This window comes from Eulemur rufifrons, chromosome 29, assembly GCF_041146395.1.
Source record: "Eulemur rufifrons isolate Redbay chromosome 29, OSU_ERuf_1, whole genome shotgun sequence".
In the NCBI taxonomy this organism is placed as follows: domain Eukaryota; kingdom Metazoa; phylum Chordata; class Mammalia; order Primates; family Lemuridae; genus Eulemur; species Eulemur rufifrons.
Genome location: NC_091011.1, coordinates 76585532 through 76729710, shown reverse-complemented (window position 1 = coordinate 76729710; position 144179 = coordinate 76585532). Strand labels below are relative to the sequence as shown.

At 33.8% G+C, this 144179-nt stretch overlaps 1 protein-coding gene across 1 annotated transcript; it reads left to right on the top strand.

The window, feature by feature from the left end:
* Positions 1-61904: 61904 nt before the first annotated feature.
* On the top strand, positions 61905-134228 carry POT1 (protection of telomeres 1). The gene is made up of 17 exons (XM_069461862.1): positions 61905-62083; positions 78333-78439; positions 79418-79465; positions 83934-84048; positions 91277-91407; positions 95898-96188; positions 102015-102170; positions 107350-107516; positions 108604-108683; positions 112903-112959; positions 116389-116545; positions 118256-118461; positions 124678-124813; positions 128691-128779; positions 131200-131291; positions 132419-132524; positions 134105-134228. Exons 3-17 carry the CDS (start codon positions 79457-79459, stop codon positions 134215-134217), a joined length of 1905 nt encoding a protein of 634 aa, XP_069317963.1. The 5' UTR covers positions 61905-62083; positions 78333-78439; positions 79418-79456; the 3' UTR covers positions 134218-134228.
* Positions 134229-144179: the final 9951 nt, after the last annotated feature.

Sequence of the window (144179 nt, the reverse complement as noted above, 5' to 3'; positions counted from 1 at the left end):
ATGTTTAACAAATAATTAGACCCTCTATAAAAGAAGATTATTAACTAGGAAAGAGATCAGTAGAAAAATAAACAGATTAAAGTACAAAGTTGGAAAAAGAATTAAAAATATATAAAGAGAATGATCGCCATAATTGAAAAATATCTAACATGCATGAAATTGGAGTTCAAGAAAGAATGGAATGAAAGAATATTTGAGGATGTATTTGGCAGGGAATGCTAAAAGACGGATAAAACCAGCCATCAATATCAAATCTGTAAAAGATATGAAAAAGGTCTAAGAGGAAAGAGAATAAAAAAGAAACGTACACAGGCACATGGGCTGTACACCTGCTGAAAAAGAAAGAGGAAAGTTTAAAAGAAGGCAGAGGGGTAAAAAGGACATCACGGTCACATAAATGACAGACAATAAGACTGAGAGCTTATTTGAGCTGACATAATGTAAGTCAGAAGATGATGAAATGACAGCTTTAGAATCCTGAAAAAAATGTCAATCTAAACCCCTACAGCCAGTGAAAATATCCTTAAAATAAGGGGAAGATGAAGAAATGTTGAGATAAACATCTGAGAAAAGTCATTTCAAGGAAAACTGTAATAAAAGATATGATAAAGCAGTTCTTTAGGAAGTAGAAGTATAGTAACATAAAAGGAGGGATAAGTTTGGCAAGTGTAGAAATGGGGATAAATCTAAATGAATATTGACTGTTCTAAATAAGAAAGTCTTGAGGCATGTGAAGTGTGTGTGCATGTGTGTGTGCATATATGTAAATGTCTCTATGTATGTGCACATAGATTTCTATATATGTCAATGACTATATATTTGTTTATATATGTGTGTTTATATATATGCATGTGTGTGTATATATAACTAGAATATATAATGACAATAGTACAAACCTCAGAACATACACAAATAGACTAAAAATGTGTAAGGTCATTGTATTGCTCAGGAAATGGTAAAAATATTAATAAAATGTAGACTGTTGAAACTTCTAGAGATGTCACTTAAAGAATAATACTTATACGTGTATAATAATATAATAGAATAATAACAGGATACTTAAAAATTACTATACATGATTACTCCAAAAGAAAGTAGGAAGGAAGAAAATAAATGAACAAAATCAAATAGAAAAATAGAGAAAAAAGGTAAAGTAATTCATTTAAATTCCCCATACATCAGTACTTATATTGATTATATAAAATTTAAATTGACTAATGACTGCAAACTTTTTAAAAAGATTGTCAGACTGAATAGAAAAACAAAATGAAACTATGCACTGCTTACAATGGACACACACCAAATATAAAAAGGCAAAAGAAGGTTTAAATAAAAAGGATGAAAAAATATGCCATGCAAAGGTCATCAAAATTTTTAAAAAGCTGATACTAATATCAAACAAAATATACTTTAAGTAAAGGAGAAAAAAATAGTCATAAAGAGAATATCTCATAGTGATTGTATTTGGGTTCTCTAAAGAAATAGAACCAATAGGATGTATACCCATCTACATATCTATATCTTTATTTATAGATATCTGTATTTACATATCTATTTAGAAAGAAAGTTATTATAAGGAATTGGCTCTCATGATTATGGAGGCTGAAAAGCCCATGATCTACAAGCTGGAGACTCATAAATGCCAATGATACGGTCTCAGTCTGGAGGCCAGGAGGCTGCAGACCCAGAAAGTGCCAATGTTTTAGTAAGAGTCCAAGGGCAGGAAAAAAATTGATGCCCCATATCAGAGGCAGTAAGGTACGGGAAGTTCCCTATTACTCTTTAAAGGGTCAGCCTTTTTTTTTCTATTCAGGCCTTCAACTGACTTAATGAGGGCCACCCACATCAGAGAGGGCAATCTGCTTTACTCACTCAGTCTACTGATTCAAATGTCAGAGACAAACCAGGAAATGGGTAGTAGGAAGGGTAGAAGACCAGTCAGAGAAAATTACATCACCTGCATCACAGGGATCTATGAAAGTACATGTAAGAGAAAGAGCTTTAAACACCTACCAGGCTTAGAAACAGAAAGCTAACTTGGCAGTATTGAACAAGTAATTTTTTGACCCCTACTTTTATCCCTTTTGTCTTTCCCAGTTTAATCCTAGAGGGTCTTAGAACTTATGTTCCTGGGAATAAAATATTGCCTTCTTTAGTTTTTCTTTATTCACCCACGATGCTTAAAAAAATCAGTTTTAAAAACAGCTTAACTCATATTTGTCAAATTATTCTCTTATTCTGACTTTAAAGAGGATTAGTACTACTACATGCAGTTCATTATAATTTGCAAATTTCTAGTCTCTGTTGGTGTGTCCCCAGCTACATAAAGGATTATATTTGGAAACACAAGATAAATGAGAAAGAGACCATGGAATAGTTGCTCTGTTTTCGTCCTAATGTTTTTTTTTCCTTGCCAAACCAATTAACTAAACAAGCTGAGTTTCAATTCTAAAAATAAAAAAACATGCATTTACAGTTGCCCAAATATGTTTTCATTTTCATACATAAAAGGAAATACTACAAGAATTTAATTATAACAAGACTTTGACATTTGCGGCATAAATGTGATAGGTTAGTTAATGTTTGTGTACCTTCTTTAAATAAAGAAACAAACTAAAGGATCTAGCAAGCCAGCCTGAGAGCTGTCCAGCAGGTGACAAGCTGGAAATTTGTCATATGGATTCCATAATAGTAGCAATTAGCTGGCAGTTCCTGCATTAATCAGGCAAAAATGTTGTCATTCCTTGTAGAATTTTGTAGTACAGAGGAGAAATATTAAGGGAATTAATGCAGTCCTATGGAGGTGATAACTGTTAAAGAAAATTAAAGAATTAATAGCAGCCCACATTGTAAAATGTGCAATTTACTGCAAGAATCTATGAATGTGGACCTAAAATATTACTTCCAGAGGGATAATACTGAGGGCTCTCAGCAGTTGCCTTCACTTCATGCTACAGATGTTTTAAACTTCTAAGGTCAGCTGGTGCTGGGCAGACAAGGACGGGAAGGATCCTTTTGGGAAATGATGCACAATGAGGTAGTAAATAAAAATAAGTGCAAGGATTTTCCAAAGAAGAAATTTTCCAAATCCTGATTGGAATGTCAGCCAAAGGATCATATCTTACCTAAAATCTTCTGACTCTGAGTATTAACTATTTTGTTTAAGGTTTCTCACAGAAAGAGACTATTTTAAAAAGAAGCATTTTTTTCTTTTTGCTGCTTCTGAAGATAGCTCTAAAACAGTCTAATAAACCATATTTAAAATTCAATTGTGCTTCTAGTATTAGAGGTTTCATAGATTCATGCTATTTATGTATTGATAAAATGGAAGCAAAGCAATGAAAATCATTCTTCTGCCAATACCTAGCGTGTGCTCTCTCTCTTTCTCTCTTTCTCTCTCGTTTTTGTTTGTTATAATGAAGTTTCTTCAGCTTAGAACACTCCTTGTTTGATTTGAATGTCAGTTTAGACACTCCTTCCTCTAGAAGTATTTTCTTGACTCTTCCAAACACTAGAAACTTATAGAAGAACTCGGAACTCTTCCCCAAATATAGGATTTGTACAGAGACACATTACAAGGATATAAATGTTTAATGTTCTGAATGTGCTTACATAGCACATTTCTTCTCTGATAGTACTTATCACACATCATATTGGATTCATTTATTTAGTTTTCTCCTTTAATTTTATAAATGCTATGAACACAGATGACTTGGCTTTATTGTTCACTGTTATATCCCCAGGGCTTACTGATACATAGTAAGAACTCCAGAAATATGTGGAAGGAAATGATAGATACACTCAAATTGAGCATTCACAAAAATTCATGTAGTGAAGTTCTGACTCAGAAAAACAAAACTGAAAGTTTAGACAGCATCATAAAAATAACAATAAACCAACCAAAGCACCAGAAACCAGAGAAGAATGGCTATGTAAATCAAACATTTAGAGAAGACTATAAAAAAATGTGGGAAATATTAGCAAAACTTAGCAGTAGACAAAGAAAATCCAGAAAGTGAATTCATGGGAAAGATTGTACCAGTTATTTTGTCATGATTTTTAAACAAGTGTTAAATGAAGCCATCTATTTTGGAAAGGAAGTCACAAAACAGAAATACAAGAGCTCAGAACACAGTAAGACAACAGAAGACATAAAATGTGAGCTGTTGGAACTCAGGAAAGAAGTGGAAAAAAGTAACTGCAGAAATGAAAACAAAATTTGAAGGAACACAAAGGAGAACGTAAACTGATAAAGATATTATAAGTAGCACAGAAAGCAAAAATTTACGCATAAAACATGAAGAAATGGAGTTAAAGGGACCGCTTGGGGCCAGGCGCGGTGGCTCACGCCTGTAATCCTAGCACTCTGGGAGGCCGAGGCGGGTGGATCGCTCAAGGTCAGGAGTTCGAGACCAGCCTGAGCGAGACCTCGTCTCTACTAAAAATAGAAAGACATTATATGGACAACTAAAAATCTATATAGAAAAAATTAGCCGGGCATGGTGGCGCATGCCTGTAGTCCCAGCTACTCGGGAGGCTGAGGCAGTAGGATCGCTTAAGCCGAGGAGTCTGAGGTTGCTGTGAGCTAAGCTGACGCCACGGCACTCACTCTAGCCTGGGCAACAAAGTGAGACTCTGTCTCAACAAAAAAAAAAAAAAAAAAAAAAGGGACCGCTTGGGAAGAACTAGAGAGACTGCAATAAATACAGAAGACAGGCAAAAAGAAGGCAATACGGGCATAAGTGTAGTGTTCAAAGGAAAACAATGAAAAAGAAATATTTAAATGTACCATTCCAGAAAAATTTCACTGAATACTCATAATGAAAGAGTACACTGTCAGCCAGAGAAAAGCAACCCAGAATGGTCAACACTAGGCTATATTCTGGTCAAGTTATTAAACTTTAACAATACAGAAACAAGTAGGAAAAACAAACAAAAAAGAAGAATGCAGACTTCAGATTTTTCTGCAGCAATAGAAAATACCAGAATAGAGTTGAGCAATTTCTAAAAGATAATCAAGAGAGAAAGTATAAACTCAGGCTTTATTAAAATGGACACGCTTGAAGTTCTGACTGGGGGGGGTGGGGGTGCGGGGAGGGGATGGGTGCATACCTACATGCTGAGTGCAATGTGCACTGTCTAGGGAATGGACAGGCTTGACGTTCAGACTCGGGGGGATGGAGGGGCATGGGCAATATATATAACCTGAACTTTTGTACCCCCATAATGAGCTGAATATAAATAAATAAATAAAAAATAAAAAAAACCTGAATATAAAGCCAGGGTTTGTAGGACAATCTGCCCTACAAGTGTAAGGTACAATAATTCTAGAATATTGTTTCCATGAACTTTCTTGAGGATCCACTTGGGGAATGCTAGAGAAATCATTTAAAAAAAAAAAAAAGTCAGTGAAATTGAAATAGCCTAATTATGGAACTTAGACTAAAATAAAAATGGAAATTAAAGTGGTTGAACTACATAGTTTCTATTTTCATTGCTCTTTATTTCCTCCTGTATTTTTTCATTTCCTTCTGGAAAAGTTATTCTTCAGCCTGAATAAAACCCCTTAGTGTTTTCTTTGGACCTGTGTTACTGATGACAAATGTTCACAGTTATTGACTATCCAAAAATTTATTTACTTCCCTTTCATTTGCAATGACATTTTTCACTTAACAAAGGAGCTTTTATTGGCATTTAGAGGTTACTATGCCATTACCTGTAAGATCACATTTTTTTTCTTAGCAAGAAGTCGTCGGTGATCATTGCTGCTTTCAAGTTCGTGTTTTTTTTTAATTCAGTTGCTCTTAACATTTTCTTATATTTTTCATAATATTGTATTTTCTATCTTCTCTCTCTTCACACCCCTACTTTTATTAGAATGGCTTGCTTAAATATCTTATGCTTTCTTATTTTCGGTCTTGAAGAGTTCATGTTCATTCTGGATATTTTCTTCTAACCTGTATATTAGTTTATAAATGTTGTTCTCATCTGTATCTAACGTGCTACTAAATCTTTACCACTTATTTCTAAATTTGCTTATTTTATGTTTTGTCCTAAAATTTCAGTTTTTTGTAGTTTCTAGTTCTCTGTGAAATTTTCAAGTTTCTATTTTGTCTCCTTTAACACAGTAAACTTGTTATTTCAGCGTCTTTGATGGCTCCAATATCTGGAGCTCTGTGAGTTTTTTCTATTGCCTGTTTCTGCTGAGTTTTGTTCAATCAGTCTTTTCTCATTATATGCCTGGATGTCTTGGATAGTTTTGATTAAGTTCCATACTTTGTATTTGCAAAATTAATTGCATGAATAATTTTACTGGGGTCTAAGATAATGTCATCTTCCTTCAGAAATGATTTATCTTTTGTTTCTACTGGGGCACCATAGGCATGGGATTGCTTTTATCTACTTCCAGAAACTGAAATATCCCAAAGCTTACTGCAGTCTCTCTGAGGGCTCTTCTGCATCCAGTTTACCTTCACTCAGGTTGCAGTCCTTTGGGACCCCTCCTCAAAGCTCTCGGTATCCACCAGAGCCAAATCTCTCTTGCAGGCCTTCTACTCCAATTTTTGCTCTCCCCACAGTCTGGAATAAATTTAGAGTTGTATTCTTTTCTGACATGATTCACAAGTAATAATTTTAAGCAAAGATTTAATTATAAAAATGAAGAAACTATCGAAGTATTAGAGGAAACCATAGGGGCTGGGCCTAGAAGAAAGGATGGATGGATGGAAAGTACGTGAGCAAGGTGAATGAGAGATCAGGTGAAAACGCCTGCCCGAAGCTGCTTGTTTGCTGTATGCGAAGGTCAGCTGAAATAGCTGACCTGTATGGAAGTTGATAAAGAAATCAGCAAGGACCCCTGACCCTTTTGCACGTGTCCTTGGAAATAAATACGGGCCTCCTTAGCTGAAGAGGCCATTTTCTCTTTCAGACTTTGGCGTCTCCCCTTTTCTCCAAACGCTATGCTCAGGAGCGAAAAGCAGCCACGACAAGTGGTGACCCCAACGTGATTCAGGAGTCCATGCATCCAGTGAGTGTTTTCATCATCCAGGTAAGGGACAGTCCCACCTGCTGCTTTGGGAAAGGGACCAAAGCCTGTAATTTCAGAAGGGGATTCCTAATATGGGGCAAGAGCTGACAAAAGACTAGCGAATCTATCGGCACACTTTGCAGCAACTCTTAAAAGCTGCTCAGTGTTCTGTCGAACCAAACACCTTACAGCAGCTCTTGTGTGCAGTAAGGCAACATTACCCCAGGCTCCCAGATGATGGCATGTTAGATTTAGAACTCTGGGAGCAAGTAGGAAAGTTTTTTAAGAAGAATTCTGGGCAGGGTGTTCCTGTGCGCCTTGCCATGTTAACCACCTGGAGTCTGGTGTGAACAGTGCTGACTCCTTTACATGTTCCTACAGGTTCTAATCCATTGGAACCTGTTCCTCCCCCTCTGCTTCTCCAGAGGAGCCAGTGTCCTCTGCCATAAAATTCCCGAATCCTGAGCCATTCTCTCACCATTGCCTTCTGCTGCTCAACAGGAGGAGCAACTATCCCCTCCCCCACTCCCCACTCCCACTCCCCCTCCCCCTCCCCACTTCCCCTCCCCCTTCCCCGGTAAACCATCTATTTTTCAACATTACCTACAAGAGGGCCAATCTTCATGGGGACGAGATTTGCTAGAACGATGGAATCTTCTAACTACCCAGCCTTTTCATTAGGCACCACTGCTCAGGTGCATCCAATACAACCCACACCTTGGACTACTAATTCACCCATCTGGATAGAGCAATGGCCCATTAAGCAGGATAAATTAAAACATTTAAAATCTCTTCTCCAGAACCAACTTAAAGCGGGACATATAAAACCTTCCCTGAGTCCATGGGACACTCCTGTATTCTTCCGCAAAAAGAACAATAAGTAGTGTTTACCACAGGACCTAAGAGCTCTTAATGCTATTATAGTCCCCATGGGACCTCTACAGCCTGGTCTTCCCCAACTGTCATTAATTCCAAGAAATTGGCCTTTGATTGTAATTGATTTAAAAGATTGTTTTTTCACAATTCCTCTAGCTAAACAAGACCAGGAAAGATTTGCATTTTCTGTTCCCTCTTACAATAATGTCCATCCAGTCCACAGCTATCCTTGGAAAGTCCTTCCACAAGGAATGTTAAATAGTTCCACTATTTGTCAATATTATGTTCATCAAGCCCTACTCCCTTCTTGGTGCCAGTTTCCATCTACTATCATCTATTACTATACGGATGGTGTATTAGCAGCTCCTACTGGAGCACAGTTACTATCATTGTTTGCCCATGTACAAACATACACTGCCGTCCATGGGCTGCAAATTGCCCCAGACAAAATACAACTTACCCAACTCTGGCACTGTCTTATTTATCTACATTTTTTGTGTTCACTGCGACCCCCAACAAATAGCAATCTCCTTGCCTTCTACCCTGACACTACATTCATTACAACAACTTTTGGGACATGTGAATTGGATACGTCCCACTTTAGAAATTACTAACCAACAAGTACATCATCTTACTAATAGGTTCAAGAGTGATCCAGATCCATCTTCACCTCATTACAGGAATTCCACGCTATCAACAAAGCCCTTAATCACTGTCAACTGTTATCCATCACAAACCCTTTCTTTTATTTATCTTCAACACCCCCATCTCCAACTGCTCTTATAGGCCAGTTAACACCTCACATCACTCCTTTGGAATGATTATTTTTACCTCCCCCTCCCCCCAAAACCCTTTCTCCCCTTCTAGATCTCCTTAAAAAACAAAAGAGGGAGTACTCTGCCCTTCCACAACAAAGAGTAGCAAAAGCATTATATACTTTCTTCTTTCTTTTTTATTTCAGCATATTATGGGGGTACAAATGTTTAGGTTATGTATATTGCCCTTGCCCCACCCGAGTCAGAGCCTCAAGTGTGTCCATCCCCTAGAAGGTGTGCATCGCACTCATTATGTGTGTGTATACACAGTTTACAATTGCAAAGATGTGGAAACAACCCAAGTGCCCATCAATACATGAGTGGATTATTAAAATGTGGTATATGTACACCATGAGTACTATTCAGCATTATACACTCCTAATTTTTTGACTTTGTCCAGTCTCCAGCTGCCCTCCCCCACGGTCCACCATTACACTTTCCAGATCCCAACCCGAGCCCAGCAGAAAGGGTGTGGCGACGGGACTCTGCAGGAACGGGGACTGCCCTTTTGGTGTGTTAACACAGGGAAGAGGATATGTTTTTGTTCAAAGTTCTACAGGTCCTGAGTGGTTCCCTTCCAGAGGAGTTTGCCTACATCATGAACTATTATGCGACAGACACATAACACCAAGATGGCGCCCAGGATCACGTGGGGTCAACTGAGACACAACCGAGACACAGGCCTCAGCTATGATAACACAACTGAGGGCTCCTCCTACCGTGGGGAACACTTTTCTGGTGTATTTGGCCATTGTTACCGGTAATAGCAGTCAGGTACCCTGAGAGATGCTTTGCAGCCTTTTTCTCCCAGGCAGTACAGCCACAGTTTATTGGGCTCATGTCTTAAACCCACCTGTGTTTAAGCCCCTGACATGGTGGAACTCACAGACCTTAAATTTACCTTCAGGCTCTGTGTGTGAGGTGTATGTGAAACATAAATGAATTTTGTGCTTAGACTTGGGCTGCATCCCCAAGATATTTCATTATGTATATGTAAATATTCCAAAATCCAAAAACCCAAAATCCAAAACACTTCTGGTCTCAAGTATTTTGGATCAGGGACACTCAACTTGTGCCTGTACAATTTTTTGCACATACTGTCTAATAGCAAAAGTTTACATTTGTGATATTAAAACATGCATGATATGAGACAGATCAAGTAAATTATGGTTGCTTGATTAGGACTGGGATCATTATTTTCATAGGTATACCACAAACCTAACATTTTTATTTTAATGTATGTTATATAATTAAGATGATTATCAGTAATATGCACTAAAATTTTAAAAAAATAAATTAACACAAACCCTATAAAGAAATAAAATTTGTGTAAATATTTCTCATTGACTTTGTGGATTTCTGTACAAAATGGAAGAAGAGTTTTATTAAGGAAAGGAGAGAATGAGAAAAATTCTGTTGGAGTATCATCCGTTAATGTTTTTTGAGAGTACATGAGTGGTATATTTTATAAGACTTTCAATAACAAAGTAACTCTTGGTTGCCTTCAGAATTGAATGACAAATTGGCTGGAAATTAAATTCTTAGATCAAAATCTTTTTTTTTTCAAACTTTCACTGATAGGGCCTCTGTCACACCCAACACTAGCCCAGTTGATATGCTCACACACACACGCACACACACCCTTTTGTTTCAATATTATATATGTAATTATTTCACTAAAAAATTTCTTCACCATCCTGTTAACTCCATGATAATAGGGACTATGTCTATTTATTTGCCTCTTTTTCACCTAGGTCTATGTCAGATATAAAGTAAGCATACAATAAATATTTCTTTAAATGAGCAAATGGGCAAATTCAAAGAAATATACAAAAACCCTATATGTACTTCTTCACTTTTGATATTTGGAGTTAAAACAAAGGCTTCTAAGGAAACGTAAATTTTGCTCTGTAGCAAATAAGCTGTATATTCTAAGTATATGCTCAAGGGATTTTTTATTCCTGTTTTAAATCTGGTAAAAATTTATGTATGAAGCTTTTTACAGTCTGTACCATAGAAAGTTTTTTAACTTGGAATCATTTGGATTCAAAATTTAAATACTCCTATTAAAATGTGATTATGTCATTCAGCAGTGCAAGATCTCCGGCAGAGATGTAAATAACAATAGCTAACACAAAGTGCTTCCCTTTGTGCTGGATGCTTTTCCAGGAGCTTTATGCACAATAACCAATTAATCCCAAATTAACTTCATGATGTTAGGTTAATTGTATAGATGAGGCATCTGAAAAAAGAGATTAGAAAAGTTGTACAAAGTAAAGAACCCATGTGGGAGGGAAGAGATTCTTCTTGGTGCTTAAGATAAGTATCATCTATGTTATGTAAAATATGAGTGCATACGCACACAACAGACATATAGAAAGAGCTTAGTGAAGGTTATTTTCAGGGAGGACTAGAGGACAAGGATCTAGAGAGAGAGACTAATATTTTACTATATACTTAACCTCTATACTATGTGAAAGGTTTACATATGCATATATCACAATGTCAGTTAAAAAAAGAGCACTTTGCTTACCCTGAATGTGTGTTATGTTCCACTTGGCAAGGGATGCCAAATGAAAGGAGGAGAAATAGTAAAAGGGATGACAGTATAATTTATGTACATCTATCAAGTTGCTGGTAGTTCTTGAACCAGAGGTTATGGAAACTTTCACATTGAATTTTATTATAATTAATAATTCAGTTTTCTATTGTTCCCCCAAACATTTGATTGTTATAAATTATCATGAAAGACAGTCGTGAACTAACAATAAGATATGAGGTAAGGATTTCACAAATATCTGTATGGGGATTTATAATTAGGGTGGTGATAGGTTCAAAAACATTTTTGAAATCTTGTTAAGGGCATGTGTATGCAAATCTGAAACTATGTAAACAAGTACACCTTTACTTCAGGTGAGGCTCATGAATATTTCATGAATTCTTGAGTGACATAAGCTTACAGGGACACTGCTTTCTCTGATTTCAATGCTTATGTACAAGACACATTGGTAACTACTTATCTCGAGCTTTGTCTTTCACCACCTAATTAATGGGAAATAAAGACAAACCTAAATAGGTTCAATTACTAAATAAAATGACAAAATATCATAACTAGCAAAGAAAAAAGTTTATAAAACAACCTTTGTTGTTTTTTACCTGTATTTGCAAAAATATTTTAACAAATATAAGCTTTATTATGATGGAAATATTTTATCTTCTATTTATGAATATCATGGACAGGAATTGCTTCAAAACAGAAGAAATGTAAATCCTTAAAATATTCAATTCTAGAATGTGTTCATGACCTTTCATGCCTTGTGCCACATAATGAATTATTCATAGAATATTGATAACTATGTGACATACAGCCTTATACACAGTGTATCAAAACATTGAGCTGGGAGATGAAAACTTTTCATTCTCTTTTTGCTTCTGCCATTAACTGTGTGACTATGGCCAATTCATTCATTCACTCAACACACTTTTATGAAACTTTTGCCATGTGCTATACACTCTACCAGGCAATGCAATATAGTAGTTAACAAAACAGACAAATGTCCTTGATTTCACAAAGCTTGCATTCTAATCACCTAACCTCTGTCATTTACCTTCCAGTCAAGACACGAAATTCCAGTTTGTATTCAATTCGCGACACCCGAAAACAAACAAACAAAGACACAAAATTCTTTTGTCCAAGTGTTCTTGCTCTTAATGAAAGAATTGGATTGCAGTATTTCTAATACCCTATCAAAGACTCTCGAGTGTTTATCAATAAAACATGTGCTTTCAGTCATGTTCTCAGTAATGATTGCAGCTTGTCCTGAGTTATTTATACCATATTTCAAGATCTCTGTGTCATCACTAACAACTATTTCTTGATCCAGCTTGCATTTTTGCCATATGGTATGTCAAATACCATCACAATACCTACTGAATAATGCAGGTGTGCATCCAGGTATAGATTTAATTAAGAAGGTGAAATATCTCTGTAGGGAAAACCACAAAACACTAATGCAAGAAATTAAAGATGACACAAACAAATGGAAAAATATCCCATGCTCATGGATCAGAAGAATTAATATTGTTAAAATGATCATACTACCTAAAGCAATCTACAGATAAAATACAAATGAGATTTTTTTCACAGAAATCAAAAAAACAATCCTAAAATTCCTGTGGAACCAGAAAAGAGCTCAAATAGCCAAAGCAATCCTAAGCAAAGCTGGAGGCATCACATTACCTCACTTCAAAATATATTGCAAGGCTATGGTAACCAAAACAGCATGGTATTGGTGTGAAAACAGACACACAGACCATGGAACAGAAGAGAGAACCCAGAAATAAATCCACATATTTAAACCCAACTCGTTTTTGCCAAAGGCACCAAGAACATACGTTGGGGAAAGGACACCCTCTGCAATAAATGGTATTGGGAAAACTGGATATTCATAAGCACAAGAATGAAACTAGACCCCTATCTCTCAACATATATAAAAATCAACTCAAAGTGTACTAAAGCTGTAATATCCAATCCCCGGGCTGCTGACTGGTACCAGTCTGTGGCCTGTTAGGGACCAGGATGCAGAGCTCCATTGCCACCTCCTGCCACCCCTCTATCCCATGGAAAAATTGTCTTCCATGAAACTTAGGAACCAGGGGCCCAAACAGCGGGAAGTGAGTGACAACAGAGTCGTTCCTCATGGCTTGCATCACTGCCTGAGCTCTACCTTCCCTCTCCCCCATCGCATGAAAAAATTGTCTTCCATGAAACTGGTCCCTGGTGTCAAAAAGGTTGGGGATCACTGGATTAAAGACTTAAACAGAAGACCCGAAACTATAAAACTACTACAAGAAAACATAGGGAGAATACTTTAGGACATTGGTCTAGGCAAATGTTTTATGGCTAAAACCTCAAAAGTACAGGCAACAAAAACAAAAGTAGACAAGTGGGACTATCGTAATCTATAAATCTTCTGCACGGCAAAGGAAACAATCAAGAATGAAGAGACAACTCACAGAATGGGAGAAAATATTTGCAAACTATTCATCCAACAAGGGACTATTTTTATTTTTTTATATTTTTTCCCTTCCTCCGCCCCCTCCAACAAGGGACTAATATAAGGAATCCAAACAACTCAACAGCAAAAAAAAAAAAAAAAAAACCCAAATAATCCCATTAAAAATATGGAAAGGATATAAATAGACATTTCTCAAAAGAAGAGATACAAATGCCAACAGGTATACGAAAATGCTTAAGGTCACTAATTATCAGGGGAAAGCAAATTAAAACCACAGTGAGGTATTATCTTACCCCTATTCAAATGGCTATAATCAAACAGACAAAAAACAAATGCTGATCGGGATGTGAAGAAAAGGGAACTCTCATACACTGTTGGTGGGAATGTAAATTTATACAGCAACTATGAAAAACAATATGGAGATTTCTCAAAAAGCTAAAAATAGAACTCCTGCAATATCACTACTGGGTATTTACCCAAAGGAAAGGAAATCAGTGTAGTAAAGTTTACCTGCACCCCCATGTTTATTGTAGCACTATTTATAATAGCAAAGATATGGAATCAACCTATATGTCCATCAATGAATGAATGGATAAAGAAAATGTGGAATATGTACATGATAGAATACCATCTGTCCATAAAAGAGAATAAAATGCTATTATTTGCAGCAATATAGATGGAACTAGAGGTCATTATGTTAAGTGAAATAACACAAATACAGAAAGACAAATATCATGTGTGCTCACTTGTATGTGGAACTAAAATTGTTGATCTCATGGAAGTAGAGAGTAGAATGATGGTTACCAGAGGCTGAGAAGTGTATGCCTGTGTGTGTGTGTGTGTGTGTGTGTGTGTGTGTTGGGGGAGAGGGGAATGAAGAGAGATTGGTTAATGGGTGCAAATATACAGTTAGATAAAAGGAATAAGTTCTAATGTTTGACAGCAGAGTAGGGTGACTATAGCTAACAATGTACTGTATATTTCAAAATAGTGACAAGAGAGGACTTGAAATGTCCCCAACACATAGAAATGATAAATACTTGAGGTGATGGATACCCTAAACACCCTGACTTTATCATTATACATTCTGTGTATGTAATAAAATATCACATATACCCCATAAATGTGAATAAATATTATGTATCAATAAAATAATGAAGTGAAATAAAATAAAAATAATGAAGTGAAATAAAAATAAAGCAAAATAAATAAAATGAAATAAAAGAAGTGAAAGCTGGTCAATTTGACTAAAATTTGGTGAGGGAGATGAGAGACAGAAGCTAGATGAAGATAAGGGCAATGATGTGTTCTGACACCTGATTTCTTATGCCTGATTACTGAATCAGCTCTCAGGAAGAAACATACAAATTTGCAAACAATTTACAAAAAATAATGAAATATACAATACTCTTTGCTGTAATTCCATGTAGCCAATTGATCTGCACAGAATGATTTTGTTGATTTTTGTTAAATTCTTATGTTCACAGCTAACCCATGACTACAATTAACAAATAAGTATAACTTCAACATTAATGTTGGATGATGTTTTCATTTCCCTTAACAAGCAAGCTGAAAGTAAAACAATGAAGATGTACATCTGAAGCTTATTTGTTGGCCAGCGCCATGAAGGACCTCTTTGTTGAATCGTATAATAGTTTTTCTACACAGGAAGAATATTTTTTAATTTTTTGTGATATTCACAATCTAACAGCTACAGCTTTGACACTTTTTAAATTTAATCTGTATTATTAACACTTTCTTTATCACCTTCTCAAGTCTACACAGTCAACAAAACAATAAATCAAGTTCTGATTTTTAGCATTTGCCACCTTCTGTGGTGTAAATCTTCCCCCGGTGGCAAATTTCAAACTACCAGCATAAAATCACAAAATGCTGAGTTGGGAAGAGCTGTCAGTAGCACTCCATTAAATGGTATTTTGATGACACAGACACAATAGATATAAATAAACTTAAGATAATAAAATGTAATCAAATAATTAGGAACTGATGAATTTTGAGTATTTATTACCCTTGTTTTTAATGTAATAGATTTAATTTTGAGTTTATATAATCATTTTTTAATAATATTCAGGTCTAACAACCAGCTTACAAAGTTCCTGAAAGTTTAGCTCTTGCAAGCTGGTACAAACCAGCTCCTTCACACTATCGAGTAGGGGTCATGTGATCCAGTGCCTCACAGGCCATATTAGTTTATTTAAAAAATTCTTTTTGATCACTTAGTATTTCAACAAAACAGGAGAGCTTAGAACCATGGTTTGACGACAGTTGGGAATTGTTACATTGGAAATGTAACAATATCATCTGGTTAGAAGCAGATGATATTTTTGAAATCCCTTCCAGCTTGGTTATTCTATGATTCTCCATGACTACAACAACTGTTGGAAGTATGAAAGTATAAGACCCATACAGCTGATGCTCCATTAGAGAGATTATTAGGATAACTGATTATTCAAGCCCAGTAGTTTTGGTAGAAAGCATACTGATCTCAGATCTGATAAGCTGCTTTGCAAAGTCCAAAATCTGATAATTTGGTACAATTTAAAAAATCAGTAATGCATAAAATAAGATGGTACCCTTGGGTTTCTAGTACTAAGCTAAAAATGTATGAATGGTGCATATAAAACAGTGAAAATAAAATTTGTTTTATTGCTATAAAGCTAATGAAAAAGTAGTTTAGAAAAAGAAATGAGGCCATCACAATCTTTGCAGGTACATGCAATTCCCAACAGAAAAACTTAAAAGAGAGAGTGGGAGAGAGAAAATCACTCCCCAGTGAAAAGGTACCCTAACCAAACCTGACATATTGCTAAATGCTTAGGGAAAAAAATTAAAGTGTAGAATTAAAAGATGTAATTTCTATACCTGTGACACTAGTAAATTGGTTGTTTTCAATGTAGCCCTCAGAAGTGGTTTGATGGGAGCCAAAGTGTCTTTTGGCTTGTGAGACTAAGTGATAAATTGTTCAGCCAGCACATTCTCCCTTTCCAAATTCACAGGAGCTTTTCATTACACTTTCAGTGACAGTTGGTTAACAAGTCTGGACAGTGAAACTAAAAACTACTCTTATTAAAAGTTTAGAACTCTATTGAAAGTGTCGAAAATAACTTGGAAAGTGTTCTTTGTAGTGAAGTAATGTTGTAAATAGGTAACTGTGGAATTAAGAGATATCATTATTCTTTTTTTTTCTTTTTAATTGGGGAGGCATAATGATTAAAGGGGAGTCTCAAGACAGGTAATTGAAAATTCATTTAGCTTTCTTTTAAATTATGTTAAAATGTGATATTTTCTTGCATTTTTGAGTAAATACTCTAGAGAATGTAGAGTTAAATTAGCCTACATATTTTTTATAGGTTATCTATATATTTAAGAATCTTATTTATGGCATCTGTTTTTACATTCTTTATTGATCCGTGTAAAGAAAGGGGAGCATATGTGAGTTTTTCTTGTTGAAAACGTTGTTGGTAAAGGAGCCACTAATACAAATTTACTGTTACCCACTGACAAACATAGATATCTAATATAACATACTAACACAGAGAAATAGACCACCTAACTACAAGCATAAAACCTAAAAGTAAAATGAATTAATTTGCATAAATGATTGAACATTGAATTACCATATTCCAAAATACTTTTTCTGCCTAATACTATATACCATTTGTTAAAAAAGAATTACTAACTAATGTGATATAGTTCATTACAAGAAAGTTTGCTCTTCATAGTCTTTAATATGTGATGCATCAAATTATTTCACCCACATGTAATGTACCTATGTAACATGTACATGTAGTGTGACAAGTTTTTATATACACTATAGGAATTTCTTAACCATCACCCAAATTCTGCTCTATAGTACCTCTTTATTTGATACCATAGAATAGCAGAATTAATTCTATCAATTTTCTTTAGAATTTCTGTTTTTCATGAGTCAGATTCAGAAAGAGAATGATGGCATATACAGGTTCTTAATGAGCACACAGCTGTGAGCTCTCTACCTAGCTTTGAGATAATAGGTAGAGCAGAAAGCCGATTATGGGAAGAATGGTAACAAGTAGTTATATCCACGACTTTATTTTGAAGAACCTTGTTATGAGTTATTTGGTGGAGTAGTTTTCGAGTTTGTGCTTCTGTATGAACATAAAAATCCATTGAGGCACAATGGGACTATTAATAGTATTAAGTTAAGGCCTACAAAACCAGCTTGCGTAAAAGATAAGGATATATACTGCTTACAAGGTCAAATATGCTTCAAATATATGAGAAATTATTAAAATTTGGGTTATCTTCTGCAAAATCACTAAATTGGGCATAATAATAGTAAACACCAAGGATTTTGTTGTACCAAATAAATAAGAAAATCCATGTAACATGAACTGTATTCTGCAGATAACAAATGTCCAAGAATGGTGACTATGATGAGGGAAATAGTTAAGTTAAAATGTTGTACTATGGCCGGGCGCGGTGGCTCACGCCTGTAATCCTAGCACTCTGGGAGGCCGAGGCGGGCGGATCGCTCAAGGTCAGGAGTTCAAGACCAGCCTGAGCAAGAGCGAGACCCCGTCTCTACTAAAAATAGAAAAAAACTATATGGACAACTAAAAATATATATATAGAAAAATTAGCCGGGCATAGTGGCACATGCCTGTAGTCCCAGCTACTCGGGAGGCTGAGGCAGGAGGATCGCTTGAGCCCAGGAGTTTGAGGTTGCTGTGAGCTAGGCTGACGCCACGGCACTCACTCTAGCCTGGGCAACAAAGTGAGACTCTGTCTCAAAAAAAATAAATAAATAAAAAAATAAAATAAAATGTTGTACTATACATAAGTCTTTGAAGGTACCTTTTAGGAGTAAGTGTCATACCATTTGACCCAGTAATTTCCACATTGAGAATCTTTTTCTAAGGAAATAATTAGATTTGTGCACCAAGATTTGTATGTAATGATTTCCATAAAAGTTAATTAGGATAAAGATATTGTTAGCAACCTAAGTATCAAACAAAAGAAGAATTATTAAGTCAATCATAATTCATCTATAAAATGAAACATCATGCAAACATGACAAATGATGTTTTATAATAATATTGAATGCCAGGGTACATTTTTCATCGTATGTTGTTAATGGTAAAATTTATATGTCTAGAATTATTTAGCTACATTTTGAACTTATATAGGTAATATATACCTGATATTTATATTTTTAATTTATATATGAATTTTACATATATAGTGAAAAAATATGTACCTAAGATGAACAACTGTATCTAGGTGGTGATTTCTTGTGTCTTTTATTCTTTTATTTACATTTTTCTTCTTTTCTAAATAGTTCAAATTTTCTATGTGGCTATGAATCATTTTTATAATGTTAGTATCAGTTGAATGATCTGAAGGACTGTTTTATAGACACTAATAGAGCTAAGAAAGGTATTTAGTGAAGTACATTGATACAATTTGATGGAGGTTCTAAAAGATCCCAGAATCATAAATTAGAGATATAGCCAATGCTGGAGTGAATACCTTATTCTGACTCTCAGAATTATAGGGTCAACTTTAAGTATTGTTAAAGGCCATAATTTATCTAAGATTCATCCAAACTGGGTTTTGAAGCAGTTTAAGACACTAGTATACTAAATCAAGCAAGCACTTCTTGGACAAGCTTATTATATGAGATAATCTTTTTTTTTATATGAGATAATCTTGATGATCGCTGATGCCTTAAAATCTATAACTAGAGAATGTGGTCCTCCCTCCATGTCCTGAGCAACTGAAGGGAAAAGCTAACATAAAGAGGTCAGCGAGTGGGTGTGTGAATCCAAGCAGCAGATGGGTCTGGTGGTCTTCAGCAGGTGCTCATTTACATATTTTTGCCATAACCTCCCTCCCCCTTCCCCCAGCATGGCAATGTGCTCTGGCTTGAATGCACATTTAGACCAGAAGCTTTTGTTTTAGTGAAAAATGTACTGAAATATAGAGTCTTAGGTTTGGTTTATTGTTTTGGCCCTTATGCTAACTACATGCACAGTCCTTAAACATGTCCCTTAAACTTTGTGAATGCCCATACCCTCAATCAGATATCCTGGTCATACTAGTCACACAGAGATAATAGGCAACTAGATGAAAAACTGTGCTTGGGAAGATTTGGATTTCACACTAAGTCATTCATAATTTAGGAGCCCAAATTTTGGGAAGAAGCAGAATGGTATAGTAGGCAAAGCCACAAAGATTAGGGGTCGGAAGACTCTGGTCCTCTCCCAGTCACTAATCATACATAGTAGAACTTCAATATATGTACTTTCTTCCATGCTCAATTTACCTGTGTGCCAAATGTGGGTAGAATAAAGGAGTAAGAGACAGCAGGAGTTAAGTTATATTATCTTTAAGGTCTTATTCAACTATAAAATGCTTTGATTCTATTCTACAATATGAGTAAGTTGGGTTTTTTTTTTTTTGAGAATAGTAAATTTATATTGAAATTTTAAATGATGTCATGTCGTTAAGAAAATATATAATAGAACATCACTGAAACAAAATAATATATAATGGGACATACTATTAAATGCATATTTTGCCAATACACTTAATGATTAGAAAATAATTTATATATCCCTTAGACATATGTTATTTTTTACTTTTCACACTAGCTAAATAAAGGAGTTCTTTCTTGCAAACAAAATTTTCCTATATCATTAGTAGCATAAATTCTTGTCATTGTGATCCTTTCAGACAGAAGAAATGTTATCTAATTTAGTCTTCAGAGTACTAATAGATCTTTTGAAATAGTAGACTAAATAAATATTAAAATTTAAAAAAAACTATTCAGACTAGTTAAAACCTGTTTTGTTGAATGTGGCCAGTATATTTTTTAATATTTGTGATTTATTTTATACCTTCCACATATGATCACCCTATAACATGTATGTCATAAAATCAAATTAATTATGGAAAAATTCCCCTCAGCAAACTAATAGAATCACCAACCTAATTATTTTTATTCTAGAATGCAGAAAAATGAGCAGGTTCAAATACAACACAGATGAATCATTTTGAAAATGAATTATGTCATCTTAAAGGATATCTTTTATGTTGAATTTTTATTTTTTTTTATTTTTTTTTTTTTTATTTTTTTTTTTTTGAGACAGAGTCTCACTCTGTTGCCCAGGCTAGAGTGAGTGCCGTGGCGTTAGCCTAGCTCACAGCAACCTCAAACTCCTGTGCTCAAGCGATCCTCCTGCCTCAGCCTCCCGAGTAGCTGGGACTACAGGCATGCACCACCATGCCCGGCTAATTTTTTTTCTATATATATTTTTAGCTGTCCATATAATTTCTTTCTATTTTTAGTAGAGATGGGGTCTCGCTCTTGCTCAGGCTGGTCTCGAACTTCTGAGCTCAAACGATCCGCCCACCTCGGCCTCCCAGAGTGCTAGGATTACAGGCGTGAGCCACCGCGCCCGGCCGAATTTTTATTTTTGAGAGAAGATGACAATAAATCATATTCAAAGGTGACAAACCCTTTACCATAGATTTTTTTTGTTGTGAAAGAAATGCATTTCCATCCCTGAAAGAAAATAGTGATTAGATTCTGAAATCTGAACAAGTTATCAAGTTTTCAAGCAAGTATAATGCAATACAATAAAAATACTTACAGGAAAAGAAATGCTCAAAAATCTTTGTGAACAATACATTTCTTTTGCACTAGTTACTTCAAATCCAAAGAAAATCAAGGGCCTTTCTGTTACTTAGCCTTAAATATTTTCTGAAGAACTGAGTGTCTAAACTTTTCAGAAACCCACTCTCCAGACAGCAGTTGAATTGGTTTTTAAGTTTCTAAATTTGACATTGAGAGAGGCCAAATCTGTCAGAAGTGATAGCATTTTCAGTGTTGATGTAAAAGTCAATCTTATTACTTCAGTAAATGATTTAATATGCTTGTGCATAAGTGCAATGAAAGAGAAATAATTTAATTATTACATAAATGTAAAGTGTTTGCCATTAGCTCTCTTAAAAGACTAGGACAAAATTGATGCATAAATAATTACATCAAAGATTGCAAATCAATTTCCCATGGTCACCCATCATTCAGTTAAGAGGACCAAAAGACCACATTTGACCACCTCTTACTCTTGTGGGCATTTCACGTTTTCTTGTTTTTCAAATTAATCCTGACAGCCAGCTTTCAAAACTTACTTCCTTCTGAAGCATAAGAAACAGGCCTAAGAGCATACCACTGCCCCTACCTACAGCTAGCTCATGTCTCTCACTTCCCTCACTACGTTCTAGGAAAACTGGCCAGCTTTTACTTCTTTAAAAGTACAGTTGTCCCTCTGTATCCAGAAAGGATGGTTCTAGGACCACCCCCTCCCCCACAACAGATACCAAAATCCAAATATGCTCAAGTCATAGTATTTGCATATAAACTACATACATCTTCCCATATACTTTAAACCATCTCTAGATTACTTATAATACCTAACACAATGTAAATGCTATGTAAATAATTTTTATACTGTATTTTTTTAGTTTGTGTTATTTTTTTCATTCCTTCCACCTCCTCCTCTTTGTATTACTTTTATTGTTATCTTGTTATGTTTTGTTGTTTTTTTCCCAAATGTTTTTGATCCTCAGTTGGTTGAATCCACAGATGCAGGACCCACAGATATAGAAGGCTAACTATAATAGCTAATAAAAATGTGTATGGCTTCTTGAGATGGAAAAATAAGTTCACATCAATCATTTTATTTTCATATATCCTTTTAAAGTCTATGTTTATATATCATAAACTATTTTGTTTCTAATGGATAGGTTGATATGTATGTTGAAATTAAGTGAAATTGTTTTTATGATAGTAAGGATTAAGATGTGATCAAATATATCAGTGAAACTGCTACTTTTCATGTAAATTCAAAAGGTGAAATTGAACTGCTAAGTAAGTATACTAATAAGAAAATCAAGATTAAAAAATACATGCATAAGCCCCAAAATTGAGTAGAGGTATTTCATGAAAGCAAACATTTGTGTAATCATTCTCTGGAATAAGAGAGAGAGACAGAGAGAGAGAATATGAGAGAGAGAATGCAGTGAAGTGTTATTCCTTTAGAAATAGCTTATATTTCATTTTTGTCCTAAGGAAACAGAAGTATAATATGGAACATTTCACTTTGACAGACTTAACATCGTAAAAACAAAGAAAAAGTGTGACAAGCATTTTAACAAAAGTAAAAAGAAACTCCCATTTAATTTGGAGCTGTACAATGAATCATGATGCACAGACTTAAAACTGGAGAATGGATAAGTATTTGTCCAATATATGTGCATAAATATCTTCCAAGAGCTTTTAAAAATAATGCTGTCCTCTATAGATTACATCTTGCACAGCAGCATGATCTTCTTAATAACAGATGGCAAATACCATCAGGGAAGTTTAGGAGCTAGCCAAAAGAATACACATAGAAGTGAAGTCAAATCTGCTCAAGTTATATGAAAATCTATGGAAAAAAAAAAAAGAAGCAGATGACTAAACTCTAAACTTTTTCTTTGTTGCTCAGTCCAACCATGTTACCTCTCAGGATGTGTTGAGTTGAACAATTCTTACTCACAACGCTAGAAACAATTGGGGAAACACTAATTCTATTTCAATCTTGATTGGATGTGCACTGATAGGTAGTTTGATGAAGGTAGTCATATAATGACTCTTCATAAGAAAATATTTGACAAGCTGTCAAAACTCTTTTAAAGAAAGAAATGGTGGAGGGAGTTGCTCTAAGGAATACATGTCAATTCAGTTATCTTATTTCTATATCATATTTTGATGCTAAATGATCTCTGTGGATCTCACGCTGGAAATTAGGTTAAAGTAAAGTGAGTCAGATTGATTTTGAAGCATTTAGTTAATGTTATCAGAACAGTGGTGACACTCATGCCAAAATTTTAACAGAAGGTAAGCTTTTTTAAAACTAAGATTTAAAATAAATTTTTGACACATACAAATTCAAGCTTATGACTTGACCAAATAATTCAATACAAACACTGTAATTCAGAGGCTCATATTTCAAAAGTCAAAAGTTAGAATCTGAAGAGAAAAGCTGTCAAGAAATAGGGAAAGAAGGATAATTCTCTGAAAGGAGACAAAAACCTGTAATCTGTCATCTGGGTAATGAGACTAAGAAGCAGCTGTAGAGTAGATATATTGAGTAGAACATGATTTTTTAAAAACCCAACTCTATCATCCACTAAACATTTTTAATGATGACATTTCCTAAGTAATCTCTCATTCAACTACCTTACCATTGACATTCTCAGTCCTCTGTGACCTTGACCTTGACCTTATGTGCCTCTCCAGTCTTATCTCTCTGTTCCCTACACTCCAGCCACACTAGACTACTCACTTGATCTCTAGATTTACTGCCTAGGAGGCTTTGCTGTGACCCTCTTTGCCTGAGTTCCTCTCTCTTTACCTGCCGAAACCTTACCTAACTTGTAAGGCTTGGTTCAATTACTGAAATCTCGTCTCTTCCGAGAAAATTTATCTAATTACTAGTGAAAATCATGTTCTCTCATGTACATATAGATCTTGGTTTGAATCTATAATTGACTCATCACATTCTGCCATAAATTGTAGTTGATTATATACACCTGTCTCTTCCTTATATATAGTCCTAGAATGCAAACAATATATTAGTCTCTTTGTATCCCATTTATATCCAAAAGGCTTGTGGAATTTAACTAAATGAATTAATAAACAGATTAAGAAATCATGGATAATGTTATATTTAAATATCCTTTATTTAAAAAAAATACAGAAATCTCAGAAGGTCTTTGCAGAACTTACCATCCCATTTTATATAAATAGGAAAAATATTGTCTAGAACCTTCTGCCACAAGTCTACTTTGCCACTGGAGCGAGCATTCAAGTATTTTCTAGGGAAGTAATATATCTCTAAAAGATTCTTCTTAACCTCACTCTGAATATTCATCTTCTGGTGTTTGACTATAGTATCCTGTATTCATTCTCAATTGCACCACATATTTTCATCCCATCTGTGATTAAAACAGTCTCTGGGCAAAACGTCACACTGTCTGTACTCTGAAAGCTGAAAATTAAAGTTGGAAGCATGAGAAATTGACAATATTATACGCTTATATGTACGCGGAGTTTCAGATGCTATGCTAAATTGAGAAATATTTCTTTACTGTTCATTAACCTCAGGATATTTCATAATAACATTCCTGATTTTCCCATGCAGTTAAAAGGAAAAGTATCTTTGTGTTTACTGATTTACAAGAAAAGTATTATGTTGCAGTTATAGTCCAACACGAACTCAGGTCTCACCAGAGGGTCTCAGCAGTTAACATCTTCTAATCAAGCCTTGTAATGTTAATATTTTATGAAGAGACTGGCTTACACGATCAATATAGGAAATGCCTCTGCTAGAAAATTGTGTCTGCACCCTGCGCTGGCAATTCCACAGTAGTCAGCTATTTATTTTTAGATTCTAATACCTGTAGGCATTCAGGCAGGAGTTAGTCAGGACTGAATCTTATCTGTGAGAGACAGCAATAAAGGACTCTGGGTGTGAGGGAACAAACAGCCTCAGCTTTAGGATTATTCCTTTGTTTTCTTCATTACTCTGACTCTGTGTCTCTGTTCTCATGTTTCTTTGCCCTTGCTCCTTCAATTGATGAAAATCTCTGACTCATCAATGCTTTAACCAACCCACCTCCCACTGCTACTTCAAGATCTTCACATCACCTAGTTGCTCATTATTTACGTGAACCTTAGACCTCATGCTCTGCTTTGTCTCTTTTATTTGCTCACCTGGCATCGGATCCTCCTCTTGTCTGGATATACCATGGTTGTCTGTGTTCTACTTTCCTCATTACAGTTCTTCAGGGAGCTTCTATACCCACTGCCTGAAGACGCAATCTTTACAAATAATAGTTTTCACCTTCTTAGCTTTTCTCATATAGTAATTGTCATCCAGCTTTTTAATAGCATTGAATTTAAAATTTTTACTTTGAAAAATGGGTAAGGGAGAAGAGTGGTGTATTAGTATTCCAGGGCTGTGTGATAAATTACCACAAACTGGAGGACCTCAAAAAGGAAATGTAATCTCTCAGTTCTGTGGGCTGGAAGTCCAAAACCAAGGTATTGACAGATTTGGTTCCTACAAGAGGAAGAGAACCTGTTCCATGCTTTACTTATAGATCATGGTTACTGGCTACTTAGTTTGAATGTTTGACCCCTGAAAGTTCAGCTCTCTCACCATGTGATGCCCTGTGCTGCCTTGGGATTCTACAAAGAGTTCCCACTTGCGAAAAGGCTCTCACCAAATATAGCTCCTCAATCTCGGACTTTTAAGCCTCCATGACTGTAAAAGATAAATTCCTTTTCTTTATAAATTACCTGGTTTCAGGTATTCTTTTATAAGCAGACACTGGTGATCCTTGGTGTTCCTTGCCTTGCAGATGCATCGCTCCAATCTCTGCCTCTATCATCACAAGGTGTTCTCTCTGCATGTCTCTATCTCTACGTCTATTCTCTTCTTCTTATAAGGACACCACTTATATTGGATTAAGGGCCCATTCTAGTAAGATCTCAACTTAGTTACATTTGCAACAACTCTATTTCCAAATAAAGTCACATTTTGAGATAGTAGGAATTAGGACTTTGACGTATCTTTTTGTGGGACACAATTCAACTTATGAAAAATGGTTGTAGGCTGACTGGTCAAATTTGTTAGCAGGAATTTACAACTATTAAAAATTATTAGAATCTGTGACTTCAGATAAATGCACTCTGCTCCTACGGGATATAGTTATGATGGCTCTCTCTGCTGTCGTTTTTCACCAAAGAAAACTTCTCATAGTCTGAATCTCTTAAGCATATTAGTGGATTAAGTTGTGTTTTTTATGTTATTTGCCATAACTGCAAATAGTTTCACATTGGTGCAATTAACAAGCTTATATTTTATTCAACATATATTTATATTCCTATCATTATAAGATACTACCTTAGGAGCACTATGGGCTTATAAAAATATGGAAGGGAAATTTTAATTTAGAATAAGACTAAATTTCAAAATATGTACTACATTAAACTGACCAAAGAAGAGCAAATGAAGCATTACAGATTTCAATAGAGGCAAAAATAACATCAGCTGAAGGGATAAGGAAAAGCTTCCCCCCCCCCAAAAAAAGTATAATTTTAAGTTTAGGTATTAAAAGATAAGAGCAATAAATACTTACTAGGAAACTGTATTACGTGGAAGATTGTATATCTTGTCCCCACAAATTCTAAAATTCTGTGCTTCTATCATCTCACAAATATGAAAATAGATTGGTAATGGGCAACATTTCAGACAGAAGAAAATTAAACTGTGAATAATTAATGAATAAGGTGAATATATCTCAGTAAGACTAAGGGCACTAACTGGAGACAAGATAGGAAAGGTGGCCCAGTGTATGACTCAGGCTAGTTCCCAACAGCCACTTGATCTTAGGATAGAAACTCTTAGCCCAAACATTTGATCTTAGGACCAATCTTATTAAGAAATAGGAAATATATTAATATAAACTTTCTCGGCCAATAATCTTGGTTAAGTTTCAAGTCACCTTTGCAGCAAGTTTCTGGCTGATCCCTAAGCCCTAGACCATTTTTTCCTGACTCAGTAAAGATCTAAAAGGGCACTATGGAGAATAGGTATTTCTATGCATTACTAGTGGAAGTGTGAATTGTAATGGCATCTTTGAAGAACGATCTGATAACATCTACTAGAAATCAAAATATGTAATTCTTTACGCAGGAATTCATCTCAATAATCTGTCCTAAAAGCATTAAGGAGCCAATAGATAATGATATTGGTGCAAGAATATTTATTGCAGCATTGCTAATGGTGGGGGAAAAAAGAACATGGTGAATTAATAGATGAATACTTAAAATAAACAAAAGTTATTAATAACTTAATTTAGCATGTGCTAAGCTGCTATTTAATCCATTTAAGCTGATCAGAACTCATTGTTTTCTGTCTGTAGAAAGTTCTTCTGTTAAAATAATCAAGTGTTCTTTCTCAATTTTCCTTTAGTAAAGATGTAGAATGCATGTGTTCTATCATTACTTTTGAGTATCTTGACAACATTCATAAAAACTATTCTTTTTATTCTTTAAAAATATATTTATTATAGAAGAAATATTGCTTATTATAGAAAATCTACAAAATGACATGCCTAAAATCTTGCCCTGTGATAAATACTTGACACACTTTGATGTATATTCTTCAAATATTTTTTCTTGTGAAAAATATTTCCCACCAAAATGATATCATATTGAACAAATTGTGCTGTTGCATAGTGAATTAGTTTCCTATTAACTTCTGTTACAAATTGTCACAATCTTAGTGGCGTAATACCAGGAAAATGTATAATTTTACAGTTCTGGAAGTCAGAAGTCTCAAATGAGTTTCACTGGGCTGAAATTAAGTTGTTGGAAGAACCATGTTCCCTCTGGAAACTCTAGGAATAAATCTGTATCCTTGCCTTTTCCATCTTCTAGAGGTAGCCTGGTTTCCTTGGCTCACAGCCTCTTTCTGTATCTTCTGAATAAGTTGATTTTAGCTGTGCTTGCCACAAAAAAATAAATAAATGGTAATTATGCGAGATGATGGATATGTTAATTTGCTTCACTATAATCATCATTTTGCTGTCTGTCCGTATCTCATAACAACATATTGTAAATCCTAAATATGCACAATTTCTTCTAGAATTCTTATGCTTTCATGCCTTACATTTAAATCTTTTATCCATCTTGAATTAATTTTTGTGAGTGGTGAGAGATATGGCTCCTGTTTCATTCTTCTGCATGTGGCTATCCAATTTTCCCAGCACCATTTATTGAATAGGCCTTCTTTTCCCCAGTGTATATTGTTGTCTGCTTTGTCAAAAATCAGTTGGTTGTATGTGAATAGCTTTATATATGGGTTCTCTGTTCTGCTCCATTGGTCTATGTCTCTATTTTTGTGCCAATACCATGCTGTTTTGATTACTATAACCTTGTAGTATAGTTTGAAGTCTGGTAATGTGATGTCTCCAGATTTGTTCTTTTTGCTTAAGATTGCGTTGGCTATTTGGGCTCTTTTCTGGTTCCAAATGAAGTGTAGAATTATTTTTTCTAGATCTGTGAAATATGATGTTGGTATTTTGATGAGGATTACATTCAATCTGTAAATCACTTTGGGTAGTATGGATATTTTAACAATGTTGATTCTACTGATCCATGAGCATGATATGTTTTCCCATTTGTTTGTGTCATCTGTGATTTCTTTTCTCAGTGTTTCATAGTTTTCTTTGTGGAGATCTTTCATCTCCTTGGTTAAGTATACTCCTAAGTATTTTATGTTCTTTGTAGCTATTGTGAAAGGTATTGAGTCTTTTATTTGACTCTCAGCTTGACAGTTTTTGGTATAGAGGAATGCTACTTATTTGTGTACATTGATTTTGTTGCCTGAGACTTTGCTGAATTTTCAATTTCAGGGCCCTCTTGGTGGAGTCTTTGGGGTTTACCAATAAAATTTATTAAAAAAAAAAAAAAAAAGAACCTGGCAGTGTAACATCTTCAGATTTCTCTCTGACTCCTTTTTTTTGTCATATCTCCTTCTCTAATTCTGGTACTCCTCCCTCTCTCTAGTAAGGATCCTGTAACTAGATTGGGCCCACAAATAATCCACCATAATCTTCACATCTCAGGACCCTCAAGTTAGTCACATCTTAAAACTCCCTTTTGCCATGTATGATAATATATTCACAGGTTTCTGGGATAGGAGGTAAACATCCTTGAAGGGCCATTATTTTGTCTACCATAGACAAGGTTCTCCAGAAGCAAATGCCGAGATGGAGTTTGGAATGCAAGATATTTTCCTGTGAAAGGGAAGGGGAAAACAGGTTTGCGTAGAGGAAGAAGTCAAACTTTGTCAGGCTTGACGAAGCCTAAACCAACACAACAGGGAGCTCTACAGCAATCTTTACCCTTCAGAGTATCCTATATCAGCCCCAAATGGCTGAGCACTTAAACCCCCACCTGGATCAATCACTGAGTGGCCCAGGAAGTGAGGTCAGGCAAAGCAGCACTCTGTAGCTGAGGCAGACTGTAAGAAAACCTACAGCTGGAGGCTGTCTACAAGCCACACTCCCTGTGGCTGAGCAGCAAGTCTATCCTTGAAGGAGGAATCTGTGTGCACATACCCATGTCACCTGCCTAATGTGTTTAAAACATATCTATAGATTACACTTTTATAACTTGATTTCTTCATTTAATATAAACATTTTCCAAAAAGTGCATATTTCTTAATGTCTAACTAACACCAGGGTACTTGTAACAGACACCTTGAGGTTGAACATTTGGGTTATTTCCATTTTTTCACTCTTATGAACAATGTAGCCATGATCTATGAACTTGGAAATTCTTAATATTATTCACCCTAGATTTGCTTTTTCCTACCTACCCAGAGTGCTAATCACAGTTTGTTTCCATCCCACATAACAATCACATTATTTGGGAATAGGAAATGGCAAATCATTCAAATCTAAAATTCTACAATTTGTCTTTCAGAAGTTGTATTTTAGGACAGGATATTGTAATTTTTCTGGCATGAAGACATAGCATTTTCCTTATGCATATACTTTTACCCTAATGAATACCTAGAAATAGGAAATCTTTTCAAAATTTGTAAAAGCTACAGATTGATTTTAAAAGTAAAAATCAAAAGCAGATGTGAAATTCTCCATTTATGGACAACCAGCATCCTCATCTCAGGTGACTGGTGTCTCCTTACTCTTCAACATTCCCATCTTGTCTATCCCATTTTTCATGGCCTTTAACTTTATTCCCATTGATATACATAGATCTGCTCTCCCAGTTCTGGAGCTTTAAGTCAGGACCTAGGATAATACCTTTAAACAACAACAACTAGGGAGACTTCTACATTCCGCTTACATAAAACCAATCCTGGGTGCACATTTATATCAACCAAGAAAAGACAAGAATTGTGCAAACACAGAGAAAGAGCATTTAGGAGATTAACAAAATCCGTTCCTCTCTGGACCTAAATACTAGTCATCTTAGTTGTCATCTGCTTATCTTCCTGGCAAATGTCTTTATACACATGCACTGAGAGAATTAGGCCACATTTGGGAACAAATTTCATACCAAGGAGTGGAAAAATTTGATAGTATTTTCAAATATGAATCTCTTTTTACATAGATATATTAATAATTTTACAACACTTAGAAGTAAAACTGCATTCAGAGAAACAAATTTATATATTCTTAAATACATCCCATACGTAATTCCTCAGTATAAAATATTTCTCTTATGCCTGTTTCTTCTACTTTTAAAAGAACGCCAACTTTCAAAATTTAATTGGCTACTAAGCTGTCATGTTACAAGTTAGTCATCTGTTGTTTTTAAATATCATATAAAGAAATGTTCAGGGCAAATAGTTATAATATTAAATGCCCAGTGAAAATGTATTAAAATAATTTTTAGATTATATGGAAGAAAATTTCATATACCTAAACTGTCCTCCTTCATTTAGAAAATCAAAATGAAATATTTCTGAAGACACAAAAAAGTTATAAAATAAAAATTATTCATTATATAACTAGAAATATTTTATTACTAAAGTGAGTGCATTGTTTGCTAAAATTTATTGGCAAATTGGTATTTCCATATCTGAATATGTGTACAGAATTTTTTTATTTTCCAAGGTAAGGAATGTTACAGCTGAATATAGAGCAGTCATGATGACAAATTATTGATGAAAAGAAAACAATAAGCTATTGTTCACTCTTATGGAAGGGTGTTGGGTGGAGATGAAATTAATTGAATTAAGTATGTTCTGACAGTTGGATGATAGTGCTGAGCTAATTAGTGTAACACTAAAAGAAAGGAAAGGATAATTGGGCACCAAACCAAGATATCTCATTTTAAACATATTATTTTGCTGTCTTCTAAAGTACGTGAAGAAAATAACAATCTCCAAATGAATTTCTCACCTATGTACCCCCTAAACTAAGACAATAACAGTGAAGAAGGTTAAAAAGTATCAAAAACATCACTAAGATTGTGGATCACTTCTATTCAAGTAAGGCCATTTTTTTATGACAAAGACAGTAATATCTTGAAACATAATAATTTTAGAATTATTGTTATTATTGTTATAACCTGCTGAAGTCCTCTGTCAAAGCAACTGCTGATAACGGAAGTTGCTCAATGTAAGGCCAAGAAATAGTCCGAGAACAGTTAAGGTGAAAGATGATCATTCTCTTCAGGTCTTGGCACTAAAGTCAGTATTTATGGCAGCAGGAGTATAAGCCCTCATGCTCATGCACTGTGCACTCCAACTCTCCATTTTTAGTTGTTGGGACAGATAATAAATGTGTTGGACAAACCCTACAGAGGGCTGGGCTTAACGAGGAACAGTGTAGAAAACACAGGTCTACATTGATAGAGAATTCTAGTGGTAAAGGTTGCTTAGGTTCATCATTTTACAATTCCCAATTCCTATTGAACCAGGAACCGGTCCCCGTGAGTTTTTAACAACCCTGGGCCTTTATCTGAGGTTGACTCACTCCCATACTTTTATCCAATGAGGTAGAACTTTGCTTGTTTCATTCCTGTTAATGGCAAAATATCTGGACTTTCTTTCCTTGTTCTAATTTTCCTTCCCTCTTCTTCCCAACCTTCTCTTCTCTTCCTTTCCCTTCTCTTCCCCTCCCTCTTGTTTTATTCTTGATTGGATTTAGTGCTTCCTGTTCCTACATGTGTTACCCTGAAAATCATAGAAGATTTGGCCTTCTAGTTTGATACTTGTCTCCTACCTTCTGATTCCTTTTACAGGTGGAGTCAAAAAAAGAAAAAAAGGTTGCAGGCAGGAAAAAGGTATTAAACAAGTCTGACAAGACAATAAACATGGGGAAAAGAGTGTGAGGTCGAAAGGGTGACAGATTGGAAATAAAATGTGGTGAGTGTAATGGTTAGTATTTGTCCTTTCAAGACAGTTACTAAGAAAAGTGCAAAGATGTTAGTGACCACTTAAGTGAAGCTCCAGCTGTGTGTTGTAGAAGGGAATCAGACAGCTTAAAAAGACCCTACCTTGGGATGCCCTTGTCCAGACTCACCCACCTTCTTGAACAACTCCTATGTGTTCCTCAGCTCCCTCTAGTTGCCTCTTTCATATCACCACCCTCTTATTTCTTTGATAACAGTTGCTGCCATCTTTGATTTATATATTTCATTTACTTGTCACATGTTCATTGTCTCTTTTTTCTAATAGAAAGTATGCTACATGATGTTTGTAAAGTGTTTGCTTTAAACCTTAACTTCTTTCTCATCATAATGATGGCACCTTCTATATACAATTCTATTATATTCTACTTTAGTAAACTCATTGGTTTCTTTTCACTTCTAATAAAATATGAGCCTCTTAAATGTTGGGTCATGCATTATTCCTCTTTGGAAATGCAGACCACTTAGTATATAGTTTTCTGAATGGATGGACATTTTTCAGAAAGTAGTGTTAGTCTCCCAAAACCATTTTGATCAAAAGAGAAATTTATATCTCACAGGTTATCAAATATGGAAAAGTATACTTCTTTATAATTCAGATAGTAGAGAAGTTTTATTATTTGCTTATGGAAGTTTATCATAATTTAAATACATATTTTCTATTTACCTATAAATTCCATAATCTATTTTAATCATTTCCTTGGCTAAAAAATTAGATTTTCACAATAGGCAAAGGCAAGGTTATGCAACATTTTTGAAGTATTCTTTTTAATAAGTGGTGGTTGGCTTCATAACTCCTTCCTTTTTTTTCAACTTATAAGATAACTTTAGTGCCTGATAATTGTAACTTTCTCTCTGATACTTAACGAAAATTCCAGGAATATCAGACACTTACTTGTCATAACAATATTAAAGGAAAAGTCATTTTCCACCTTTTTGGAAATTTTTAACCTAACAAGATGTCCTATATGTTGTAAAACTTGAAAGAGATACTTAGGCTACATAACACTAGACATTTCCCCCTTTTTTTTACAATAGAAATACAGAACTCTGATTAATAAAATTAATATTTTTCTCCATTATGGATATTAATTTATTGTCTTTTTTCTGAACACTTACTTAGATGTAATTTACAATAAAAGGTATACGATATATGCGCATTAGATGTCTTAAAAGAAGAGTGATGTTGGGCAACCAGCTATCCTGGATTGCCTAGAACTGGGGGTTTCCTAGGATACGGGACTTTAGTGCTAAACCCAGGAAAACTAGGATGATTGTTTACCCTAGGCTGATACGGCATCAGGTTTTTTCTTTTTTAACTTAAACCATATACTTGCTGGAAAAGTTTCTAGAATTTTACAAGAATGCATCTCTAAGGTAAAAGTTAAAGAGAGGAAAGTAACTCATTTTTGTTTGAAAGGTTGACATTTTTATGTTTTATTTTCATCCCAAGATGATGATGATTATTTATTTACAATAGTTGTAAGGGTACATGGCACTTACAAACACATAAAAGACAAAGCTCCTGTGAGGTTTCCCATCTAACTCAATATACAATACACCATATAATAGCAAAGGAGGAGGCAGAAAGGGTTGGGAAAAAATCAATACTGGAAGGCTTAGTGAAAGAAATGTGTTCTAAACTTTCAAGGAGAAATGTCAAAGAATAAGAGAATTTATTCAAGTAAGACTAATCTGGTTTTAAACCTTTTGAGAATTATACATGCATAAATAATAGGAAAATTAATTTCTGTGTCTTTTTTCTTGTTATACTGTATCCTCCTAGTTTTTTAAAATTTATCATTATGCAATGACCCTCTTTAACCTTAATACTGTAATGTTTTCTGCCTTAAACTCCAGATTCTTGTGGCTATTACATGTCAGGTACATCATTTTTCTTCCTATTACTTTCAAATCTAACATGTTACTATGTTTTATGTGTGATTTTTAAAATAGCATATAGCTGGAAATTTGTAATCTAATCAAAAAATTCCCATTTTTTTAATGTTCACATTTATTTCATTTCTCCTTACTGTGATTCTTAGTATTTTATTTCTGCCACTGTACTTTCAGTTTTATCTTTTTTTTAATCTTTTCTGTCTTCAATTTGGGCAAATCATGTGTATTTATTTCATTTATCTTCTAAATTATTGGAAGTTACACATTATTTTATGTTATTTTAAATTTCTAATATGTATAACCTAACCTGACAAAGTCTTATATTAATATCTTTATATTCCTATTCCATAGAAATAAAATAACTTACAACCACTTTCCATGTAATTCATATCTAATATTTTAGTTATGTTTTATTTTTAACCCACACAGGCTTGGCCATTATTTTTATAGTAATTTATGTTTACCACATCTTTACCAACATTCATTCTTACCATCCATTTATGAATCCTGGTCCTGCCTTCTGAGTATAACATTTTTCTTCCTACAGTAAATCCCTCAGTGGTAATTTACGTGATGGGAGTTCTCTAAGTGACTGAAAATTCCAACAAGCAAAAAGCCCTCTCTAATCTGAACATATCTCCCTATCCCCCCTCACTCTTAAAGAATTATTTAACAGGGTATAGAACTCTAGAACAGAGTTATTTTCTCTAAGCATTTAAAGGATATTATTTACTCTTTATTTTCTGATCTTTTTATTTCTTTTGGGGGATCTGCTGCAGTCCAAATATTATTTCTGTGTAGTTTTTCATTCTCTCTCTCCACCCCCCCCCCTTCCTCCCTTCCTCCCTCCATCCTGGTTGTCTACTCTCTCAGTTGTCTTTAAGATTTTGCTTTGTAAAAAACTAATGTTTGACTTTCTGTCCCTCTCTTTGAAGACATTAACAGAAAATGATCAAGACCTAATTGTGGAAACTATTTTCTCTGCCACGCTTTGGTAATAGGAGGCAACCTCCATTAAATGGAAGATAAAGGCTACTTCATCTAAAGTGCTTTGAGCACAAGAAAGAGCTGTGTGCAGCACCTCACCATGTGTCTACCTTTTGTTGCTTACACAAGCCTGGGCATTTCTATAACATTTGGTATCAACAAGGCTTATCTATACTAGTTTGTAGAAATGGAATTAATATGGCAATTTTAGTTTTAATTGAGCTTCTACACTTATTGCTTATATATTCACTGTAAACCATGCTGTTACCTTGTTTCTTTGTGCATGATGAGCTGCTGTTACTAGGAGATGTTTAAAAAAACAATACTTTTCTGTTGTCTAAGGCACTTGAACCATTACCAACTATTCTGTGCCCATGGAATTTCTTATTTTTGAAATGAGTTTTTATTTACAAAGAGTTTCCAAAAACAAAATAGTGGCAGTACAGTAAAATAAAAAAAATGTTTGGCAGTTTCAATTAGATATGATTGGTACAGATTTATTTTTATTCTGATTGGAAATTATTTTGCTTCTGGACTATAAGAATTCATACTTTTCCTTGATCTAAAAAAATTTAGTCATTATCATTTCAAATATTGTCCCCTTCTTATTCTACTTTGATAGCTCATAGTAATATGTATGTTGGATTTTCTCTTTTATCTTCTCTGTGTCTTAGTCTTTCTTTCATATGTTTAAGCTTCACTTCTCTCTGGACTACATTTTGGGAAATTTCACTGCCAACCAATTCAAAGTTCTCTCTTCAGCTTTATTTTATCTGCTTGACTAGTTCACTGACTATGTTTTAATGTCTAAAATGTCTAAGTTATGATTTTTTTCCAAATTAGCCTGTTCTGTTTTTCATAGTGCCTAAGTCTTTCTTTGTGGATTCTATTCTTTTTTTCTTTTCTTTTTTTTTTTGAGGAACAAGGTCGAGTCTGGCTCTGTTGCCTAGGCTGGACTGTGGCCTGATCATTGCTCACTGTAACCCTGGACTGTGGCCCAATCATAGCTCACTGTAATCTCCAACTCTTGGGCTCAAGCGATCCTTCTGCCTCAACCTCCTTAGTAGCTGATACTACAGGCATGTACCACCATGCCAGGCTAATTTTTCTTATTTTTTGTAAAGGTGAGGTCTCCCTATGTTCCTCAGGTTGGTCTTGAACTCCTGGCCACAAGTGAGCCTCCCACCTTGGCCTCCCAAATTGCTAGCATTACAGGTGTGACCAATTGCGCCCAGCCAGATTCTATTCATATATGGCTTTAACTATATTAAATAAATTATTTTATTGTCTGTTTCAGATTATTCTATTTTCATCTTTCTTATATTTGCTTACTGTGTCTTAGGTGGATCGTTTCCTTATTTTTTTAACATTTGATTATGATTTTATCTTCCAAAGCAATTATTTACTCCATAGGCATTTTGTTATAACATAGATCATGGCTATAATCACCAATAAGTTAGGGTATACTTTAACTAAAAGAGTAATTGGAATGTTTCTCTAGAGTAGTTTTACATTTACTTTTCCCAGATGTATCAGGAGTACCACTGTTCTAGGAATAATTTTTTAACATCTATATTGAGATATAGTTCATATACTATAAAATTTACTGATTTAAAGTGTATAATTCAACAGCTTTAGTATATCCACAAAGTTCTGCAACCATCACCACAATCTAAGTTTAGAACATTTTATTACCCTGAAAAGAAATGCTGTACCCATTAGAAGTCAGTCCTCAGTCATCCCTTCCCCCAAGCAACCAGTAATCTACTTTCTGTCTCTATGGATTTGCTTATTCTGGACATTTTACATAAATGGGAGCATACAATATGTGTTCTTTTTTGACTGGCTTCATTCACTTAGCATAATGTGTTAAAAGTTCATTTATATTGTAGTATCTATCAGTATTCATTTTTACTGCCAAAAATATTCCATTTTATAGATGCATCACATTTTGTTTATTCTTTCATCAGTTTTGTGGACATCTGGGTTGTTTCTAGTTTTGGAATATTCTGAATAATGCTACTATGAACATTCATGGACAAGTTTTTTTGTGCATGTATGTTTTCATTTTTCTTTGCATATATACCCAGAAGTGGAACTATTGCATCATATGGTAAGTCTATGTTTAGCATTTTGTGGACATGAGTGTTTTCCACAGTGTTTGCAGCATTTTACAATTCCACCAGCAGTGTCTGAGGGTTCCAATTTCTCCAGATCCTCATCAACTCTTGTTATGGTCTATTTTCTTGATTATAGCTATTCTAGTGGATGTGAAGTGGTATCTTCTTATGATTTTGATTTGTATTTCGTTAATAGATAATGATGTCAAGCCTTTTTATGTGTTTATTGGACTTTTCTATATTATTTCTGGAAATATGTCTATTCAGATCTTTTGCTCATTTTTAAATTGTGTTGTCTTTTCATGATTGAGTTGTAAGAGTTTATATTAGAGTAAGAATATGCTTTCTGGATATTAGTCCCTTATCAGATTAATGATTTTCAAGTATATTTTTCCCATCCACTAGGTTGTCCTTTCACTTTCCATACCCAGTGGATTGAGGATTTTTGTCATAAGGGATATTGAATTTTATCAAATTCTTTTTCACCATCTATTGAAATGAACTTATGGTTTTTGTTCTTGGTTCTGTTAATGTGATGTAGCACATTTATTGATTTGCCTATGTTGAATCATCCTTGAATCCCTGGGGTGAAAACTACTTGATCACGATCAATGATCTTTTTAACATGTTGTTGAATTTAGTTTGCTAGTACTTTGATGAGGATTTTTGCATTTATATTCATCAGTGATATTGGCTTGTAGTTTTCTTTTATTGTTGTGTCCCTTTTTGGTTTGGGTATCAAAGCATGCAATGGTGACCTCATAGAATGAGTTTGGAAGTATTCCCTCCTTTTCAATTTTTTAGTTATTTATTCAAGTCTTCTCTGTCTGATTTGTTTTGGTTTTTATTGAATACGTTTGCTTAGAAATTTTTCATAATTTACCTCTTGAATATTTTTTCCCTGCTAGGTCACTGCTTCCTTTTGGACACTAGATGGTACCCTAAGCCCAGGTTCACCTCAGCTCTGGTACACTGCTGGAAAACTTCCCGACCTAAATGGGGAGGGTCCCAAAGGTGATATCCCGGTAGCATGGGGAGGCTGGCTATGGTTTCATGCCCAGGGCACCTGTGGAATGTACCTCCTGCAGCATGGTGCTGCCGAACAGCCACTCAGATTAGGCATCTCCTTTGGATGAGTTACAGGTCAGAGTTTCCACAGGTGGGAATGGTAGTCCTGCCTTCCCCCTTCGTCTCTTGTTGTCTTCAGGGATACTCCTTCCTTTATGTGCTTGCAATATTTCCCATGGGTTAAGGCAGGGACAGGTGTCCTCTCAGGGGACCCAAGACAGTGGAGAAGCTGGTTGTCTGCCTTGACTTTACTTTTTCCACTGCAGAAACCATGAGTTAGGAGGAAATTTTCCACATGATTGGTGCCAGGCAGATGCAGGAGGAGTGTCTAGGATATGGAAGTCTGATTCTTAGAGGTTTCCACTTCTCTGTGGTCCCAGGAACTGTATCATCCTCATATTTGAGTTCTAGGATATTGCTGGTGATAATCTAGGCACTGGGTATTTGGTTTTGGTTTTCTGTAAGGGGGAGCTTAGAGTATACAGCTTCCTTCCACACCGTCGTTTTGGAACTCCTGAATTTCTTACATATTGAATGTATAAAACTATTGTCATGTTTAAATGAGACAATCTGAACAAGGATTTTAGTAATTAAAAGAAGTCAGTAGCAAGCAATTTCTAAATTCTCTCTCTTCCTCATTGAAACGAAATGTTCAGGGGGATACACGATTTGAATAATTAACTTTTAAGGTCTCAGAAGAAAAGTTCCAGAGAAAATTTTAACTATTTTATTGCCAAAATAATCAGCTATTAGAAACCCCCAAACTTCAATTATTAATGCACAGAAATAACACAACAAACCACAATAATCTTGACAACATTTACCATTAATTCTTGAGATGAACCATCCATCTTTCATTTTCTAAGGGGCAATAAAATAAACACTTATTTCTAATATTTCAATCTTATAGCTCTGATTTGATTCACAGTGATGATAGTATTATTTTAAAAGTTTATATGTGAAATATATTTTTAAGCTAAATTTTAAACATTTAAAAGTTTTCTTGTCAAAAATGTCATTTTATTTCTGAGGAGTTTTTCCTATGTTGTATGCTGTTAAGTACAGTTTGAGAAACAATAAATCAGTATTTTATCACCAAATCTTTCCAAATAAATAATTCAACAAAACATTTATTACAAATCAGAGGTTTTCTTACAAAATATGTGAGTGATTTCACATTGCCCAAAAATGTCTTCTAACCATTCAGCTTTGATTGTCTTTGTTTTACCTGGTTACAGAGCTAGCAAATTAGGTATTCATAATAAATGTCTATGGGGTTGATTTAGGAAAGAAGACAGTCAAAAATCAAGAAATACATGTGATTAGTATCTATGCATTTTATAAATATGTGATTCTATCAATTAGAACCATTGATAAGCCGTACACCTCATAATTGTATGTATCACATTGTATCACCATAATTTTTCTTAGTGTCAACAGGAAAGTTTTCCAGTAGCAGATGAATATGGCTGCAGAAAGTAGAACTTTGTTTTATTTTATATAGCATGATAACATTATTTAATATATTTCTGAACTTGTGTTTTGGGTGTAAATTTATCTAATTTAAGCACACTTCCAATTTATTAAAACAGATACTTAGTTTTGTATAATTCTATATGCTTGATGTTGTAGAATGAAGTTTTACATGGAAGCTTTCTCAACAAGATTAACAGCTAATCTAATTGGCCTTAGCTGTGTGGGTTTTTTAAATATAGAATTGTTTGACCCAGATGCATTTCCCAATTGATGTCAACCTCATTTTCTCATAATTTAATCCTTTAAATATTTTATATGTGATGTTTTTATAATTATGTTAATTAACTTCTGAAGAACCTTTTTCTGTAGAAATAATCTCATTTTCACATTTAGGTGAAAGTGTAAGATTTTTATTTTTAGCATATCTGTTTCAGTAGCTCATTCACTTTTATATCCTTCATTATTTAAGAATTTCCTTTGAATTAATTATTCGATGTTAAATAACAACAGTGCCATAAAATAAATAGAGGGGCTTTTATTAAAGATAAATAAGATCCAATAATCTCTCAATTAGTTACTGAAAATTTTTTTAAAAATGCCATTCTCACCAAAATGACAGGGGGAAAAACCCCTCTGTTTTATTTATCTGTGTTTATCTCAGAACTTTGCTGTTAAGGTAAAAGGAAAAGATATGACCACCTGTATTTTTCATATTTGAGAGTGAAAATTCACAATGAAAAGTTAAATTTCTGGCTCAGCCCAATAGAAATTTTGAAAATGCTGACTTAATTTCTTGGCCATTGAAAATTTAAAATTAGCCCTAAAATAGTTCTTAAATATTTTTAAATAAATTAGCAGAACTGCAAGAACAATGTCAAATGCAATGTATAAGTTTTGTTACTTTTTATGTTTAAATTTTCTATACAGATTCTCATTTGTATTACAGTTTACCTAACAGTTTTTCTGATAATGTATTAATATGTTAACAAAAAAACTTTGAAGATCAGTCTGAGATAATGGCTGAACATAGAAATGAGAGTAAATGTGACCCCATTAAACAATATCTTTGTTTTTCAGAAGATTTACTTTAAATTTTACATGAGCGCTGTATGTGAACAACAGATTGTGAGGGAATACTCTTCTCATTGTAGATTTTACTGTGTTTCCACAATCTAAGCTTCCAGTTACCAGATAATAAAACAGCTAGCTTCTCTGGATGCAGAGATAGCCTTCATGCTATAAATCAACGCAATAGCTTCTTGCAAGCTGCTGGGAAGCCAGACAGCCTCGAATAATTTAACACCAGGAGAGGTGTGAATCCCCTCTATTTATCTTAATAAAATGTTAACTTCAAAATATTTAAGTGCTTACAGTTTTATCCCAAAATAAAAAATAGTCAAATCTAGTTATGGAAACTTAATTAAATCACTTTTCATTTCTCAACGTCTTTCTTATGCTCTGCCATTTAATTACTATGATAAAAACAATGAGTTCTCTAGAACTAATGCAAATAATTTGCAAACTAAATTTCTAAACAAAAACATAAAAAGCATTTTACTATACTACCAAAGATTTTATCAGTGCTAACAATAACATTGAATTTGTCTATCAATACTAACATAAACACTGAATTTGTCATAAAATGTGATGTTGCTCCAGAGTTATACATTGCCAAAAAACAGCAACTGAGCTTGGTTGTAACGTACTAAGTTAGGAGTGAGATTTTCTAGGTTCAGATCTTGGCTCTGCCATTTATTATAGAAGACTAATTTTGGACAAATTACATAAACACTCTCTGCCTCACATTAGTCATCTGTAGATGGGAATGACAATGGCACTACCTCACAGGTTAAGTGGGTTAATATTTTTATTTAGAATAGTGCCTGGTATATATAAATACTACATATGCATTCAAGAAATACTTGATCTAATAATGTATTATAATATCATGTATTGAATAAAAACATTTTTAATTTTGTAATTTCTGCTGTCTTTTTGGAAAATAGATTGTTCTGGATAATAACTAATGAAAACCAATCTTTCACCCAGAGGAAAATAAAAGACATACTTATTAAATTTGTTAATAACCCAGTACTGAGAGCATAGCCAATAGTTTAGTTAACACATTGACTTCAAAAAGGCCTGCTAGAAACAATGAGCTGATTCTAGTCAGATAAAATTGAATAAGGAAAACTAATGCTTTATATTTAGATTTATAAAATTTCCAAGTCTAGAATGGAGGACTTAAGTTTAAGAGAGGTTCTATGTTCTAGTAAGGGGCAAGTTCAAAATTAACCAAACATGTTATAGTTGCCCAAAATAACTACCAAATTTTAGACTCAATCAATAACTATGTAGTGCAAAAAAAAAAAAAAAAAAAAAAAATTACTCTGTAATGTGGACAGAGCTTAACATTTCTAGAATATTGGAAAAGACCAGATAGTATATTTTAAGGTGGGTACTAACTACCTGAAGTACATGTGGAAGATGTCAGGACAATTACATAATAGAAATCTCAATGAAGGTAGAACAATTGATGTGAATAAGGCAGTTTAGTCTGAAAAGGAGAATACAAAGATACATGATAGCTGTGTTCAATTTCTTAAGCTCTATAAAGTTCTTAAAAAGAATTACACCTTATTCCTCTTACTTTTGAAAGCAGAAGTTGTTTCAAAATGCTTAAACGCCCACTATTTTAACAAAATTTTCCTCTCCTAAAATCTTTCTACTTGACACATACAGTGATAGATTTCCCAGTTCTCTTCATTTCTATCCTCTTACAAACTATCCAGGGACACCAAATTCAGGCCAGGGTAGTGCTGGGGAAATATAATTAAAAACAAAATTTCCTCCCAAGCCATAAAGAAAACTCTCCACAAAGGTAGAAGAGAAAGAAAACAGTATTGTTCTTGAATAAGCATTAAACCAGAATGTGATGCATATGCCAGGCAATCCACTAAGAAATCGCAAAGACAGAAAGGAGTCTCACTCTTTTATACAGCCAAGCAGCTTCGACCCTTTACATACATGTTCTTAAGATAAACAATAACTAGTTCTCAGGTAACAGTACCATTCATCACACATAGTTTATTCTAAATTTATCTGGTAATTGGGGTGACCATCTGTATTAGTTAATTAGCATCCCAAGTAATAACAAACTTCTCATATCTTTATGACAGGAGGTAGTTTTGAAACTTTGAGCAAGGCACCCACCCACCCACGTTAGGCTCCACCCCTTCCACAGACACTGGGATATAGGGATGCTATCTTCCTTGATAATTATTAGTACTCACCATCAAATTGGTATTAACTGATCAACACTTAAATGCACATATAGTAGTAACATTCATCGGATGTTGGGCAGATGAGAGTGGGGAGGAGGGGATGGGTATATACACACCTAATAGGTGTGCTGTGCACCGTCTGGGGGATGGACACACTTGAAGCTCTGACTCGTGTGGGGCAAAGGCAATATATGTAACCTAAACATTTGTACTCCAATAATATGCTGAAATAAAAACAAAATTAAAAAAAAATACATTTCAAAGGAATGACTCCCAGACCCTTGAGAGAGATCTTCCTCAGTCATGAAGCTGGCAAGAGACTTATTTAGACTTTAAAAAGATTTTCATATATTTCAAAGTCACAAAGAAACAACATATAATTACCAGTTTCCAAGGCAAATTCTCTAAGAAAAAGGATGTGGGAGAATCTCTTCCCATATTTTCAACATGGAGAATTAAACCTTTTATTTATTTGTATTTCCCCTTACAGTAGAAGGGAGACATTGAAATTGGAAAGGGAAAAAGCAAAGAGAGTCTTTGCCATGCATCAGAATTAAAATTCAGAAAATATAAGTGGCCAAAGAAATCGAGGATATTTGTCTTATAACTGCTTATAAATAAGTGATGATAGCAAGGCAATCATGCTTCCCTTTTATTAAGAAAAGAAATACTGTATATGTCATGATCTAATTTAAAATTGTAATATTTACCATTTATGTCCAATGTATCTGTGAAGTCCAGCATTTAAGGGAACGGTTTAACTTTTGTGAAAGTAACAAAAACCATCTAAATGAGAAAAAACAGAGCCTATTTATTCAGAGCTTGCTGTAGCAAGGGAGTCAGCCACCATTACTTGCATTTGGCAAAGACTCAGGGGCAGGCAGGGGAATGTGAAAGCTTTATAGTGAAAAAAGAAAAGTCTTCAGATATTCTCTGATTTCAAGTTGTTAGCATGGGAAAAGTGGAGGGGAGCAACCTAGAAGTGGAGAATCTCATGTGATTGGATTGGGGGACATATTTGGCTTTTTCTGGTTGGTCCTGAGGTGGTAGTGGGGCAAAAATGCAGAAGCTGACAGTCATTGACTTGGACAAGTCCTGACCATTCTGTGCTGGTTGCTGCAGAGGGTGTTGGGTTTCATAGTCATACGTGGTGTGCCCATTGTCTGTGCGTGTATTCACTTTCTCACTTTTTGTAACCCAGCATTCTCAAACTTTATTATGCTGACCTTTTGTAATGAGTAGAAAAACTTAAACCAGGTTTCTGTGTGTTCTGGAATAATTTATAATATCAGGGATGGTATCTATTTTTTTGAATGTGTGGTAGAACTTGTCCATAAATCTGCTTCCTTAGTATTTTCTTAATTATCTTAAAAGATAATATAAATAAGTTAACTTCAAATAGCACAAAGGATATGCTGTGAAAACTAGTCCCCCAGCTCTCCTGCCCAGAGGCAAACTCTTATGACAGGTTTATATGTCTGTACATACACACATATAATCCCTTTCCTCTTCAGAAAGAATAGCACCTTGCTCCTTCTGGGTTTTTTTTCCAATTTATTAATTTATTTTCTTTTTTTTTTTAAAATTTCAGAATATTATGGCACCTGCACTCAAACGTTTGCGGCAGCACCTTACTCTTTCTAAACTTCTCGGGATGTCTTGGTGGTTGTGGCATGTCAGCACCTAGAGATGGGTATTTAGGTTTTCCAAGTCTTTCATTTTTACAAACAAGGCTGCTGTTAATAGTTTTGTGTACACATCTTTGCACATATTTGTGAGTCTATCAGGAGGTTAAATTCCTAGAAGTAAAATTTCTGGATAAGAGAATTCTAAACATGGATACATACTGCCAATTTTCCTTCCAGAGAGAATGTATCAATTTCCATCCCTACTAACAACTTTAAAATCGGCCTGCTTTCCCATAGCCTTGCCAACACAGTCTTCCATTGTTAGTCAAACAATAGATTAAAAGTAGTATCTTCTAATTTTTATTTGAATTTGCATTTTTATGCGTAGGATTAAAGTTTTTATGTTAAAATCCATCTTTATTTTCCATTATTAGTCATCATCTTTGGTCCATGTTTTCTTGTATCACCTGTTTTGTAGATTTGCAACAATTTGTTACGTGTAAAAGAAATTAGCCAGATGTATATCAAATGTACTATAGAATTTTCCCCCAGTTTACTAGGTTTTTTGTGTGTTTGTGCTGTTGTTGTGATGGAGGTAGTGAAATTGTTAAGAAATGATATTTATTATTTTTTGTATCTCCTGGATTATGCCTAATAGGAATCTCTGTTTTCAAAGCTTAGTTTATATTCTATCCCAAGTTTAGTTCGAGTTACTTTTATGAATTCATGTTTTGCACTTATCTTTTGCTTTACCTGAAATTTATTTTAATATAAGGAGGGAGTTAAGAATCCAGCTTTACTTTACTTTTTTCCCAGGGAGTCAAAAATGAAATCAAATCAAAATTTTTAAAAAATTTTAAAGCTTTTTTTGCATATAAAAGAACAGTTCAAGAACCATGGGAACCTTAAACCAGTATGGTTAGAAGCCCTGCTCAGAGCAGTTACAACATAGTTTATAAAGCATAAAGGAGGAAGTATAATATTTTTACCTTTTTTTGTGATTGGCTATCATACATTAGCATTTTTTGAGATAAATAAGTAGAGCTGTTTAAGCTGGTTTGTCTATAGCTGATTGGTTTAATTTCACTGAATTATGCTGACAAGGATGTGAAGCTTACATTTTATGCTTTGTTTACGATTACAGCTAACATTTCAGGGAAGTCAGGATGATTTACATTTTGGCTATGTAGCTATGGGCAGTTGGCCTTGGGTTATATCTAAACTGTGGCCACCATTTTTATTTATTTTCTTAACACTAGTCATTTTTTTCTCCAAACAAGTCTCTATTTATATTCCATAGGTTTGAAATATAGTGTTATACTAGATGGAAGTTTATTTGCATTATTTCATGCTTATACACATAATTATTTAAGGCCATGATCTTTTTCTCTAAAAATGTCTCTAAAATAGATCTGAAATACAATAATTATTGCTATTTTTCTAGCTATTCTGGAATTTCTAGATTTTTCTCTTGTATACAATACTTGCCTAAGGGGTATTTTGTTTTTGTTTTTGTGTCTAACTCTGCAATTAATGTCTAGTTTTATTCATTGTGATAGATATTGGTATCTGTACTCTTTCTGCTTTTTGAAATAGGTTGACATTTTCTTTAGGAATTTTTCATTATTTGGACAATTTTGATTACTAGACAGCAGTAAAATTGTAGTCTTTGCTTTCAAAATACAGCACATAATACATCAATTAAAGCTATCTTAGTAATCATATTGGCATGTAATTTAGGTTTACTATTACTACTTATTTTCTACTTGATTGACCATGGGTGAAAGAGATAAATTAAAGCCTCATAATACTATTGTCTTTCCATTTATTTCACCTTGTATTTCTGTAGCTTCTGCTTCATTAACTTTCTGGTGTCATAAATATTCCTGACTACTTCATTGTAGTCTCCTTAACTTGTCTGTTTTCATGCTTGCCTCTCTATGGTCTTTTCTCCACACAGCATCAAGTGTGAAATTTTAAAAGACATAACAGGCCGGGCACGGTGGCTCACGCCTGTAATCCTAGCACTCTGGGAAGCCGAGGCTGGTGGATCGCTCGAGGTCAGGAGTTCAAGACCAGCCTGAGCAAGAGCGAGACCCTGTCACTACTAAAAAAAATAGAAAGAAATTAGCTGGACAACTAAAAATATATATAGAAAAAATTAGCCAGGCATGGTGGCGTATGCCTGTAGTCCTAGCTACCTGGAAGGCTAAGGCAGCAGGATTGCTTGAGCCCAGGAGTTTGAGGTTGCTGTGAGCTAGGCTGACGCCACGGCATTCTAGCCTAGGCAATAGAGTGAGACTCTGTCTCAAAAAAAAAAAAAAAAAAAAAAAATGAGTTCTGAATAGTGCAATTTATCATTATAAAATGTTCTTCTTTGTGTCTGCCAATTTTGTTTTTTTAAACTATTTTAAGGCTTTTTCCAGATTTATTAAGATATAATTGATACATTAAAATTATATTTAAGGTATACAATGTGATGATTTGATACATGTATACATTGTGAAATGATTACCATAATTAACACATCTATAAATATCATCTCACATAGTTACCATTTTTGTAGTACATGCGTGTATGTGTGGTAGGAGCACTTAAAATCTACTGTTTTAGAAAATTTCAAGTATATAATACAGCATTATTGACTATACTCACCATGCTGTGCATTAGATCACTAGAACTTATTCATCTTACATAACTGAAACTTTGTACCCTTTGAACAACATCTCCCCACACTTGCCCCACTCCAGACCCTGGCAACCACCATTCTCTCTGCTGCTATGAGTTCAACTTTTTAAAATTCCAATAGAATTGAGATCATACCATATTTTTCTTTCTGTGTCTGGCTTATTTCATTCAGCATAATGTCTTCCAAGTTTATCTATTTTGTTGCAAATGACAGAATTTCCTTCTCTTTTAAGGCTAAATATTCTATTATTTAGTGTGTGTGTGTGTGTGTGTGTGTATCACATTTTCTTTATTCATCCATCAGTGGACACTTAGGTTAATTCCATATCTTGGCTATTGTGAATAGTGCTGCAATGAACATGTGAGTGCAGATATCACTTTGAGACTCTGATTTCATTTCCTTTGGAAATATTCACAGAATATCCCTTTCATCTACCAATCCCAGCTCCTTTGCCATTCCATGAGGCCAAAGAGGGATCCGGAAGGCTTCTTTAACCAGGCTAAGCTCTCAATCTTGATGTCTAAGAGTTGGTTAATTTTCCACTGGATGGCACCAACCACTTTGGAAACCTACTACTGTGACAGATATGCTTATGATCTGCAGTGGTTGGTGATCTTTCTCAGCCTTCTCTCTCAAAATGGTCCAATGTTTAATGTATTTGGAATCCTTTATAAATGTTTTAAAGTTTCAGATTATTGGTGCTAATATCATGTAAGATAAAATTCCCATTTCTATTTCTCATTTTCTTTGTAAAATGTAGGTAGAGATTTTGTTCTTCCTCCAGTTTAGATGTCTCTATGGTTCCATCTTTTAAGAGTAGATCTTTTACTTTCTGTGTTATTTTTTCTATAGTTACTCATAAATTCATATTTGCTGTCACTTTAGAGGCAATGTAGGTAATTTTTCTTTGAAAATTATCTATTTCATTTAGCATTTAACTTTTATTGGTGTAAATTTTAACAGATCATTATTTTATACCTGTTTGGTACTCTATATCTGGAAGAAGTCCCTTTATTATTTCTGAAAATTTTGTAATATTTTGACTGACTCTGAAGATGTTAATTATATTCCTTTATAAGTCTTCTGTTTGTTCTCTAAAATCTTGAGATTAATTTCTTGTCAAATTGATGACTTATGTTAATGAAGCATATTTTCCACAAAATTTTGGTGATTTTGTTTGCTAGTTTCTCATATTTCTGTTTGATGATTTCCATTTGCTTGGCTGTGGATGTATGTTCTGACACCAGAGCTGGCCTCCGGAGATTGTGGGAGCAAAATGCTGATAGATTGTGCCAGAAATTTCTCTATGATTACGTCTGGCTTCAGTGATCCGGACACTCATCCTCTCCACTTTGGTCTGAGCACAAATGCAGTTGATGCTCAGGGAAGGAAAGAACTCTGTCCAGCTATTCCACATGCACTCACCCAAATAATCCTTTCTCTGGGGGTCTCCCCAACTGTTTGTATGTGTTGACTCTGGGCTTTAAGCATCCTTTGGTACCATTCCATATCCGCTGCACAATCCTATTCTGAATGTCTTTTGGGCTGTGATTTAGATGAACATTTTTTCTGCTGTTTTTTTGTTCTATTGAACTTCCAAAATTATATGATTAATTGATAAAAAAGATATTCTAGTTTTTTAGCACTTTAGATTCAGTATTTCATAAAATACACGTGGCCATTTTAAAGGTAATATGGGTTGGAGAGTGTTCATATGGTTTTTATCTGCCATTTTATCTAATATCCTTGTTCAGCACTTTCTATGATTTCTGATTTGACAACTGCTTTTTTCTCTGACCTGGGTTAAACATTTCTAAGACAGCAATGTAGTATCTGTGTGGATTTATCTCTTCTAGAAATTTGATGGTTTGTTTCTGTTAGCGGTATTTTTTGCCAGGAAATTTTTCTCTTGCAGAATGTTTTTCTCCATGTGTGTTAGAGGGATGAAGCCAATTCTTAACGCCATAATGGTAGAAGAGATGGCTTAATTATAGCTGACACAATAAAAGGCAATAATGCATGGTACAAAGTTCTGAATAATATCATTACATATTTTATTATCTAATAATAATAATTTTTTTACTTTGTAGATTAGGTTATTTTGGGGGTTTTAAATATTTAGTAATGCCTATGTTTTTCATCTATGTGGTGGTCATCACCACAAAATGCAAATATTGGGGTGCAAGCAGAACACAGATGAATCTATGTAAAAATATAGCATATGTACTCTAAGTGAAATGACTTTAATATTCTGTGTTTTTATGTTTGCTTTTACTAAAAAATGGGGGATATGTTAAAGATAACATGAAAAGTCATATTAAAACTTGGAGCTATCTCAATGTAATCAAACTATGCAATTATACTTAGAATATGCTTAAAATATCAATCTATAAAAATGACTCTAGCTGTAGTATACATTTTACTATTTGACTCTGAGTAAAGTTGGAAAATTATGAAGTTTATATAGGCCTACAGAAATTGCCCCATATAAAATTTCTGGGAAGAGTCTTATAATTTTAATATTTCATCTTTATATTAATATTTTATGACTTTTTTACAGGCTTACTACGATTTACAATAGTGCTAAACTAGGGTAATAGATAGCTGTATTTACCAAAAGGCCTCTGAGAAACTGAAGTTAGATTAACAATATATCACAGATCCTAGTATATCCTGAAAAATGTCTTTGTCACTGTTTTTTCCAAAGTTGCATATTTATCTTTAAAAACAATAAATTGAATGAGATTTGCATTGCCTTGAGGTACTCACTGCTTCTGCTTGTTGTGTTTTTGAATTCAGTAATTCCTAAGAGGTAAATGCTTTACCTCCTAATTGTGTGTCCTGCAAATAGATAGCTATAAACTTGTCTTCAAAAAGTAGAATAAAAATTCCTAGAAGCATATGCCATATATCTTTTCTTTGTCCCTCCATACCTTCTTGCCACTCTTCTTTGACTTACTTTCTACCAGAGGAGGCTGACATGCCCAAAGCATACTATTGCCACCCACTGACCTCCAGCTTTGGGTGGCCTTGGTCAATGGGAAGCCTTGGCAGTTTATCTGAGGGAGTATTTATCTGTGGGGTGGCCTGAGGCTGGCTGCATCACTACACTGAAGGTCACATCTTTGCTTAAGGCAGTCCTTTCTATATGACTTTCTCCTTCTGAGATCCAGGAATTGCTATCTCTCCTTACTGTTGACATAAGTGGTCTACAGCCTTACTAATGCATGTTGACACAGATGGTTTAAAGTATCACAATGGAAAGAACAATGTCACTAGTAAAGAAAAGGAGATGGCAATAGTTTCAATAGTGGGACTCAAATAGTACAGCCAAGATTGATTTTTGGCTCACAGACAGTAAGAACTTGTATTAATTATTTTGTTGCAAGTGAAAGAAACTCATGTCAAATTGTCAGCAAAAATGGATTCATATTTATAATTGAAAAATCTAAGTGTAGATAACCAGATTATGACAGATGGGAGTTCAGACGTCCTCATTTGGACATTTATGCACATCCATTCATTCTTATTTCCTCACGCCCTTCTCCTCAACCCCTTTCTCTACTATTTCTTAACTCTACTTTTGTTTTAGAGGGTTTCATTCTCAGCAAGTTCTGTGCCCATCAAAGTTGGACTTAGATCCAAGCTTATAATGTCTTAGTATCTAGCAAGCCCAGTGTAAAGAAAGCTTTTGTTTTTCAAATATTACAGCAGAAGACTCTGTACTTACTTTGACTGGAAATGCTTGAGCTATGGGATTATTTGTAAACATCAATCAGTGTGGCTGGAGCAATAGAATTTGTAAACTGCCCAGGCTTGTGGCAAACGAGTGCCTGTGATCATAAGAATAGGGAGTGAGGTTGCTCACCAAAATGACAGTTATTCAATCAATCAACTATTATTTACTAAGTACCTACTAGGTATGGGAACTTCCCTAAGTGATAGGGATAGTCTTTAATAAAATATCTGCCATAATGGAGCTTAGCTTCTGGTCAGGAGTATAAATGGTAAAAATAAACAAACTGGTAATATACAGTTACTTATCTGCTTTAAAGCAAATTCAAGAAGGTAAAGGGATAGAGTGTGGATCATTAGTAAAGGGTCTCTGATAAAATGACTTTGTAGCAGGACCCGAAGGAAGAGAGTGAGTGAGGCAGCTAGATATTTAGGGGAGAGTATTTCCAGGTAGTATGTTTAGGATGTTTCAAAAACAGCAATAGAATATTATTCAGCAAAGCGATTGAGGGAGGAAATTTCAATATAAAAGTGAGAAGTAGCAAGAGACCAGATTAATTTTTCTGACTGTGATAGGAAGCCATTGAGAAATTTTTATTGGGGAAGTGACAGTTATAATTACATTTTAAAAAAATCACTCTGCTTTTATGTAGAGAATCAAATGTAAGAAGATAAGAATGAATGTTGAGAAGCAATTTTAGACTGTTGCTTTGGTCCCAGTGAAAGATAATTGGGTTGATGGAGGAGGTGAGAAGATCCTGAATCCAGGCTAGGATATATTCTGAAGATATAGATAATAGTACTTGCTTGTGGATTGGTGTGAAGTGTAGGAAGAAGAATTAAAGATGTCCTCAAGGTGGTTCCACCTGTATCTAGTCAGCTTGGGCTGTTATAACAAATAGCACGGTTCTAGAGGCAGGGAAGTCCAACATCAAGGCACTAACAGATCTGGTGTCTGCTGAGGACACTCTTCCTGATTTGCAGATGCCATCATCTTGTTGGATCCTCACCTTCTTTAAGGTTACCTCTCTTCTTCTTCTTATAAGAACTCTAATCTTATCATGGAGGCCCTATGCCATGACCTAGTCTCTCCCAAAGGCCCTACCTCCCAATACCATCACAATAGGACTTCAATATATGAATTAGGCAGGGGGTAAGCGGGACACAAACATATAGTCATAGCCCATAGCAGTCTCAATAATTGCATGGAGGTGGCTCCTCATCATTAAAAAGGAGCAATTTCAGGGTTCATGAAATCAAGGGTTCTGTTTTGGACCTGTTATGATTTGAGAAGTAGAGATATCTTTTAGACATCCAAGTGGAAATATCCATAATGCAGATGAAAATACACATCTGGAATTTATAGTAAATACAAAGTTGGTATGTATCCATCTGGAACAGAAGATATAAAATTGGAAATCATAAACCTATATAACTGCACTGAGCATGGGGAGGGATGATTCATCAGAGGAATATCAAAGTGTTGGATAGTGGATGGACAAAAAGTTAAACACAAACTCTCAGAGGCTACATTTTTTTTTTTATTGTATTTTCCCATCTGGTACCAGTTTTTACTAAATGTGAAGATTATTCGTGATGTTAAATGTCATGTGCCTATGAATTTCCTGGCATTCCCCTGAAATAACACTGCTTTTTATTGCCAGTAACAGAAAACCAAAATCTCAAACTGACTTAAATAAGGAAATTTGCTAGCTCCTATAACTAGAAATTAAGAGACTTGTGAGCTTTCAGAGTTAGTTCATCTAAGGGCTTACCAATACCATCAAGGTTGAAGATTATTGTATTATATTATATATTTTTTCATTCTGCTTAGTCAACCAAAGGACTGGCTTCATGTTACGTTTGGTTCTCTTTTAGAAATGGGAAGTCTGCCAGGAGTAATTGGTCTACCTGTTTCTAGGCACCAGGAAGAGGAGAGGCTGATTGCCCATGATATTTCCCCAAAGAGAAAGAAAAAAAGATCTCTTAGAAGTCTCAGAAAGTATTTCCTTACATCTCTTTAGCCTGGATTTGGTTAACATGCTCATTCCTGAATCTGTGACTGTACCCAAGAGGATAGGATTTTTCTGCTGGAGGAAGATGGTTTGATCTAAAGGGTATCTTTAGATCAAAAGAAGCATATCTAATACAAGGAAAATTAAGGAGTTGACTGATCAAGATTAATGTTATTAGTATTTGGAGGCAAAATACGAATAGAATTAGCAGATTACTTGGAGTAGGTAGAAAATTCTAAATAGTCAGATATAAATGACAAAAGGGAAATTTTATTTTTAACATTTTTTTGAGTCTAATAGACTTACAAGACTCTGTTAAACAAATATGCCTCTATACTTTGGTCTGGTTTACACTACTTAAATGTGAAAATAGGAATAGCAGAATATTTTTTTATCTCCATCCGTTCTATTACTTTGGCTGTGCCAGACTCTGACACCAAGTTCTGAGTTGAATACATCCTAATTAAACTAAAGTTTTTCAAAGGTGATTTTATGGTAATCACTTCTATTCTGCTGTAATCATAGGAAAGGTATCTTGGAGTAAATTTTTTACTATTGAGGATTAGATAAAAGAGGGACAACACAAATGATAGTTTATTCTCTGATTAACATAGTAGCTATAATCTTATCATTTTAACAATACACAGTTGTTGATGGGCAAGTTTTAGGGAGGAAAGATAAACTAACATTTAGCCATAGAAAGTCTCATTGTTATTGCAAACAAGTGAAAAATGAATAAACTACTCTCAATTTTTATCAAGGGTACTCTATATATTGACTTTCCCATTTACCTGTAAAAATGTATGAATGTAATGAATAGATGCAGATTCAATTGAAAGTAATAGGACCAAATTCTGACAATGTTACAAAATGTCTTTCTGTGTTAAAAATTCATTTTGAACCTAAAGCAAATGGTTCCCAATTACTCCAAATAACTGATGAACTCAAAAAACATGAAAACTCTTAATCAGATTTCTATTATTCAAAACTATTCTTTATAAAGTTTCTAAAAGTATGCCAATTTTTGATCACTCAAAAAATGGGGAAGAAAAAGAAAAATGTTAAGCTAACAAATTGCTACCTGCTCCTGTGTTCTCCAACTTTTAGAGCTGGATCATCATTTTTCAAAACGAACCAACCATCAGTACTTTTATTTTTTAATCTAAGATTACATAGAAGAGAGGCTGTATATGTGGATATTATTGCAGGATTATACAGGACATAGCCATCTCATGCTATAAAATGTAAGACATGTAGAAGAAAGGGACTCTAAACCTAAGACATAAACCCATATGTCCACAGTATTAAGAAGTTGAACGAGCCTCTTTGATTAATCTGCCTTCCATGTCTGTTAATTTCCAGCAAACATTTCCTCTCATTTCCTCTTATTTTTCTTCATGTGCCGCCTTTTGTGTGTATTGCCCCAATTATACATGTGTCAAATTTGAACATAAATCAAGTTCTTTACTGGTGTACTCAAAAATTTCACTTAACTCTTAAGCATTTTGTGAGCTCAGTAAGTTTACTGAAGTTTTTTTTTTTTGAGTGGGTTGAATGGGGCTATAGCACAGGTATCAAAGAGTGGCATCTCTTCTGGAAATCATGTACACCCTCTGGCTTTTTGTTGGTTCCACTTTAATTTCTCCTTTTTTCTCTTTCTTCCCCTCTACAGAGAAACCTGAAGAACCAACCATTTATTTTCTTAGGCAATATTGTTCTTCTCACATAGGCACCTGGCTGGATCTTGGTTTTTATTATAAGTAGGTTTGTCAAAGAATTTTTTCTGAATACACACTCAAAAGAATTATAAATCAAAAAGATTTTCCTGAATGCAGTGTTTTAAATATCAATAAATATCTTTGGTGTATTATAATTTAGCTAAAGTTTATCTCTGTTGAGATAGCAAATTTCAACCATGTGCCTTTTACACACTGAGTCACTGATGTGCCACGTGGGATGGTCCAAAATAGAAGAATGACCCACTCCTCTTCATGATGAAAATTTTGGTTCTTCTTGCTTAGTCTATGCCTTGCTCTGCACATTGAATTCCAGTTATGCTAACTTGGCTTTTAGACTTTTACTTTGTGCCCAGCCATTCAATTTTCCCATAGCATGACGTATCTCTTAGCATTCCTTTCAGACAGGACTTTTCACTGTATTTGCTCTTATTCACTCCAAGTCATTACTCCATCAAACACAGTGGGAAGGGAACTTAGGAGAGAGTGATCCAATCCAATTAAAAAAAATTGTCTTTTGCTGAGAAAATAGATGAAACAGGAGGCTCTTAAGCTCCCAGGAGTATTAGAGATGGACATCTTGTTTGAACAGTCTAATTAGAAACTATCTAATTCAAGAAATCACTTATTTTTATTAACATATACAAACTTACAAAATTTCAATCTTAACTGTGTTACTATGGTCATTATATTCAAAAGTCTTTGTCATTATACCTGTAATTCACAAAATGTGGTCTTTGAACCATTGGTAGGCTACACAGATTCTCCATGTTATTCATGGGCCAAATATATATATGTGTATACATATATATATATGTGTGTGTGTGTGTGTGTGTATGTGCCTGTATATAATGTTTGTGTTTACAATGTAGCTTCTTTACTTTTTTGGTATTAATAAGCAATCTGCCTATTTTTCATAGTCATATATAACCTCACTAGTGTCTATCCAAAATCAGTGTCTTTCTTCTTATCAATTCTGTTGATGATTTTCAAACATTGGGATAGTGGAGATAATGAAATGTTTTGTTCATTGGCCTGCGGATCACTGGAAAGAAAACTGAATAGTCTATCATTAGGCATAATGTCTTAGTTAACCATTCATTTATAAAGTATTTAGTGACTGCCAAATGAACAAAACAGCTTGAAATCCCTGGCCCCGGGGAGCTTACATTCTAGTGCAAAACACAATTAAATGAGTCAATTTTACAGTGTGTTTAAAGTTGATTAATGATATGGGAAAAAAAAAGAAGTGTAGCAAAAGTCTGAAGGGATGTGTATGCAAATTTAAATACAGTTTGGCTTCTTGGAGAGGTTATACTTGAGGAAATACTTGAAGAACTTGAGGGAATTAGGAAAGAGTATTCTAGTACTCCACTAAGACTTCACATACACAGTAAGGAATCCAGTTTGTCTGAAGTGAGTGAACATGAAGAGATAAAAGTGAGAAGGATAGCAAAGGAATCAGATCATATATTGCCTTTTAGGTCACGTAAATGACTTTGACTTTTACTCTGATAGCATTGCAGAACCTTTGTAGTACATTTAGCAGAGGATCAAATGATCTGACTTACTGTCCTTGATGAGATAGAAGCACTGGTTGTGTGTGGGTAGAAGGTGAAGAGTAAAGAATCAAGGGGATCCTCTAGGATGCTACTGCAAAAATCCAGTCCAGAGAGTATGATGACTTAGATCACAGTGGTAGTGATGGAGATGATTTGCAGTGGTCTGATCCTGTACAGATTTAAGGGGACAGCTCATAGAAATTCCTGGGTGTTGTTTGTCACAACACTATTGGTTGCTAATAACAGAAACTTAAATAAATACTGGTGGAATTCAAAAGTATCACATGGAACCTAAGAGTAGGGCATTTATCTTCTTATGAATAACTATGTGAAAGATATTAAGAAGTCAGTAAACTACTCTGTCTTTTTCTCTGGGATTACATGATGGCTGTTTTTGTTTCTTTGTATACATATGATTCATGCTTCATCTTTCTCTGCAGTTTGTTTTGCTCTCTCTTTTCATGCTCTTGTGGACAGTGGCCATCCTAGCCTCCTATTTGCCCTTGCAACTCAAGTAAGTGTCAAGGCCAATTAACTTGTACACTAATACTAATCCCATCTTCCTAAGAGAGAGAACCTGACTGGCTCAGCACAGGCAAGAGACTGGCTGACCCTGAGTCAAGTGATCAAGTGATCACCCTCACCCTGCCTATAGTCAGGGTAGAACAGCATCAAGTATGTAATACCAGAGTGGCTGCATGGTTAGACTTCTTTGTGTGGGGAACGCAATTTTTAGAGTATGAATTGCATAAACACCCAAAATGATTATCAGATAATTTTAACACTAAAAGTTGCTTAAATACACTTTGAGGCCTTCAAAAAATTATTTTGGTTTAGTTGTTTTTAGTTATGTTGTTAAATGATTAAAAAAAATAAAAATAATTTTTTAATTAACAAAAAAGAAAGCAGCTAGTCATCCAAATCCATTTAAATTTAAATTTATAATTTAAACATATATTTTGATATAAATTTGTTTGGATTATCTCCTGGTTCAACTATATATCAATATAAAAATTTGATGCTTTATTGAAATAGGATTTGATAAATCAATCTAGATGTTCATTAGGATTGGGCAGAAATGATGTTAGATATAATAAAATGAACTCCAACCAATATATCCTAGCTATTATCACTAGAAAATCTCAGGAGTAAGTAGATGATATTGTCAGGCTTTAGGGATGCAACATGATGACAACATCTTGCAGGATAGATAGATAGAAAATAGCAATAGGTTAATGACCCCACAATTAATGCAAAGGAAATGAATTTGAAGTGTTAGACTGTTAGGCAATTCAAATTGACATTTAGACATTAAAAAGTAAATAGTAAAGAACAATTTGAGAACAGTAATGAGAGGGAAGAAGTGTCAGCAATTTGAAGATTAATTTCTTTCACTGTTATTACTTACAATAACTGCACTGGATCTTTTTATTTATGCATCAGCTAAAAAAGTACTCTTTCCACTTTTGGTGCTTGTTACTTATTAGTGAGAATCTCATTTTAACTTTTCTTAAAAAGTTCTTAAAAGTTCAATTTTGAACATTTTTACATTGTAGATTTTATATCAAAACTTTTCACTGCACCTTAAAAATTATAACTTGTAATAGTTATTACATTAATTGTTAGCTTTAGAGTAACTTTTCAATGCTGCTTCAACAAGCATAGAAAAACAGTAATAGATTGTTTTGGCATTAATGTCCTCAGTGCCTTTCCAGTTGATTCAATCTCTCTGTTTTTCCCCTCTCTTATTATCTTAATTTATACTGTATATTCATGTGTAATTTTCTTCATTTATAGAAACTAATTGCTAATGTGAGGAAAAGCAGATAGGCTCTGGAGCCAGATGCATCTCAGCTCTGCCACTAATTGGGAGATTATGAAAAAGAAACAAGACTGGAAGTTACTAGGATGTGTAGGAAGTGTTTACGTCCTAGACAAATTGAGAACAACCACTATAACAACAACAAAAAAAGGAGTTAATGTATACTTCTGTTAGATATCTTCATCACATCCTACAGAATACAGACATTTATAGGCTAAACATGATGAGGAACAGTTTTAAAAGATTCAACTGATAAAAAGGTAAGAGAAAAACGACGACTATTTGTAGCAAAATGAAAATGCTTTTACAAAGACTAAAAATGTCCTTTCGGCTTAGCAACAAAGAGGTAGGTCTTCTATGTTTTTGTCAAGACAGTTTAGGGATGGGATAGAAATCAGAGGTGAGGAAAGAAAAACAGTTTTCCTTAGCCTTTATTTGTTAATTCAGTGGATATTTATCACCCACAATTTTCCAGACACTGGACAGGCTCTATTTAGTAAGCAATTCTCCCTGCCCTTAAAAAGCTTCCACTACTGGAACAATGTGTTTAAATGCTGATAGGAAAGAACGAGTAAGGAAAGAAAGTTGAAAATACATTGAGAGAAGATATATTAATATTACTGATGACAGAAGGGAGATGAAAATGGTCAGGATCCAAAGCTCATGTGGAGGGCTTCACTTATGGACTAGGAACAGTTATTTCACAGCTGGGTGAGGCCAGAGAAGAAATGACGACAGAGTCCGACCCTTATGTTAGGGGCAGAAAAACAACTGAGTGGTAATGGAAATCAGTAAAAGAGAAAGGAGAAAGCAGCTGTAGAAAAACAATAAGGAGGAAATGGTTACAGAAAAACAAAAAGAGGGAACAGTTATTTCAGTCTTAAAGAACTGGGTAATTAGGCCATGGAACACTGAATTCAGAGAATGGAAAAAACACCATAAACAGGTTATGGCACTTTCCCCACCATACGTATATTAGAAAGAATGACTGAAATATAACCTTTAAGTTATGTCTATACCTGGAAAAAATTCAGTCCCCCGAACAGTGACATATAGTTATGAATAATTATAATTAACCTTTACCTAACCTACTAACATATAAAAGGGAAAACACAGAAGTAGATAGTGCCTTCTCCACTCACAGAGACAGACCTGTTTCCCCTTAGGAAACGTCTTTAGCTTTGCACCCTTAAACTTTACTTATAATACATTCTTCACGCATATTTGCGGAGTGTTTGTCCTATCTCTCCTTCATGCGGGCCAAGGCTTGTGATTCTTCTAAGCCCTGAGCCCAAGAACTGGGGCAACACTTCAGAGTTCAGACAGGAACACGACAGTGACACTTACCGTTTTCCTCAAATGGACAGCTCTTGAGCTTATTCACTTGTCACCCTCCCCCCACGCCCGCTCATGCATGGTATATAAATAACCACGGTAGGGATGGGAAAGATAATGCTTCCTGTTGAAAGAATAGGTACTTTGAAAATAGTTAGCTATTTCTTCATGCGAATATTTATCTAAAGCAGATACTTTAGTCCAAATTAGCCTTGGAAATATTTGTGTAATTCTTTGTTACCTTAGTCTCACACTGAGGTGGTTTCACTTAAATGACTGAAGGCATACATCAGAAATTTGCAAAGGATTCACATTTAACAATAAATCTTATTAATTATAATACAAATCATAGCCCTGGAAACCAATGGCAAGGTAAACCAAATCTGCCTGTAAATAGCATAACCCATTGGAGGAAGGATGCCAATGTCTCAAAATTGCTATACAAACTATCAAATAACATTGTTATCTTTGTAACTGTTTCCATGTAAAAACTGCATTTGGGTGCTTACTTCTGGAGGGAAGAGAACTGGAAGTTAAAGAAGGGCGCTGCCCATTGGGGTTTCCAATCTATCAAACCGAATCGCAAATGCCGCACTGCACTTTCGCCACGCTTCCCTGTCAGGCGCCTCCAGCCACGAACGCGGGAATTGACGGGAGGCGGAGTTAATGGGAGCGGCAAGAATTCTGGGAGATGCGACCGGACTGGGCGGGGCCTGCACTAAGAGGCTACGCTACCCGTAACGCCGCATTCTGTGCGTTCAGGGAAACCTCCAGGGCGCCTTAGGCCTGGGAACTAGTACGCAGATTTCCCTCCCCGGGCGCGGGAAGAAACGACTGTTTAGCGCTAGTGACACTGTACGCATGCGTGGGAGCTGGGCCGTCAGTGTGCCTGTGACGTCATGAGCGCGCCCATCTAAACTCTTGTAGGTTTCTTTGTAGAGTGCGGGTGAGTAATTTCTAAAAGGTAAATTTGGAGTTCATTGGATGGGTACAAGACGGATCGGGACCGCATCTGGTATTATAAAGGGGTAGATTTAGTTTAGATCAAAATTGATGTAATTATTGCAAAGAAACCTTACGTGTTATGTTGAGCCTGCTGTGTTCGGCATCTTGCCTGGCGTTTTGGGAGAGGCAGACGTCCCTGCCCTCAAGAAGCTCAAGTTGCTTGGGGAAGATTGGTGCGCATACATTAAAACTAAATATTGACAGTTGTGACTGTCACAGTCAAGAGGTTTGAGGAATAAGACTGAACCTACAATGCACAAGTTAATTTCAGTTTAATTGTTTCTTTCGGTTATTTAGGGAGTGAAGGGAGGAGGCCATAGATAATATTGTGGCAAGCTTTTTGTGCACAATTTACTTACACAATATTACAACTGCCAAGGGGTTTAAAAAACAAAAACAAAGCTTTTCAGCCACTCCCCTTTCCCAATAGCTTTTACATTTTAAAGCAAGATGGTAAAAGCATTTATTAATGAAGTTTTCATAGATCTTAAAACTGGCTTTTAGAGGTACTTGAAATACAAAAGCTAAGTAGAAAAGAGTTAAGTTTCAGTTTCTTAGAAGAATGCTGTGTATTGATCCTTGTAATAAAATGTAAAATAATCTATCCTCCTGTCCCTGTCTCCCCAACCATGGAAACTAATTTAAAGGTAAGGAAAAGCAAAACTAAGTCAAAGAGGCTTAGAGCAAATTATTGACTACATTTTGGGTAAAACACTGGTCTTGTGTTTTCAGCAGCAAGCTGTCAACTTCCCTGTTTGAATTTGCTTTGAACATCGCTGTGAGGCAGAACTGATATGCCACTTGAATTAATAAGGGAAGTCAATGGAGTGCCTGAAGTTCAGCCACTGAGTAAATTACACAGAGTGTGTTTGAGATCCCTACAGCCGGGTTGTGATTATAGCAAGAAATATATCCAGGTAAGAATTTTCATAACTCAGAATGTTTTTTCCTTCTAAAAGGAATGCAGAATTTTACATTGAGTTTCTTTATGAGAGCCGTTTTAGGAGTGGTTTTTATCTTGATCATACATTTGAGACAGTATTTCAATAAGTTATTTTTAATTACTCAGCATTTATTTAGCACACATTTATTGAATTCTTCTGTGATATACTGGAATAAGTTTCCGAGGTACAAAAATGAATACACTCTCCCCACAGTCACTCTTGCCTCACATCTGTGCCTCCGGTAACTTGTCTTGGAATCTATTTGGTTTGATAATAATATAGCCTTGCCGGCATTCTTATCTTTACTGTTTCGGTGGTATGTCTTTTATTTTATTTTTCAACTTATTTGTGGTTTAATACTTTAAGTATCTCTTAGCATATCATTGGATCATACTTTTTAATCTAGTCTGTCTCACCATTTAATTGGCATGCTTAGTCAATTTATTTAAAATAATTAACAGGCCACATCATGATCTGTTTAAGTCTATCTTGCTGTTTGATTTGTCCTTCTGGTTTATCATCTTTGCTTTTTTCCTGAGTTCTTTTGGGTTAATTAAATGTTTTGTATTCCATTTTATTTTCTTTTGACTTTAAGCAATACTTGTTTTATTTTCTTTAGTGGCTATTGTAGCACTACGAGTACACATCTTTAACGTATTAAAGTCTACTCAGACGTACTATTGTACCACTTCCCAGATGATAGTTGTTATTTCTCACATCCTGCTTAAATTCTTCCCACTTGACAAAGGTAAAAAATCTTGCAACAGTAAAATTTCACATACCCGCTTCCTGTTCTTTGAGCCGTTGTATCTTTTACATGTACATGTATTACAAACTCCGTCTTACATTGTTATTTTTGCTTTAAACAGTGAGTTGTCTTTTAAGGAAATTAAGAAAAGAAAAAAATAGTCTTTATATTGACTAGCATATTTACCATTTCTGGTGTTCTTCATTTTTGCCTGTATACCTGAGTCTTTATCTGGTTAATTTCCCTTCATCTTGAAAAATATCAAGCATGTCTTACAGTTTGAGCTGTAGATGACTTCTCTTGGCTTTCATTCATTTGAAAATGCTGTTATTAAACATTTGTTTTGAAGAATATTTTTATTGAATATAGACTCCTGGGTTTCTGGCTTCCATTGTTTTGTATGTAATGAGCATTTTTTTTTCTTTGTTCACTTTCTATTTTATCTTTTGTTTTCAGCAGTTAGGCTGTCATGTGCATAGGTGTGTTTTTTCTTTGAGTTTCTCCTGTTTGTGGGTAACTGAGCTTCTTGGATTCGTGAATCAATGGTTTTCATCAAATTTTGGGAATTCGGTTACTGTTTCTGGAAATTTTTTTTCTGCTATATTATTCTGTTTTCCTTCTAGAATGCCAGTTACATGTGTGTTCATATGTTAGGCTGTTTGATACTGTCACATAGATCTCTGAGATATTGTTTCTTTTTCCTCAATTTTATTGTTTTGGTTTGTTGGCGGAAAGGATTTTCAGATTGAGTAATTTCTGTTATCTGTCTTTAAGTTCACTGAACTTTTTTTCTGTTATATCCAATATTTTGTTATGCATATTTAGTGAACTTTTTATTTTAGCTAAGGTGGAGTTGAAGGACTTAGTAAAATGGATCTGATAAAAAAAAGAAAGAAAAATGTACATTTCAGTTTTGCCTTTCTAATTGTTAATAATATTCTCCATATAGTTATACCTTTGATTCATCTATTTAGTTTTCATTTTCCTGGAATTTCCTTTCATATGAAATAAAGTTTTATGAATGACAGTCTTTTCTACTTAATTGCATTTAAATTCATATCAAATGCTTGTTAGCATTCTCAAACTCATTTTATATTTGGTTGATTAGTATGATATTTCTTATATACTTGTATTTGTTTTGTGTGCTTGATATAAAAATGTCAAATACTATGACACTTTGCTAATTCCTTATTTTATTTTTGTTCCTACTTATCAGTGAAATTTTTTTTCAATTTTAACATTTTTATTTGTGTTACTGTAGTAAATCCTTTTAGCTATAAGTGAACATGTTATTATAGTATCTAGTAAGGTTAAAACTAGGAAATACCTTATGTGTGTTTCTAACGATTAACGTATTATGTACAGTTCTCATTTAGAAAAAAATAAAGTTGAAGTATTTTTCTGTTTTTTTATGTATCTGAATTATTTCTCATTTTTCAACCTCAGTTTGCATACTTACACACTCTTTTCTGACCTGCAGAGATCTCTTATTTATGTGTCTTGAATTTTATTAATGGCTTTTACTGCTACATTTACTGTTTTTAGTATTACGTTTCTGTGAGTTTTGACAAATATATAAAAACATGTTAACTACATGTTAACATATCAAGCAATCCATCACCTTCCAAAATTTTATAGTCACCCTGCTATCCCCAGTATTAACCCCTGATTACCACTTATTAGTTTGCTGACATTATACTTTTGCCTTTCAAGAATGCCATGTAGATGAAATTATACAGCATGTAGCCTTTTTGATTCTGGCTTCTTTCACTTAGTGTGTCACTTTCATTAGTGTGCTGCATTTGAAATTCTTTCAGGTTGTTTTTATCGGTAGTATTCTTTTCTATTGGTGACTGGAATTTCCTTGCAGCCTGTTTATTCCCCATTGTAGGAATATTTGTATTGTTTCCAGTTGTGGTGGTGAATAAAGCAACTATAAATATTTATGTACAAGTTTTTGTCTGAACTAAGTTTTTGTTTCATTTAGGTAACTATCAAGTGGTCAAATAGTTCTAAGCGACAGTGTATAATGCAGTACTTAGGTTGGCCTGCTATGCTTTAGCTGGTAAGGAGACAAGCAGCCCAAATGGATTAACATAGTTTATTACTTATGGCATAGCAGGCAGTATCAACTTCATGTTTACATTGGTTGTTTTTTCTTCCCCGTGTCCCATGGGGGCAGGCCAGATGCATGCTGTACACACAGGCTTTGTATCACAGCTGAGGAGCACTGAGCTTAGAAAACTCCCAAATTTTTGATGGGATATATTAGTTTGTCAGGGCTGCCCTAACAAAATACCACAGACCAAGTGGCTGAATGTTTATTTTCTCATGGTTCTGGAGGCTCGCAGATCAAGATCAAGGGATCTGCGGATTTGATTTCTTCAGAGACTTCTCTCCTTGGCTTGCAGGTGCCCACCTTCTTGCTGTGTAATTACATGGCCTTTCGTCTGTGCATGTTGGAGCCTCTACTGTCTTTCTGTGTGCCTTTTTGTCCTCTTCAAATTAGAGCACACCCAAATGGCCTCTTTTTTTTTTTATTCTTGGTGAATGTATATTGATTTCCAGTGATCACCACAATCTTTTCTTTTTTTTTTTTTTCCTAACAGTATATCTTGTTAGATACAGTATGTCCTCATAATGTATACATTATTTCTTGTACAATGATATGAAATAATATGGGAAATATTCATGATAAATTAAGTGAACAGTGCAAGTTAAAAACAATAGTTTCATATTTTTTCCCCACCCCCCCTTTCCCGAGTCAGCACCTTCCAAATGGCCTCTTTTTAAAGTAATTATCTCTTTAAAGGCCCTATCTCTAAACTCTATACTCACATTCTGAGGTACAAGGGTTTAGGGCTTCAGCATATGAATTTAGGGGGAACATAAAAGTTAGTCCATAACAGGGTGTGTTAACATATTAATTATCTATAGCAATTTTTATCTGAAAAGCAAACATGAGATTTCTAGAGTAGAGACAAACTACATAATAATGTCTTGGACTGTATGTAATAGATGGAGTCATAAGATTATAATGCCATATTTTTACTGTATCCTTTCTTGGTTGCTATGTTTAGATACACAAATATTACCATTGTGTTACAGTTGCCTACAGTATTCAGTACAGTTACATGCTGTATAGGTTATGAAGCAATTGACTATATCATATAGCCTACATATGTAATAGGCCGAACCATATGGGTTTGTGTCAGTATACTCTGATATTCAAAGACTAAATCACCTAATGATGCATTTCTCAGAACATATCTCCATTGTTAAGTGCCACATGACTTTGTTACTCTCAGCAATCACTGCATCTTAGCATCACTCAGCAATAACTCCATGGCTCCCCATTCAGGGCAATGCATTGAGGGCCATATATCTTCCTGCATGTATTAATATAAAAAGGGGATTTCTTGCACTGTAGGAGAGGAACCATGAAATGATGAATCTGGGAGTTATGTAGCACAGATTCACCCTCCCCTCCTGAGAGAGGGAGAGAAACCTAATCTACTTAATGTAAATACATCATTTGGAATGTGAAGGAATAGCTATAGATTTTGTCTACTATTGAATTATAAACACATAACTCTGGGGACATAAATCTCTCTGGACGTCTCTCACTGTTCAGTTATCCTTTAACTTTCAAACCTTGTCCTTTAACTTAGGTTCTAATTTTCTTTGCTCACTTCAACTAAAGGCAGGGAGAAATTTCATATCACTTTTGTAGTAGAATAACTTCCATTGTAGGTAAAGCTGTGAACATAATATATAACTGAGGGTTACATGGTCAACCAAAAGTGTTTTGTTAAACCCTTGAATGTTTCTTATGGCTACCTCTGGGTGCACATCACACTGTTTTTGTGGTTAATTTCTGCCTTTCACACAAGAAGTATAATCCTTAGGGTACACATGCCCCCCCCCAAAACAAGTTTAAATTGTTGGGGGCCCCTCCAAGAAAGACATAGATCAGTCAGACAGGTTGACACCGGGTCTCCTCTCTTGCCTACCAGCTGGTAAGCCCTAAGGCCCCCAGTTCAGTCCCAGTAGTTCTGTTTAGTTCGGGTTTTCAGACAGAGACCACCTGACGGCTGTCAGTTAAATCTGTCTTGCTTTACCAATTCATTTGCCATAGTTGTGGAAAACATTTGGAGGTATTCTGCATCCAAGATGCAGAAACTGGGCCATGCTCTCCTGGTTCATAGTTAGAGCCATTGGGTAGGGGGTGGTACGGGCTTTGTAGCTGATTTACTTTCAAAGTTCCCAGTAGTTTGTGAGAGAGCACCAGTGCCGTTTCCTTTAGGGCGATGGAAGGCTCCCGAAGTGGTTCTGAAAGGCAAAGATCATTTACGCCTTCCCTCCCTTCTGCCTTTAGGGTCTAAGGGGTTTTCTTCCCAAGTTCTGGGATTCCTTTTTCCGGTGCTAGAGCCCCTCCCCAGGTGCTAGAGATCTCTCCCTAGGTGCCTAGTTTTTTTGCTCTCTTTCTGTTGTTAAAAAACCAGTGTGTCTCATTTCAGTAACTATAAATTCATATTTTTCCCGATCATCCCCTCCTCTCACCAGGATCTATCTTCTAGTTGGATCAGGTACAAGAGGAGCAAAAGCACTGCTTTGAGTTTCATTTGATTAATCTCATTTAACCTGATTGTGGTTCTCTTGATAGCTTTTCTGTGACAGTATTTTTTTCCTGCCTTTTTTGGTATGCCTCATAATATGCTATTGTTGAGAGCTGTACATCTTGTGTAGGACAATGGAAACTGAAGTAAATATAATAGGCTATGTATAGGACGTGTATAGGTCTTTTTCTGCTAGGCTTTTAGTGTGGTGCATTGAAAGTTAATCTAATCAAGAGTAGAGCTAGGTTTGAGATTTGTTGTTGTTTGTTCAGTGCACAAGAGGCTTCAGATTCCTCTAGAGTTACTTCGGATGTAGTAGAATGGGTGCTGGTTGGCTAGAGTATTTTTCTTCTTGTCTTCCCCATCCTTAGGTTAGGTCTTTACTTTGTGCTTTGATAAGCTCTCTTTCCATGCCCTAGGGCCTCTCTCCCAGTAGTAGACCATGTTACTTTTTATTAGGTACTGTTAGCCTTTTTTGGGTACATGTTCTCCATTCTGAGTAAGCTTGTCTTGGCAGGAAGTAGGTCCCTGGGTCTTGTGAGTGGGGCTTTCCCCTGCCCCTAGCTGTAGGTCTAGGTCTTGCAGCTATGTACCTATTCCTGCCCATCCCTAACAAGGGGTAGAAGGTATTTTTTTTCTGTTTCTTCCAGCTACAGTGGGTTTTCAGCAAAGATCTAAGATTGACAGGTTTGTTGCCCATCTCCCAGCATTTTAAGGCCTTTGTTCTGAAAGAAAGAGGAGAAAGATCCAATAAGAGTTTCCTGCCTTTCATGCAATAATTGCTGCCACCCTTACCCTACCTCTTAGCTTGAATCTTGTCAAATCTACAAAGAAGAACTTGTAAGTGTGTTGTGAATTTCCCTTGTATATGCAGCTCAGGGGCTCCATGTGTTTTTACTAGCCCAAACTTGGCCTTTAGTAATTCATTAAGTATGTTAGAAGAATTTTTCTTACAGATGTCTGACAGCATGTGCCATTTACGTTAGGTAAGCAAGTGCTTGCTCCCATTGCTCATTTGGAGGTACTCTTCTTTCCTTAAATTTCTATTTAGTTGTTTTCCCTGACACTTCAGCTCTCTGATGGGTCAAGAAAAGTTTTGAAATTTGCAGATCGTCCAACTTGTCGTCACTCTTTCCAGCTTTCTATCCCCTCAGTGGAAATATTAATTTTTACCTTTACTTTTGACTGAATCATTATGCATTGTTGATTGTCATATTTTATTTATTTATGATTCCTATCTTGTAAGTAAAATTGATATATGTTTTGTTGGCTGTATCAAAGTCTGGAATATTAGTGTGAAAGGTATATATTGTAGGATCTGTTTAAAATTTTATTAAATAAATAAAATAGACTTCTGTGTAGAATTTTCAAAGAGCCCAATAATATATTCATAGAATCATTAAATTTCAGAGCTAGAAGAAATTATAAAAAACATCTAGATTAAACACTTCATTTCTTTCTGAGACTCTGATTAAATAACTTTTTTTAAACTGACAGATCTGGTTAGTTACAGAAGGCAGAACAAAAACTAAACTGTGCCTGTGTCTTAGTCTACTGATTTGTCCATACTATTTTTGAGATTATCATTTAACGACAGGAATACATTCTGAGAAATATGTTAGACGATGTTGTCTTGGGAACATGATAGAGTGTATTTACACACACCGAGATGGTATAACCTACTATACACCTAGGCTGCATGGTATAGCCTGTTGCTCCTAGGCTACAAACTTGTATAGCATCTTCTTTTCTGAATACTGTAGGCAAATGTAACACAAAAGTATTTATGTCTCTAAATATATATAAACCTAGAAAACTGTAGAAAAAGTAAAAATACAGTATTATAATCTTATGGGATCACCATCTTATATGTGGTCTGATGTTGACCAAAACATCACTATGTGGTGTGTGACTGTACACAAATGAGTATATACCACATACCATTATAATAACTACCTAAATATTAACATCAGTTTCTTAATATGAACTATCAACGTATTCATGTGTCTGTACACATATATACATATATTTGTCTTCCTTTCTATTTGTACATCTGCAAACACACAATTCCATTTTACACCTAAAATAACTTAACAAAATGCTTTTATATAATTAAACATCAAATCAGTGTTCCATTTTCCCATATTATCTCATAAATTATTTTTCAGTTTGTTTTCTTCTATGGAAAAGACTGAGGTAGAGAAATCAGTGTGGAGGCTTTACAGTAATTCAAGACCTATCCTGCATGTATAAAGACCAAAACTAAAGAGTTGGTGAAATTGGCATAGAATTGATTAGTTGTATATGTGCATTTGTGGGTTGCATGGGGGTGTAGTTTTCAGTTTTTGAGACAGAATTCATCATATAAGTCTGTAAGAACATCTGCTTCCTAAGTTCTGAATTTGAATGTTTTTTAATGCTCATTATTAATTTTTCCCACTTTTTTCTACATTAAGTAAATATTTGAATAAAAACAGCTGCTCTTGGGTATTATGTGTTCTCTATAAATTTTGTTAATCTAGCATAGCATATGTGTGTACTATTCATTTGACACTATGAAATGGGTTCCTAGGAAATTAAACTCTGCAACTTTTGGATTGAAATGCCCTATCAGTATATTCTGAAATATTTTCTTGTCTCCTAAGATTTTTTTTTTAATAAAAAACATTTAAATTCTATATCCTAAATTATTTGGGTAAACATTGTCACAGATTGCTGATTGCTGACATAGCAAAAAAACCCAGACGTTATACTGAAATGTTGTCCAAAACAGTCAGCTTTAGTCACAGAATTCTTTTTGTTGCTCATTTGTAATCAAATGAGCACATAAAGTTGTGGATTGTGCAGAAATTTATGGCAATATTTATAGCCTTCTGGTTTTCTTGGGTGAGAATATTTATAGTTCCTAACTTCTCTTAAAGCAGGCTTGAACATCATCTTGTAATTCCTTTAAAATTTTTTCTTTCCATACATGAGCTGATAAGATTCTAGAGGTCAGTGTTATATCTAGTAATTTGTGAATGGGTTGTAGCACGTGTCCAGTTAGGTGAATTATTTAAATAATTGTAACAGTGCTAAGAATGAGCAGTATGTCCACAACTAATTTTCATCCAGTATGTACAGATACATAATTGTATCAGTTGTTAAAGTGATATTCAAATAGTTTTTTAGAGAATGGTAAACAGCTATTAGTTGGAGTCCTCCAACACCTCCTGCCATTCCAGCCCAGGAACCCTAATGTGAAGCGGCACTGCACTTCTCTTGCTCCCTTTCTTTGAATGCTCCTGTCAGGTGGGAGAGGCCGTGCCTCTAATGGTGGTCCTGGCATTGTGGTGGGTGTCTGGTCCTCTAAGGCTGTGACCATCTGTTGACTTTGTAGGAACTGGAGCCTCTGCAGTATACCCTACTCATCTTTCGTATTTTAAATATTACTCCTGAATATATCTGTGTTTCCTAGAGGAGAATGTAAGGGAATTAGTATGTATTCATTCAGTCATCCCTGCATTTATTTGGTAGTATATTGAACATCTATTAGGAGCCAGGATTGGATCACTGGTGATCCACACAAAGAAAGTTATTCTTATATAGCATACGTTCTAGTGGAGAAACACAATAAACAGAAATAAATAATATATTTTTTCTAGTGGCAAACAGTGCTATGGGGAAACTAAAGCAGTGGAAGAGAGATAAGGTATGAGTATGAGAAGAAGGGAGCTTTGTTTTTATCTGGTGGTAAAGGAAAGACTGTGATAATGATATTTGGGCAGAGACTTGGAAGAAGTGATTAAGTGATCTCTCAGATATTTGAAGAGTACACTGGACCAGGAATTAGCAAATACAGAGGCTCTGAAATGTGAGTGTATGTTTTAGACTCAGCAAGAGGATTAGAGGGTCTAAATCTCAGCAGGTAGGACCTGGGGCAAACCCTTAACTCCATTTTTCATTTAGTTTTTCTTTTTTTTTTTATTTTAGTCTTTAGGATGGGGCCGATGGTACCTACCTTTCTGGATTATTGACAGGATTACAGACCAAATATATCTACTACTGGCACATAGTAGGAACTGAATACATAGCAACTGTTATTGTTATTATTTGCATATTGTAATTACAGCCCAATGAGGAAGAGTAGGGTAGAGGAAGGGAATCTAGACCCTGAACCCAGGAGTTTGGCTTCTGGTCTCTGCTTTTCCTCAGTTAATAATTGGATCTCAAGTAACATTGGATGTCTACAGATCCAAATTTAATCAAATATAAAATGAGGGTGTTGGATTAGCTGAAAATTTTGAATAGTTCTGATATACTATAATTGTAGAAATTGTGATGATTTATAAACAATTCAGTGGACTTGAAAAATGGTGCTAGAATATAAAGATTCATTTCAAGGAAACTGTTAGAACATCCACTATTTTTTTTCTTGAACAAGAATTTTGTGGTTACCTCAACAAACTCAAGTTTTATCTTTTTTGCCAAAGCTTCTATGAAAAGCTGGTAAGTCAGTTAATTTTTTTCTAATTTCTACTTTGAACAAAGAAAAAGAAAATCAATGTAATGATAGTTTTGCCTGTGCAAAGCTGTAATGGAGTCAGTGGTATATCTTAAAATCTTTCTTTAGAATTTGAGGAAGTAAGGCAGTTGACATACAATTCATATCCTAAAACTCATACAGTAGTTCATAAGACCATTTTTCTCAGAATAATCAGTAATTTTATATACAATTTTTAAAATTTTGATTGAGATATAGTTTTAATCTAGTTGGTATGACATAGAAGTTCTAGAGGCAAGTATACTAAAAAAGAAGAGTAGGAAATAAAATAGAAAAAGCATGCACACAGACACAATCATGCCTGCTTAAAGCGATTTAGAGTAGGAGTCAATATCTTTAAACAAGTCCCTCTATAACTATTTTGATGAGGCATCTTAATCAAGATAATTGATATTTGAGATGACAATTCTCAATTATTAAGAATTCAGTGTTTAAGAAGATCTGAAATCATGCTGTTTTAGGAACATATTCTTCAGAAATGATGAGATAGAGAATAAGGGAGGGAAGGAGAGAATATGAATGAAAGACTATATGTCAGTGTTGAACAGAGAAAGATTCACTTATTTAAAAAGCTAATAATTTTTCCTTTAACTAGAAGACATTTATTCATTACAGTACTTTCTTGAGATAGAGGAAAATGAAAAAAATCAGTTTATTCACTAACTGGCATGTAAGTATTAAGCTACAACAGAAATATTCTCTGGCGCCTGTTCCCTCCCCCCCCTCCCGCCCCCCAAAAAAGCCAAAATACAAATGCCTTAGACTGTTTTGTGCTGCTATAACAGAGTACCACAGACTGGGTCTTATAATTTATAATGAACAGAAATTTACTGGCTCACAGTTCTGGCTGGGAAGTTTAATAGGAAGGCACCGGCAAGCTTGAGGATTCTGATTCCAGGAAAGCACCTTGAAGGCGTCACATGGTGGAAGGTGAAAGAGCAAAAAGAAAGAGCAAGAGGGCCTTACTTGTACGTTTATGATGGCATTAATCCCACCATGCGGACCCTCATGGCCTAACCACTCACCTCTTAAAGATCCTGCCTCTTAACACATTAACTGCCATGTGAGTTGTTTTTAACTCATGCTAGTTTTGAGCCTGGGGCCTCATGAAACATATGTAACTCACACATCTCTGCACCTTGGGAGCCATGTGAACTATTTTTCTAGTTGCATATAACTTACACACAGAAAACAATAAAAAATAACAAATTTTTCATTAAATTAAAAAGGATTGTTTTGTTTTTGAAGTTTTTATTCTATTTTTGTAATAAAACACCGTGGCTGCAAGGAAAAAATTTTTTTCCTAGTGTGGCAGCCAATGTGTGTTAAATACTGTTGTAATGGCAGTAAGTTTCAACATGAGTTTTGGAGGAGCCAAACGTGCAAATCATACCAACAAACAAATGCTGTTAATGGCTTCCCAGTTTTTCAGGCTGCTAGGTGTTTATAAGCAATTTTTGTCACAGTGCTTTCCATTAGTTATACTTAGTTTTCATGGGATATAGAATATATTGAATATACATAAAATGTAATTTCATGTTCTTATTTCAGATGAACTCTTTCCTTTTTATATAGGTGTACACTTGTAACATTTTTAGAGATTTTAAAGACGTAGGCCAAGGTGTTATAGTCTACGTTTTTTCAGTTTGCTAAGATCATTAAAGTTCCGTTTCCCTTCTTCTCTCCTGATATTTTTTAGTAAGTGAAGCATTGAACTGTCTTCTTCTTATTCCTTTAGGGAAGGAAAGTTCATTTTAATTAATGATCAAGAAGATACTCTAGTATCCTGATTTTAAGAGTCAACTACCTATAAAACAAAAGCATACTTAATTTTTGTGAAAGGACCAGCTGTCTTTAGGTGAAGATGAGTATCTTAGAGCAGCAGCCCTCAACCTTTTTGGTACCAGGGACCGGTTTCATGGAAGACAATTTTTCCACGGATGGGGGTGGAAGTAGGGATGGTTTGAGGATGAGTCAAGTCCATTACATTTATCTTGCAGTCAAACCTCTCTGCTAATGATAATCTATATTTGTAGCTACTCTCTAGTGCATCACCGCCTCAGCTCCACCTCAGATCATCAGGCATTAGATTCTCAGAAGGAGCATGCAACCTAGAGCCCTCGCATGCGCAGTTTACAGTAGGGTTCATGCCCTATGAGAATCTAATACTGCTGCTGATCTAACAGGAGGCAGAGCTTATGTGGTGATGGGAATGATGGGGAGTGGCTGTAAGTACAGATGAAGGTTCACTGGCTTGCTGCGCACTTCCTGCTGTGCAGCCCCATTCCTAACAGGCCACAGACCAGTACAGATCTGTAGCCCAGGGGTTGGAGACCACAGTCTTAGAGTACGGGGATCTCCAGTGAGCTTCAGTAGTGAATAGATTGGCATGAGAGATTCTTGAATCCAGTAAAAGTGTATGTGAATGAGTGTATATTATTTTTTTTCTGTGAAGATGTCGTCTGTAACTTTCATCTCATTCTCAGAAAGATCCATAAACCCACAGTCATCAAAACTGCTTTTTAAAGGGCAGAATTTCATGTGATTCTTGCATGGTATATAGGTGAGTTAACATGGATCTCCAAGAGTAATTAGCTCTGGAAACCGCATTATAGAGAAATAATAATAATTTGATATTAGAAATTGATAGGTTATAAAAATCTTGCATTATTTTTAGAAAAGTTTTATGTTCATAAATACCAAGTGTTAATGTTAATAAAAATTCTGATCCTATTTTCTAAAGTTTTAAAATTTTAAAAAACAATACAAAATATTGTTGGGGGAGATGTTCTAGGTGGAGTTGATGTGAGAGAGATGTGTATTATATTTATATGAATATATGTTAAAATTTGTTTTATTTTAGTGCATAGATCTCTGTTATTTTACACTGCCTTCCTCGTCTTTACTCCTGGGGTATATCTGTGTGTACATGTGTGTAGGTATTTATGTTTTGTTGGGGAGTCATAACTTTTTTTTTTTTTTTTTTTTTTTTTTGTTGAGACAGAGTCTCACTTTGTTGCCCAGGCTAGAGTGAGTGCTGTGGCGTCAGCTTAGCTCACAGCAACCTCAGACTCCTCGGCTTAAGCGATCCTACTGCCTCAGCCTCCCGAGTAGCTGGGACTACAGGCATGCGCCACTATGCCCGGCTAATTTTTTCTATATAGATTTTTAGTTGTCCATATAATGTCTTTCCATTTTTAGTAGAGACGGGGTCTCGCTCAGGCTGGTCTCGAACTCCTGACCTTGAGCAATCCACCCGCCTCGGCCTCCCAGAGTGCTAGGATTACAGGCGTGAGCCACCGCGCCCGGCCGGGAGTCATAACTTTTAAAGAGTTTTTCTAGCTAACGTGTTCGGATGTTTTGGAGTATAATAATGTAAACTTGTAAATTCTAATTTCTAGTGAAGTTAAGGAGATTAAAAAACTTACATTTTTATTCCTTTTCCTATCCTTTATTTTACATAGTTCAATAGCAAATGATAAAGGAAGGCTATATGTAAAAGGCTGTTAGGTATATTTTACTTAAAAAATAGGTAGTAGAAAACATTGTTTCTTTTTCAAACATTTATTATAGCCAGCTTCTAACATTTAACCAGGTTTTTTTTAAGAATTAACATCTTTTATTAAGAATATTATGTTACATTTGTGTGGAATCTTACAGATTGCAAAGTGCTTCCATATGTTTCTCATTTAAGTCCATTAACTTTCTGTGATGATAGTCATTAGTACTTTTATTATGAAGGGTAAAATTTGTTAAAGAACTTGCAGTAAATGGAGAAACGACTCTCTTGTTTTTTTTATTTTCCAACCTCAGGAAGGTATTATGGAGTTGATAATCTTGCAAATATTTATCTCAGAAGATTTTGTTATTCTTGTGTGGTGATGGTTTTAAAAACATTTAGGCAGTATAAAAGGATATAATCTGAGAAGCAGAAGTCCCCCTGAACCCATTCATCTCCCATTCTCATTCTTCAGATAAAGTCACTGCTATGGTTCTTTTTTTGTTTTTTGTTTTTCCTCTTTTATATATGTGTTACACATATGTGCATATACTTGTGTTTGTGCGTATAAGCCTGTATGTATACATTTTTCACTACATGATTTCATACTATTCATGTTTTGCAAGGTACTTTATTTTCACTTAATATATCTTGGTTATCTTAAAGAAGGGTTTTTAAAATAAATGTGTGATGTTGAATATTAAGGATCTGTTTGCTTATATTTAAATACATTTTCATCTTTATCCCTTTTTAAGATGCTTATATTTATTAAATGGCTATTTGAGAAACAATATAAAAGGGTTATAATATGAATTAGCCAAACATGTACAATATCTTATTTGTATTTTACCTGACATATGAAAAGTGTTTTCTGCTATTGAAATGAATTTTAAATAGGTATTCATTAAAATAAAATAGAACTATACTAGCTAATTATTACTTGTCAGATTAACAGAGGTTGTTAATAATGGTAAGTCAAAGTTTTCTCCCTTTTAAAATAAAATGGTAATAAGACTGGGGTCACAATTTACTTCAGATTCTTTCTGGATTTAAAATCATCAAATGCTGATCATTTGAGAGTGTAATTTGTCTATTTATTTTAAAGGTTGTCGTATCAAGATTAAAGGTTATTGTAATCTAAAGATAAAACTTTTTCCTTTATGGAATGAATTTTTTCTAATTTAATTCTTATACCTTTTTTCTTTGTCATTTGCTTGTTCTCTTAAGGATAGCTTTGTATTTGAATAAAACAATAATCGTAAAATATTAATACTGAAGTGAATTTTAACAAGATTTTAATCCTTGTTTTGGCAGACTAATGATAAATTTTGCAGAAATACACATGCTCTAATGGAACCTTCCTCCATATAAGGCATTCTTTTCAATTTTAGCATTCATTTTTTAAAAGTAAGTTTTAACCTTTAGTATGTGGGTATAAAATATGAGGAAAGACTTTTCCAAGGTATTCTGAAAGTTTTTAAAACAATATTTTATCACAAAATTGTCAAAATTATGGACATTTGTTAACACATTTTTTCCCATCTTTATAGAATTTAGTTCTGAAAGAGGAGGTACAATGGTGCCTGTCTTGGAAGTCAGGCGATCTGGATTCTTGTCTTGGTCTATAACTAATTATCTGTACGTGACCGTAGACCATTGATTTATCCTCTCTGGTTCTTATTATCTGAAAGGTGTTCTATTAATAGTACATGAAATCTAAGGAACTCTTAAATGTTTTTCTAAAATGCTAAGATTCTATGAAGTAAGATTTTCAGCAGTTGTACAGCTTATTTAAGATTTATGAAGGTATACTTTCTGTATACATGTGAGTATTAATATCTTTGGTTATTTATTTAGTTGTCCAAATACTTGGTGAATTTTTTTGTGTATTCTATGATAAATGTTGGAGATATATCAGTGAATTAGACAGTCATGGGCCTTGCCCTCATAGTGCATAATGTTCAATGAAAAAGAGTAGAATTAAACAGCTAATGTAATTATTTTCATCCAGATATGATATGTAACTAAGAATATTGAGTAGCAGAATGAGAAGAATAGTGCGAAACTGAGCACAGGGGTACTTGAGTTATTTATGGATTGGTAAGAAAGAATAGCATATACAAAGGCCCTGAGCAAGCATCCTGAGATGCTTAAAGAATTGTGAGAAGGCAGAATATTGTGTGAGTCACACTTGACATGTGCCTGGTAAGATCAGTGGGTGTCAGATCCTATAGTGATTAGTAGACCATTTAAGGATTTTGGTTTCAGCGCTAATGTTATTCACATATATTATTTCTAATTATGTCCTTGATATTATAATCCAGTAGATGTTAATACTCTGAAAATACATTTTTTTTTATATTAGAGAAATATTTTCTGTCAGTCACCACATTATCCTTGCCATTAGGTCCCCTGGTTTCTCCCTGTAGCCTCTTATTTTTTGTAAGAATGTTTTAAAATATAATAACCTAACAAGATTTGTAAGGTCAATATAGAAAAGTTATTTAATGTTTGTTAAAGTCAGATAAGCATTTTTCTTTTTGAATTACGTTTCATATTTTCTATCAGTGCTTTCTTGGTCCATGCAGTGGGGTATTATAGTTGTCTTTGGCTATAATGTAGCTGTAGATGCTGAAGACCCTTTTAGAGCAGGAGATCATATATTCAGTGAGCATTAAACAAGTTTAGGTTAACCAGTTTTCCATTTTATAGAAGTAATTCCTCTTTTTAAATAATAATATGAACAAAGATTATATAATATAAAGAATTATAGATATTTTGATAATTGATTTAAAACATTTTTTCCTATTTAGGGCACTATTGCAGTGGCTGAATTTACTGTTTTGTCAGCTTCTTCATCTAGAATGGCGAGCATTACATATTTTTGAAAGCATTTGAAGACTTCAATTCAACTGTTTATGTAAGTGTGCAACTTTTAGTCTCTAATCATGTTGCAGTTTTAATGTGCTAAAAGTGATGGGACAGAAGTAGTATTTCTGTAAATCTGCAGATAAACTATTTGTTCTGATTGAAGTATTTTAGCTGAATATTTTAAGTTTAAAAATTCTTTTCTTCGCATTATGTTTAGAATGACTCTAGACAGAAAAGGAAGATCCCTTGTAGGTACTTATTAATGAAACTTACAAAACTGCACGGACATTCAAATACCCTTTTTAGGTAAAAATGATTTCTTCCCATTTTATCCTTAATGAAGATGATTATCCTTTTCTTCCCTCTTTACAGTTGACCTCCCCCCACACCTTCCACCCCCCAACCCCCCAATACACAGGCATACACATACTTGAAAATTGCCTCTTTGGTCTAGGCTGGTGGTCTTAGGTGGAGTTGGGCCAAACCATATGCCCTGCAGGCCAGCATCTGCCTGGTTTTTTTCTAGTATACACAAAGGTACCATTAGGGCAAAAGGTGGCCCTGCTTGATATTAAAATTAATGGATTAGACTGAAAATGGGTGATATTTACAGTTAGAGTGATCATGTTTGCACTTCCTCATTTTTTGCTTTCTGAAAAAATTGAGGGTTTTATGCAGGAAAAATTTTAAATAACTCTGCTTTTCCACTTCCGTTGGGCTAATCAAAGTTTATATTCTCTTTTACATTCTATACTGAGAACTGAATATTGGTGTACTGCAAATTTAGTCTCTAAGAGTACTAATTTTTTTATGAAGTACGTTTTTATTTGACCTTACATCTTTTTTTTTTAAGATTCTATAGCTTAGACAACTTTGCACATGTCACTCTTAATTTGTAAGCTGTAACTTTATGCCAGTGTAGTGAATTTGAATGGTATGTAGTTAAGTGTGTAGTTTTACTACAACTAAAGGTCTATCATTACATTAGAGGTTGTTTGCATACAAATAAGTCCCTTTTCTTTTTCAGGTTTATGTTAAATCTGTAAGAGATTGTTCTACAGAATCAATGTCTTTGGTAAGATGATATTCTGTTTTATTTAGAATATGTGCATCTACACCCACACATACACAGAGATACATGTTTATGTATATTCAACCTGCTTTATATCTGATTTTGAAGTTGTATCAATACAATGGGAAAAGTCTTTTTTATATCTGATAATGCTATATTGAAGTTATATATTTACCTAATAATTAATATGTGAATATTCTGTTGTCTGGAATATTTGCTGATATTTTACGTAAATGGTACATACACAAGAAAATTAAATAAAAGTTTTTACTGCATGAAGACACTGAAATTTGTATTAGTTTTAAACAATAGGCAAATTCATTTCTTTTGTTTTTCATCAGCTTGTGTTTAAGCAGATTATGTACTGAATTATGATTTGACAAATTGTATAATTTTAAGAAGTTTTTTATACTTGTCATACATTTTACTTTTCTTTTTTCTTAACCCTCTTTTCCCCGTTTTATAAAATTTCGTTATCTCATAGCAATAGGAAGGTTCCTCTTTTTATAGGTGAGCTACTTGTAGCTGAGTGAAACTGGAAAGAAGATAATATATTGATAAAGTTTAATATAATGTTTATGCTTTAATCTATGTTTTTAAACCTTTAGTTTTGAAGAAACAGTGCAGGGACTTAATTTCTAGTTGACAGTGGCTGCTGGACACAGATTTTAAATACTAAGTACTTTAATAATTAAAATTTGTTTTTCGGGGACACTGTAACCAAACCAATAAAAAGGATTGATGTACTTTTTTTGAAAATGTGAATTAACCCTAAATATTAGTATTTCCCCAAAATTTTATAGATTGGTTGGTTTCAAATATTTGATATATCTGTGAACCTATAAATAAGGCAGAGGTAAGTGAAAAAGCCTCTGAAGTTGGCAAAAATGATTTCTCATAAAACCCATTCTGAATTAACTAAATCAGGCACAGATTGGACTTTTTTCCTGACTCCAAGATGCTCATTTTGCACATTTCCACATTTTTAAACTGAGCAGTGATCTTGCTATCTTGATATCAAGAAAACTTCTAGTTAGTTGTTGTTGAGATTCTTCCTGTTTTCCTGAAAAAGTGCTGTTTTCTTGAAAATGCATTATTAAATATCTAGTCTGTCTGAGGACTAGAGATGTTTTTAGAATCTAGGAAATCAAGTATTTTGTTTTACTGTGTTGGAAGCGTTGCCCTTTTCAAGTGACTTAGGGTAACCATTTGGTCTTGTACTGTCTTCAGGATGTAAAAGCTTTGACTGGCCAAGTTATCCAATCTGAAGGCCCACCATAAACTATCCCCTATATTCCTAACCAAACTTAATAACTTGTTATTACCTTTGACCAGCACACTCCAGCCATGCAATTAATTTTCAAAGTTACTGAATTAGTTTTCTCTGTTTGGAATACTGTTGCTTATATCATTCTCAACTTCTGTACTTTACTTAACTGGTTCCTTTCTTTAACTAGCTTTTCAAAGGGACTTTTGAAGAAAACTCCATTTAAGTCATCTCTCACCTTTTATGATCTATTCTTCCATTAGTGCAGGGCTGTTTATGTTTTGTTCACACCTTTATTTTTAGCACCATGTATATTACATAGCCCATTGTTGGTTGAATTATGGAAGAAGGAAAGAATGAAGAATTTGTGGATTGAATTATGCAGTTAGGTGTCTTTTCTCTTAAGGCTTATATTGTTTGCTGTGCTTGATTTTTATTAACTTCCTGCATATGCTGTTAATTATATCTCATTTAACCTAGTCCTCACATTTTCTTGGCTGATTCCCTAATGGGCTGCCTCTTAAGCTATTGGAACAAAAAAACTTTTCATGTCTATGCGAAGGGTGGATCAAGAGATGTACTTGTTTTTCTGATAATGCAATCAAGTTACATTTAGTGTGTCATGAGCCTATGGTTTTTTCATGAATATGTTTTAATATTTTAGGCCAAGTGACTGTCTAGACCTGTGCTGTGCCCTACTGTAGCAAGTAGCCGTGTGTGGCTATTAGATTTAAAAATTCAATTCATGATTTGCACTAGTTATATTTAAATTCCTTAATAGCTACAGTGTTGATATAGAACACTTCCATTATCAGAGAAGGTTCTATTGGACAGTGCTATTCTAGATTATTTTGGGAGCAATACAATGTTTCAATAAGCATTCCCATAAAAAGTACTAGCTGCTTTTATTAGCCTGAGAGTTGTTAGGATGCCATAAATATTATATGCCTGTTGTCATAAATATTAGACACCCTTTTGTATCAGCATGTCAAACTATTTCTGGATCCCTGATTATATTAATATAATGCTTTGTCCATTCTTTTGCACATGCCATACCCTGTTCCTGTGTTACTTATCCTTTAATATTTAGATTTATTTGTTACGACCTTCAGAAAGCCTTTGCTTACTCTTCTCCTTATCTAATCCTACTATATCCCCCACAACACACATTTGTCTAAGTTCAGACTGATTGAACTTTCTAAACTTATGCACATTTATTTCAGAAAATAATTTTTGTGTTCTCTTATTACCATTTTAATCTCTTTATATCATTTAATAATCAAAATCTGGCTTTATTTGGGCCTAAGTAAAATCTTTATAATAGTATGGGGAAAAAAAGAGAGAGAAATTGTATCACAGTTTTGAAGTGATATTAGTTAAGGTTAAAAACCCCTTTATAGTCCTTTTTTATGGAATGTCATACTTTATTGTGTCAGTAAGGGAGACAAATTGGCCATTTACTGGGAATCATTATCTATATTTAATTCCCATGTTCCCATGTATGGGCTTACTCGAGAATACATTAACCAAACTTGTAAGAGAACTAAGAAGTGGAAATACGAATTTATTAATTTATAATGAAGAATATAACTTAGTTGCTATACATGCATATATTGGCTGATTTACATGGAAAGCAAAATTACTAATTAAGAAGTTGTATTTTGGTCATGAATTAACAAGTACACTTACTTGGATGACCATAATGGTTAGTGTCTTGAGTTGTGTTGGCTTTCCCCATTCTTTACATTAGGGAAGTACTTGTTAAGACAGAATAGTAGGTTCAGTTATTTTTTTTAGCTGAACACATATCTTCTCTCTGCTGTTCCATATGCTTCTGTTCCTTCATTCTTCTTTCATCATTGATGAGCTACAGCTTTTTTTATATTAACATTTGATTAGATTTCTAAGTCCTACTCTTTTTGTTTGGCCTGAGGGATCAGCCTCCTTGAAAAAACTAATTAATTCATTTTGATTTGAGTTTTAAATTTTTAATTCTCCAAGTGATGGTAACTATTTCCAATTGAGGTGGAGGTGAGCAAGATAATCACTCAGTTGGGGGTCACCCAACTGAAGCCTTTTATGGGTTGGTTTAGTATCTTTGTTAATATATAAACATAGCCTTATAAACCACTTTCCCTTCTCTTTCCAAACTTATGCACAGTTATTTCAGAAAGTAAACTTTGTGTTCTGTTACTACCATTTTTAATATTTATATCATTTTTGAATCAAAACCTGACTTTATTTAGGCCTAAGTAAAATCTTCATAAAGTAAGAAAAAAAAATTATACCTTAAATTTTAAAGAGATAGTAGTTAAGGGTAAAAGCCAGAACCAAAATCTCTTAAACTACTTGTCTTAGAATTTGCTCTGTCTGTTAATAGTATGATTTCTTATCCTCCATCTACAATTTCATTACCAAATTAATTGGGGAAGTACTAACTTAAAGATAGCTAGAATGGCTTAATTACTAAAGAGCCCCTCAGAGGCTTTAATACACTTGGAAGTGTCCTAGACAAAAAACATTTCCTAAACTTACAAGATATGGATTCTTTATTGATAGGACCAATATTCTACTTGCCCTTTCAGGGCTTCTAAAATTGTCTCATAATTACTTGTCATTTCCTTTCAGTAAAACTCTCTTTTCTTAGATCTTTCACACTGAAGATATACATATAAAAAAATGTATCTTATTTTCAGTTATTGCTTCAGTTTTTACATTAATTGCTGGTATTTTAATATAGATGCTCCTTGATTTACAGCTGGGCCATGTCCTGATAAAACCATTGTAAGTCAAAAATATGGTAGGTTGAAAATGCATTTAATACCCTGATAAACCTATACTAAATTCAGGAAATCATAAGTCGAACCATCGTAAGTTGGGGACCGTCTGTATACTATTTTCTATTTTTTTATTGAAAACATGTTTTTTATTGAAGTTATAAAATGTTTCATTCAGATTATAAGTTAATTATGTTTTCATGGGCTAGTATGCAAATTATACAATTTACAAACGAAGTTATAAGGAAAACTAGTTGGTTTTATAGTAACCTTTATAAGCTAGGTATCGCCTCTTTTTAGGCTATAGCCTCTTTTAGATACTTAAAAGGATAAAATAAACTTATGGATTTGCTAATTTACAAATATGATCATAACATGATTCTAAAATGTAAATACTCAATGTATTCACTGTCTTCTCTTTCTTTAGGTCCCAGCAACAAATTATGTATATACACCCCTGAATCAACTTAAGGGTGGTACAATTGTTAATGTCTATGGTATTGTGAAGTTTTTTAAGCCCCCATATCTAAGCAAAGGAACTGGTAGGTGAACTACTTTTGTAGTTATTTTAAAAATTATTGTATTGTTTTGTTTCCCTTATTTTAAGTACAAGCTGTGAAGGTTGAGACCATTGCTAGTCTTAATATCAATTGCTACGCCTAGGTTTACCATTTATGACCTGTGGTTGCTTGATGCATAGCATAAAACTAAGAGTGAAACTCCACCAGAATAACATTTATGAATTCATGCATTATCTGTCATCTCTCTAATTTATGTCACTGTATATATCATAGTATTTTATCAAAATATTTATGCTTTCTTCTCACTCCTACCTTCCATTTTCTTTTGCAATATAATAAAAAAATGGGAAATTATGTAACCTCCCATTGGCATAATAAAGGGAGTGCTCTTATTTGTGTATTGTATAGTAAATCTCCTTGTAAAAAAAATAAGATTGTACCATTTAATATTGCCTTGGTTCAGTGATTTGCCTTCATAGCTTTTACTTGAATATTTCAGTAATAAACTTTTATACAAATGGAGAAATGTTGCTGAAGTACTGATTAGTTTAAAAACAGCAGTGTTGTAGTGGATAAAAAGGAAATGGAGCAACTTTCATGGAAGAATTACTTGTGGATTATATAATTTATGCATGCGTGCTTTGATTAAAAATCTTGCTTAGATGAACTAGCAGCTTTCCCTTATAATAAAACTCCAAGGCAATTTATACTTAATCATACTGAGTAAATTAGGTGAATTGCTCAAGATTGCAGAATAGAGGGCTTAATTTATCATTTGTTATCTTTTCTAGATTTATATCAAGCTATGAGAAGTATTACCAAAGTGTTAAACTAGTTAAATACTTTGTCAGCAATTTAAATATGATGCAATTCTAAAGCATTAAAGTCAATACTTTATCAATAGTATAAATATGTATATTGTATATATACTAAATATATGTAATAATATATATTATAAACAATATAATAAATATTGTTAAGATGTCCATACTACCTAAAGTGATCTACAGAATTAATGAAATCCCTATCAAAATACCATCACCATTTTTTACAGATTTAGAAAAAATAATTCTACACTTCATATGGAACCAGAGAAGACCTCATATAGCCAAAGCAATCTTAAGCAAAAAGAACAAATTGGGAGACATTAGTCTACCAGACTTCAAACTTTACTACAAGGCTATAGTAACCAAAACAGCGTGGTACTGGCACAAGAACATCATTTCACATGCCGTCTAAGACCAATTTGGCACTGTATCTTGGCAAAATATCTTTAGATATTAGATACTTTAAGACAGATTCTAAGGTCATTTCCAGGTTCATTAGAGAAGAGTGCTGTGATTAGCAATAGCAGAAATACTGTTTTTGCTGCTGCTGCCACTACTACCAGCCATCATAGCACATAGCACATAGCACATAGTTAAGTTACATAGCACTTAACTATATTCCACGTATTATTGTTAAGAACTGTACATGTAATCACTTATTTAATTCTAACAATAGTCTTACAGGGTGAATACTATTTTTAATCCCCATTTTGCAGATAAAGAAAGAGGCACAAAGCGGCCAAGTGACTTAAGTGTCTGTCACAAGCTTCAGAGGGGGAGAATTTTTACAAGTGCCTTAGGTTGTAGGTCATAACATGTGTTAATTTTGTTAAGATGATTGATCAACCACTATGTTTTAAATGCTGTTAACTGAGAAGACTTAACACTAAATCTGAAAGCATACCTGTCTGTGTTTTCTGATTAAAAGAGATCTACTTCCCCTCTGGCATTCTTTAGAAATCTTCTGTACAATCACTGTTCTTAAAAATACTTGCTATGTACACATATTTGTTATACATATATATATAATTTATTTCAGTGACACATTAGGCGTCTTCCCACAGCTAAGTTATTTAAAGTAGAAATCTCTTAACCATCGTTTCCTTACCTGTAAAGCCTTGTAACTGACCTCTCAGAACTGGGAATAGATTGATATACCTACTCATTTCTACTCCTGTTCATAAAGCTGAATTCTTATAAGAATTGTAGTCTTACCACCTGCACCCAAATGTTTATAGCAGCACAATTCACAATCGCAAAGATGTGGAAACAACCCAAATGCCCATCAATTCATGAATGGATTAGTAAAATGTGGTATATGTATACCATGGAGTATTACTCAGCTATAAGAAATAATGGTGATATGACATCTCTTTGGTTCTCCTGGAGAGAGTTGGAACCCATTCTATTAAGTGAAGTATCCCAAGAATGGAAAAATAAGCACCACATGTACTCACCAGGAAATTGGTTTCCCTGATCATCACCTAAGTGCACATTTGGGAATAACACCAATTGGGTATCGGACAGAGGTGGGAGCTGTGGGGAGGGGATGGGTGTATACCTACGTGATGAGTGCGATGTGCACTGTCTAGGGAATGGACACGCTTGAAGCTCAGACTCAGGGGGATGGGGGGGCATGGGCAATATATATAACCTGAACTTTTGTACCCCCATAATAAGCTGAAATAAAAATTAAATAAATACTTCACTTAGGGAAAAAAAAAAAGAATTGTGGTCTTACAAATTTATTCATTCCAAAGTATGTTGATACTCTTCTTAGTTGTTATTCTAATTGAGTAACCCCATTAAATATTGTATAAACTTATGAATATGAATGCGAAAATAGTGCTTTTGTAAAACTAAGTTGAATGCCTTGGAAAGATAATAAACAGGTGGTAGTCAAATTTGGCCTGTGAGCCATAATTTGCTGACCCATGATTTATAATATTGTGCTCTCTACTATTTCCTTTTACCACTCCCAGTTCAATTAATTTGTCTTTAAGTAGCCTCACACTTAAGCATACATCTTCTTTGATTGCCTTTGTCTTTCCACTAGGATTTAACTTTTGTTCAGATACCTCAGAAGATAATCATTTTTTGTCTCTTTTTTGTCTTTTCTTTTACTCATTCAGCTTATTAGTCAAAAAACAAATCTTAATTATTACAGACTGTAAAAATAGCACATATGATAAGCTTTGTAAGAATGAATTATCACTGAGTCTATGATGATGTCCTTGGGGTCTGTTTGTGTGGAAATATATAAAGAATTTTATTATAGTAATGTGTTTCTTTAAATTCTATTTTAGTATGGTTCAAGACAAATGTATAAAATAGTAAATACTATTAATATTATACAGAAGTCAGACGTACTAAATTTACTTCCTGTCTTTGACCTGTAAGATGTTAGACTTGGGTACCTTACCTAGCCTTTTTAAGAAACTAAGTACCCTTGTTTCTAAGCTGGAGGCAATATTATCTGCTACAAACAACTGTGTAAGAATTCAAGGTAATAATATATATAGATTGCTTAGTACATACCTGGCATATGATAAGCCCTCAGTATTTCTTAACCATTAAATAATGCGATTTTCCCCAGTTTAAGCCTGGGGACAAAAGTACTTTGCTTAATTTTATTTCCTTTTTCAGAAGAAGTAAAGTACTTTATTTAGCTTCTATAAATTGGAATGTTTAAAGTTACGTATTTTGTACTTTATTAATTTTATTTGAATAACATCAGACTGTATTTAGGATTCTAAATATTCTTTACCAAAACCCAGTTTTTCTTGAGAATTAGACTTAATTTCAGACTCAATTAGTATTTTTAGAGGAGTTGTTTCAAATTATCTAAATCATTTATACTATGGAAAATGTTATTTCTTTTTAATTTTTATTCATTTTTTTCTTTATTGATTAACTTTACATAATATATTTGTCTTTCATTCCCTGTTTATCAACTTTAATCATTATCATTGCCTTCTTTCTCCTCCAATCTTCTGTCAGGTATACCTTTACTTTTCTATTGTCAGAATTAGTAGCATTATATTCTCTTCTGTAGCCATACATATTTCTTCCATTCTTTGTTTCTGGTTTCCTCTCACATCTTAAAGATGTGCACATTTGGTTAATTGTGTGTCTGAATTGTCCAAGTGTAAGTGATTGTGGGTGTGTGTAAGTGTGCCCAAGTGAAGTCCTATCCAGTATTGGTTCCAGCCTTGTGTGCTGAGCTGTCAGGATAGGCTCCAGCCACCCATGACTCTGAACTGAAGTAAGCAGGTTGGAAATGAGTGAATGAATACAAATTATTGTAAATAAAAATTTGTGAAGTATACAATAATCCTGTAAATACACGATAATAAACGAAGCAATACGAAATGTTCAGTAAGGCCACCATATTGTTACTTGTTTTTGAACTATGTGATATTAAGAAGTGCTCCTTATAATTTTCACTGTGCAAACATTTATTCCGTGACTTAACTCACTACCACTCTGACCGCCATCACTCACTTATATACCAAAAATTGGGCAAATAATTATCTTACTATTTTTTATTAGTCTTTCTTAATGTATGTATACTTCACATTTATTTCAATGTTTAATATTAAAAGTATTTCAGGTCTTTTCTTAAAAGTTTTGTGATATTTTTGAGACCAGAAATATGTCGTAGGAACTTAACTCCTATTTGTATCAGTCAATCAATCTGTGGTAAAATTGGTTTCATTATAGGTTGTTTTGCTCAAAGGCACAGTTTCCAAGAACCTGTCAACAGCGTTAAGTGAGGATTACTGTACAAAGCTGTAGTAACCAAAGCTATAGTAACCAAAACAGCATGATACTGGCATAAAAACACACCCACAGACAAGTGGAGCAGGACAGAGAGCCCAGAAATCCATGTGTTTATAGCCAACTGATTTATGACAAAGACAACAAGAACACACAATAGGAAAAGGGCAGTCTTTTCTATAAATGGTATTGGGAAAACTGGATAACCACATCCAGAACAAAATTAGACACATATCTCACACTACATATAAAAATCAACTCAAAATGGATTAAAGACTTAAATGAGACCCAAAACTATGAAACTACTAGAAGAAAGCACAGGCGGAAAGCTCCGCGTAACACTGGTAAGGGCGATACTCTTAGACATGATCTCAAAAGCACAGGCAGCGAAAGCAAGACTAGACAAATAGGATTACATCAAACTAAAAAGCTTCCACACAGCCAAGATAACAGTCAACAGAGTAAAGAGACAACCTGTAGAATGGGAGAAGATATTGTAAACTATATATCTGATAAGGGGTTAATATCCGAAATATATAAGGAACTCAACTGGAGGGCAAGAAAAAACAATTAAAACATGGGCAAAGGATTTGAATAGCCATTTTTTTAAAAGAAGACATACAAGTGGCCAACAGTTATATGGAAAAATGCTTAACATTACTAATCTAGGGAAATGCAGATTAAAACTATGATGAGATATCACTTCATATCTATTAGAATGACTGTTACCAAAAAGACAAAAAAATAATTGTTGGTGAGACTGTGGAGAAAAGGGAACCTTTGTATACTGTTGGTGGGAATGTAAATTACTATAACCATTATGGAAAACCATACAGAAGTTTCTCAAAAAAACTAAAAACAAAACTGTGTGATCTAGCAATCCTATTACCAGGTACAGTAGTCCTCGCTAGTCTGAAGGGGTATGTTCCAAGACCTCCAGCAATCACCTGAAACTACATACAGTATCAAACCCTGTATACACTGTTTTTTCATCTATATACATACCTATCTATGATAACATTTAAGGGTCTTATCACTTTGTACCTAGCGCTTTGCGGCCACTTTTAAGTAAAATAAAGTTACTTGAACACAAACACTACAGTACCTCAACAGGTGATATGATAGCTGAGATAGCTACTAAGTGACTAAATGGACGATAGTGTAGACACCGTGGATGCACTGAACAAAGGAAGATACATGTTTATTTCTGGAATTTTCCATTTAATATTTATAGACTGGTTACTGCAGGTAACTGAAACCGTGAAAAGTGAAACTGCCATAGATAAGGGGACCAGCGGACTACTGTGTATATCCAAGGGAAATGAAATCATTATGTTGAAGAGATATCTTCACTCCCATATTTATTGCAGCACTATTCATAATAGCCAAGATATGGAATGAACCTAAGTGTCTATTAATGGATGAATAAAGAAAATGTGGGAAATATATATAATGCAATGCTATTCAACCATAAGAAAAAAAAAAGTAAATCCTGCCGTTTTCAGCAACATAGTTGAACCTGGAGGACATTGTGTTAAGTGAAAAAAGCCAGGCACAGAAAGATAAATACTGTATCTCACTTATATGTGGTACCTAAAAAAGTCGAACTAATAGAAGCAGAGAGAATAGTGGTTGCCAGGGGACAGGAAGGTTAGGGCCAGGGGTTGAGGAGATGCTGGTCAAAGGATACAAAATTTGAGTTACATAGTAGGATTAAGTTCAAGAAATCTATTGTACAACATGATAATTATGATTAACAATATATTATAGTCTTGAAAAATGCTAAGAGTGTGGATGTAAAGCATGTTTACCACAAGAATGATAATTATTGTGAGGTGATGCATGTTAGCTGACTAGATTTAGTCATTTTATAATATATATTAATATATACTTTAAAACAAAATATATTACTTGATAAATACATACAATTTTGTGTGTCAGTTCTTTAAAATTTTTTCAAATGGCAGCATCTATTATAGTTTTTATATACTAATGTTTGAAGTTACTGTTTTCATGGTAACACAAATATTAAATTGTTTTGCCGGTTTAAGTTATATAAAATAACTCTCTTGTTATAATGTATAATTTTTATAGGTGACTAGCATTTTCCCTTTTGAGTTTTTATTATTACATAGTTTTCATTGAATTTTTTATTTATTTACATTATATACTGTAAAATCCTAGGTTTTTAGCATAATTTTCATAAATTCATAAATTATGAAATGCAGATATGATTCTTCATCACATTTGCTGCAAATATCTTACAGTGTTTTGTTTGTACTCTAAATTTAATTATGCTTATTTTATAAATTGTATGTTTTATTTGAATGTTTATCTTTTTTATGACTTCTAAACTTTGAAGTAATTTAAAAAGTGACTTCCTCTTCAAAAAACTAACCCTAAGTAGGATTTTTATTTTGTTGTTTTACTAAACAGTCTAAAATTAATTTTTATGAAACACTTTTCCAAAATAATTTGGCAGTGTAATGTTGAGAGCCAAGAAGAAGTCTGTTTTGATCTCCTTAGAAAACTTAATTAAAGAGAAGAATAGTTTGGTGTTTTGAAGTAAGCATATTCTTATTTTATCAAATGCTTTGATATTCATTCTAAAAGGCAGGTAAAATATTTTTTGTGTTTTCCAGATTATTGCTCGGTTGTAACAATTGTGGACCAGACAAATGTAAAGTTAACCTGCCTGCTCTTTAGTGGAAACTATGAAGCCCTTCCAATAATTTATAAAAATGGAGATATCGTTCGCTTTCACAGGCTGAAGGTATAATTCATACTATATAGAACTTATGTTTGACAAGAACTCTGTATTGTTCATTAAAGCTGGTTATCATTAATATGGTTGCTCTGTTAGAACATGAAATCAAGCTTTTCAGGAGATAAGAAGAAATGTAAATGGTATCAGACTTGAAATAATTTACAATGGGAAATGTCATCATTTAAACAAACCACTTGCCCTCCCTCGTCAGAAATGTGTTACATGCCATGATGAAGACTAGTTCCCATCTATCATCTCATTTCTAAATACAGATTGATGCTGTAAAAGTTTTACCTGTGGAGTTTGATAAACTTTTTTTGAAAAAGCCTTAGGTCAATAAGAAAAAAGTATATGAAAATTAGAAAATTATACTACTCTTTCCTGTTTATTTTATTAATTCAAGTACAATGAAAACATTGAGATAATAAGTATAAAATCATATTCAGTTGATCTTCATTTGTGAGAAGTGTGTTAAAATATGAACAGTTAACCCAGGGACGGTGGCTTATGCCTGTAATCCCAGCACTTTGGGAGGCCGAGGTGGGAGGATCGCTCGAGGCCAGGAGTTGGAGACCAGCCTGGGCAATAGCTAGATTACCAACCCTCCACCCACCATCTCTACAAAATATGAACAGACACTTTTAAAATTATACCTGCAGTTAAATAATTAAATATAAGAAAACCTTTAATATGAAGGTATAGCTTATTAAATAACATGTTTTTTTTAATAAGAATTTTAGAACTTAAGCAAAGGATTCTTATTTCTTCAAAATTATTATCCTTGTTCCTGTAGTATTTCTTCAATTGACTTGTTTTGTTCAACACAGATTTTGAACTTTTCTTTGGAAATTACTAATGATGCTTTGGACAGCTTTTAAATACTTTAATTTTCAGTCCTTTGATTTTAAACATTTCTATTTCTTCATCTTTTCCTGTGTTACGTGGATTTCAATGTAACCCCTTCATTATCTTGGTTGTCTTTTTCTTCTGATGCTGCAATTTAACTCTGTCCCTCAAGGTCAGTCTGAGACTCATAAATAAGGACAATATTTCAAATGTTCTATTCTTAGATGCAGTAGGAGTTACTTATTTTGATCTATTAATGCTATTTACTTGAGAATAGAAGGATAGTAGAGAATATTTGTGTGAAGATAAAAAGAGAAAGAGAAACTATCATAGCAATATATTATAAGCTTATCCCAACATCAAGAAATTGCTTATTTTTCACACACTGTTGTTTCCTATGGTATTTGTATTCAAAGCGTGCGACCTCCCCCTTAATGTTTTTAGTTGTTATTCTTGTTATTGTTTGATTGAAGTAGATATCTCATCATTCACAATAATAAACATACTCTAGTAACTAGCACTCTAGAAACTTCCTTCATACCCCCATCCGGGGGGATCATTAATCCTTCTCCTGCCCCCAGGAGTTGTATGACTTCTAACAGCATATATAGGTGATCCTTGAACAACATGGGCTTAACTGCATGGGTACCCTCATACACGGATCTTTTTTCAATAAACATATTGGAAAAATTTTTGGAAATTTGTGATAATTTGAAAAAACTCACAGATGAACCACTTAGCCTAAAAATATTGAAAAAAATTAAGAAAAAGGCATATCTGGAAAGCATAAGATATATGTAGATACTAGTCTATTTTGCCAGTTACTACCATCAAATATACACAAATCTAGGTAAACTCACGCCTAGCGGGTGTGGTACGAGCTGTCTGGGGACTGGGCAAGCTTGTAGCTCTGACTCTGGCAGTGCAAAGGCAGTTTATGTAACCAAAGTGTTTGTACCCCTGTAATACTCTGAAATAATAAAGAAATTTTTAAAAAGTTGAAATTTATTAAAACTTACAAACACAGACCATACATGGTGCCATTCACAGCTGAGAGCAATGTAAATAAAGATGCAGTATTAAATCATAACTGCATAAAATTAACTCTAGTACATACGGTACTACTATAAGAATTTTATAGCCACCTCCAGTTGCTATTGTGATGAGTTCAAGTGTTAGAAGTATCTCCTTAAAATGCTGTATGCCGCTATCATCTCCTCTTGAGCAGTTCACTTTAGCAGTAAATTGTGTATTGCAGTAAAAAGTGAAATCTCCCAGCTCTTACTATTTTTCATCATGTTCCATGCAATATTGTAAACCTTGAATAACATCATGGGATCTATATGAAGTGCCACTAGTAATGCTGGAAGTGCTCCCAAGAAGCAGAGAAATATGACATTACAAGAAAAAGTTGAATTGCTTGATATGTATCATCATTGGTTGAGGTCTGCAGCTGCAGTTGCCTTCCATTTGAAGATAAATGAATCCAGCATAAGGACCATTATAAAAAAAGAAAAGGAAATTCATGAAGCCATTGCTGCAGCTACACCAGCAGCTGTGAAAACCTTGCACTTTTTGTGAAATACCTTTTTATCTCTTATTGAAATTGTGGCTTTTATGTGGGTACAGGATTACTATAAGAAAGACATACTTATAGACACATACTAGAATCGAGAAAAAGCAAAGTCATTATATGACAACTTAAAGCAAAAAGAAGGTGAAGGATCTAAAGCTGGAGAATTTAATGCCAACAAAGGATGGCTTGATAATTTTAGGAAGAGGTGGCTTAAAAAATGTCAAGATAACAGGAGAAGTAGCTTCTGCTGACCAAGAGACAGCAGAGGAATTCCTAGACAACATTAAGAAAATCACTGGAGAGAAAGGATATCTGCCTGGATAGGTTTTTAATGTGAACGAAAGTCATATTCTGGCCAAGAAATATGCCACAAAGGACATTTTTTAGTAAAGAAGAAAAGCAAGTTTCAAGACTTAAGGCAGAAAAGGATAGGCTAACTCTACTATGTTGTACAAATAAAGTCAGGTTTATGATCAGGACTGCTCTTATCTATAAAACTGCTAACCTCCGATCCTTGAAGGGAAAAAATAAGCACCAACTGCCAGTCTTTTGGTTGTACGAGAAGGTCTAGACAATGAAAACCCTTTTTCTGGATTGGTTCCATCAATGCTTTGTCCCTGAAGTCAGGAAGTACCTTCCCAGTAAGGGACTGCCTTTTAAGTTCTTTTGATATTGAGCAATGCGCTTGGCCACCCAAAACCCCATGAGTTCAATGCTTAAGGCATGGAAACTTCCTCCTAAACACATCTCTGATTCAGCCTCTAGATCAGGGAGTCATAAGGACTTTTAAGGCTCATTACATATGGTACTCTGTGGAAAGGATTGTCAGTGCAATGGAAGAGAACCTCAATAGAAGATCATGGAAGTCTGGAAGGATTTCATCATTGAAGATGTCATCGTTGTTATAGAAAAAGCTATAAAAGCCATCAAGCCTAAAACAATAAATTCCTTCTGGAGAAAGCTGTGTCTAAATGTTCTGTGTGATTTCACAGGATTTACCTCAGAGCCATTTAAGAAAATCACGAAAAGGATGTGGATCGAGCAAAAAAGGTGAGGGAGTGAAGGGTTTTAAGACATCAATGTTGGAGAAATTTAACAGTTTAAATAAACACTATACCAGAAATTAACAGAATGAAACTTGATGGAGATGAGTGCTTCCAAACCAATGCCAGACGATGAGGAAGATGTAGAAGCAGCAGCTCCAGAAAACAAATTGACATTAGACAATCTGGCAGAAGAGTTCTGATTATTCAAGACTACTTTGGCCTTCATTTGCAACATGGACCCTTCTATGATATGTGAATGGACTAAACACTCAATTTGCAAGTAAAAGATCAACTGAATAGAAAATCAGGAAACAAATACATGCTACCTATAAGAAATGCGCTTTAAATCTGAAGACCCAAACAAATTAGAACTAAAAATGTAGAAGAAATATACTAAGGAAACAATAAACATAAGGAAACTGAAATAACTGTATTACTATCACACAGAGAGTATTGAAAGGAACATTTCATAAGGACAAAGGGTCACTTCATGCAGATGTAACAAACATGAAGGTATGTGCATCTAATAAATGAGCCCCAAAATTCAGAAAGGAAAAAGGGCTTTGGCATATCTCAATGCTTATAGTCACTGGTAAACTTTAACCTCAGCTGCATTTTATTCACCTTACACTGTCACCTTTCAAGTGTCCAAGTTTTGCCTGTTACACTTATAAGTAACTGTCACTTATGATCATTTTTTCCTGTGTAAATTACATCCTGATTAAAAAAACTAATAATTTAAAAAGGCAAGTTTGTAGGATTAGGGAGACTCCCACCTAGGTCTTTTAAAAATGTAAATGAATTTTACATAGAGTTTTGCAGTTCATGTGATACTTGTGTATCTTGATATAGCACCAGTTTATTTTATGATTTCATATGCTAATTAAATGAAAAATAGAAAAGAATTATGCCATCTAATTATGCTGTCAAAATTTATAATCTCTCAAGTTTCTTCTGTTCCTGGGTTCTGCATCAGTAAGCTATTTTATTTGTATCTGTTTTCTACTTTGCCTTACTTTCTTTCTTAGATCCAAGTATATAAAAACGAGACCCAGGGTATCACCAGCTCTGGCTTTGCATCATTGACATTTGAGGGAATTTTGGGAGCTCCTGTCATACCTCGTACTTCAAGCAAGTATTTTAACTTCACTACTGAGGACCAAAAAATGGTAGAAGCCTTACGTCTTTGGGCATCTACTCATATTTCTCCTTCTTGGACATTACTAAAATTGTGTGATGTTCAGCCAATGCAGTATTTTGACCTGACTTGTCAGCTCTTAGGCAAAGCAGAAGTGGATGGAACATCATTTCTTCTAAAGGTATGTGTTTTTAAATTCTTGAAATTATTAATTAGCACCACTCACATGTCTGTAAAGAGTTTATATTTCATTCTGATGGAATAAATATGCATACTATATGTTATACCAAGAGCTTAGTGTTTTTGATGAGTCTCAGTATTCTTGCAGCTCCACTCTTATACTTCTCTTTTTTTATACTTTTCTTCCAGAGAAAAGTGTTATCAATTCTATATTTTAAATATGATATGATGTATGCTATATTTATTATTGTGTTTCTTAGTAGTAATAAATTATAGACTTGTTTTATATTGTTATTTTTTAGTTGCAGTCCTATATGTGACTATTTCTGCTTCCCTGTCAGGATCACCTTCCCTCTCACTCATTTACTTTCTTGACTCATTGAGGTTGAGTTCTCTTCCCATCTCCTTCACTGCTGGTTTTGTGAGTAGGTCATGGACAGTTTGAAGCATTTATTGTTGTTATGTTTTGGTTTTAAATCAGTAGGATAAAAATAGTAACATAAGACCCATTTAATCTTGTTTTACACCTATCCCAGTTTATTTCATGAATAATTTTTGAAGAAGTCAGCTGTCCGATATTTTCCTTGCCTGGACATCCTATGGAAGATACATTTGAACAAACATTCCTTCAGGACCTGATCCTGTGGTTATTTCTCTGTCCTCTGTTTGGAATAATAGGGCATAAAATGGAATGCAATGGCAGTTGGACAGGTCTTGGAGGTCTTGGCATTATCATCATGTACACCTTACCTATATTAAAGAACAGTCAAGATATAAATTATTTAATATAGAAGTTTTTGAAGTTGAAAATAGCACATTTATATACACACAAAATACTATAAAAAAGTAAATTCATGCTGTAAACAAAGTTAAATAAGTCAAGTATGACAAAGCTGAAGCTAACACAACATAAAGTCATCCAAACAAAGTTAAAAACAATCTGAGGTCAGCCAGTCATGCTCTCTTGCCAAAGTGATGTTCTTGACAAATGAACATTTGCTAACCACTGAATACTTCCAATGACAAGGAATCTACTACTGTGCAGAGAGGTAATACTTCATCTTTGACTACTGTTGTTAGAAAATTCTTAAATTCTGAGATAAATATGTCGCTTCTTTAGCTGACATAGTTGATTCTGCATTTTCTCTGTAAAGAAGCACAACATATGCCTGCATCCCATTTTAATAGATAGGCTTTTTGAATAAGTGAAAAAAACTCCCATGTAACTTATTTTAAATGGTTTGCATTAAAAGCATAATTGAATAAATCTGTAGATCTAACATTATTCCACATTTTTCTCTATTCTGTTTATACAAATTATATTTCTGAACAATACTCTTATATTGAATTTTCTTTATGTATATTCTGTTTTTTTAATATTTACAGTGTTTGTGCAGGCTCATCTTTGAGTGTTTTACTTGTTTGTTTTATGGTTTTGCTTTTTTTATAAATAGTCCAAAGTCATTGATAGCCAGAGCTGGTGAGTAGTTTGTATGTCTAATCTGAAATATGGTTTGGTGAACAAAAAAATGTAATGTGAACCAGAAAATCATCATATTAAAGGGACTGTCCAAATTTCCAACATTCACTGTATGGAAAATACCAGAGCATGCTTTATAACTAAGAATGAGACTAAATCTCATAGAAATAATTTAATTAATGTCAAAGAAATAAATTATTATTATAATTTTAAAGCATTTTGATAATTTTACTGTGTCTATTTATAAACAAATATTTTAATACATATGAGTTTTTGTCAAGACCATTTTTGGTTTGTTTTTATCATATAAAAGCACTTGACGGCCGGGCGTGGTGGCTCACGCCTGTAATCCTAGCACTCTGGGAGGCCGAGGTGGGCGGATCGTTTGAGCTCAGGAGTTCGAGACCAGCCTAAGCAAGAGCGAGACCCCATCTCTACTAAAAATAGAAAGAAATTATATGGACAGCTAAAAATATATATAGAAAAAATTAGCCAGGCATGGTGGTGCATGCCTGTAGTCCCAGCTACTCGGGAGGCTGAGACAGGAGGATCCCTTGAGCTCAGGAGTTTGAGGTTGCTGTGAGCTAGGCTGACGCCACGGCACTCACTCTAGCCGGGGCAACAGAGTGAGACTCTGTCTCAAAAAAAAAAATAAATAAATAAAAGCACTTGACAAGAATTAGAAATTGATTTAAATCTTTTATAAAGCAACTGACTGGATTCCTATTGTTTTCATTGTGATGTATTACAAAATAAAATATTGGGCAAAAATTGGAAAATTTTATTGAAAATTATATATTTCTTTAAAACTCAAATGTAACAGAATTCACTATATGGATAATTGTAATTCAGAGACAAGAAAGAGTTTGCATGAACTGTAAGATAACAGAGTTTTTTTTTAAAGAAATGGGTTCTTGCTGTGCTGTCCAGGCTGATCTGGAACTCCTTTCTGGTTTAAGAAATCCTCCTGCCTCAGCCTCCCAAGTAACTGGGACTACAGGCATGTTTCTTTGTGCCTGGCTAACAATTTTACTACAGCAAAATCATTACAAATATTTATTCCCCCCAAAAAGACTTTATGGAATACATTCTTTTGACTGCAATCAATAAAACAGAAATTCAAACATTTGCTACAAAGCCAAACCAAATACATGCTAAAAAAAAAGAAAAAAAACTTCCCCAAATACTGTTGTTTCAAAGAGAAATTAATCATAATTATAGATTATTGAGAATATATTGTTACCAAAAATAGATTAAAGGATATAATTAGAGATATACTCAAAGACAATGCTCTTTGTTAAGTGTCTCTTGCATTATTCTTGGTAATTTATTTCTTTAATAAACCAGAATTACAGTCTATTAAAAATATAGTTTTAATTAAAATTACATTTTATTTAAAAACACTTTAGGGAAGAATCAAAAAATTTTTTAACACTTCAAGTTTTCTTTTATGCTCCTCAATAAAGTTTTATAATTTTTTTATAGAAGTTCTTCAGGTATTTCTTGTAAGTACTTTCTTGTTTTACAGTTTCATTGCTACTTTGGAAGATCTTTTATTCAATTATATATTATATTTATCTCTGATCTGTAGAAAAGCTGTGTTTTAATAGTGCTTTAAACTGGTTATCTCAAATAATTTTATTAATTCAGATGGCTTTGCAATTATTTGGGATCTTTACATTTTAGGAATGCTGACTTTTTTTTCCTTTTTCATTGAGTAATCTCTCATTTCTTCTTACTCAATTTGCCAAGACTTCCTGAACAATATTATATAATACAGAAGATAGTGGATACTTTTGCTTTGTTCCTGGCTTAATGACTCTAAGATTTCACCAGTAAATATTTTATTTGGCCTAAGAGAGATATTGTTTATCAAGTTAAGGAGACATATTTCTGATACTGTTTTACTAAATGTTTTCATAAGTATTTTTAACACTCATGGAGATGAGTCCAATTTTCCAGCCATTAAACCATTTCTGAATTATAAAAATAAGCTGTGCTAGATCATGGTATATTATTATTTTAATATGTTACTGATACTATTTGATAATATTTGATAAAGAATTTTGGTTTCTGTATTTATGAATGAAACTGGGATGTTGTATTCTTTTTGTGCAATATTGGTCTACTTTTGGTAGACCTATTTCAGTGTGAAATAGTTCACCATCTGGGCTCATAGCTATTTTAATAGTTAATTTAACAATTTAGAAATGAACAATGGTAAATGTAATCTAGATTTTCATATTTATCAGCATAAAGTTTAATGTAACATTTAATCTGTCCCAAAAATGTGAATGTATCTCTTGTATCGTTCTTAATTTAGAAAATCCTTTTTCTTTTCTATCTTTCTTAAAATTAAAATAAGTAAAATTTGCTTTTTAAGCCTTATAATTTATCAATTTTTATCTCTTTCTATTTAAAAAATCATTAACTATATATGACAATTCCTATGTACCTTACTGTTAGGGAACAAGTACTTTAATACATGGCTAGTTGTTATTTAAACAGGAGCATAAACCTCTATGGAGGGTATTTTAGCTGTCAAAATTTTAAATGAGAACAGGTGCGGTGGCTCATGCCTGTAATCCTAGCCCTCTGGAAGGCCGAGGCCAGAGGATCGCTCAAGGTCAGGAGTTCGAGACCAGCCTGAGCAAGAACGAGACCCCATCTCTACTAAAAATAGAAAGAAATGATTTGGACAGCTAAAAATATATAGAAAAAAAAAAATTAGACAGGCATGGTGGCGCATGCCTATAGTCCCAGCTACCCGGGAGGCTGAGGCAGAAGGATTGCTTAAGCCCAGGAGTTTGAGGTTGCTGTGAGCGAGGCTGACACCACGGCACTCTAGCCCAGGCAACAGAGCGAGACTCTGTCTCCAAAAAAAAAAATAAAAAAAATAAATTTTAAATGCACATACTCCTTGACTTATTAATTCTAGAACTTGTCTTCACAGATCTATGAACATACATATGAAATGACAAATGTTTAAGTCAGTCACCTAAATGTCCATCAATAGGTTGAAAGTTAAACCATGCCATACATTCCTATGATGAAACACAGAGTAGTTGAATAGTGTCCCCCTAAAATCCACATCTACCTGAAATCTGTGAATGTGAACTTATTTAGAAATAGTGTCTCTTCGATGTAATTAGTTACATGAGGTCATACTGGATTAGGGTGGACCCTAAGTTCAATATGACTGATGTCCTTACAAGAAGAGGAAAATTTGGACTCAGAAAAACACAAAGAGAAGGCCATGTGACAACAAAGACAGAGATTGAAATATAATAATACAGCTGGCAAGCCAAGGAATACTAAGGATCCTAACTAACAAGCAAACATTCTTCCCTAGATCCTTCAAAGGGAGCGTGGTCTTGCTGACACCTTGATGTCAGATATCTGGCTTCCAGAACTGTGAAAGAATATATTTCTGTTGTTTTACCCAAACTGTTAAATTATCCAGTTTTTGGCAATTTGTTACAGCAGCCCTGGGAAACTAAATTAGGGAGCTTTTTACGTAGTAATATGTAAAAATCTGTAAGAGTTAAATGAAGAAAGCAACTGCAGATCAGTAGTTAACAGTATGGTATTGTGTGTATACGAAAAGGGAGAAAACAATATGTATTTGCATATGTACTAAAGTATGTCTGAAAAGATATTTAAGAAACTAGTTTTGGTGTTTACTTATTTTTGGTAGGAGAGACTGAGAAGATAGGGACAAGGGAAAGAGGGAAAGAGAGAAACTTCACTACATAACATTTCAATTATCTTCCAGATTTCTGGATAATGTTAAAATTACCTACCCCAAAATCAAATACCTTATTAAAAGACTTCCCTCCAACTTCCTATAGTTCTGTTATTTTTTTAATTACTTGAGTTGAAAGCTTATTCTAATATGCTATGTTTGTTCTGTTTGTTCACAGACACATTTAAGGCTCTAAGTTTTGTCTTTGGGTATATCTCCAGTCGTTGACTGATAAAATGCTCAAAAATAAACTAAAAAGAAAAAAAGCAGAATATAAAGCTAGTTTTTTTTAAAGGCATATATATTATAAATACACAAAAGAAAAAAAGATGAAGTCATCAATATGTTAGTATTTTGTCTAGGTTTATGGCAGTGTGACTTTTTTTTCTTTCCATTCTACCTTTTCCACATTACCTATATAGTTCATATGTATTAATATGTAGTTCTTTTGCAAGGAAATAATGTCATATTTAAAATATTGCTGATATTTAGAGGCATACATTTAATTACTTTTAAGTAATATTACCAGAAAATAAAACTCTTTTTAGCATCAGCAGTTTTTCTGAAGGATCATTAAACTTTGCTTTATCCTCTTACGGCAGGTATGGGATGGCACCAGGACACCATTCCCATCTTGGAGAGTCTTAATCCAAGACCTTGTGCTTGAAGGTGATTTAAGTTACATCCATCGGCTACAAAATCTGGCAATAGACATTGTAGTCTACGATAACCATGTTCAAGTGGCAAAATCTCTGAAGGTAATGTTGAGTACCAAAAATCTTTGTTACTTTATATTTTTATGAATTGTGGTGATTTGGGGTCATCATAAATTTTGGTGATAAATGGTTACATTTATATGTTATATTTGGAGTGTAGAAATTAACTTCAAATTTACTTTTATCAATTTTTAAGTTATAAAATATGTTAAAAATAAATTATTGAAAGATAAATTATAATGGATTTGAATGATTCTTAAAAGACTGTTTCTTGAATATATTAAATATGTACACAATTTTACTGGGAATATAATAAGGAAAAAAATTATCATGTGAGATATACTGCTTTAGAATGACTAAGGGTATATAAATCTTATATAACTTACTGTTAAGTGTTAAGCTTGGTAAATTGGTTTGATAGAATCTAGATTGTGGCCAGGCGGGGTAACTCACGCCTGTAATACTAGCACTCTAGGAGGCCAAGACGGGAGGATCACTTGAGGCCAGGAGTTCAAGACCGGCCTGAGCAAGAGTGAGACCCTGGTCTCTACTAGAAATAGAAAAAAAAAAAAAAACAAGAAAAATTAGCTGGGCATGGTGGTATCCTCCTGCAGTCCAAGCTACTTGGGAGGCTGAAGCAGGAGGATCACTTGAGCCCAGGAGTCTGAGGTTGCAGTGAGCTATGATGATGCCATTGTACTCTAGCCAGGGTGACAGAGCAAGACTCTGTCTCCAAAAAAAAAGAAAAAAAACAATCTAAATGGTAACTTTTTACTCCTTAGTTTTAGAAATTGTTAAGTCACCTGAAATATATATTGTAAATTATGTGTTTGTGTGTAATGGATAGTTTTATAGAATTTGCATACTGTTTTTGAGATAGCTTTTTAGGTAAAGGTACACAATTTAGATATGGCAGTGCTTAATTATTAACAACACAAATTATAGAGAATATTTTTTCTTCATTTTATTATATCTTTTATTTGATAGTATCCTTTGTAGTAAAGAATAGTTTCTTAAATAATAATAACACAGTAAATAATACGAATAACATTTGCTAGGCACTTTGGTACTAACCAATGAGAGAGGTGCTATCCTCATCTCATTGTACAAATGAGCAGTGAAGTACTCAGGAGTTAAATGAATTGTGCAATATCCCATAGTAAGTTGAATTAAGCCAGTGTTTGAATCCAGAATGTCTGTTTCCAGAGCTAATCTTTTCAATCTTTAAAAGGAAATGATTTTTTTTATTGCAAATATCTTCCAGCCTACTTACTTATAGAATGTTAAAAGAAAATAGTAAAAGTGATGAAGCTTTGAATTTCATTGCCCAGTTACCCTTTGCAAGTCATTGTCCATGGGGAAGAAAATATTTCCAGTTCCACATTATGCTACAAATAAGTTCACCCAAATCAAATAAATAAATTATTTTAAATTTAGGATTTAGGGCCCTGGAAGATGTTACTGTACTTTTGCCTTTTATAAGCGTATGTATGTGCGTACACATTGTGTATATGACATATCAGAAAAAATTGAAGATACACTTTTGATTTTTTTCTCTGAAAGATATCTACATTGATTATTTCAAAAGTAAAAATAATGATAAATCCAATTCTAAAGTTTTTTTTTTTATATACAGAGGGAGTTCTTTCATGAATGAATTGAATTTACATTTTAGATTCACCTCAGTGCCACACTCTGTATACCTACTTTAACCATTTAATTACCTTCTCTTTCCCTATGCTGCCTCCGTAGGTCTTTTCTGCTTCCCCATTTGTCGTGCTTTTCTTGTCCAAGTCCTAAATAGCATCTAGCACAGTGCTTTACATATAGTAAGGATGAAGTAAATAATATCCACTGCTAAATGAATCCATTAGTGAGTGTAGATTTTTTTTCTTCTCCCTTTTTATTGTCTGCTTCATTTTGCCCACTAGAGGGTGATATGAGCACATATAATTAAGAAAATATATGATACTTTATTTCTTTCTAAAGGTATCATAGCATTATATTATTTGTCTGCAATGCAATATAAAAATGAAAAGGATTTTTTTCTCTGTGTAAGTAATATAACTTTATACTTTTATATACATTGACATCACATTTATTTGTTTTCTGACAACTTTTATAACATTTCTCATTAATTTAGGAAATCTTCAGTCACAGGACATTGATACAAATGAATTCTCAGCACTTCAAGACAGCTGTTTAAAATTGCATATTTTTTAGTCCTCACTCTTATCCAGAACAATGTTTAAAATAATTCTCAAACATAAAGTCATAATTATGTTTTGGCCTTCAGTGGCCTAACAACTGTGATTTGACTGGCTATTTTGAGACATGTATAGGAAATTAAAAATGCTAAACCTAATGAGAAATTCTTGACACTTTATGAGAAATGTTTTGATTATTTCTAAAAGGATAGTGATTTCTTACTAGCTTTGTTTGCTTTGATTTTTTTTAGTTTATACATTAAAATAGACTTTTATAACAGTTTTTTAAACTATATTTTCACTTTTATCTTTGGAATCTTATCACAATACTGACAAGACTAATATTTTTCTTTTATGATAGAATATCTGGTATATTTCATAGTATATTTAGTCAAGCTTAAAAAAAGTACAATGCTGCCTCCAGATGGAATTTCTCATAACAACAATTTGTTATCTTTATAGTCTATTTATGCAAATAGTCTATCTTGACCTTTAAATTTTGTTCTATCATAAAATAATAGAGAAGATAGTATAATAAAAACCAGGGCTCACCATTTAAACTTATTTCTAAGTGCTGTGCCACATTTATTTCAGGCACTTTTAATTTTTAGGAAATAAAACTACACATTGAAACTTCCTTGTGCCCCCGCCTGATCTCAGGTTTTATTGTTTTGTTTTGTTTTATTTGTTTGTTTGTTTGTTTTTGCTCCCCAAGTACCTCTCAGTCTCAATATTTAGGTACGTACACCTATATTATGCTTTTACTTTATGTACTTTTTGGTATGGCAAAACCCCCCTTCCTGTTCTTCAAAAATGACTATTTCTATAAACTTTTGAATTAACTTTTCAGATTCCATGAAAGACACTGGGGATTTTGATTGAAATTGTATTGAGTTTAAAGATTAATTTGAAGGAAATTATCATTTTTATAATGTTGAAAAATAAGCTTTTTGTCTATGAATATGGTATCTTTCCCCATGTGTTTAGGCCTTCTTTTAAATTCTTTGTAGATTATACGTGTGCTGTACTAGCATATTTATATATACACACACACATATTAAAAAAGAATCACAAAATAATAAACATTCAAAAAGAATGAGATAAAAATAGAAATTTTTGTATTTTCTTCCAGTGGCTCACTTTGAAGACCATGAGGAAAATGATTTTTATCCTCTTTTTTTTTTTTTTTTCTTTTGTTGTTTTCTTTCCCTGACTTTCTTTATCCTATTCTTGTGCCATGGTGTAGATGTAAGTGAAAGAAGTCAGAGAAGAAAAGGCTAGGTACTTTATCTCCTCCTCATAAAACCTATGATTGGATGCGAACAAAGACGTTTGGGAATGAAGGAGTAGAATCTGGGAATGTAGATGTTTTCCCTTTACTTTGTTTTCTCATATCTCCCCTCCATCAGAGCTAGAGAGTAATGAGGAGAAATACAATGAAGAGAAGCTACCACAACCAGAAGTAGAAAGCTGATTTACTGCTCACCCTTTTTTTAATATTCTCTGTTATACAGATTGAGCATCCCTAATCCAGAAGTTTAAGATCTGAAGTACTCCAAAATCCAAAACTTTCTGAGCGCTGACATGAAACAGTGACACCTTTGTTACACAAACTTTGTTTCATGCACAAAATTATTTAAAATATTTTATAAAATTACCTTCAGGCTATGTGTATAAGGTGTATATGAAACATAAATCAATTTTGTGTTTAGACTTGTGTCCCACCCTCAAGATACCTCATTATGTATATGCAAATATTCCAAAATCTGAAGCACTTCTGCCTAGTCCCAAGCACTTTGGATAAGAGATAATCAACCTGTATTGCTTTTCTGTTACATACTGTATCACCACTGTTATTCAGTACTGAAATTGTAGGGAAAAAAAAGAAAATGGTAGCCCCACAGTAATCCAGCAGTCAGGAGTGCTGCTTTTATGCAAAAAAAATAAAAATAAAATTTTCTAGTAACTCCTTTTGTTTATAAATCTTTTTTCATAAATATAAACGTAATTTAGGTTAAATAGCTTCTTCCTTTAGGTAGATGTCAATATTTTTGAATAGTATTCTCCATCTTTCATTTGAAATTTTTATTAAAAGAAAATCTCAGGATACTCTAATTAAAGACATTTTTAGATTCAGTTTAGCAAAACATCTCACATTATAGAACATTTAGTTTAAAACTTGACACTTAAGTGCACATGTAGTAGTAACACATTCATCGGGTGTCGGGCAGGTGAGAGTGGGGAGGAGGGAATGGGTATATTCACACCTAATGGGTGTGGTGCACACCATCTGGAAGATGGACACGCTTGAAGCTCTGTCCCGGGTGGGGCAAAGGCAATATATGTAACCTAAACATTTGTACCCCTGTAATATGCTGAAATAAAAAAAAAATTAAAAAAAAACTTTAAGTGGTTTAATCCTGTATTTGAACTTAGAGCGTGAACTCACTATGGTGGTGTAGGCACAAATGCTTTATTACAAAAGTTTTCTTTCCATAGAACTTTTGGGATCGGGGGTGTTTATTATTTTGATGTGGTAGCACGTTTAAAATTTTTTTCTAGTGTTCTTATAATGACAGTATGTTAGTGATCATAATTAATCTTAAACTAGTTAATGCAAGTTATTTTCAGAAACTTTAATCAAATAGGGAGCTTGAATTTCATTTAGGTAATGGGTTTCCTAACTATTATATTTTATTGCTGCCAAGACACAATATTTTTTTAATATTTTAATATCTATGAAATGGAAATATGTCTTCCAATTGAATATATTTGTATTTGTGTGTGTGTGTATACACGCATGCACGTGTGCATATGTTTTGGTTTTGTCATGTGCCCATGTAGCTGATAATTCAGTCGCGCTGGTATAGTATACTCAGTATATTTTCTGATTGGTCAGTTTCCCTGGTGGTTCTTAATGGTCATTGCCCCATAGTAGTTGTTAAAATTTCAAATATCAGAAATCATTTAATTTTTTTTCTTCATTTTCTAAATAGTAAATATTCTATTTTTAGGTTGGAAGCTTTCTTAGAATCTATAGCCTCCATACCAAACTTAAATCAGTGAATTCAGGGAACCAGACAACATTAAGTCTGGAGTTTCATCTTCATGGAGGTACCAGTTATGGTCGGGGAATCAGGGTCTTGCCAGAAAGTAACTCTGATGTGGATCAACTGAAAAGGTAAACATTTTATATACCTATTTAGAAAATGTAAATATTTATTAAGCTGATTTCTAGGATAGTGTTGTTCCTGGGAGCCTGAAAGGTTTCTTATTTGATCCTCATAGCCTTTTGTGCCATTCTCTATATTTTTTAATAAATGAGCCAAATGAAGCATACCAGATGATTGGAGGTTCAAATGTTAATATATAGCAGCAGAGCCAGGGTTATAATTGAAGTTTTCTAACAGTTAGAATCTACTTTGTACACTTATCACTCACTCATGCTCCTCTTCTACCATTGGCCACACTCTCCAAGTACAGCAACACACAATGGAAACTGGACCTTAGCCCAACTTTTGGAAATTTAATATATATGTAGGATTCCAAAAATACTTAATCCTGCCATGGAAAAATATATTCCTAAAGTGCCTCTGGTTAAATAGATAACAGAAGTGTTTTAGTGTGTTACATTTTTAAAAACTATTTTAAAACTTTTAGATGTGCCCAGAAAGTAAATAATATCTTGAATCCTGCTATATTTTCAGTTCTTTTTTTCTTGAAATATTCCTAGGTACTGTGTGCAGAAACATTTTGACCAGTATTCTAGAAATAAAAAGTCTGCATTATCTTCAGAGAGAAGACATACTGTTTAGTAAATTGAAATGAATATTGTCTAAATTTTAATTTATTGAAATCAATATAACTTTGAAACAAATTAAGTTAGCTTTTGTTGTATTAATTTTTTATCAATTTCACTGATTTACACCTCATATTATAATATATAGCAACACTGCATTTCTCTTCTTGAATCTAGAGTGAAATTGTTCTGGCTCAATGTCATCCATTAATTCCCAACTTATTTTTGTTTGTAGTATTTCCTCATCCCACTCTTCTACTTATTTCTTTCTAAACTCAGATTTTTAATTTGAGGGACCTTAGAACTCTCAGATAATCTGATGAAAGCTATAGACCCTTTACAGAAGAATGCATATACACACAAAATTTTATATACAATTTCAGTGAATTTCTGGATTTTGTGAATAGAACTAAACTTACTATATTGACTTTGTTTTCTACAATTTGAAATTGTATTCTTTCAATTACAGGGCTTTAGAATCTGCAGATTTGACAGCCAATCAGCTTTCAGGTGATATCTGTCAATCAGAACCCGAGGACAGCGTACCAAGTAAGGACAGTTTTTGACATTGACAGTTTAGTTCCTGCTGCATAAAAAAATTTTATCATCATAATTCTCTTTTTCTCTTTCTCTCTCTCTCTTTTTTTAATTCATATATATTGTAAAGAGACATCCTAAATGTTTTATCCTATACAAAAGTAAATGTGCTTCCTTCCTAAATTATATAGTTACTTTTTTAAATTGGGGTAGTAATGATTACTTGATTACGAAATACATGTGTGTGTACACGTGTATTCATAAGAAAATCTGTATCAATTCTCTAGGCAACTGTTTTGCTTGTCAGTTTCTAAAAAGAACAAAGGTTGTTTGTGCAGCTTTATTTCAAACAAACCAAATATTTTTTACTCATATGCATCTTAGATGTACACATAGTTCTCAGTCTTTATTGAATTAATGAAGTATCTAGTTATAAGATGTTAACAAACAGGGGGGTGTTTGTTTATATTATTGTCACCAGAATAGGTGACTATTCAAATCTGAACTTTAGAACTCTGAATGTGCAATATTTTTTTCTTTACCACTTACCTACTTGTACATTCTGGGACCTAAATCTAGGTCATATTTCTATCTCACATTTTTTTTTCTTTTTTTTAACAATCTAACTCCTACCCTAGTGTTATCCAAAGAACCATTTCATTCTATACCAGTAATGATAAACATGAAGATAAACATGTATCTCTTGGCAGGTACCTGTATGCTTTATTGTTTAACTGTGACAGCACTCCTATGATATGTATTATTTTCTCCCTTTTACAAAAGGAAAACTTAGATATAATTTTCCCACAGTTACTTTGCTGTTAACTGACAGCAAAGCAAGACTAATTTACATGCAGGCTATTTGATATTTGATATGTATTTTAAATTTATTTCCTCATTCTATCTTAAAACTCTGCTTACTAACATCTTGATGATAGCACTGTAGTCTGACATGATTACTTGAACTACCATTAGGAGGCCAGTTTAGGTCAATTGATGATCATTTGAAGACAGTACAATTTGTAATTATACTTTTTGCAATCTCTTTTCTCTTTTTAAAATGATTCTTTTATTATTTTTAAATTACAAAGTAATACATGTCATAATACCAAGTTGAATAGCTTTTTCTGTGCCTTTATGCCCTACTCCCTGAGGTAAGGTTAGCAGTTTAGCATGTGAGTCCTTCAATACCTTTGTGTTTATAAAAATATATATTCTTATACACAAACAAACACGACTTTTCCCTGTTTATTAAACTTTTACCAAAATGAAATGAAATCATACTATAATAGTTGCCTTTTTTTTTTTCAGACAGGGTCTTGCTCTGTTGCTAGAGTACAGTACTTGAGAGTAGAGTACAGTGGCATCCTCATAGCTCACTGCATCCTCAGCTCCTGGGCTCAAGCAATCCTCCTGGCCTCAGCCTCTCCCAAGTAGCTGGGGTTATAGGCACATGCCACCTGCCTGGCTAATTTTTCTATTTTTTGTAGATACAGGGTCTTGCTATGTTGCTCAGGCTGATCTTGAACTCCTGGCCTCAGGCAATCCTCTCACCTCAGCCTACCAAAGTGCTAGGATTACAGGTGTGAGCCCTGTACCTGGTCACTTTCTTTAACAATATATCATAGACATCTTTCTGGGCTACTTCATATAGCTCAACACATTCTTTTAATAATGGCATAATATTTTGTAATATGGGTATAACACTATTTATTCAGCCATTCTCCATTTGATAGACAGGCTATTGCCAGTTTTTTGCTCTTATAAATAATGCTTTAATAAACAAACTTGAACATTGTACTTCCATGCTTTTGTTTCTCAAAAATACAAACTCCTAAAAGTGGGGTTGATGTATCCAAGGGTAGACACATATTTTAATAGATGTTGCCAGATTATTTACTCAAAAGGTCATAGGAATTTATATCCGAATAGCAATGTAGGGCAACGTATTTCCCTTACACCTTCACAGTATTAGAGGTTAACACTGTGTGGAATTTTTTTTTTTTTTTTTTGACAATTTAGCAGTTAAAAGGTAGTTTCTTACTTAATTTTTCTTACTATTTGGACACTTGAAAATCTTATTATGTATTTATCAGCTCTTTTATTCCCTCTTCTTTGGATTGTCTGCTTTTACGCTTTATCTGATTTTCTGTTGGATTCATCTTTTTCTTATCAGTTTATGGGAAACCATGTATATGTTTTACACATATTTACTTATTCGACTGATTTTAAAGTTTCTGCCATTGTTTACATTTCATGTTGGAATGGCAGATATTAATTAATAAATCAGATTCATTGAAATTGTACCATGCCAGCTTGAGATGTCCATTCAAGTTCTCTTTGTCTTGAATTCTTATGCCATTTGTTAGCAACGTTAAGGTAAAAGAACAAGTAATGCATACATTTCTGTATGATGCCCTATAAAATAAATTATAAAAATATAATATACCATTATATATAATAAAATATAAGCTAAAATAATTATAAAATGTAGATTTTTCAAGTCTTAAATTCTTCACTTTAGGAAGCATTTTGTAATCTTATTGCTATGATTACTACTTTTGCTTTCTTATTAAAGTAAACAACTATTTTATGGTGTTCATCAGGTCATTCTATTAAATTTCATAAGTTTGCTATTTTATCCACCTCTCCTTTAATTTCTTTCATGATGTATTTTTCCAACATAATAAAACTTTTCAAATTTATGGAAAAGTTAGAACAATTGTCCAATGCACATTCACATACCCACTAGTTAGATTCTCCAATAAACACTTTACTCTGCCTGTTCTGTCACATGTATCTCTCTATCCCTCCTTTGATCCATCAATTCATGTTAGTTTTTGATGCATTTCTAAGTAAGTTGTAGAGGCATCAGTACATTTCCTGAACACTTCAGTATGAACATAATTAACTAAAGTTTAGTTAATTTAGTAGTTATTTAGGATTCTTTTTTTATTTTTGAGGAATATGCAAGGAAGTGGACAACTTACCATTTTAATGTATCATTCCATGAGTTTTGACTAATGCATAAACATGTTGTAACCCAAATCCCTCTAGATTTGCCTGTTCTAGAACTTCAAAATAATGGAATTATATATTTGTACTCTTCTGTACATACTATGTTTTTGAGATTTATCCACATGATTGCATATATCAGTAGTTTGTTTTTTAATGCTTAGTTGTATGGTTTGAGGTGGACATTTTTCTTTTCAGTAGGAATTTCTAGTTCTCTTGGCACCATTTGTTTTTTGTTAGATGGCTTTGGTGTCTTTGTCAAAACGCAAGTGAGGGGCTGGGCACAGTGGCTCACACCTGTAATCTCAGCACTTTGGAAGGCCGAGGCAGGAGGATCACTTGAGGCCACAAGTTTGAGACTAGCCTGGACAACATGGCAAGACCCCATCTCTACAAAAAATTTAAAAAAAAATTAGCCAGGTTTGGTGGCAGCACCTGTAGTCCCAGCTTCTCCAGACTGAGCTGGGGAGGATCACTTGAGCTGAGGAGTTCCAGGCTACAGTGAGTTATGATTGTGCCACTGCACTCCAGCCTGAGTGATAGAGCAAGACCTTGTCTCTTACAATTAAAAAAAAAGAAAAAAAAATACAGTGGGTATAAATGTGGGCTTATTTCCGAGCTTTCCATTCAGTCCTTGCTAGTATACTGTGAAGTATGCATTTTTCCCCATACAAATTTCCAGTTGTTGCAGTGCCATTTGTTGACAAGAGTTTTGCTTTCCTTTTGAACTGCTTTGCTGCCTTTGTAAAAAAAAAAAAAATCAAAAGACCATGTAAATGTGGGTTTATTTTTAGGCTCTCTATTTAATTCTGTTTACTTGTCAGTCCTATGCCAGTGCTATATTGTCTTGATTATTGTAGCTTTATAGTAAGTCTTGAAGTCATGTAATGTAAATCCTTCAACTTTGTGCTTCTTTTTCAAGATTTTATTCAGTATTCTAGATTTTTTGCATTTCCACATAAGTGATAGAATCTGCTTGTCAATTTCTACAATAAAGCCTCTGCTATTTTGATTATACTTGTGCTGAATCCATAGGTTAATCTGGGGAGAACTGATATCTTACCAATAGTGAGCCTTCTAAAACATGAATATGATATCTCACCATTTATTTACATTTTCTTCAGTTTCTCTCAGCAATACTTTGTAGTTTTCAGTTCCATATTTAATTTTTAGTGGACTTAAAAGTTATAATTCTTTTTTCTTCTCCTTCCTGTAGGCTCCGGATCAGTATCATTATATGAGGTAGAAAGATGTCAACAGCTATCTGCTACAAGTAAGATTGCATATCATTTTTAAGATATAGGCACAGTAATGAGCATAATAAAGTTTGTCCTTACACTTATCAACTAATCCATTCCTGTCTAAGAGTGAGAACAGATATCCATATGGGCAAAAATACATCCATATTTAACTGTCTTTCTTCATCCTGTACTGGAATAAAATGGAACCCATAAAGATACATAACTTCGCATTGAATACATATTTTAAGACACATATCTCTAAGATTTATAAAAGATATCATTTTATTATTTAAGAATATGATATATTTTTAGTTTTAGGATATAAAATATGTTCTATTACATTAATTTTAATCAATTCACATGATGCATTTAACAGTGCACCATAAAGCAGTGGTCCCCAACCTTTTTGGCACCAGGGACCATTTTCATGGAAGACAATTTTTCCATGGACCAGGAGGTGGGGGGTGATTTTGGGATGATTCAAGTGCATTATATTTATTGTGTACTTTATTTCTGTTATACTGAAATATATATGGGGTCCCCACCATAAGTTGGGGACCCCTGCCATAAAGGATCTCCTTACAATATGCCCCAAACTTTAATTTAATGTTAGCAATGATAATATATCTATTACATAACCTCCTTCTGTTATTTCAGTTAAGATAAAAACATTTTTTTTTTTCAGAAAAATATGTTTAAGCACATGTCTATTAAATAATGTATTATTGTAAAAATACAAGTTTCTCATATTGAAGAAAGGAGATGCAAATGTAGAATGGGAAAAGGCTAGATAAAAGCTTGTGGTATTGGAGGTATCATAATGCAATTATGGTTTTATAGATAGATATGGAAATATGTACAGATGTGTGTATGTATATATACTACATATATAAATTCACACACACACATAATCATGCATATATAGGTGCATATGTGTGTATATGTATGTTTGTGTTGGTGTGAACATGTATTCATGTATACCCTATCTCTGTCAATGAAAGGACACAGAGGCAATGGCACTCTAGTTGCAATAAGCACACTTGGTGCACAGATCTTGGATTATAAATAGTATTTCTCCCCTAAAAGGAATCAGCGTTCCTTGGAGAAATAGCAGATTCCAGGACTAGGCCTGGGAAATTACAGGATTAGTCTGGAACATCTTGTAGTGCCAGAAAGTAAACAAGTTCTCAGTTAGTGATGGAGCATGACAAATGGCGTATGATAAACCATGTCAAACCTGGGACAATTTGAGCATCAAAATAAATATTAGTGGTGGATTAGAAATCATTGAATAAAGTAGGAGGACATGAGTCCATGTTGATAGTAAACAAAAGAAAAATAAATAAATGGGGTGGAATGGAAATCTCTTCCTTAAAATAGAATGGCAACTAATAAAAGGAGTGGTGAAATTAAAAAAATAATAATAATAACCATTTTGTAACCATGATAGTAATTGTTGATTTAGTCATGAATCAATGGATTGTGAACTGTCAAAATCCTAAATGTTTGATGAAGAATGGGATATTTACTTTTTCCCAAGCAGCTTCTTATTAATTACAAGGGGAAAATAGTAAGTTTATAGTAGAGAAACCTGTTGGGCACCCCCTAATCCAGCTGAACCAAGTTACATCCACAGTAATGCAAACACTGAAGTTATGTGACTCTTGATGTGATGAGAATCACACAATACCACTTACGTAGCATTCCTGCCAAAAATGCATAACCTGAACCTGAGCGTGAGGAAAAATCAGACACACCCAAATTGATGTTTATGCTATAAAATAAATGGCCTGTACTCCTCCGATATATCAATGTCATGAAAGACAAAGAAAGGCCATGGAGCCATTCCACATAAACGAAGTCCAAAGAGACATGAAAAATAAATGTAATGCAGATCCAGGATTGGATCCTGGACCCAAAAAGAAAGTGCTTACAAGAACATTTTGGGGACAATTGGAGAAACTTGAGTACTGTCTATTGATTTGATAAATGTTCTAATGTTGGAAATTGCACTGTACTTAATGTAAGTAAAATGTCTTCATGTGAAATATGCACCGGAATATTTAGGGGAAGGGGATATAATATGTGGAAATTATTCTCCAATGATTCAATAACGTATATATGGAGGAAGACAGAGATAAAAACAGACACAAGACAACAGTAAATGTGCCAAAATAACAATTGGTGAATCTTGGTGAAAGCTACACAGAAGATGTTTGTATTATTTTTGCAATTTCTTTTTAAGTTTGAGAGTATTTTTAAATGAGAAGTTAATTTTATCTTAAAATGTGAGTTTGAAGCAATTGCTGCTATCACCGTGTAGCATTTTACACAAAATTGATGAGGTCTGCCTATGATCTTTTTACAAAAAAAAAAAAAGAAGAAAAATGTTCCACTGTAAACCCTTGGCCACTTGCTCCTTGAAGGAAAATTAATTCAATGAGAGTTTAGTAGGATTAAAGCTAGGTACAGAAAGGAATTGTCCTGGCCGTCAAGGTTCATGAGATATAGTTTATCAGTACCTTATCAGTTCCATTTTCTAAAACGCAGGAAAATGTTAACCTAGAATGTATAGCAAGCAAGTCTGTTATCTTAAGCTAAGGGTCAGCAGCAATTTTATACTTATCCCAGTATAAACTGACTACTACAATCCAAGGCCTTCTGTCCACATTTAGCTGAGGAGACCCATTTTACCCGTTTCCCAGGCAATTGCCCCTAATGCTTTTTTTATTTCAAAATATTAACGGGGTATAAATGTTTGCCTTTTCTTTTTCCAGTATATCTCTAATTTCTCCTCCTTTCCTTCCCCCTCCTCTTCTCCTTCCTCCCACCAGCCCTAAACTTTCCTTTCTCCACTACTCCACCACCACTGTGAGAGTCAGATTACCCCTAATGACCTAGTCTCAATCAGATTCTGTAAATGATAGTTCAGTAAAGAGCCACTAATTTGAAATATCAGGGAGAGAAACCTAACAAATGTCTAGCAAATGTTTTGTGTTATCTTTTTTTGTAACAAATACCAATTAGAACTTAAGTTGTTGACTATCGGAGATGTCTAAGAGATCAGTATTTTGTTAATATTTTTATGAGTAGTATATTAATTTCTTGATTAAATAAACCTTACTGTTTTCCCTAAGTTATCCAAGAGATCTCCATTATTAGTTCCATGCAAAAATAATTTTTTAAACACTTAACAGATAACTTAATTCTTTCTTGCCCAAATTATCCAGTATTTATTCGGTAGACATTTGTTGAGTACCTACTGTGTGCCTGGCACTACGCTAGCAGGCCTTCGGTGAACATCAGGGAATAAAGACAACTCTTGCTTTCATGGAGTTGACAGTTAATAGAGCTTAAATTAATCAGATTTGATAGTATCTATTTGGTTCAGGGGAATATGTGTCATGAATATACTTATAATTCTTGTGATTATTCTGATTTAATGTAAAAATTCTTTGCAGTACTTACAAATCATCAATATTTAGAGAAAACACCACTATGTGCCATTTTGAAACAAAAAGCTCCTCAACAGTATCGCATCCGAGCAAAATTGAGGTCATTTAAACCCAGAAAACTCTTTCAGTCTGTTAAACTTCGTTGTCCTAAATGTCATTCACTGTAAGTATTTTCCATAATAAAACAGAAATTTTCATTTCACATATTTGTATATGTTCTTGTACACATTTATAATTTTAAGTCCTAGGAATAAGTAAATTGTGATTTTTTTATACATTTTGAAAGAATGGTAATGTTTTGAAGGGAAACTACTAAATTCTGAGAGGGTAAATCCTTCTGATTCTTTCTTAGTAATAATAAATAAAAGTGGGTGCTATTTTCAGATTTGAAATTCAGCTTAGTAGCTCTCATAAATGCAAATGAGAAATAATTATGAATGTATTTGGAGAGACATTCTCATAAGTCACAAAATTATCTGCTTAAATATAAACTTTTATTAACTGAATTTTTGAAAAGAATTCTAATTAGTTAATTAAGTAATACAGAAAGCCTTGTTGGAAGTATTTCTGTCTTGGTTAATAACTACAATATAATAAATATAATTTAAATTTTCTTTTATAACTGAGAATTTTTCAGTGCCTTTATTCTAAAACATCAATTATTATGTAAACATATAAGTAAATTTATAGAACTATTTTATATCTTATTATTATATTAGTACAAAACATACTCTGAAAATTACTTTTAATCCCTGCTCATCTTTTTAATATAATTTGCCTATCTTTCCTCTAAATATATAAAATGATGTTTTGGAAAATATAGGTAATTAATAGATATGTGCATTTGGATACCATAAATCAAGTTTTCATTGTAATGGGCTACAGTGTGTAAATACATATATACACACATTCATCATTATATATTTTGTGTGTTTATATATTATTTGTGAATGTCTATGTACATTAATATACATATATTTTCCTCTCCAAATTTCAAGGATAATACTGTTTGGAGAGATTTTTGAAAGGATTTTAGGTAATTCTTGAAGTTTTATCAAATTTGGTTCATTGAATTATATAAAATCATATAGCTTTATAAAATAAAACCACCCCTTATGATCATTTTTTACATAAATAAGGAAATTATCTCAGAGGAAGTTAATAGAGACTCCCTAAGGTTACATAAGCTAGTTGGTGACCAACAGGACAAGGACATATACTTTTGATTCCAAATGATGCCATTTCTACTAAATGATACTTAACCATGTGACTTTTAAAAATTATTAATTATTAAAGGGAGGCTAGGTGTTATGGCTCATGCCTGTAATTCCAGCACTTTGGGAGGCTGAGGTGGGAGGATCACTTGAGCCCAGGAGTTCAAGACCAGCCTGGACATCATAGCAGGACCCCATCTCTACAAAAAATTAAAGACAAATTTTTAAAGGGAATTGAAAGTAATATTGATTTAACATATGTGCCCTTATACCTAAATAGTAAGTGGATATTTAAGTGAAGTGAAGACAGGGGAGTGCTGTACTTTTTTCTCCCACTGGAAAGTTTAGCATTTCTTTCAGAAGAGAAAAAATTTGTACTAGAAGTAATTATAATTTCCATGTATGGTATCAAAAACCAGACATGGAAATTGCCAGTGGTTAATGTAATTATTATATGGCTGTACTTAGCCATAAAATATTAATATTTATCTATTGAATAAAAGTTATTTAATCTGCAAAGTGAATTGTCTCCATAATTTAAGGAAAAGTAGTTGACTCATCTACATGTAAAAATGATATCTTTTAAATAATTTGTTAAATTGGAATTTTCAAGCTTATACCAAAATTGTTTTCTATTATTTCATTATCAATGATTTTAGGAAAGAAGTTCCACATGAGGGCAATTTGGATATGATTTTGCAAGATGGTGCAGCTAAAACCCCAGATATCAAACTACAAAATACATCATTATATGATTCAAGAATCTGGACCACAGAAGATCAAGGAGGACGAAAAGTAGCTGTTCATTTTGTGAGAAATGATGGTATTCTCCCACTTTCAAATGAATGTCTAATTTTGATAGAAGGTAGGATATTTAAGTCACTGTTTTGTTACAATACTGCTTTTGCATATTTTCTCTAATTAACTATGGTTAAATATATTTTTCAGGCAACCTAGCACATATAAAGTAAAACTAGTGTTAATTTAAATTTCATAAAATGGAATGAATATGTATTAGCTAGATTCAGATATATGGAATATACACATATACTTAAATTTTTCTGAATTACATTTTGAAATTATACATTAAACTCAAGTGTTTACATTTACTTACCCATCTTGTTGGATTCCTGCGTATAATTTTGTCAACTCTGCACTGATTATCTAGTTGAGTAATAATGAAGAGGCTGATTGCTTTTGTACAGTTGCTGTTTTCTTGGCCTCTAGATGTCACTGTTGTTTCGTAAAAATAGAGTGAAACTATTGATATCTAAAGCAAGGAAGGAAACATTGAAACAAGTAAAGATAACTTGACAAATTTTAAAGAATAAAATTTGTCATGTTTATTTTTTCATGTCTTTTTATTTTGTTTTAATTTTTTATTTAATATTTATCTAATATATGTACTGTACATTTTTTATGCCAAATTTAAAGTTTCATTGTTTTCCTTGAGGCTTTTCTTCCTTCATAACCTTTTATAATAAAAGAAAAACATCATCTTTAATTTGCATAAGAGGAATAGTTTTATTTTATAAATGAACTTATCTTTATTATAATGTAATATCATTTTTGTTGCTGACATTTTTAAAGATTGGTATTGTTTTCATGAACATATCTCTTATATTAAATATAATTACAATGTGACAGAAACTAATTGATTTCTATTAATATGTATCCATTTAATCATCACAACAAATCTTGCCCTCTTTCTAGTGAAGTTACACTAGTATGTATATGTTTTAGTAGCATATGAGATTTCCTATTCTTCTAGATTTACCAACGTATACTACTACTTTTAAAATTTTGGTATATTATTAGGATCCTTTAAGAGAAACAGAATCCATAGGATAAATAAATATATACATAAAGAGATTTTATATTTATATATATATCTTTTTTATATATGTGTGTATAGAGAGAGATTTGTTACTAGAACTTGGGTGTGTACCATGTGGGGGATGGACACGCTTGACACTCTGACTGGGGGGGGGGGCAAGGGCAATATATGTAGCCTAAACATTTGTACCCCCGTAATATGCTGAAATTTAAAAAAAAAAAAAGAAAGAAATTGGATCATATGATCATGGAAGCTGAGGAGTTCCAAGATCTTGAGAGTGAGTTGGCAGGCTAGAGACCCAGGAGAGCCAATGGTGTAGTTCCTGTCTGAAGGCTGACAGGCTTAAGACCCAGAAGAAGCTGATGTACCAGGTTAAAGACAGGAGGAATTCTCACTCAGTCAGAGGAAGGTCAGCCTTTATGATTAGGGTCTTTGACTGATTGTATGAAGCCCACCCACATTTGGGAGAGCAATCTATCTTAGTCTACCTATTTAAATGTTAATCACCCCAAAACACCCTAACAGAAACACCCAGAATAAAGTTTGACCAAATATGTGGATACTCCATGGCCTAGTCAAGTTGACACATAAAATTAACCATTACATTTGCCCATCACTTTAATGCATGAAATGTATCTTATTCCATTAGCAATATTTCAGTCTGTACTAGGACATAGATAAAAAGGAAAAATATAATAAAAACACAGAGACATAAAAGAAGGGAGTAAGACTCTTATCATATTGGTTCCAGGACACTCCACAGATTTTCCGCAGATGCTCAAGTGGCTTATATAAAATGGTGTAGTATTTGCATATAGCCTATGCACATCCTCCTCTGTACTGTAAATCAGCTATCCTCAACCTTTTTGGCACCAGGGACCAGTTTCATGGAGCAGCTGTAAATATGTAAATACACTCACTGGTTTGCCACTCACCTCCTGCTGTGCGGTATCCCAGTTCCTAAGTTTCACAGAAGACAGTTTTTTCCACGGAGGGAACGGGGTAGGTGGCGGAGCTCTGTGGCCCGGTCCCTAATAGGTCACGGACCAACTGCCGCTTTAAATCATCTCTAGATTACTTAAAATTCCTAATACAATGTAAATGCTATGTAAATAGTTGTAATACTATATTGGTTTTTTAATTTGTATTATTTATTGTTATGGCTCCCCATAGTCAGTATACCTGTTTATTTTAATCTACATATCTTCAGCACCTAGCATGGTAAACCTGGCATTTAGCTGGCTCTCAGTAAATACTTATTAAATAAATAAATACATCTAGAATGATAACTTTACCTTACAGAGCTTTTAATAAAAGTCAAATGAGAGTTTATGTAAAACTTTCAGAATATAACATAGGAGAAAAATCTACATAATTTAGATATTAATGACTTTGTAAATACAACATCAGAGGCATGATCCAGGAAACAAATACTTGTTAAGCTGTTAATAAATAATTATTAAGAAATTTGATTAAAATTAGGAACTTCTTTGAGAAAGACACTCTCAAGAGAATGAGAAGACAAGCCACAGATTGGGAGAAAATATTTTCAAAAGACACATCTAATAAAAGATTGTTATTCACAATATGCAAAGAACTCTTAAAACTCAATGAAAAGAAAACAACCAATCCAATTTAAAAATGGACAAAAGATCTGAACAGACATCTCACCAAAGAAGATCTAGAGATGACAACTAAGCATGCGAAAAGATGTTTATCATATGTCATTAGGAAATTACAAATTAAAACAATAAATGAGATACTACTACAAACCTATAAGAATGGCCAAAATCCAAAACACTGACAATACTAAGTGCTGACAAGGATGTGGAACAACAAGAAATCTCAATGACTACTGGTGGGAATGCAAAATGGTACAACCACTTTCAAATACAGTTGAGCGTTTCTGACTGAACATACTTGTACGTATGATTCAACAATCTCACTTTCTTCATATTTACCCAAAGAAGTTGAAAATTATGTCCACACAAAACCTGTACATGAATGTTAATAGCAGCTTTATTTATAATGGCCCAAATTTAGAAGCAGCCAAGATGTTCTTCAGTAGGTGAATGGGTAAATAAACTGTGGTACATCCAGACAATGGAATATTATTCAGCACTAAAAAGAAATGAGTTATCAATCCATGAAAAAACATGGAGGAACTTTAAATGCATATTACTAAGTGAAAGAAGCCAGTCTGAAAAGGCTACATAATATATGATTCCAACTATATGATATTCTGGAAAAGGCAAAACTATGGAGACAGGTAAAAGATTAGTGGTTTCCAGGGGTTAGATGGAGCAGGGTGAGGGAGAGAGGAATAGGTGGAATACAGAGGATTCTTAGGTTAGTGATAATACTCTGTATGATACTGTCATGATGGATCCAGGTAATTTTACATATGTCCAAACACATAGAATGTACAATACCAAAAGGGAATTCTAATGTAAACTGTGGACTTTGAGTGATTATGATGTGTTAGTGTAGGTTCATCATTTTTGAAAAATGTACTATGGTGGAGGATGTTGATACTGACAGAGGCTCTTCATGTGTGGGAGGAGGAAGTAGGTATGTGGGAAATCTCTGTACATTCCTCTTAATTTTGCTGTGAACTTAAAATTGCTCTAAAAATGAAGTCTTTAAAAAAAGACCATTTAGTGGCCGGGCACGGTGGCTCATGCCTGTAATCCTAGCACTCTGGGAGGCCGAGGCAGGAGGATCACTTGAGGTCAAGAGTTCAAGAGCAGCCTGAGCAAGAGTGAGACCACGTATCTACTAAAAATACAAAAATTAGCTGGGTGTGGTGGCGTGTGCCTGTAGTCCCCGCTACTTGGGAGGCTGAGGCAGGAGGATTGCTTGAGTCCAGGAGTTTGAGGTTGCTGTGAGCTTGGCTGATGCCATGACACGCTAGCCCAGGTGACAGAGCGAGACTCTGTCTCAAAAACAAAAAACAAAAAACTAAGGAGGTCTGAATAAAGGATAAACTTTAGGGGGGGGAACATTTAGTAAGTGTGCCACTCTGGTATAAGATGTTGATAGTGGGGGAGTCTGGATGGGGCGGCAAGCGGTGTATGAGAACTCTTGGTACCTCTGCTCAGTTTTGCTGTGAACCTAAAACTGCTCTAAAAAATAAAGTCTATTTAAAAAAGAAAAGAAAAAAATGGTAGTGTTACGAAAGCACTTTGAAATGTAAAAGGGATATAAGAATGTAAGCTCTTTTTATTTTATATTTCTAAGTATTATAACCTGAGCCAGGGGCTATAATCTAATGCAGTATGGCACTGTTCTGCTTAGGAACCTTCGAAATCAATAGCTGACTTGGACTTAGAGATGAACCAAAGAAAACTGTATGACTATAAAGTCATTTTTAGACTACAAGGACCTCCAACAACATCCACTGATATTCATGCCAAGTTATTGGACTCATCTAATGCAACTGACACTATTTTACTATGACCTATAGTCTATATAGACTGTGCAGACCATAGTTTACGTTGGAATTCACTCCTGTGTTTTACAGTTCTTTAGGCTTTGACAAATTCAGGATATAATGTACCCACCATTACAGTCTCATACAGAACAGTTTCACTGCCCTAAATATCTCCTGTACTCCACCTAGTCGTCCTTCTTCACCTTTTCCAGAATGTTCAGATTTTCTTCTTTGTTATTTCTAGAAGTTTTAGAGTGTACGTTTTACATTTAGAGTTGTAATACATTTTCAGTTAATTTTTGTGGACAATGTAAATTCTGTGTCTAGATTTATTTCCTTACAAATCAATGTCCAGTTTTCCAGTACCATTTGTTGAAAAGACTGTCCCTTCTCCATTAAATTGCCTTTGCTCCTTTGTCGAAGATGGGTTGACTCTATTTATGTGGATCTGTTTCTGTGTTCACTATTCTGTTTTGATCTATTTATCCACTCTTTTGCCAATACCACACTGTCTTCATTATTAAAGCTTTATAGTAAGTCTTGAAGTAGTGTAGTGTCAGTCCTCAAATTTTGTTCTTTTTCTTCAATATTGTGTTGACTATTGTTCATCTTTTGCCTTTTCATGTAAACTTTAGAGTCAGTTTGTCAATAACCAAATTTAGCTTCCTGGGATTTTGATTAGGATTGCCTTATATAGATCAAGATGAGCTTAGATCTAACTGCAGTGTAATATAGCAGAAAGGTGGTTTCCTGCTAATAAAGAGCTGGGGAAAGGAAGGTGGGAACCAGGTAAGTTAAAATGCCACACAGCTCTCTGTTCTTGCCAAGATTCAGACTATTTTCTGGAATGAACACTGCCAGGAATGTTGCAAGCTGCTGGTAATTACTAGAGTTCTGAAAAAGTTCATTTTGACAATTTTGTTCATGTTCTTATTGCTTTATGAAAAAGTATATTTTTAGAGATCCTTACTCTACTATGCCAGAAGTGTGTTTCCCTCCGAACTAAATGTTAACATTACAAATCCTGCCCAAATTTTAGTAAATACACAGAGGTATTTTTTTAAATCATATTCTCTTTCCCTAGAGAGAGGAAGCATTATCAATTTAAGTGAAAAATACACTGGAAAAGGTATCAGTAGGTTTGAGTTTCAAAGACGGCGTTGCTTTCTAATAACAGTGCACCATTGGGCAGTACTTCTCAGCCAACCTGATGGTTTGAATGCTTACCCTGTCATAGAATTAGGGGAAGTATGATGATTTTTCCAGGCAAAACACTACTCCCAATGAACAAACACTACATGTGAGTTAGTATTACGTGAAACTACTCTTTGTATCTATATTTAAATTTATGTTGACCTGAAAGTTTGAAAGTTTAAAAGATTTATTCCAAACTCAAAACTAAATTTGGCTAGACATTAATAGTATATAGCAAATTTATTAGTGAGAATCCTGTCATGCTTTGGCTTTCAACTTACATTCTCTTTTGGTTATTTTGAACCAAAAAATTTTACATAAAACACAATTTGTTTAAATTTTAAAAGATGGTTTAAATTTCATAGGCTTTATATTTTATTCAAGCCTCAGCATTTTTGTACATTGATTTCTTTAATCAATGTCTAGGATCCTAAGTTTACAAATTAATATTTTTCACAATAAATGTATTAAATCATTAAACTTATGACTTTCACCTTGTCTTTATCTGACAATCACTTTAGTCTTTTACTGTACCTCACATGTTACTTAATAGGTATTCCATTTTGCTTACATCATATTTGCACTACTTAAAGGGTTTATTTATTCTCTTTTAACAGGAGGTACACTCAGTGAAATCTGTAAACTTTCAAACAAGTTTCATGGTATAATTCCTGTGAGATCTGGCCATGAAGACTTGGAGCTCCTGGACCTTTCAGCACCATTTCTTATACAAGGAAAAGCGTATCACTATGGGTATGTTTTCAACTTGGGGAATTTTTAGAATTAAAAACTGTTTACGAGTAATTTTTATTTTTATTATTCTATTAGTTACTATATGCTCGATGGAAACTTACTGAGTACCAACTTACATGTACTAAGGGATAGAATGGATAATAGAGAACATTTTACATAGTAAGGATCAATGTTGTTCCCTAAACTTTTCTTTCAATTGTTTGTATATATGTGTATACTAGGACATGATATAAAATGAATTTATTACTGTGAGTCCTTGCTAAAAAGGTTTAAAAGTTACCACTAAGGTGTTTACCTAGAATTGGAATTACTGAATCATAAAGTATGCATAATTTTTGCTTTATAGGAAAATACTAAGTTGTTCTTCCAATGGTTTTAACAATCTATGGTTCCATCAATAGTATATAAAAATTTTAATTTCCACCAAGTTTTAATAGTTGGTATCAGTCTAATTTGTAGTTCCTTATGAGCATCAGATGGTATCCATGGTGCTTTTGTCTGTATTTCCTAGATGACTGGTGCATTTAAGCAGCCTCATGTTTATTGGCTATTTAGTTTTCTATTCCACGTTCACATCTTTTATCTTTTTCTTTGTGGTGATTGATCTCTTTTTTTGGTCCATGTGTGTGTGCATGCATATGATAGATTATAAGAATTCTTTCTATGTTACAGATACTAATCTTTTGTCAGTTAAATCTATACTTGTATATCCTGTACCTTTTTAACTTTATGGTTTGTTATTTTTGTAGATTTTTAATAATATTAATATAGACATATTTTACCAAAATATTTTCCAAAATTTTAAAAAGTTTTAAAAAGCTTTCCTTAATTTGTCTGAACCTGTTGCTTTTTAAGTAGAATTTAGATTTGAAAGTTACAGATACCAGGATATAATCACTTTTTTTCAGATCCAAACAGACTAGAGCTGGGAGAGAACAAAGTGGGAGGGCTCATGTTTGCATGTCTGTGAAAGGCTGTCTCAAGGACTTTCGGAAATAATGCTATGAGAAATTCTTTCTTGAGAAGTGCAGCAATTCAGATAAGATGTTTTTGAAAGGACACCTGCCCAGTAGAGACATTTCCACCAGTGAACTGACACCAGTTCCGGCTTTGAGTCTCCAAAACCAATGAACTTTGTTTCCAACTAGCTTACGTGAAATTCTCCTTTTGCCAATAAAAATTTCCCTTTAACCTCCCCTTTTTTTTTTTTTTTTTTTTTTGAACTTGCTCCTCACATTTATTGAATTAATCTATTGGTCTTTTCTTATCAACTTAAGAATGTGTTTAATATTAAGAAAATTAGCCCTTTGGCTTTGATATAAGTTGCAAAATTTTTCTCATTTTGTTATTTTCCTTTTGATTTTGTTTATGGTTTTATTTCCATGCAGAATACACACACACACTCACATATTCCTAAGTTAACCTCCCCTCTTCAGATGCATGTATGGCTTGCCATAGCTGTGCATTTCTTGTCATAATCTTCTTTTCTGATTCCCAAATAAATTCCACAGATTTGGAGATTTTTTTCTCTGATTTTTTTGTTGTTGTTGACAAGACTAATGGTTGCATTTTTTAATTGGTTATATATTTTTTAAGGTTTTGTATTTTATTAATGAAATTTTTCTAGAAAAATATTTATTTCATTTATTTTTTAAATTTATAGGCATATGTTGATAGTATTTTGATGATTTTTGAATCTCTACTTTATTCTTGAATATACATCATATTGTTTCTTGGTACAGTCTTTTTTTCCTCGACCTTTCTTTGCCAAAGCAAATAGCTTTTGTTCATGTTGATGTTGTCTATTATTTTACTAGTGCTCTTATCTTTGTCTTTCTTTACTTTCTATAAGTTTCTTCAATTTTTCTTTTTCAAACTTTATCAATTAAGTGCTTACCTCAGTTACCTAATTAATGTTTAATATATTTTAATATTTATATTTATCTATAACTTTCCCTCTGAGAAAATAGTCATAGCTTTATTCCAAGCTTTGTTGTGCAGTGTTTTTCTTGTCATTCAGTTCTAAATGTTTCATAATTCCCATTATTATTTCTTTGACACATAAATTATTAGATGTGTATTTGTGAGTTTTCACACATTTATTTTAGGGGCTATGTTTTCATTTATATTTTAGCTTTATTGCTTTTTAGCCAAATAATGTGATGCATTTCATAATCCTTTAGGATTTGTTCCACTTTGCTTTATCCTAAATGTGGATGTTCAAATTTGTGTATATTGCATGTGTTTTTAAAAAAGAATGTGTATTCTTTAATAGTTGAATTAGGATTTTCTATATGTCCATTAGATCAGGCTTGTTAATCATAATTAAAACTTCTATTTCTTTTGTAATTTTGTCTATTTAATCACTTTCTTAGAGAGGTTTGTATAAATGCCCACTGTAGTTGCGGGTTTGTAAACTTTTACTCTATCAACATTTGCTTTATATATTTTGAGGCTCTTTTATTGGTTCATTAAGGTTAAGTATTATTTTATCTTCCTGGTGAATTCGTTGTTCTGTATATTAAAGATCTAATTCTAAGTATTATTTTCTGCCTTAAGTTTACATTTACTAATATTTTTTATTATTGTATCAGCTCTTTTTGCAGGGGAGGGAAGTTGGTAATTGCTTAGTATCTTACTCTCATCCCTTTGCTTTCAAGTTACTGGGTCATCCTATTTTAGTATATCACTTATAAATAAAAGCTTATGGCTAAATTTTAGTGTTAATAGGTGAGTTTAAAGTATGTTTTCATTATTGACGTATTTAGTTTATATTTCTCCATTTTTTATTGTTTTATACTTATGTTTTTACTGATTTTTCCAGTTTTAAAAATTATTTTATTTTTTCCTCCAGTCTTTTATTGGATTGTTTTTTTTAAATGTTCCTAATTTAGTCTATTTCCCCTTTTACTGCTTTGAAAGTAGTTATTTATTTAAGTTTGACTTATTACTCTTAATTTTCAATTTGTGTACCATACTTGTTTTATCAATGTCTAATGCTAATCAATATCACTGTCTTTTTTTTAGGCAATAATATTCTTTCATTCAATTATCTATTGTTGTTAGAGAAGAAACATCTATGTATTTTATGAATAGAAGGAAATAAACTTTAATATAGTGAATCTTCTGTTTTCCACAAAGTGCAAATTAAAAGGAATCTCCTTTTCAATCTCCTTTTGAATTTTTATTTTTATTTTTATTCAAGTATTTTTTTCAAGTACATTTTTTCATCAACAGCTCATAAACATCATTATCATGTATAATAAAAAATACATTACTCTTACTTAGAATATCTTGGTATATAGGTAGAAATACCTGTACTAAATAATGTAAAATTTTAGTATATTGTATAGTTTTAGATTTATATACATTTTTAAAAGTAACTATGGTATTAGGTATCATAAACTATAAACTTCTGAATATATGCTTACTAAAAATATTAATTATCGAAAATCTTGCTAGTCCTATTTTAGTTGGAATAATTTTTTTATGTTAGCTATACTTTGGCTATTAGATATATCTCATAAAGCCACAAAATCAGAGAACTTTAGAAATTATCTCTCTTAAATTTTTCATTTTAACAAATAAGGAAATTAAGACCCAAACTAATTCATGATTTGGACCTGGAACCCAGCCCTTTATTCCCAATTTATAGTTGTTTATTCTGAATCTTATTCTATCTTTTTTATTGTCTTATAGAAAAAGCTTATTTTTTGATAATTCTCTTTTGAAATAATCACAATATAGGAGATATAATACTCTTCTGTTTAATGACTTGTTTTTTTAAACAGAAGCATGCTTCAACAGAAAAAATAAGTTATAAGTAACAAATTAAACTAATTTTACATATTTATGTTTTTTCTTTTATTAATTTCAGATGTAAGCAGTGTTCTAGCTTGAAATCAATACAAAATCTGAATTTCCTGTTCGATAAAGCATCATGTAGTCCATCTTCTGTGGCAGCAGGTTAGCTAAATTTCCATGCCCTACAGTTTTAACTGTCTGTGTATAAGGTCATCTTACTGATTTATATTTTAATATTTGTGGATCTATAAGGCTGAGTTAAAATTTAACTTTTCTTAAGGGAAACCATTCACAGTGATTGCAATAAAAGTATAGAGTAAATGTTTAAAATACTTTGCAAAGTCATTTTTAAGCATCTGCCAGTATTTTTTAATCATAATGCATATTTTAATATTTATAATTTTTCGTGTTAGTCATTGATCATAAATACTGGTTCTGAAAAATCTTTTCAGCTCAAAGTATCTTGGGATTGAAAAGGGTTTTAGAAATAACTGTTAAAACTTTTCACCCAACACAAGTTTTTAGCTGGAACAAGAATCTTTTTTTTTTTTTTTTTTTTTGAAACAGAGTCTCACTTTGTTGCCCAGGCTAGAGTGAGTGCCGTGGCGTCAGCTTAGCTCACAGCAACCTCAGACTCCTCGGCTTAGGGCTTAGGCGATCCTACTGCCTCAGCCTCCCGAGTAGCTGGGACTACAGGCGTGTGCCACTATGCCCGGCTAATTTTTCTATACATATTTTTAGTTGTCCATATAATTTTCTTCTATTTTTAGTAGAGACGGGGTCTCGCTCTTGCTCAGGCTGGTCTCGAACTGCTGACCTTGAGCGATCCTCTGGCCTCGGCCTCCCAGAGTGCTAGGATTACAGGCATGAGCCACCGTGCCCGGCCCTGGAACAACAAGAATCTTTATATCACATTCTTAACTGTGGTTATGCAGCCTTTATTTAAAACTCTTTCAGTGACAGGGTACTCATTACATGCAAGGCAGCATGTCTTCTTAATTTTTAAGCATTTCTTAATATGGAAGCAAAAATCTGCCTGCCTTTAACTTTAACATGGGCCAAGTTCTGTCTACTAAAATTATTTACATTATACCCATTTCCTTTCTATAAGATAAAAAGATATTGTACATTTGAAGATACCTGTCAGGTCTTCCTTACTTTAAGCAGACATCTTTACTTCCTTTGGTACTTTCCCACATTCCTTACTATTTTGTTTCTTCTCCTCAGTAAACATTCCACTTTACCAATGCTCTTCTCAAAGTTAGGCATTCAAGCTAGACATGGTGTTGCAGATATAGTTTGGCCAATTCAGAATATAGAGAACATTATTATTTCCCTAAAACTGGACAGTCAGATTCTGCTAGCCTGAAATTTCATTGTCTAAATATTTATTTGTATACTGGGTTGTATTTTCCTTCTTTTTTAATTCAGTTATGTGCTATTTCCATGTTTTGTATGTGGTCTGGTGCAATCCTAGATTACTTTCTCATAAACTTCTTGATATCAAGCTTGATTTCCTTATCCTATTCTTAAAGTAATTTTGTGTGTGTGTGGTCACTCAAGGTAGGTTTTAAGTTCATTCCTCTTGGTTTTAGTTCACAGTTTTAACTTTATTGAGACGTTTTGAAACCTAAAAATCAGTTCCTCTGTATTAATAATATCTCTTATGTGCCCTAATTCATGTCTGTGTGTCCTAATTTATTCTTCTTACTTTCCCCCTTAATTAGGCTTACTGTTATTAAATATTCTACAGATGGAAGCTAATGTAACATTCTGTAAACATACAGGGTCTTCCATTTACAAACACAAAGATACTCTTCTAACCTATGAATTCCCATGTGATTTAGTATCTCTAATTTCTGTTTTCTTCCTCATCTTACCAAATTATGAAATCCCAGATTCTGATATTTTTATTCATTCAACCAGATGATATCTCTTAAAAAATAATTAGATGTCCTTTATGCTTATAATATAAAGCAGGGAGAGGCATATTAAAAAATTATTTAACTACATGCTATTTTTTAGAACATTCTGGCATTTCAGTTTTATCTTCCATAAGACTAACATGCAATGAGTTGTATTTCATGAATTACTTTTTATGGTTTCTATCAAGGCATCAACTCATTTGAAAGATACATTATGTTAATATTTAATCAAAAAGATTTACTTATAATATCATGAGACATTTTCCCTATGTAGGTATAATGACTTGTTCCAAAATGGACATGCTAAATGAGCTTAATATAGGTTGAGTATCTGTGAAGGTAAAAACACAAAACTGTTTTTTTTCTGCTGTCACACCATAGCAATCAATACAGAAAAACGTCTGTAACCAAATGTGTCAGGGATTTTCCCCCACATTCCAAGCAAGCAAGCAGTTCTGCAGTGGACATCCATTGGATGTCCTCCAGTTCAATTCTGACACTATCTACCTGAAGATAGTGTCAGGTTTTTCTTTACCTCTTGAATTATTTTAGTAAACAAAATATACAGGTATATACTATCATGAAACAAGTTTAACTTTGCCTTGATAATAAGGAATGGGAGGCTCACATGATTTGATCTTTTTTTCCTTTCACTAGTTCTGGGTATTGTACCCCTCCAATATGTGTTTGTTATGACATTTACTCTTGATGATGGAACAGGAGTATTAGAAGCATATCTCATGGATTCTGTAAGTAACAGAGGTAGCAAAGATATTTGTAACTAAAAAATAATATTTATTTAAATTTTAATACATTTATTCATACCTACTTTATTTCTGAAAGGATTTAAGGCAACTTAAAAGTATAAATAAATGCAAGCACATAAATCTTAAATTGTCTGTGTACCTCTTTTTTTGATTTAATGCTGTAAATCTTAATATATGAATAGTGAAAAATTGAGGAACAGAGATTTGAAGGGGGAGGGTCATTCTCCATACAGTGCAGAGGTATGGTCACTTTATGTAGGCATTATTTATAGTCAGCATTTCACCATACTTTTTAAAACATTTACATTTCATATTAGAGGAAATGAAGTTACTTTGTTAGGGAGATAGGTATTGTGTGAAGCTATGAGGCAGTTCACAAGACCACTTCTGACACCAGTTGCAAGTTTGGAAGTCCCAAAGGCCACCCTTAGTTTTGATAACTCAGAAGAAAGACTCACAGAACTCACTGAAAACTATTATACTCATGATTAGACTTTTTACCACTAAAGGATATGAATTTAAATCAGCAAAAGAAAGAAGGACATAGAGCAGAGTCCAGGAAAGTTCCAAATATGAAGCTTGTGGTTGTCCTCTCCCCACAGAATTGTGGACTGGTTTACTTTCCCTGCAACAATGTTTCTTGAATACCTGCTATGTACCAGGCTCTGTTCTGTTCTACAGGGGATATGAGACTAAGCAAAGCAAGCCAAATTCCTTCCTTCCTGAAATTCATAATCTAGTAGGGGAGAAAATAAATAAATAAATAAACATATACTATAGGTTATATTTTTTAAACTTAACATAAGATTTGTTTTCCTCTACACAAAGAGAATAGTCAGCCTGTTTTTTAATCATCATTATTAAGTCAAAGTAATTTTACTTGATTATATGTATCTCAAAGCTATTTTAAGATTAAAGTAATCAGTAATCAGTAAATCAGATTGTAGAGTTTAGACCAGCACTCTAGTTTATGAATTCTATGATCTTGATAGAGTGAAATAGTCTAGATTATTTTTAATTAGATAATATTTACATAATTTTATATTAATTATCACTTTTTAAAAAATAAATGTCATTTCCTTTTTCTATCTTATGATTTTTTTTTTAAGGACAAATTCTTCCAGATTCCAGCATCAGAAATCCTAGTGGATGATGATCTTCAGAAAAGTATGGCTATGATCATGGATATGATTTGTCCTTCAAGAATAAAAATTGGTAGGTGATAATATTTTAACAATACCACCCTTTCTTTTACTTGAAATAGCACCTAGCATATATCTAATCTGTCAACTTTTAGAAGTCTAAAAGGTATGAATCCAGATGAATTACTAAGTAGTGAGTGATTACTATATGGTCCACCTTTTAATAAAGTCAGTGGCTGGGATAAAATAGGTATGAATCATAATTCCTACAATGAAAAGCTTTTAAAATATTTTGAAATATAGAGAGGGGAAGCAGTTTTGATCACAGGCACATTTGATGCTGTATTTTATACATACGAACTTTAGTTGAAATTAGACCAAAAGAGATGAAATATTGGCAAGAAACATTTCCTATAACAGACTTCAATTATCCAGTTTAATCAACGGAGAATTTTCTGTTGCGTGTTAAGATTTTACAAGATTTTGTTTCACAAATTTTTTTATGAGCCTTAATAGTCTTTATAGACATTTGATTAATCAACTAGATCTTCTTGAGGTCAAATTGTACTGATTATACATGCTGCCACTAAGTTTTCCTTCTGTGGCCATTATTTCTATTTATGTTGAAATTGCAGATCTAAATCATATTCCAATAATTTGATTCTTCTAACAATTTTTTATCAGTAAGAAATTTTACCAGCTGCAGATTTAGCTGTTGTTGGTTTAACTTTTATAAGTTATTTTGATCAGACTTTACTTTCCCCTGTCGATCTTTATATTTTATAACAGTTCCAGAATAATAGGAGTTCTCGTTCATATATAACAAATATATGAACAAACATATATATCAAATCTTAACTTTAATGCCTTTGTTTGTTGTCAGTTTTCATTTGGATTGGCTGTTGGATTCTTTGAGATAGATTTCTGAAATTATAACTTCATATCAAAAAGCATGGGCCTCATAGACTTTTGGTATATACTTCCAGATTGCTTTTCAAAAATATTTTACCTGTTTATCGTTCTACCAGCAGTGTAGAAGAGTGTCTGCCTTGTTTCACCCTTGCCAACCTCAGGTGCTATGTTAAATGCCTTTGAGACTCGAACTTGAAGAAACATAGAGCCTTTTCTAAAAGTTATATATAGATTGACTCCATTCATAACTAAAGCTTGGCAGTGACATCTGTGGCTGCCAGCACTGCCTGGGCTCTATACCTGCTACTTGATCTGAGTTTTAGCTGGACTCAGGTCAGGGCCTGGGCTCATTTTAAGTCCAGGTTCCGTTTCTTTCCAGTCAATCAAGTAGAAAACCTAGGGAGATCAGTAGCATTCAGCAGGAAAAAAAGGAATAAAAATTGGGGGTGAGATAGCTCACTACCTTTGCTATCAAACATTTTGAAGACCCCAGCTATGATCACTTTTATCTGTTGTTGGGAAAAAAATTCAAACTAGTCACAATTGCTGCAGAACAATAACATGAATCCAATGTGTATTTGGAATGTGTATTTACTAATGTTAAATTTGGTAAGGGCATTTATTTCCTTTTCAAACTAAATTAAATGTTAATTTTTCTAGTTCAGCATTATGCTTAGATATATATATATTTAGAGTTATTTAGTTTTAATGGTTAGATATCATTTTCTTTTTTATTTGCAGATTCATATCCGTGGTTGGAATGCTTCATCAGGTCATATAATGTCACAAATGGAATAGAGCAGCAAATTTGCTATCAGATTTTTGACACCACAGTTGCAGAAGATCTTATCTAATATTACCATTCAACTTAACATACGTAAAATAGTGTAATTTTAGAAAATGTTACTTTTTATGAGATTGTTATAAAACATGTAAGAAATTTAGTTGTTTTTGAAATACCATCCACATTTCCATTTTAACCACTTTTTTAGGTTTTTTTTTTTTTTTTATAAATAGACATCGTGTTATCTTCTTGTGAATATGTTAATAATGTTCCTATTTCTCCAGATATCCAGCATGAGGATGGCTTCCGGGTATACAAAAGAAAAAGAGACATTCAATAAATAATACTGTGTTTTCATTTACTCTTTGTATTCCCTTTAGAGAAGGTCTTTTGTTTCCTTGCACTAAAATCATTTTTCCTACTGTTTTTTTTTTATGTATCAGCCACTGATTTCTCTGTCATTCACCATCCCTAGTTGGGCTTCTTTTCCTGCCCTGGTTTTTTAATATCAGCAGTGTTGATAATTTTAGCATGGCTATGGGATTAGAAAATGTTCTTACCTTAAACCTCTTGTCTTTTACTGGATACAAGGTAAATGACAGCTACTGGTTTGGTTTGGTTTGGTTTGATTTTTATACAGAGGGACCTGCTTAAACAGCACTTTTTAGAGAAGTGTTTGTCTTAGTGAGCTGCAGTATACTAAACGTGATTTGCTATAAGTAGAAGTGGCAAAATTGCTTTGTTTGAGTGCTGATATTAAGCATTTTAGGATAAATCCATTTCTTTAGACCTAAATTATATGTTTTGTTTGTTTCCCTCCATGGTATTAGAAGTTATTCCATTCCACCTCAGGCTAATAAAGTGGTCAGATTTACAAACTTAATGACTTATTTATAATGTTAGTGACCCTTTTTAGTAGTCTCATGTAAAATACACCTATATTACTAGTTTTCACTAATTGAATGAGATGTTAAATCAGTACAATAGTCTACTTTTTACCTGACAGTGTTTGTCAAATTTAAAATCATGACTATTTAATTTTCTACAAATATGTCTATGTATTTGTATGTACAAATTTTTGTATGTTATTTGCTGAAGTCTCAGAGATATAGATCTGCCTAGTTCAATGTTAGTGAAGAATAAAATAAATGCACATATTTCAGTTGTTTCTTTTATTTGCCCTATGTTGAGCTAAGAAATGATAGGAGGCAACGAATTTCAAAGCAGGTATTGTGCAAAGTACTTAACATATATTTGAACCTTACAACAACCAGTTTTCCTGATAAGAAAACTAAGGCTTTATTGATAAGCTGATTTGACTAATTTCACATAGTTTTGTGGGGTTTTTTGAGAGAGGGTCTCACTCTGTTGCCAGGGCTAGAGTGCTGTGATGTCACAGCTCACTGCAACCTCAGACTCCTGGACTCAAGCGATCCTCCAGCCTCAGCCTCCTGAGAAGCTGGGATTACAGGTTCACAGGTTCACACCACCAAGCCCGATTAGTATTTTGGGGGTGTTTTTGTTTGTTTGTTTGTTTGTTTGTTTGTAGATACTGGGTCTCACTATATTGCTCATGCTGTAATTTCACACTAGGTCAGTACTTAAATTCAGGTAATCTCTATCCAGAGCCTGTACTATTAACCACTCCATAATTCTGGAACAAGTTAGCATGGAATTTTCTGCATGTGAGTTCTGTGTTAAATATCTGAAGTAACATTGGAAATGGATTGATTGTAAAAGGAGTCATTGTGTTTTACTGCACAATCAAAAGGCTTTTAACACCTCATTGGCACAAAGGATTGGATGGATAACTGATTTCCTCTACATGTAATAACCTTAAATTCTAGTTCCTGGATACATTAGCACATCTCTACACCTAACTACCAATCTCCTCCATCGTTAACTTACCAATTTGGTTGAGCCAGTGAAAGAGACTGATGCTTTTATTGTAGGAATGTAAACTCTGGGTTCAAAACATTTTCAGGGAAAAGTTTTAAAACCCTACAGTTGAACAGATGTGTTTCAGTATCTGTGATGTGGTAGGGATACAAAGGTGAGATACATATTTTTTCTGCCTTCGGGAAGTATTCAGTCTAGAAGAGCAGGAGTCAAAAGGCACTGTGGGTTCACGTTGTGAACCTGTGGAATCTCCAAGTTTACAAATGAAAACTCTTCCCATGAATCTTCATGATGATAGGTCATTTCGCTTTTATTTTTTGTTTTAAATAAACCTCCACATTGTCACGATAAACTTCTTTTAGTTTATTGTGAAGGTTTTTCCTTAACTTTCCTAACCTTCTTTTTTTTTTTTTTTTTTTAACTTTTCAATTTTGAACAAGAGTTGTTCCATCAACACCTAGTATTTATCCAGTGGTGATATATATGCCTTACCCTAATCAGGAACCCAGATTGTTATTATAGAATTCCATTTCTGGAGAACCATGATGGTGTTTCATTGTGCCTAAATTTGATCCTTGTCCCCTTTATGTGAATATTGGTAGAATCTTCTTGTCAGAGTTAAAATTACATAAATTTAAGAGAATGGTTTGTGTACAGGCTCTGCCTCAATTTCCAGTTTCTGCAGCATCCATTTTTTTAGACACTACTGGATTGTGTCTTGTCCCTGCATCGTTCTGTGTGAGGAAGAGAATGCTCACTTAGAATATCAGAGGCAGCCGATTATTCTTTTTCTAGATGCAGTAATGAAAAACGCACTGCTCACAGGCTCTTTGTGTGGCCACCTTCAATTAGACTGCTTTATCTGCGGGAACTATACATGCCAAGGCAGTGTATCATTCCTATTTTCTTTTTACCTCTGGTTATACTGCACCTTGGGAGCTGTTTCTAAATGAGTATAGAAAGACTGGTGTTGATGGACTAGAAGCTGAATACATCTCTGTCTAGCTAAGAAAGCTGCCTTCACACAACGGGGCACTGGCTGCCCAGGTTTCTAATTAGTGTGGATCCTGTGCCTTAGCTACTTGCAGGGCACAGGAATGACCCAAAGTCTTTTCCCTGCCCACTTCCCAGCTGACTGTGCAGTGCTGTTTCAGAAACTAAAATGTGAATTTGTTACTACTTCTGACTTGCAATCTAGCCAATTTTCTTCTGCAGTTTCTGGGAACTTTCCTTGATATCTGAGGGAAAAAAGCTAAATTCTTCTGATAATTTTCAATGTTGTTTTAAATTCTGACGTTACATTTCATCATGTTTTGTTTTTATCCAGACTTTTTATTAATAAAACTAGTATATTACTAGTAAGAATTTGAAACCACGTAGGCTATCTAAAGTTGAACTAATTCCTGCCCTAATTAGTACCCAGGAAGAAACCACTTTTAACAGTTTGGTGTGTGATTTTCCAGACAGTTTTCCCTAAGAACATATGAGTATATGTATTTATACATTTTTTAAATAGCATAATATTATATAGTTATGCAACTTTATATAGTGAACTTTATTTTTTACATGTCAGTAAATATAGAGGGAGAAACTCATTGCTTGTCATTACTCAGTATAGGTAACTTTTCAGAGGGTAATTCTCTGATTATTTCACTTTCCATTTCTGTTGTGGTTTTTTGTGTTTAAGCATTTTATTTCTTACTATGGCAATTTTGGAATTTTATATTTTTATAAGAATGTGTCCTTATCTGTTTTGTCACCTTATTACCTTGTAGTTATTCATAATATTATGTTATTATTTTCATCTGTATTTTGTCTGGTGTTATTTCCTTTTTAAATAAATCTAGAGACCGTGGAACCTGGTTTCATTATATCTCCTGGAGGTTTTCAGGCGATCAGAATTTTGGAGACCTGCCTGTCCAGACTTCCTATTACAGATTAGGATTGTGCCATGACACAGTTCTCTTAAAATACTCTTCCATGCTTTGAAAAATTCATTTTGAAAAGAATATCAATGCAAAAAAGGAGAATGCTTTCTGTGATGCTTTTTTTCAGGAGATTTAGGCTCTGTGAAGCCTATGTTGAGTCACACTAAAGTTCTAGGACATTATTTTAGAGAAAATGAAAATATTTCTTCCTCTGCTGGCCGCACAGGCTCTCTGGATAGTATCAAAGTCTTCTACCCATTTTAGGAAAAAGGGGTCTAGTCAGCTAGTAAAATCTGGGCATAATGATGTGTTTTTTCCCTCTAGTACTTTGAAATAGTATTAAAACTCGCTAAGCAGGAACTCACTAGTGCATTCAGACATGAGATCATATTGCGGTCAGGAAATCAGTAATGCTGTGTATTATTTTTTTTCCTGCAGTATTGTGATTTTAAGCTGTTAGGAAATTTGAGATCAGTTAAGGTTTCAAAGTGATGATCATCTTACATGAAGATAAACGTCCCTTCCATCCAGGACTGCATTTGATGGGTTGAGAAGTGTGAGGCATCAATTATAAGAATAATGTATCAGTGTACATAGGAGCACTCCTTCAAATGTGCCAATTGGTGAAACATGTATTTCAGAGACTTCCTTGCTATTTTTAGACTATGGCAACATCTTAATGAATTTCTGGGGTTTTTCACCTTGAAATTTAAGCCACAAAGTCACATTGACATTGTCTGTGTTTGTGTGTGTGTATGCTTGCTTTTATTCTCTGCTTTGAGTTTGCATTTTAGTATACTATCTTCAAATTTACCCAACGGTGTAGTCCCCAGCTACCAAAGAAAGCCATTTTCAATTTGTTTGAACATTTCTTTAATTGTATTTATTTGTTCACAGTATTTTGAAGACTTGGATCATGTGTCTGTTAAAAGTTTTAACCTTCCAACAATATTAATCAAATATTGTTGCAGTTTCTAAACAAGTACATTTTTATATACAAGCCTGAAGCTTCTTTTTTTATATGCCTTCAAAATGATTTTTCCATTCTTTGAAATAGGAACTCCCAGATAAAAGCCAATTTTTTGTTGCATAAAAACTATTTCTCAGCAGACTTTCATCCTCCATTAGAAGGCAAAGTCCTAGAATTTAAAACTTTTTGCCAAGTTTAGCTACTTCACAAGTGACTTTCTGTCCCAGGCTACCAAAACAGTTAATACATACATAAATAGTTCATACAAGTCTCTCAGCACTACAGGGAAGGTAAGACATTTTAAAAATCAAAATTATTAGCCTGGGGAGTAAAGTGAAAACATAGCTTGCAATAGATAGGCATGGTTGCAGTTTGGTTTTTATAGGAAATCCATGTGCTTATTCCTAATTAGATAAGGTTCTAGAATAATTAAACGTGTCTTTAAATTTTGGAATCATAATATTTCTGCACAATAATCAAAGTTTAAATGGAGGTTAAGATAAAAAAATACTAAGTACAAAATTGATATTTAAAAGTCAACTCATATATTTACATTCATTTATTATTTATACAGTGTCTGTATCCAAAAAGGATTTGATGTGATTTATAATAAAAAACAAACATGGGACACACCTTTAGAAACAGGACAGGAAAATGAGAACCAAAGAGAGAAGAATGTTAAAACAATTCAAAATCCCCAATTTGAGGGATACTACAGGTTTTGAACAAAACTTATACATGAAAATGCAACAGGTTACATTGCTCTTATTGAATAACAAAAGTTATTACATTGTGCTATTAGGAGATACAAACCTTTTATTTATCTCAGTATTAAGAATAACAAGGTAATTTTTTTCTTTTTTTATTCTTGAGACAGGGTCTCGCTCTGTTGTCCAGGCTGGAGTACAGTGGCACGATCACAGCTCATTGCAGCCTTGAACTCCTGAGCTCAAGGCATCCTCCTGCCTCAGCCTTCCTAATAGCTGGGACTACAGGCGTATGCCAGATGCCCAGTTAATTTTATTTTACTTTTTGTTCAGATGAGATCTTGCTATATTGCCCAGGCTAGTCTCAAACTCCTGGCCTCAACTGATCCTCTCACCTTGGTCTCCCAGAGGCCTGGGATTACAGGTGTGAGCTACTGTGCCCAGCCCAACAAGGTGAATTTTTATACTGAACACCTTAAACAGAATGGTTTATGTAATTTATATCAGTTAATTAAAAATACAGAAATTTGATCCAGAATGGCAGGTGGTAAGTTCTGAAGATGGAAGAAATAGAGTAGGAGAATTTTCCACTAACTATCCACCTTTTAGCTCTTAAGAGAGGCACTTTTTTGTTTTGTTTTAATGAGTGATGTAAAGAGTCTCAAATATCTGCATATTTAAAAATTGTTACAAGCACTAATTACCACAGGGAAAAAAGTCATAACTATTTTTGTGGCATTAAAAAAATCTATTCTCCTCTGATAAATGGCACTGAGAAAATTAGCTCTTTTACCTTTTCCTTGTCTAGATGCGAGTAATGAAATAAACATTGTATTTAATGTTTTGTGTAAGGAAGAATGTGGGTTTTAATTAGTCATTTGGAAGATGTGTGCTTCAATTTTTCATCTTCAGTGCTCCATGGATGTTGCTTTAGTCGTAAGTCAAACAAGCTTCACACCTGTGCCCAGTTGGGAATTCACTGGAGGAATACTTTATCTACCTCAAATTTACTGAGTTCTAAATGCCAAAACATTACATCTACTCATCCTTGATTCCTTCCTTTTTTTTTTTTTTACCCCACATCCAATACATTAGAAAAATCATTATGGCTTACGCTTTAAAATATGTTCATAATTTGACTACTTCTTACCACTTCCTCTACTACCATGCTGGTCAGGCTACCATCTTCTCTTGCCTAGAGTACACCTATAATCTCCCAACTGGTCCTCCTGCATCATAATTTTCCCACACATTACATCAGCAGCAGCCAGGTGAATCTGTTCAAACATGAGGCAGATAGTGTCATTTTCCATGTTTTCTAATCTCACAGAGAAAGATTACCATGGCCTTCACCATCCAGTGTGATGCAGTTCTTATTATCACTCTGATATCTTCTATCACTTTTCTCCTTTCCTATTGCTCTCCAAACATTGGTCTCCTTGTTTTTCCAACATAGCAAGCAAACTCTTCCTACAGGGCCTTTGTGCTTGATGTTACTTTAGTCTAGACACTATTGAGCTGTTGCAGTTTCCATGGTTCACTCCCTGACATCCTCTGTACCAAAGTGACTCTATCAGGAAGGCCACCCTGAGTATATAAAATACCACTGTACCCCATCCCACTCCACCCTGTCTTTTTTTTTCTCCATTGCACTTATCCATCTGACATGTATTTATTTGTTCATCTGATATACATTTATTTGTTATATTAAATACTCTATTTTCCTTCCCCAGTAGAACATGAGCTCTTTAGAGGCAGGAAGTTTGATTTGCTCACCGTTGTTTACCTGGTGTCTAGAACTTCATAGCACATAATAGGTACTCAGTAAATATTCCTAGACTGAATAAAATAATCATCTCATATTTGAGAGCACTTCCAAAATCTGAGAATACTAGAATTTATTAGCACCTAAAGTGATTCTAAAGGAGGGACCCAGAAATTTGCATTTAAAAATAAAACCTAGGTAATTTTGATGCAGATTGAACAAAGATCCTGTGGAGCTGAGGCTCAGTTATTTGCATTTTTAACGATGTCCTCAGATGATTTCTCCTCTGGTAAATGATCCAGACCCACTTTTTGAAATTATTTAGAATATGGAGTCTATATCTGATTGCTTTAATCGTTTATTGGAACTGCCTGGCTCTGAAAGCATATTAGTTGAAGCACCTTAGTTTAGAATCTGGGGTTCTTAACTCTGGCTTCATATTATTATCACCTGGGGAGAGAGCTTTAAAAGTATCAGACTCTGAGGAGTCACTCTGGATTCTAGCTCAAGACTGCATGGAATATGCCATGGAGTACTACTCAGCCATAAAAAGGAATGAAATAATGTCTTTTGCAGCAACTTGGATGGAACCAGAGACCATATCCTAAGTGAAGTATCCCAGGAATGGAAAACAAACACCACATGTACTCGCTAATAATTGGGAGCTAATAGATGGGCACACACAGGCACAAAGAAATAGGTCACTGGAAATCAAGAAGTGGGAGGAAAGAGATGAAAATTTATCTATCGGGTACAATGAACACTATTCAGGTGATAAGCACACTAAAAGCCCCAACTTAAGCATTATAAAGAGTATCCATGTAACAAAAACATTTGTACCCCCTTAATATTTGAAATTTTAAAAAGATGCACTTATTGCCAGAAAAAAAGAAAAAACTGCACAGATTCAGCCCCTGGCTGTACAACTAGCTTGCTGTTTAACCTTAGGCCAGTTGGTTAGCCCTTCCTGAAAATTCGTAATTATAATAGTGCCCACCTTAGAAGGCCATTGCTAGAGGGGAAGGGGAAGAACCAAATGCAATACTAAAATACTTAGAATCTGGCACATGGGAAATCTTCATAAAGGATTAGATGTTAGTAAGTTTAGTGACAAAAACTAATAATCTTTATTGCTGTTCTCTTAAAAACAAGATTTAAGATCTATTCCATTCCTCTATTTTGCCAATTCTTTAACATACTAGCAAGACTTGCTGCATGGTAACAAAGGAAAACCACTACACACTCCTGGTCATTTCAAGCTCAAACTACTGAAGCTGCTACAAAAATGAGAATGAAATGGAGCTTAGCTCCATCATTAGCTTAGTTGACCAAAGAATACTTTCCTAAGATGATTATCTGGATAGTTTTATGATTTCACACCCTATTTTCTCATTGTTATTGTGCAAAAATACAGAGAAATAAGGAAACTCAAGATAGACAGCAATCATTATGTACCAGTATGGCTGATTTTTAAAACAGTAGATTGCTTGACTAAGTAACTCTTCATGAGAAGGTGTCTGAAAATAACAGTGTGAAAGCACTGAGAAAGAATGAAAATATTTTTTTCTGATTATAAAAACCCAGAAACAATGTAGAAAGGAAGAAAAAATCATTTGCAAAATTTATGGGGAAATTTTTTTGCAGTGAAGCCAGTTTGTGAAAGTCTCTTCAGTTTCTCCAGTGGAGTCACTTAAAACAAAATACAAATAAAGCTATAGATTTCCCAATGCTTTTATCACTCAAAAGTGTTTATATGTAATCATTGAAAAGTGTTTATGTGTAATCACAAGTCATTGGACATCCATTACTTGTTTCTCATAGTCATCAGGAAAAATTTTTGTTAATATTTGGTAGGATATAATTTTGAAATGGGCTTATATGACTCAGTATGCCTGTCTCTTCTTCTTATAGTAGAGATTTAAACAAAAAGTAATGATGTAATACACTACTAGTGTTGAGTCCCTATGGTTTTAGTTAAATCTAAATGCAAATCAAAATGCATTTTATATGCTGAGATATTTGGTGAAATATTTTAATACTTATTTTATGGTTCCACAGACCAAAACTGACATCTATTCGAAAGCATTTAACATGCAAAATACTTTCTACCTTAAGATCACATAAAGGGCATGTGACACATATCATAATTTATCTGCCTCAGAGAATAGCGTTCGGTTTTAGAACAGAACACATGCTAGGTACTTAAAATTTACTGAAAGCTGGCTTCAATATATTCCTCAGTCTTTATGACACTACACTTGGTTATCCTAAGACAGAAATAAAGCAAATCTTTGAGAACAATACCACACCCCCAGGATAATGGCACAGGGGATTAAACCACATGGCATAATTCAGTTACTTTCCTTACAAGGGAAGCCAACTGTGCAAACATTCAAAACATGATTTCTCCAGCTGCACTCTAAATAGATCAATATTTTTTTGCAAAGTTAAAAAAAAAAAAATCCACCTTCCACTTGCCTTAGTCATTGGCTCTCTACCAGAAATTCTGCTTTGCCAAAAGAACACCTAGTGAGAGATTGAATCTCTCTTGCAAGAGCTTCAATTCTTTGGCTTAAGGCCTTAAACCTTCATGAAATGCAAATCAGTCTGGAAAAATAATACTTTATGTTATCAATATTTAAAATTACTATAAAATCTTGAGTGAGATTTTATTGAAAATAGAGGATTGTATAGGGTTACTAAGCACAGGTATGAGAAGGCTGCATTGCACAACTCCAGGGATCACCCCTCAAGCCCCACCTA

Bases quoted from the DNA above. Each gene is read 5' to 3' on its own strand.
- POT1 (XM_069461862.1), top strand. The intron at 118,462-124,677 runs GTAGGATATTTA...CTCTTTTAACAG, and splicing joins ATGTCTAATTTTGATAGAAG to GAGGTACACTCAGTGAAATC. The intron at 124,814-128,690 runs GTATGTTTTCAA...TATTAATTTCAG, and splicing joins GGAAAAGCGTATCACTATGG to ATGTAAGCAGTGTTCTAGCT.